The following is a 143,719-nucleotide window of genomic DNA, read 5'->3' on the forward strand; positions in this document are numbered from 1 at the left end:
TAGGGCTATTTAGCTTGGAAAAGATACAGCTGGGGGGGGATGTGATAGAGGTGTTTAAAATCATGAGAGGATTAGAATGGGTACATGAGAATCGATTACGTGTATTTACTCTTTCCGATAATAAAGGACTAGGGGGTACTCCATGAAGTTAGCAAGTAGCACATTTAAAACAAGAACATAAGAACATGCCATACTGGGTCAGACCAAGGGTCCATCAAGCCCAGCATCCTGTTTCCAACAGTGGCCAATCCAGGCCATAAGAACCTGGCAAGTACCCAAAAACTAAGTCTATTCCATGTTACTGTTGCTAGTAATAGCAGTGGCTATTTTCTAAGTCAACTTAATTAATAGCAGGTAATGGACTTCTCCTCCAAGAACTTATCCAATCTTATTTATTTATTTATTTTATTTATTTAACATCTTTTATATACCGTCCCTCAGAATCTATCGGAACGGTTTACAACAAATAATAATTAACATATCATATAAAATTAATTAACATACAGTATAAAACTTATGACTAAACTTTTTCAGCTAAAAATTACCCATTAAAAAGTTATAAAATATACGACACTCCAAATTCTTCTTCAGTGTGTAAAATATATCTAAAATCCTAATAGAATTTTAAAATAAAGTTTGATTCAGATTCAACCTCCTCCCCCTTTCTGCTTCCATACAACTAGTGTGCAACAGTAATTGACTTATTCTGTATACGCTTTTGTAAAAAAACAGGTTTTAAGTTCCTGTTTAAACTTTTTAAAATTTTGTTCTAGTCTTAGCGGAGCTGGGAGTGCGTTCCATATTCCTGGGCCAGCCAATGATAGGGCTCTTTCTCTGACCTGATTAAGATGTGCTGACTGAACTGTTGGTAGGGAAAGCAGACCCTTATTCGCTGAGCGCAGATTCCTTTGGGGGACATGTAGTTTAATGGCTGCATTCAGCCAATCTACCTGTTCTGCAAAAATTAGTTTATGCAGAATGCACATGGCCTTAAATTTAATGCGATACTCTATTGGCAGCCAGTGTAAACTAATCAGTGTAGGTGTAATGTGTTCGTTTTTTCGCACCCCCGTCAGGACTCTAGCCGTCGCATTCTGCAGTACCTGCAATGGTCGAATAGTGGATGCAGGCAGTCCCAACAAGAGGGAGTTACAATAGTCCAGGCTTCCAAAGATAAGGGTCTGTAACACTGTGCGAAAATCGTTTGTCTCCAGTAATGGCTTTAATCTTCTTAACATCAATAATTTTGCATAACCCTCTCTCACTTTTGCAAGGACATGTTTTTTAAACGAGAATTCTGGGTCAATTATAAATCCTAGATCCCTAACTGTCTCTGAAAATTGTAAGGTGATATTATCCTGAAGTTTTATCTGGCTTATGTTCCTGGGGGAGATCTTTCTCTCTAATATAATAATCCTTTTTTAAACACCGCTATACTAACTGCACTAACCACATCCTCTGGCAACAAATTCCAGAGTTTAATTGTGCGTTGAATGAAAAAGAACTTTCTCCGATTAGTTTTAAATGTGTCACATGCTAACTTCATGGACCCTAGTCTTTCTATTATCCGAAAGAGTAAATAACCGATTCACATCTACCCCTTCTAGACCTCTCATGATTTTAAACACCTCTATCATATCCCACCTCAGCCGTCTCATTCTCTTCTCAGAGAAAATTCTCTTTCACTCAACACTCACAAGTAAGATCTGGAATTTGTTGCCAGAGGATGTGGTAAGGGAAGTTAGTGTAGCTGGGTTTAAAAAAGGATTGGATATGTTCCTGGAAGAGAAGTCCATAAACTGCTATTAATCAAGCTGACTAAGGGAATAGACACTTCTATTACTGGAATTTGTAGCATGGCATCTACTTAATATTTGGGTACTTGCCAGGTTCTTGTAACCTGGACTGGCCACTGTTGGAAACAGGATGCTGGGCTTGATGGACCCTCGGTCTGACCCAGTAAGGCAACTTCTTATGTTCTTAAGAAGTCTGAAAGCTTGGTTCCCCTGTAGAGAGAAGTGTGGGCGCTTGACCTGTGTGCAGATGGCAGTCTGAGTGCTCCAGTCCCTTAGTCACTTTCTGTAATTTGGCATGAAAGCACACATTGCAAACATATTTATAAATGTCACAATGATAAATAGAACATGCTCCAGTGTATTTAAAAGCGAACCAGAAAACAGAATCCCACATTTACAAAACACTGTGGATGAAAGCCTACACTCACTTACCCAGAATCATTTTTAAAATTATTTAAGACCTTGCAAACATTGCATGATTTAAAAGCTGTCATTAGCAATTACAAATCCCGGCTGGCATTTCCACCACTTCTCCCATTTCAGTTTTGCTGGCGTTCCAATTGTTTGCTTGTGATCTGTTTTACCGTTATGTTTAGTCTAGACTCTGTTCAACTAATACATTCACAGGTGAAAGGTTGTACAGAAAGCTGCCGGCCTGAGTCATAAGGACAGAAGTGCCGTTCCGGGTCAGACCAAAGGTACATTGAGCCCAGCATCCCGTCTCCAACAGTGACCAATCTGGGTCTCTTGGAATGCCAGGGCAGATTCCAGTACGAAGTAACCCAAATCTGGCTACTGATTATTTATGGACCTGCCCTCCAGAACCCTTTTCTAAATTCAGCTATACAACTAGCCTGGACCACATACTCTGGCAACCAATTCCGCAGCTTAATTGTGTGTTGAGTGAAAACAAGACCATTTTCTTCACTTTCTTGCACCTCTGCTACCAGTTACATTCAAGGAGCGGGCGCTGGCCCTGGTAATATCTGATAGAGTGAATAACTATTCCTTATGTACTTCTGCCATGCCACATGTAAGAGCCTGCTCACTAAAATGCGGCACAACAGCACATCCGGGCACTTTTTTTTTACAACAAGAAAGTCTAATGGAGTTTACTAAAATGAGGCACCTGAATATTGCAGTTTTGTAAATCCAGTTGGAATGTCCTTGTTATTACCTTGTCCAGGGAAGTTGCGCATTCCTAGCCATGAAAATGCAGGATGGCAAAGCCCCATCTGTCTTAAAGGGGCCACTAACAGTACCATGCAAACAAATGACCCCCGTGAGAATCCGCCAGAGCCATTTTGGTGGATGAAGCCAGCAGGGACTGCTCCTGCCCTTTTGCACCCCATAGATAATGGAGAAAATAGGAGAGGGTCAGGGAGGGCAGGGGCTTGGGCTATGAGAGCAGACTGATGGAGGGTGGACTGTGAAAGAGGGACTGGTGAGTGAGTGAGGGGAAGACTTGGGGGATGTGAGAGAGGGGAACAACTGGGAGAAATGTGTGAGAGCGGAAACTGATTGGCTGGAAGGGTGGAGAGAGAGGGGATTGGTGGAATGTGGGGTATGTGGGCGGGAGAGACAGCGATAGAGGATCATCACCAGCGTGCGTGTGTGTGTGTGTGTGCAAGAGAGAGTGAGAGGACAGGTGGGATTAGGGTATATGTGTTTGCAAGAGACGCCTAGGAATGTGGGGGGAATGAGAAATATGGGGTGAGAATGAGGGGAGAGCAGGAGCACATTCAGCAGGAGAGAAATTCTCCTTTGGTTCTGGATTCTCTCCCCATCTCACGTCATAGATTTTGAAACCACTGTCCTTCTAATTTCTTCCTACGCATACTCCAATCATAGACTCACTCTCCTAAACTTAAGCACCACCATCACTTCTTTTTCCCTAATACTTCTCACTTCTATAGTGCTATTCAACACAGATCCTGCCGCCCTATCCCCAGTCTCCTTTCCCTCTTCCCTTGTACAATTTTCTTCCTCTCCCCATCACTGAGATTCCTTTTTCTGCTTCCAAATTTTCTGGGCACACCAGGCTCTGATACTGGGAATGATGTGTTAGTGAGAGAGAAGCTCCCTGCCTCTGGGGTGTGCAGACACTCTGCACCAGGCTCTGATACTGGGAATGATCTGTTAGTGAGAGAGAAGCTCCCTGCCTCTGGGATGTGCAGACACTCTGCACCAGGCTCTGATATTGGGAATGATGTGTTAGTGAGAGAGAAGCTCCCTGCCTCTGGGGTGTGCAGACACTCTGCACCAGGCTCTGATACTGGGAATGATCTGTTAGTGAGAGAGAAGCTCCCTGCCTCTGGGGTGTGCAGACACTCTGCACCAGGCTCTGATACTGGGAATGATGTGTTAGTGAGAGAGAAGCTCCCTGCCTCTGGGGTGTGCAGACACTCTGCACCAGGCTCTGATACTGGGAATGATGTGTTAGTGAGAGAGAAGCTCCCTGCCTCTGGGGTGTGCAGACACTCTGCACCGGGCTCTGATACTGGGAATGATGTGTTAGTGAGAGAGAAGCTCCCTGCCTCTGGGGTCTGCAGACACTCTGCACCAGGCTCTGATACTGGGAATGATGTGTTAGTAAGGGAGAAGCTCCCTGCCTCTGGGGTGTGCAGACACTCTGCACCAGGCTCTGATACTGGGAATGATGTGTTAGTGAGAGAGAAGCTCCCTGCCTCTGGGGTGTGCAGACACTCTGCACCAGGCTCTGATACTGGGAATGATGTGTTAGTAAGGGAGAAGCTCCCTGCCTCTGGGGTGTGCAGACACTCTGCACCAGGCTCTGATACTGGGAATGATGAGTTAGTGAGAGAGAAGCTCCCTGCCTCTGGGATGTGCAGACTCGCTGCACCAGGCTCTGATACTGGGAATGATGAGTTAGTGAGAGAGAAGCTCCCTGCCTCTAGGGTGAGCAGACACTCTGCACCAGGCTCTGATACTGGGAATGATGTGTTAGTGAGAGAGAAGCTCCCTGCCTCTGGGATGTGCAGACTCGCTGCACCAGGCTCTGATACTGGGAATGATGAGTTAGTGAGAGAGAAGCTCCCTGCCTCTGGGGTGTGCAGACACTCTGCACCAGGCTCTGATACTGGGAATGATGAGTTAGTGAGAGAGAAGCTCCCTGCCTCTGGGAAGTGCAGACTCGCTGCACCAGGCTCTGATACTGGGAATGATGAGTTAGTGAGAGAGAAGCTCCCTGCCTCTGGGTTGTGCAGACACTCTGCACCAGGCTCTGATACTGGGAATGATGAGTTAGTGAGAGAGAAGCTCCCTGCCTCTGGGGTGTGCAGACACTCTGCACCGGGCTCTGATACTGGGAATGATGTGTTAGTGAGAGAGAAGCTCTCTGCCTCTGGGGTGTGCAGACACTCTGCACCAGGCTCTGAAAATGGGAATGATGTGTTAGTGAGAGAGAAGCTCCCTGCCTCTGGGGTGTGCAGACACTCTGCACCAGGCTCTGATACTGGGAATGATGTGTTAGTGAGAGAGAAGCTCCCTGCCTCTGGGGTGTGCAGACACTCTGCACCGGGCTCTGATACTGGGAATGATGAGTTAGTGAGAGAGAAGCTCCCTGCCTCTGGGGTGTGCAGACACTCTGCACCAGGCTCTGATACTGGGAATGATGAGTTAGTGAGAGAGAAGCTCCCTGCCTCTGGGGTGTGCAGACACTCTGCACCGGGCTCTGATACTGGGAATGATGAGTTAGTGAGAGAGAAGCTCCCTGCCTCTGGGGTGTGCAGACACTCTGCACCGGGCTCTGATACTGGGAATGATGAGTTAGTGAGAGAGAAGCTCCCTGCCTCTGGGGTGTGCAGACACTCTGCACCGGGCTCTGATACTGGGAATGATGTGTTAGTGAGAGAGAAGCTCCCTGCCTCTGGGGTGTGCAGACACTCTGCACCGGGCTCTGATACTGGGAATGATGAGTTAGTGAGAGAGAAGCTCCCTGCCTCTGGGGTGTGCAGACACTCTGCACCAGGCTCTGATACTGGAAATGATGTGTTAGTGAGAGAGAGAAGCTCCCTGCCTCTGGGGTGTGCAGACACTCTGCACCGGGCTCTGATACTGGGAATGATGTGTCAGTGAGAGAGAAGCTCCCTGCCTCCGGGGTGAGCAGACACTCTGCACCAAGCTCTGATACTGGGAATGATGTGTTAGTGAGAGAGAAGCTCCCTGCCTCCGGGGTGAGCAGACACTCTGCACCAAGCTCTGATACTGGGAATGATGTGTTAGTGAGAGAGAAGCTCCCTGCCTCTGGGGTGTGCAGACACTCTGCACCAGGCTCTGATGCTGGGAATGATGTGTTAGTGAGAGAGAAGCTCCCTGCCTCCGGGGTGTGCAGACACTCTGCACCAGGCTCTGATGCTGGGAATGATGTGTTAGTGAGAGAGAAGCTCCCTGCCTCTGGGGTGTGCAGACACTCTGCACCAGGCTCTGATGCTGGGAATGATGTGTTAGTGAGAGAGAAGCTCCCTGCCTCCGGGGTGAGCAGACACTCTGCACCAGGCTCCGATACTGGGAATGATGTGTTAGTGAGAGAGAAGCTCCCTGCCTCTGGGGTGTGCAGACACTCTGCACCAGGCTCTGATACTGGGAATGATGAGTTAGTGAGAGAGAAGCTCCCTGCCTCCGGGGTGTGCAGACACTCTGCACCAGGCTCTGATACTGGGAATGATGTGTTAGTGAGAGAGAAGCTCCCTGCCTCCGGGGTGTGCAGACACTCTGCACCAGGCTCTGATACTGGGAATGATGTGTTAGTGAGAGAGAAGCTTCCTGCCTCTGGGGTGTGCAGACACTCTGCACCAGGCTCCGATACTGGGAATGATGTGTTAGTGAGAGAGAAGCTCCCTGCCTCTGGGGTGTGCAGACACTCTGCACCAGGCTCTGATACTGGGAATGATGTGTTAGTGAGAGAGAAGCTCCCTGCCTCTGGGGTGTGCAGACACTCTGCACCAGGCTCTGATACTGGGAATGATGTGTTAGTGAGAGAGAAGCTCCCTGCCTCTGGGGTGTGCAGACACTCTGCACCAGGCTCTGATACTGGGAATGATGTGTTAGTGAGAGAGAAGCTCCCTGCCTCTGGGGTGTGCAGACACTCTGCACCAGGCTCCGATACTGGGAATGATGTGTTAGTGAGAGAGAAGCTCCCTGCCTCTGGGGTGTGCAGACACTCTGCACCAGGCTCCGATACTGGGAATGATGTGTTAGTGAGAGAGAAGCTCCCTGCCTCTGGGGTGTGCAGACACTCTGCACCAGGCTCTGATACTGGGAATGATGTGTTAGTGAGAGAGAAGCTCCCTGCCTCTGGGTTGTGCAGACACGCTGCACCAGGCTCTGATACTGGGAATGATGTGTTAGTGAGAGAGAGAAGCTCCCTGCCTCTGGGGTGTGCAGACACGCTGCACCAGGCTCTGATACTGGGAATGATGTGTTAGTGAGAGAGAAGCTCCCTGCCTCTGGGGTGTGCAGACACTCTGCACCAGGCTCTGATACTGGGAATGATGTGTTAGTGAGAGAGAAGCTCCCTGCCTCTGGGGTGTGCAGACACTCTGCACCAGGCTCTGATACTGGGAATGATGTGTTAGTGAGAGAGAAGCTCCCTGCCTCTGGGGTGTGCAGACACTCTGCACCAGGCTCTGATACTGGGAATGATGTGTGAGAGAGAAGCTCCCTGCCTCTGGGGTGTGCAGACACTCTGCACCAGGCTCCGATACTGGGAATGATGTGTTAGTGAGAGAGAAGCTCCCTGCCTCTGGGGTGTGCAGACACTCTGCACCGGGCTCCGATACTGGGAATGATGTGTTAGTGAGAGAGAAGCTCCCTGCCTCTGGGGTGTGCAGACACTGCACCGGGCTCTGATACTGGGAATGATGTGTTAGTGAGAGAGAGAAGCTCCCTGCCTCTGGGGTGTGCAGATACTCTGCACCAGGCTCTGATACTGGGAATGATGTGTTAGTGAGAGAGAAGCTCCCTGCCTCTCGGTTGTGCAGACACTCTGCACCAGGCTCTGATACTGGGAATGATGTGTTAGTGAGAGAGAAGCTCCCTGCCTCTGGGGTGTGCAGACACGCTGCACCAGGCTCTGATACTGGGAATGATGTGTTAGTGAGAGAGAAGCTCCCTGCCTCTGGGGTGTGCAGACACTCTGCACCAGGCTCTGATACTGGGAATGATGTGTTAGTGAGAGAGAAGCTCCCTGCCTCTGGGGTGTGCAGACACTCTGCACCAGGCTCTGATACTGGGAATGATGTGTTAGTGAGAGAGAAGCTCCCTGCCTCTGGGGTGTGCAGACACTCTGCACCAGGCTCTGATACTGGGAATGATGTGTGAGAGAGAAGCTCCCTGCCTCTGGGGTGTGCAGACACTCTGCACCAGGCTCCGATACTGGGAATGATGTGTTAGTGAGAGAGAAGCTCCCTGCCTCTGGGGTGTGCAGACACTCTGCACCGGGCTCCGATACTGGGAATGATGTGTTAGTGAGAGAGAAGCTCCCTGCCTCTGGGGTGTGCAGACACTGCACCGGGCTCTGATACTGGGAATGATGTGTTAGTGAGAGAGAGAAGCTCCCTGCCTCTGGGTGTGCAGATACTCTGCACTAGGCTCTGATACTGGGAATGATGTGTTAGTGAGAGAGAAGCTCCCTGCCTCTGGGGTGAGCAGACACTCTGCACCAGGCTCCGATACTGGGAATGATGTGTTAGTGAGAGAGAAGCTCCCTGCCTCTGGGGTGTGCAGACAGTCTGCACCAGGCTCCGATACTGGGAATGATGTGTTAGTGAGAGAGAAGCTCCCTGCCTCCGGGGTGTGCAGACACTCTGCACCAGGCTCTGATACTGGGAATGATGTGTTAGTGAGAGAGAAGCTCCCTGCCTCCGGGGTGAGCAGACACTCTGCACCAGGCTCTGATACTGGGAATGATGTGTTAGTGAGAGAGAAGCTCCCTGCCTCCGGGGTGTGCAGACACTCTGCACCAGGCTCTGATACTGGGAATGATGTGTTAGTGAGAGAGAAGCTCCCTGCCTCCGGGGTGTGCAGACACTCTGCACCAGGCTCTGATACTGGGAATGATGTGTTAGTGAGAGAGAAGCTCCCTGCCTCCGGGGTGTGCAGACACTCTGCACCAGGCTCCGATACTGGGAATGATGTGTTAGTGAGAGAGAAGCTCCCTGCCTCCGGGGTGTGCAGACACTCTGCACCAGGCTCTGATACTGGGAATGATGTGTTAGTGAGAGAGAAGCTCCCTGCCTCCGGGGTGTGCAGACACTCTGCACCAGGCTCTGATACTGGGAATGATGTGTTAGTGAGAGAGAAGCTCCCTGCCTCCGGGGTGTGCAGACACTCTGCACCAGGCTCTGATACTGGGAATGATGTGTTAGTGAGAGAGAAGCTCCCTGCCTCCGGGGTGTGTAGATACATGGCACTGGATTTGGCTCTGATACTTGTAGAGAATTATTATAGATTTGGGGTGAAAAGTACTCAAGTCACTTAAAAAAAAAAGAACCCTTTTTTGTTTTTGGAATTTCTTTTCTGTAATATTGTCACATTTTCTTTTTTCCTTAGATGGAGTTGACCTTAAAGCAGGAGCTATTAATTGTATTCATTTGCACCTCTGTCAGTTGCCTTGGAGACGGCACGGCCTCTGGTCTGCATGCCTCATTGGGTAACCAGAAAGTTCATCTATTCCCTCACTGATCCTCCTTGGTGTGTTTTATCCTGCCGCACAGCCACCAGCTTCCTAGCTTCTGTGATTTGAAGTTTGCAGATATCAGAGATAATAAGTTGTCACTGGATGTGGTCTGTGAAAGCTGAGTTAGGAGGTAGTCTAATGAAACAATTTGATAACAGCTGAGACAGTGGGAGGTCGCTGAAAGAGCTCTGTGACAGCTGAGATACTAAGGAGTGCCCTGATAGAGCTGTGTGACAGCTGAGACAGTAAGGAGTGCCCTGATAGAGCTCCGTGACAGCTGAGATACTAAGGAGTGCCCTGATAGAGCTCTGTGACAGCTGAGACAGTAAGGAGTGCCCTGATAGAGCTCCGTGACAGCTGAGATACTAAGGAGTGCCCTGATAGAGCTCTGTGACAGCTGAGACAGTAAGGAGTGCCCTGATAGAGCTGTGTGACAGCTGAGATACTAAGGAGTGCCCTGATAGAGCTCTGTGACAGCTGAGACAGTAAGGAGTGCCCTGATAGAGCTCCGTGACAGCTGAGATACTAAGGAGTGCCCTGATAGAGCTCTGTGACAGCTGAGACAGTAAAGAGTGCCCTGATAGAGCTCTGTGACAGCTGAGACAGTAAGGAGTGCCCTGATAGAGCTCCGTGACAGCTGAGATACTAAGGAGTGCCCTGATAGAGCTCTGTGACAGCTGAGACAGTAAGGAGTGCCCTGATAGAGCTGTGTGACAGCTGAGATACTAAGGAGTGCCCTGATAGAGCTCTGTGACAGCTGAGACAGTAAGGAGTGCCCTGATAGAGCTCCGTGACAGCTGAGATACTAAGGAGTGCCCTGATAGAGCTCTGTGACAGCTGAGACAGTAAGGAGAGCCCTGATAGAGCTCCGTGACAGCTGAGACAGTAAGGAGTGCCCTGATAGAGCTCTGTGACAGCTGAGACAGTAAGGAGAGCCCTGGTAGAGTTCTGTGACAGCTGAGACAGTAAGGAGTGCCCTGATAGAGTTCTGTGACAGCTGAGACAGTAAGGAGTGCCCTGATAGAGCTCCGTGACAGCTGAGACACTAAGGAGTGCCCTGATAGAGTTCTGTGACAGCTGAGACAGTAAGGAGTGCCCTGATAGAGCTCTGTGACAGCTGAGACAGTAAGGAGAGCCCTGATAGAGCTCTGTGACAGCTGAGACACTAAGGAGTGCCCTGATAGAGTTCTGTGACAGCTGAGACAGTAAGGAGTGCCCTGATAGAGCTCTGTGACAGCTGAGACAGTAAGGAGTGCCCTGATAGAGTTCTGTGACAGCTGAGACAGTAAGGAGTGCCCTGATAGAGCTCCGTGACAGCTGAGATACTAAGGAGTGCCCTGATAGAGCTCCGTGACAGCTGAGACAGTAAGGAGAGCCCTGATAGAGCTCCGTGACAGCTGAGACAGTAAGGAGAGCCCTGATAGAGCTCCGTGACAGCTGAGACAGTAAGGAGTGCCCTGATAGAGCTCCGTGACAGCTGAGACAGTAAGGAGAGCCCTGGTAGAGCTCTGTGATAGCTGAGACAGTAAGGAGTGCCCTGATAGAGCTCTGTGATAGCTGAGACAGTAAGGAGTGCCCTGATAGAGCTCTGTGACAGCTGAGACAGTAAGGAGAGCCCTGATAGAGCTCTGTGATAGCTGAGACAGTAAGGAGTGCCCTGATAGAGCTCCGTGACAGCTGAGACAGTAAGGAGAGCCCTGATAGAGCTCCGTGACAGCTGAGACAGTAAGGAGTGCCCTGATAGAGCTCTGTGACAGCTGAGACAGTAAGGAGTGCCCTGATAGAGCTCTGTGACAGCTGAGACAGTAAGGAGAGCCCTGATAGAGCTCTGTGAGAGCTGAGACAGTAAGGAGTGCCCTGATAGAGCTCTGTGATAGCTGAGACAGTAAGGAGAGCCCTGATAGAGCTCTGTGACAGCTGAGACAGTAAGGAGAGCCCTGACAGAGCTCCGTGACAGCTGAGACAGTAAGGAGTGCCCTGATAGAGCTCCGTGACAGCTGAGACAGTAAGGAGAGCCCTGGTAGAGCTCTGTGATAGCTGAGACAGTAAGGAGTGCCCTGATAGAGCTCTGTGATAGCTGAGACAGTAAGGAGAGCCCTGATAGAGCTCTGTGACAGCTGAGACAGTAAGGAGAGCCCTGATAGAGCTCTGTGACAGCTGAGACAGTAAGGAGTGCCCTGATAGAGCTCTGTGATAGCTGAGACAGTAAGGAGAGCCCTGATAGAGCTCTGTGACAGCTGAGACAGTAAGGAGAGCCCTGGTAGAGCTCTGTGATAGCTGAGACAGTAAGGAGTGCCCTGATAGAGCTCTGTGACAGCTGAGACAGTAAGGAGGGCCCTGATAGAGCTCTGTGACAGCTGAGACACTAATAGAGCCCTGATAGAGCTCTGTGACAGCTGAGACAGTAATAGAGCCCTGATAGAGCTCTGTGACAGCTCAGACAGTAAGGAGAGCCCTGATAGAGCTCCGTGACAGCTGAGACAGTAATAGAGCCCTGATAGAGCTCTGTGACAGCTGAGACAGTAAGGAGTGCCCTGATAGAGCTCTGTGACAGCTGAGACAGTAAGGAGTGCCCTGATAGAGCTCTGTGACAGCTGAGACACTAATAGCTCTGTGACAGCTGAGACACTAGGGAGTGCCCTGAAAGAGCTCTGTGACAGCTGAGACAGTGAGTGCCCTGAAAGAGTTCTGTGACAGCTGAGACACTAAGGAGTGCCCTGATAGAGCTCCGTGACAGCTGAGACAGTAAGGAGAGCCCTGATAGAGCTCCGTGACAGCTGAGACAGTAAGGAGTGCCCTGATAGAGCTCCGTGACAGCTGAGACAGTAAGGAGAGCCCTGATAGAGCTCCGTGACAGCTGAGACAGTAATAGAGCCCTGATAGAGCTCCGTGACAGCTGAGACACTAAGGAGTACCCTGATAGAGCTCCGTGACAGCTGAGACAGTAAGGAGTGCCCTGATAGAGCTCTGTGACAGCTGGCACAGTAAGGAGAGCCCTGATAGAGCTCTGTGACAGCTGAGACAGTAAGGAGGGCCCTAATAGAGCTCTGTGACAGCTGAGACACTAATAGCTCTGTGACAGCTGAGACAGTAAGGAGTGCCCTGCAATAGCTCTGTGACAGCTGAGACACTAGGGAGTGCCCTGAAAGAGCTCTGTGACAGCTGAGACAGTAAGGAGAGCCCTGATAGAGCTCTGTTACAGCTGAGACAGTAAGGAGTGCCCTGATAGAGCTCCGTGACAGCTGAGACAGTAAGGATTACCCTGATAGAGCTCCGTGACAGCTGAGACAGTAAGGAGTGCCCTGATAGAGCTCCGTGACAGCTGAGACAGTAAGGAGTGCCCTGATAGAGCTCCGTGACAGCTGAGACAGTAAGGAGAGCCCTGATAGAGCTCCGTGACAGCTGAGACAGTAAGGAGTGCCCTGATAGAGCTCCGTGACAGCTGAGACAGTAAGGAGAGCCCTGATAGAGCTCCGTGACAGCTGAGACAGTAAGGAGAGCCCTGATAGAGCTCCGTGACAGCTGAGACAGTAAGGAGTGCCCTGATAGAGCTCCGTGACTGCTGAGACAGTAAGGAGAGCCGTGATAGAGCTCCGTGACAGCTGAGACAGGAAGGAGAGCCCTGATAGAGCTCTGTGACTGCTGAGACAGGAAGGAGAGCCCTGATAGAGCTCTGTGACAGCTGACACAGTAAGGAGAGCCCTGATAGAGCTCTGTGACAGCTGAGACAGTAAGGAGTGCCCTGATAGAGCTGTGTGACAGCTGAGACAGTAAGGAGAGCCCTGATAGAGCTCTGTGACAGCTGAGACAGGAAGGAGTGCCCTGATAGAGCTCTGTGACAGCTGACACAGTAAGGAGAGCCCTGATAGAGCTCTGTGACAGCTGACACAGTAAGGAGTGCCCTGATAGAGCTCCGTGACAGCTGAGACAGTAAGGAGTGCCCTGATAGAGCTGTGTGACAGCTGAGACAGTAAGGAGAGCCCTGATAGAGCTCTGTGACTGCTGAGACAGGAAGGAGTGCCCTGATAGAGCTCTGTGACAGCTGACACAGTAAGGAGAGCCCTGATAGAGCTCTGTGACAGCTGAGACAGTAAGGAGTGCCCTGATAGAGCTCCGTGACAGCTGAGACAGTAAGGAGTGCCCTGATAGAGCTCTGTGACAGCTGAGACAGTAAGGAGTGCCCTGATAGAGCTCTGTGAGAGCTGAGACAGTAAGGATAGCCCTGCTAGAGCTCTGTGACAGCTCAGACAGTAAGGAGTGCCCTGATAGAGCTCTGTGAGAGCTGAGACAGTAAGGAGAGCCCTGATAGAGCTCTGTGACAGCTGAGACAGTAAGGAGAGCCCTGATAGAGCTCTGTGACAGCTGAGACAGTAAGGAGTGCCCTGATAGAGCTCCGTGACAGCTGAGACAGTAAGGAGTGCCCTGATAGAGCTCTGTGACAGCTGAGACAGTAAGGAGTGCCCTGATAGAGCTCTGTGAGAGCTGAGACAGTAAGGATAGCCCTGCTAGAGCTCTGTGACAGCTCAGACAGTAAGGAGTGCCCTGATAGAGCTCTGTGACAGCTGAGACAGTAAGGAGTGCCCTGATAGAGTTCTGTGAGAGCTGAGACAGTAAGGAGAGCCCTGACAGAGCTCTGTGACAGCTGAGACAGTAAGGAGAGCCCTGACAGAGCTCTGTGACAGCTGAGACAGTAAGGAGTGCCCTGATAGAGCTGTGTGACAGCTGAGATACTAAGGAGTGCCCTGATAGAGCTCCGTGACAGCTGAGATACTAAGGAGTGCCCTGATAGAGCTCCGTGACAGCTGAGACAGTAAGGAGAGCCCTGATAGAGCTCCGTGACAGCTGAGACAGTAAGGAGTGCCCTGATAGAGCTCCGTGACAGCTGAGACAGTAAGGAGTGCCCTGATAGAGTTCTGTGACAGCTGAGACAGTAAGGAGTGCCCTGATAGAGCTCTGTGACAGCTGAGACAGTAAGGAGAGCCCTGATAGAGCTCTGTGACAGCTGAGACACTAAGGAGTGCCCTGATAGAGCTCTGTGACAGCTGAGACAGTAAGGAGAGCCCTGATAGAGCTCTGTGACAGCTGAGACAGTAAGGAGTGCCCTGATAGAGCTCTGTGACAGCTGAGACAGTAAGGAGAGCCCTGATAGAGCTCCGTGACAGCTGAGACAGTAAGGAGTGCCCTGATAGAGCTCTGTGACAGCTGAGACACTAAGGAGTGCCCTGATAGAGTTCTGTGACAGCTGAGACAGTAAGGAGAGCCCTGATAGAGCTCTGTGACAGCTGAGACAGTAAGGAGAGCCCTGAGAGAGCTCTGTGACTGCTGAGCTATTAAGGGATGTAGTGAGAGAGTTCTGGGACAGCTCAGGCACTCTGGGGTTTCCTGCAAGAGTCTGGTGACAGCTGAGCTGGTAAGGAGGGAAGTTGTTTCCAGAAATTGGAATCAATAAATTATGTTTCTGGTGGGCCGCTTACATCTGCATCGCTATTGTCAGCTGAGTGGCTCGAATTTAACAAGGGCATAGCCCTCTTTTGTGCAGCGTTCATTGTCGGGCATGCCGGCTCGCCCTGTGAAATCCGTCAAGGAAAAAGGAAAAGAAGCTCTGCCTTCTAATACGGAGCCCATCATGGCCGCTGCCGCCGCAGGCCCCGCCGAACAGCTTACCGCGCCGGCATTCGCCGAAATTAAGTCGGCAGTCATCGAGGCGTTGGGGCCCGAGCTAAAGTCCATTTCGACGGCAGTCGCAGAAATATCAGCAAATTTGAACAAGTTCGAGGGCCGACGCGCCGAGCTAGAAAACCGCCTGTCTGAGGCGCAAGATGGCCTCCAGACAGTGCAAAGTGACTTAGCTGCACTGCGGGCCGAGGTCGTAAAAATACGCAGCGAGAAATGAGGATGTGGAAAACCGCTCCAGAAGATCTAATTTGCGGTTCGTTGGGTTACCCCAGTCCCTCGATGATCGCGCCCTCCCGGCCCGAGACGAGGCTTGCTAAGGAACTTCCTCTCTCTCCTCAGCGCATGGCCACCCCCTGCGAGTTGAACGAGCACAGCGGCTGGGTGCCCCGAAACCACGGGTAAAGGTGGCAAAAATATTCAATTTTGCACACAAACAGGAAATTCTGACTGCCGTGCCGGGCCGGGCCGGGCACTGCACTACGGAAATCGTAGGGATGCTTATCTTTCAGGACTTCTCTGCTGCTGTGGCCGCTCAGAGGCGAGCCATGGCTCCTATTTGCTCCCAATTGCTAGCGCAGGGGGATCCGGGCCTCCCTGATATACCCGGCCCGTTTAGGGGTGGCGACTGAGGCCGGGGTAACCTGGTATACTTCACCCCAAGGAGGCCAGACCTGTCTTACAGGAGCCAGGAACTGCGGCGTCGGGATCTCTCTCTGCCTCACCTCGCAGATGAGTCACCGCAGCAGTGGTGAGGGTGGCCGAGCTCCCCTGGATCTGAAAGCTAATTTTTTTTTTTTTTTTTGGACCTGGTTCTGTGTTACCGCTCAGGTGGATTACAGGTTGTTTTTTTGGGCTTTGACTCTGTGTTTTACCGGACTGCGCCCTGCAATGTCACGTGAAAGTGATTTATTTGCTTCTTATGGCTCCAGTTTTGCTAGAGGGAGCCCAACTTAGCCGGGGGTTCCCCCTGTCTGGATTCTTCTTTCTTAAGCTGCATTCCGGAGTTTCCCCTGAGGAACGTTTTGGCATTTTTTTTTTTTACTTTCCTTTTTGTGGATGCAGTGAGAGGCCCTATCACAGACTGGCTATTAGCCGTTGCAGGGCTCCTTGGACAGTGATATCTTCTCTAGTTGTTACACCTTTGTCGTGCTATTTCTGTCCGTTTCTACATTGCGGGGACTATTTGCAAGCCTGTTTTTTTTGCTTACACTCTATTTTATTCGCTAGGTCTCCAGCTTGTACACTGTTCTTTCATCACGGTGTGGCCTTATGGTTTGCGTGCCAGCCAGGAAGATATGGGGGGCTTATAATTGTTTATATCCCTCATCGTGCATATCGTTCATGTGCTTCCAAGGAGCCATGGTCTGTTGTTCTCATTTCACGGCATTTGTTTGGCTTAATCGGACTACATTTCACCACCAGTTGTCGAATTTGTTGACAGACTTTCATACTTACTCTGTTGTTAAAGTTCGCTGAATGTTGATGCAGGTGGGGGTGGGATATGCCAGCGTGGCAGTGTTCTCCCGGTCAGGTCAGGTCGCGAGGCTATGGGGGGGGGGGGGGTGCTATTGGGATAGTTGGGGTTTTGGGGAAATAGGGTTCGGGTCCACTTGGTAACTTCTCATCAGGTCTGCTCCGTTATGCTGGACATATCACTCACTCCTTTATTGTTATGTGGGTGGAGGTCCCGGCTAGGAGGACCTCCACTGCAGGGAAATTTGCTTAATTCTTTCTTGGAAAGTCGGCAGTCATCGAAAATCTACACTTGTACTAGTGTACTTGTTACTAGTCTAGTTACTCGGAATGTCTGTGGGATAAATTCACCTATTAAAAGGTGCAAGATTCACTCCCTTCTTAAACGCAAGCGTGAGAATATCGCGTTCCTACAAGAAACTCATCTTACGGATGGTGAGCATGATAAATTAAGTAGACTTTGGGGTGGGGAGGTATATTGTGCCTCTGGATCCACTAAATCTGCAGGAGTAGTTATATGGATTAATAAGCTTGTCCCCCTCCGGGTTCACTCCACCATTAAAGATCCTTTGGGGCGCTACCTTATATTGGTAGCTGAGTTGTATCAGACGAAGGTGATTTTGTGTAATATATATGCGCCCAATAATTACAGCCCCAGCTTTTATCAAGAGGTCTATAAGTTACTTGTACCATATGAGGAGGACTGTTTACTGATAGGAGGGGATTTTAATACCATTCGTGATGGTCAACTGGACAGATCCCCTCTCTCGGGTGTCAAGGCGGGATTTGGTAAAGGTCCCTCTTTTTTAGAACAATCTCTCCACTTGGTGGATGTCTAGCGCATCCTGCATCCGGGTGAGAAGGACTTCACGCATATCTCTCATGCTCATGTCACTCTATCTCACATTGATTATTTTCTCATTAGTGCACACAGCCTGTCTCAGGTGGGGGCAGTGACCATTGGGGACATCATAATTTCCGATCATGCCCCGATATGTCTGGAGTTGCAGATTGGGAATCGTCCCTCAGCCACCTTTCGGTGGAGGTTTCCATTTTATCTTGCTAATGATGTCAAATTTCAGGAATACTTGCGAGCCCGCTGGTTGGATTATACCACTTTAAATGCCTAACATGGAAAACCCGCTATTGTTTTGGTATACAGCCAAGACAGTGATAAGGGGCGACATTATTTCCTATATGGCTCATCGGAAAAAAGCTATTGACCACAGAATTTTGACCTTAACAGCTAAATTGCACAGGGCCAAGGCCTTATTGAACCGTGAGAATTCTCATGGGGCTCGCATTCAGTATTCCTCGATTCAGGGGGAGCTTAATACTTTATTGCATGAGCGGGCTCGGAAGAGCTTTCTGTACTATCAGTATTTATTTATTTATTTTATTTAAAAACTTTTCTATACCGTCGCTAAGTTATGTACCATCGCAACGGTTTACAAATAGGCACAAATAATGTATATATAGGTGGGTATTGTACATTCTAACAAGTGCCAACTAAAAACGGTTACAATATCATTAATAAAGATACATTTTTTGGGTAGTGATGAATTAGTTCTGGGAAGGTTTATTGATGTACTTTATTTTGATCTATTTCTCTACTGTACTGTGTATTTATCATATTGAGGTGCCATTTATTCTGGCTGCGTTTTCTGTATTTTTTCGTTCTCTCTCTCCCTCTCTACCCCACTGTTTCTTTTGGAAAGGCTTGCTTAAAGAGCCATGTCTTTAAGGTTTTTTTTTATTATTACTATGCTTTACCAGCTTTACCCGCTTTATTACTATGCTTTACCAGCATAGTAATAAAGCGGGTAAAATGCTTGCTAATTTGGTTCGCACTGCTCGCGGGTCCAGATATATCCCAGCTTTACGCTCCCCAACGGGTCGGATTCTCACTGTCACAGATGATATTTTACACCGATTTTGAGATTTTTACAGGGACCTATATACCTCTGAGCACTGGGACCCTGAGGCATGCGCTCAATTTTGCGAGCAGTTGCGCCTTCCCCATCTGACCTTATTGAATCACCCGGTTTCGTTAACCGAGGTGCCATCAGTTATTCGGGATGCTAAAGCTTTTAAGGCTCCTGGGCCGGATGGTTATGGTGCAGAATTTTATAAGTGTATATTGGACCTAGTAGGACCCCCTTTGGTTCAGGTCATTGCTGCCCTAGCTACTAGTGGATCCTTCCCAGCCCATATTAACACGGCTAACATTACTCTTCTTCATAAGCCGGGGAAGGATCCATTAGCACCTGAATCCTACCAACCTATTTCTCTATTGAATTTTGATCAAAAGATATTGACTAAAGTTATGGCAGATCGCTTATCTGCTATACTTCCGTCTCTGGTGGATCCCGATCAGGTGGGCTTTATACGAAAGAGATATGCTCTAACTAATATACGTAAAGTCCTGGCAGCAATGACAATGTGTCAACAGATGGAGGCCCCCTTTTTCGCTGTTAGTTTTGACCCGAAAAGGCGTTTGACAGGGTGGAATGGGACTATCATTTTTGGGTCTTGGGATGGATGGGGTTTGAGGGGCTGTTTTTAAATGTGGTAAGCCTTCTTTACCAGGATCCGGAAGCTATAGTAGTGGCGAACAGCTCCTCCTCTGAGGTCTTTTCGATTACTAGGGGAACCCGGCAGGGCTGCCCTCTTTCTCCTCTTTTGTTTGTCCTTCAGCTTGAGCCATTGCTGTAGAAAATACAGTTGGCAAAAACAATTAAGGGACTGCGTCTCCAGTCGTCCACCTTTAAGTATGCCGCCTTCGCGGACGACATATTAGTATTTCTCACAGACCCCAGAAGTCTCTTCCTTCTCTTCTCCAGATTTTTTGGACCTATGGGAATTTTTCAGGTTTTCGGCAGCCTTGGCATTCCCTGACTCTTTGGTAACTGACTGGGGAGATGAGTTCCCCCCTGAAATGGGCGGGGGCCTCGTTTAATTATCTTGGAATTGTCATACCCCGGGAGCTTTCCCATTTATATAAACTTAATGTAACCCCCCTACTAAAGTATACTCAGGATAAATTGAGCACTTGGGTTCGTCTACCTTATCACTGGGGGGGGCAGAGTCCATCTTTTCAAAATGCCATTTTGCCCAAGTGGTTATACCTTTTTCAGAACCTACCCATGCACCTACGTATGGTGGAGCTAAGACAATTGGACAGGGCACAGCGTCGCTTTTATTGGAAGGGGGGGGAGTCTCGGGTACCGCTGGCGTGGATGCACGAGCGATGGGGGAGGGGGGGCTTAGGAGTCCCTGATTTAGCTCTTTATCATTTAGCTAGCAATCTTCGCCTGATGAGAGACTGATTGCTGGATACGTCCACTGTCATCAGTCTATCAGCAGATGTAGAAATAACCGCCTCCTTCTCCCTTAAATTTGTTCTACAGGCCCCGGCTGCAGCGTTCCCCACGTTTTTGGTGCAAAATGCACTCACCAGACCCATTCGGACCTCCTGGGTTCGACTCACGCGTTTGTTGCTGATCCCAAGCATCTGCGCCTATTTTTTGCCCGTCCAGGGAAACCCTGATTTTACCCCGGGCTCCCAAACTGTAGCACATCAGAGATGGCGTGCGAAGGGAATCCATCTGTTGGGTCATGTCCTGACTGCGGGAGGTACAATTGTGTCGTTTTCCGACCTTCGGGAGCGTTAGGCCATTCCTATTACAGAGGTATTTCCTTATTTGCAATTGCAGCATTGTGTGGGCTCTCTCCCCGCCTCTCGTTTCCATGCCCTGGATACTATTTTTTCATTTGAGAAGGAGCAGGTGCCTTCGCTGTCACAATATTATAAGCGCCTCAGACAGCTGACTGTGGTGGATCCTTGTTCTCTTCTGGTGCACAGATGGAATGGCGATGGGGTCTTTACGGTTAATGCGTATATAATTAAAGCGGGGTTCAAGCGGATTTCCCAAATCTTGGTGAGTTCGTACTTCAGAGAAATGCAATACAAATGTTTGCGCAGGAGTTACATTTCGGCGCGGGAGCCTTTCGCCTACGAATCTCTTTGTCCCCAGCCTGTGCGCGTTGTGGGAACGCACGGGGCACCTTGTCCCATGCTTTTTGGGAATGCCCCACTATTCATAATATGGGGGTTAAACAGGTTCGGTACCTGGAGGCCTTATCGGGGGTCTCTATTCCTGTGTCCCCCTCTTTGGTTGCATTTCTGCATTACGCATTCATGGTAGGGGAAGCCGCTTGCTAATTCGAAAGGTGGGGAAGAAAGTTGTTTTACTGCGCCGGCCGAGACTTATCTCCTCCTTCATGCTGGACCTGGCGCAATTGCTCCTGGATGCAGCAGCGATGAGACTTTCTGCGCGCCACAGAAAGCGCTTTCTCGATGCGTGGGACGTCTATTCACAATCTCTTCCACAGCGTGGCCGTAGTTCGGTTCTCAATGAGGAACTACATCTTGATTTTCCAGGACCGAGTTTTTTTATTTGTTTATTTCCCCTTTGTATTTTTTGGCCTGATGAATGTTTCTGTCTTCATATGTGGACCCCGGACTCTGCAAGGGTTTCTGGGGGAATGGGGGAGGGGGAGGGAAGGAGGTCTTGGGAAGATTATGGAATCTGTGTATTCTCTGTCACTTCCTATATCGGAGAGTGGCTCAGAATCACACCACTTTCCTTATGTTATATTTTATCAAAATAATAAAAACCGGTTTAAATTAAAAAACAAAAAAAATTGTGTACAGGTCCTTCAAAGCACTGGCAGCCATTCCAAAATTGCCTTCATAGCCGTTAAGAATGCAAAGGGCAGACGATCACAGGTGGGCAGCCTACCGGCGCTTTTCATCCAGGCCACCCACCTCCGGGCTCCTCTCTGGTATTATCAGCTCCCTGAGGTCCAAGGCCACCCCTGACCACATCATCATTTCTTTCCTGGGCCTGCCTGGTTTCTCCCTCCACTCGCTCCCCATCCAGTCTCCATCGCTCCCCAGGGCCGTGGCTGGAGCGGTGGCGAGGGTGAGCGACGGTGGCGAGGGTGAGCGACGGGGGCGAGGGTGAGCGACGGGGGCGAGGGTGAGCGACAGTGGCGAGGGTGAGCGACGGGGGCGAGGGGGAGCGACGGGGGCGAGGGTGAGCGACGGGGGCGAGGGTGAGCGATGGGGGCGAGGGTGAGCGACAGTGGCCATAGCGTCGCATTGCTCCCCGGCGGCTTGGTTGTGGAGGGCACAGGTGATGAACGAGGGGCTGTGAGGTGCCAGGAGGTGGAAGAGAGCCGTGGAGGAGAGGGAGCCATGAGCTGAGGGCACGTATCCTGCAGTCAGCGAGCTGCGGGGGGAGCAGGGAAATCGTAGCCTCACCCCCCCACTCACACCCTTACTACAGGTTCACCTCACCAAGGCTCGTCGTTTGTTTTTCCCCCTTCCGTTGCCTTTCCTTTTGGGCAAGACCCTGACACCCCTTGCTACCCTCCTCCCCTGGTCAGGCTCTAGCTGCCCTACTCCCTCCCCCCCCCGGCCACTCCTCTCTTCTCCCAAGGGCACTGCTCCCTCCTCTGTGTGGGCAGGAGGTTTTCACTGGCAAGGGGGGCCGAGTTAATGGGAGCTGCAATGAACTGATTTATATTTTGTTTATTCAGCCAAGGGGATCCCCTTTCTTCACACTGGACCCCCCCCCCCCCCCCCCCCATCCCCCTAGGAATAACATCTTGTCCCAATGTGGGTGTGGTCCCCTCCCCCGGCAGATGTCCACAAAGCCTGAAAAACCACTTTATTGTAGGAACTGGATCCTGGGCTTTGATCCGGCGCTGCCCTTCCCAAGCCATAACAGTAACACAGTAACTGCAACGAGCCGCTTCTCTGTACAAAATGTATTAGTACAATCTATTGTGGAAAAATCTGAATAAAATAAAATGCTATTTGTCAAAAAAATATATGAGATTTGTACAGTATTATGTGTTTGGGGCATGGATACAGCACTTAAAGCAGGGTACTGTAGAAGAAATTAGACGTAGGTACACCGAGTCCCTGCTCCAGGAGCTCACACGAAGAGGATACCCGAGGCAATGGGATATAGGAGGTTGCAGCTTACATGTGGAGGCAGGATTTGAACCCAGATCTCCTGCTTCCAAGCCTATTGCTCTAACAACCAGGTTATCCACTCTTCTCCCCTGTACGATTTCATTCACAAAAAAAAAAATCAAGGCAAATCACAAGCAGATTCACTTGAAAACTTGCCGAGGTCGATATTCAAAGGCTTGATCTGGGTAACTGTGCAAGTTATCCAGTCAAAAAGATAAAAACTAAAAACTTGCCCAGTTCCCCACAGAATTTTGTCTGGGTGGAGGGGTTCCAGGGACATGGTTACATTTTGGCTGGGTACATCTGATCCGAAAAAACCCCATCCTAAAGTTAGCCGAGTGGTTTTCCTGCTGAATATCAAGGTAAAGTTATCCGGCGTCACGACTGGCGGGTCCGTGTGGCATGGCCACGCACCGCTGCTCTCACCTGCCTCCCAGATGCCGGCCTGGCCCCTCCTCTTCTCACCGCAGCTGTCTGCTATGCTCCCCCTGCTCTCCTCAGCCCGAGACCTCACTCCTCTGCGCGACTGACGGCCATACTGGTGCAGACCGACATGACCTGTGGCAGGGTGCCGAGCTTTGCCTGCCTTCCGCAATGCCCGCTCACCAGCTCCTCCTAGGCGTGTGCATGGCAGATTCCCCCAGCTTTAAAGGGACAGTGGCAGGGATGGGCAGGCGGGCGCTCCTTGATGACATCACCCAGTCAGCCCTACAAGAGGCAGAGGCTGACCCCCTTCCAGTGCCTCAGCAACAGGTCATCTTGCTTCGAGAAGTGCTTTGCCTCCACTTTCCTGATTCTTGCTCCTGGTTTCTGTTCCTACTGTGTGCTCCTGGGTTCCTGCGTCTCATTCCTGTTCCTGATGGCAATCTGGTTCTTCTTCAGTTCTTGTCCTCATGGCCCATCTCCCCTTGTCTATCTTCAGTGTCTCCTGCTCCTGTGGTCCTCCATCTTCCTCTTTGTTCTCCATCCCCCCTGGACTGGATTTCTGGCTTGACCCTCGGACTGGACCTCAACCCCACTTGGATTACAACACCACCCTCCAAACTCTGCCTGCCTCCGACTACAGTCTGAACTTGGTCCGTGCCTGATCGCTGCCTGCCCCGACTTTGCTTCTTTCCCCATGCTGGCCTGCAACGTCTTCACATCAACGGATCATCATCTTCACAGAGGCCCACACCTAACACCAGCCGGCCCCGGCCCCGGCCCCAGCACCCAAGGGCTCAACCTAAGGGGAATGTTGGCTGGTAATGGTGAACTTCCAGTAGGGGCTCTGCTCCAGCCAGCTACGCCTGCCAACAGCGGGGACCTGTGATTTCTGAATGAGGATGTCTTTAAATTAAAAAAAAAAAAAGTGTTGGCCAGATCTGTGATGCCCTGGTTTCAATTTCTGCATCGGGTTTTCCGTTCTCCAGCTCGACTCGGGGCTGATGCTGCACGTGGGGGAGCCTTGGTCATCACTCGACAGTAGCACCCAGCGGCCAGACGTCCGGTCCACAATAGCCGGACTCCGGCCAGAGCCATCGGCACCATGGCTGGGGGACGTGGAGGGTTACAAAATAAGGGAAAGGACCCAGGTACTTTCAAATGAAGCTCATGGCACCTGGTTCCGACCGACCTGGAAACCCAATGGAGCAGAAATACAACTTTCAGGTCAAAAAATACAAAAATAATAATTAAAAAAATAGAGGTTTGCAGTTTAGTACCCAGAATGACTAGCAGCTTTTTGCATACGATCCTGTAAAAATTCATACTGATGCATAAAGAGCAGTAGGGCCATCAATCCACTTAATGGATGTCTTCCTGTCAAACAGACTTTTCCGGGCAAAGAGATTTTTCACAGCTGTTCCGATATCTGTTCTAATTTTTTTTTTTTAGAACAAAAACATTTCTGATGCCAGCTGTAAAATCACCATTTAAAATGGTTTTTACAGTCCATAGTTCTCTTGAAATCTGATGTGAGGCAAGACGACGAGTCCCTGACTGTTGTGTGGTCCCAGGTGATCTTCCGGACTCTTCCCTCCCATGGCGGCTTTCATAAGGCTGTCCTTGTTCTTTTGGTCATTCTTGGCTTGGTCACACGTGTGTGACAGATCTACTTTTGGTGGGCTGCTGGGACCCATTGAAAGCTGAGTGGTTTCCATTTCTAATACTGCCATTAGAAGGCTAAAAAAGAAAAAGGAGAGAAATCATGGAGGAGAACATCTGGCATGGTAAGATACATTCCCTGTGGTTCTATTTCCAGTAGAGCAATCAATGGAGCTATATTCATCTCAACACATAAAGAGCCCAATATTCAAAAGCTACTTAGCCGGATTAGTAGGACTTATCTGGCTATGTGATGGCGGCTGAGTATCCGGCTAGCAGATAGCTGGATAACTCAAGGGTAGGCACTGGGTGTAATGGTGTGGCATTACTTATCCCGTTAGCATAGCCGGATAAGACTTATCTGGCTATGTAGCAATTTGTACATGGATATTCAGTAGCATAGCTGTACTGCTGAATATCCCATGTAAATTAGCCGGATAAGTCTTATCCAGCCAACTTACATAGGCCTAGGTTCATCATTTTGCTATAATAATATTTTGGTGGCAGTCTAGGGTTTAGGGGCCAGTTTTACATGCACAGTCAAAGGTACAAACAGCACATCAGTGAAGATTTGAAGTGATTTGGAGTGAGGAAAGGTACACAGAGATGAGATTTGTAGAATGTACTCTCGCCCTAGCTTGATAGCGCCTAGGTAGAGAGTGCATCAAGCTAGGGCGAGAGTACACTGTACAAATCTCATCTTTGTGCACCTTTCCTCACTCCAAATCTTCACTGATGTGTACTGTGCTCTTCATTCCTCTGACTGTGCATGTAAAACTGGCCCCCAAACCCTAGACCGCCACCAAAACTTCACCTCGGGTTACTAGTTGACCCTCCTACAGTGGTATAAATAGATGACAAATATATGTGCCGTATCACACGCAATGTTAAACAACCCTTCTTTTCATAAACACCACCCATACTCTTCCCCTTTGACTACATTTTCAAAATTTGCAAGACAAATAATGCCATAACGCATTTTGATGAATGACCCTGCTAGACAGATTATTGTTAATATTGAGTCCAATGAGATTAAGTAGCAATTTTGTTGATAAATTGTTACCCTCCGCTGCTATTATGATCCCCACCACTCCCATTAGTTTGCTCCTCACCATCGCTACCAGACTTGCCAGCCACATCACAATCATCGCTCTCACTGCCAGCTCCCAACGGTTGTGGTTGGCCCTATCCTAACCAAGAAGGGCACCAGCATCTCCAGCATCATACTCACCAGTACCATCACCGGTGCCACCAGCATCATCATCATCATCACTACTATGGTCATCAAACTCACCACTGCCAAGGATGTCCCCATCACCACCACCAGTATCATCTCCAGCATCATACTCACCAGTACCATCACCGGTGCCACCAGCATCATCATCATCACTACTATGGTCATCAAACTCACCACTGCCAAGGATGTCCCCACCACCAGTATCATCTCCAGCACCATACTCACCAGTACCATCACCGGTGCCACCAGCATCATCATCATCACTACCATGGTCATCAAACTCACCACTGCCAAGGATGTCCCCACCACCACCACCACCACCAGTATCATCTCCAGCACCACACTCACCAGTACCATCACCGGTGCCACCAGCATCATCATCATCATCACTACTATGGTCATCAAACTCACCACTGCCAAGGATGTCCCCACCAGCATCATCTCCAGCACCATACTCACCAGTACCATCACCAGTGCCACCAGCATCATCATCATCATCACTTCTATGGTCAGCAAACTCACCACTGCCAAGGATGTCCCCACCACCACCAGTATCATCTCCAGAAACATCTTTGCCATGACCACCAAGCATTAGGTGAGTCTTCTACGCTGGGAATGTTCTCTCTACGTCACTGACTCCTGTCTGGCCAGAGGCGCGAGGCAGCACTTACCAAGCTGGCAGAGTACAGAGAGATGGAAGACCTTCTGTAGGTAAAGAAGGCAGAACTGAAGTCAGGTCCCGCGGGGGAGTCGGAAGCACCAATGGGACTCTTCTGAGGCTTCCCATTACTAGGGCTCTAAATGAAAAACAGAAGTAATAAATAAATGTAAATATGCAAATGATGGGGCAGTACTGGTCAGCTGGCTCTGACCTGCTGCTTCTTCCTTCCCCGCTCATTGTTAGATGTTATTATAACTGTTCAAAGTTTCAATTTGTTGGTCTTTGTGACCTGGTAGTTTCCTCCTGCTCTTCTAGGTCTCCAGCTGATTTGGGATCCTGGTGCCACGAGCCTTCACTTGCAAATACCCAGGGATTTTACTGCCCATTGGGTATCCCCTCCCAGCTTACATTGTAGTCTGGTCATTGTAGTGATGATCCTGGGCCGGGGGGCTCTGCCCAGAGCCTGCAATCATGGGTACTGAATCCAGCTACTAAATGCCACCTTACGCAATGACCACCACTTCCTCTCCTCCCCCGCCCCAGGAGGCTCTGAACGCGGCCTCTGCAGAATCCCCAGCTGCGGCCGACCTGAGGATCAAACCTTCCACTGAACCACTGGGCCAGCCCATTTGTAATGCTTTCTCTCTTACATGGGTATCTATTGCATTTACTTTATTTTTTCGGTTTTGTATGTCCATACTTGGCATTCCACCAATCTTGGTCTTCTCTCCATCGGGATGGGCAGCCTGGCATTCAGATGCCTTCGCTGGCCCTGAAGGAAGGCCGCCTCTGAGAGAAGGAGTTCCCTGGCGGAGATCAAGCTCGTCGCCCTGTGCCACAGCTCGGCTGTTTTAGTTTTTTTTATTTCAATAGTCTTCTTCTCATTATTTATTGAATGTGATTAAACTGCTTCCACTGAACACAACCAAGCGCCGACTGTGGAGCTGGATATGCAATGGTGCAATCGCACCTGAAGTTATCCGGCTATCTTATGTTTAAATCTATTACAAAATAACACAGCAAATGCCATGAGCAGATATTCACGTCCCAGCCCATGCGAAATAGAATATTTATTAATCACAAACTATCAGATTTCGCCCGAAGCCCTCCACCCCTCGACTCCCATCCCACCCAATAGCTTCAAAGTCCGGTTTTTCCTTATGGTGAGCGTAGCACGTGTCAATGTACCCAGCTGAATCTATCGTTCTAAAGATAGCTTCATCCTGCTAACCCTGCAGAAATAATCACGAGAGCAGTCCTGAGGTTAGCTGGCTATCCTAAAGACAGCTTTAGCTGGCTAACTTCAGGACTAGTCTTTGCCATGACCAGAGTTAGCCGGGCAAGTTCTTTGGCTACCTTCAAGTGTGGTTGCACCACTGCATAATCCCATCCACAGCCAGCCGGATGCGTATCTGGCTAACTTTGTCATCCAGCCAGTAACTGAATACGGACTCCCTTAACATTAAATGTACAATCCGCTTTTTATGTTTACCTTTTTTTTAACATTTGCATTTTCTTTTTTTTTAATTCTTGGCATTTAAAATAAAATTGTGTTGTTCCACCCCCCCCCCCTCCCCAATAGGCTGCTATCGGGGCTGCAGCGCTAAGAGCCAGCATGTGCACACATCTGGACTCTCCCCCAGTTTGTATCTCCCCTGTCTAGCTCAGCCATTGCAGTGATGGGGTCCTTGGCCAGGGGCCACAGAGGTCCATGTTTACCTACAGAACGGCCACTGGGGGCTGAGGGACGCCCTTCCCCCAGGGACTTCCAGCACTGACTTTGCACCAAACCCTAGCGCTTGCTGCTCCAAGGAGCAGAACATGGACTCTGCTGCTGCTGCTCCTATCATTTATTTATTTATTTATTTATTTAACTTTGTATACCGACTTTCAAGTTAATATCAAGGCGGTTAACAATATTAGAATTTGCAGTAGCAAAATTCACAAAAATCCATAACCCATAAAACACATATCTCACTAATGATTTACATAGTTAAATCAAATACAAAATAATGTCACATTAAATTTAAAAACATATAAAACAAAATGAAAATCTTAATAGCTAAAAAAAATTTTAAAAATAAAACCCTTCAAACTTCATCACCCTTCTTTACCCTGGCCTATACCTCCCTTATTCTATCATTTTTACACTCTTCGACTCCTCTAAACCCTTAGGGTTTTTTATATCTCCTTCTAATTACCCCTTAAGTAATGTGAAGAGGAAGAGAAGAATCAGTTGGCCTAATTAAAAGCCTGTTGAAAAAGCCAGGTCTTTATCTGTTTTTTAAAACTATTAATATTCTCCTCAAGACGAATTTCGACCGGAAGGAAGTTCCACATCCCAGGTCCAGCCAAGGACAATGCCCTTTCTCTCACAGAACCCAAATGGGCCAATTTGGGTGATGGAATTGGTAGTAAAGCTTGCCCAAGTGATCTTAAATTTCAAACTGGGACGTGAATACACAATGAAGCGTTAAGCCATTCAGTATTACTACCATATATGGTTTTGTGAATTAAGGTAAGACATTTATAATGAATGCGGGACTGGACTGGCAACCAATGTAACTTCATCAACACTGGAGAAACATGGTCATACCTATTTATATTGGACAGCAATCGCGCGGCCGCATTCTGCAACAATTGTAGGGGACGGATAGTTGATGAGGGAACCCCCAGCAGTAGCGCATTGCAGTATTCTAATTTTGGTAATATTAGGGCCTGCAAGACTATTCGAAAATCATTCAAATGCAACAGAGGCTTCAATTTTCTTAGCACTCTTAGTTTGTGGAAGCCATCTTTTATAATTGACTTTATTGAAGGTTTCATGGTTAGCTCAGAATCAAGAATGAAACCCAAGTCTCTTACTTCACGTACAATCTTATGAGATTGGGAGTGAGCTACAAAATCAGCCTCTATTTTCTCTGTAATCTTGTTGCTAATGAATAAGATTTCTGTTTTCGAGTCATTCAATGAAAGAGACATATGCATAAGGAGCTGTTTGATTGACTTGAAATACATGTCCCATAATTTCAGTGCAGCCGATAAAGAATCTGTAATAGGTAACAAGATCTGTATGTCATCTGGGTTTCTTTACCTACAGTTCAGTTTCATGGATTATTTTGTGGTTGATTTTTCATTTTCTTTATTCAAATGGCCTGGGGGGGAGAGAATTGGGACAGAGAGATTTCTGGCGCTTTTACTAACCCTCCTAGCTACTCTGGGGCCGAAATAATAAAATGTGCCCTAAACTTCACTGCACATTTTCTTTATTCACGTGCTGGGAAAAATATATATGTTAACGCCTGACACAGTAAGCCAATGCTATACAAATGCATCAGAGGTTAAAACATGCATGCCGGCACAAAAAGGTGCCCCCACGTCAGTAAAACACGCGTGCTCAGCCTTACTCCATTGCCCCAGTACGAGCAGCCTGCAGTAAAGGTGCTCTAGACACGTCAGGTGCACCCTTTCACCCTGTCCTCGTTCGCGCGCACCTTTGCTAAGTTCTTGGGTGTTTTGGTTTTTTTACGTCTTATGCTGGGCTCGGTTGGCCTTGTTGCTTGAGGTTTCGAGCTGTACTTGTAGTTATTCTAGCTCCATGACTGTAGGTATGGGGAAAGCACAGCTTTACTGCTTTACGGTAAAGTCTCCTGAGGCAGACCCTTGCCCCACCAGTGCTCGGCCTCTCCACCTTCATTCAGAAGCCCTGCTGCCATTAACTTTCTCACCCATCCTGGTCTGATGATTGGGTACCTGAACGCTCATTCAGCAAGGAACAAAAGTTGCCTTATTTTTAGATGATACAATTGACATAGAGGATATATTAAAATGCTGGCACTCAGGGGCAGGGTACAGGGGTGTGAGGATAAGAGGGGTGAAGGTGCTATTCTCACTTATAGCAGACTTACACTTCTGTGCGTGCCTGGTAGCTTTCAACATGATGCTGAAAGACTATTAGACCCAAATTGTAGACTTTATGCCTGGTTTACTGTCCTCCAGGCCTCGCCAACTCTTTTCCAGAAACTATTACCACTGTTCAGTGAGATTCTGATAACTTGGTAGTCAGTGACTTTAACATTCAGATGAGTTTATGATGGCCTTGTCTCTTTTGGTCATGTCCCAGTTAATTAGCCAACCAGCCAACGATGCCAGCCATATTCGTCTCAGACTCGCGTGACTGTGTTTAGGGGCTCGCAGCTGAGCAGACAGGGTGGATGGATCATTTCTTACTTTGTTTTACCTTAACCAAAATTGCCAACCGAGAAGGCCATTAACCTGTCCACCCCCTCTAAGCTGTTTGGAGGTTAGACAGAGTTGAATAAATGTAAGCATCACAGGATTCGAGTGCATCCATCTTTGATCATCCTGATGATTCCCTGGCATGGGCTATCAGGTACCTTAAAGAACTATCTCATCAGTGCTTTGGGACTGGAACATCGAAAAGAGCAGCCCGGCATATTGAGCTTAGGCCCAGAGAGCCGATGGTTAAAGTGCAATACAGAGCTGCCATGCCCTCCCATAAAGTAGCTTTTGATATGGCTATGAAATTGTACTTTATCATGCAATCTGCTTGTACAAGGTAATTAGTTAATTAGCCACAAGTATATTCATGATCCCTAAGACTGTAACCTATCCTACTGTCTCTAACACTCTAGCAGGAAAGGCATGAATTAAATAAATGATAATGAATATAAACACATGCAAAATTGTGCAGAGTAGTTAAATCACAAGCAGATTGTGATAAATTGCAGGAAGACCTTGTGAGACTGGAAAATTGGGCATCCAAATGGCAGATGAAATTTAATGTGGATAAGTGCAAGGTGATGCATATAGGGAAAAATAACCCATGCTATAATTACACGATGTTGGGTTCCATATTAGGTGCTACAACCCAAGAAAGAGATCTAGGTGTCATAGTGGATAACACATTGAAATCGTCGGTTCAGTGTGCTGCGGCAGTCAAAAAAGCAAACAGAATGTTGGGAATTATTAGAAAAGGAATGGTGAATAAAACGGAAAATGTCATAATGCCTCTGTATCGCTCCATGGTGAGACCGCACCTTGAATACTGTGTACAATTCTGGTCGCCGCATCTCAAAAAAGATATAATTGCAATGGAGAAGGTACAGAGAAGGGCTACCAAAATGATAAGGGGAATGGAACAACTCCCCTATGAGGAAAGACTAAAGAGGTTAGGACTTTTCAGCTTGGAGAAGAGACGACTGAGGGGGGATATGATAGAGGTGTTTAAAATCATGAGAGGTCTAGAACGGGTAGATGTGAATCGGTTATTTACTCTTTCGGATAGTAGAAGGACTAGGGGACACTCCATGAAGTTAGCATGGGGCACATTTAAAACTAATCGGAGAAAGTTCTTTTTTACTCAACGCACAATTAAACTCTGGAATTTGTTGCCAGAGAATGTGGTTAGTGCAGTTAGTGTAGCTGTGTTTAAAAAAGGATTGGATAAGTTCTTGGAGGAGAAGTCCATTACCTGCTATTAAGTTCACTTAGAGAATAGCCACTGCCATTAGCAATGGTTACATGGAATAGACTTAGTTTTTGGGTACTTGCCAGGTTCTTATGGCCTGGATTGGCCACTGTTGGAAACAGGATGCTGGGCTTGATGGACCCTTGGTCTGACCCAGAATGGCATTTTCTTATGTTCTTATGTTCTTAAATCAGCCGCCTGAATTTCTTTTAGCGCAGTAAGGAATTTAGTAGATAACCCTAAGGTTAGAGGATTGCGAGGCATTTACCGGTTTGTATTCCCGTTACATTTCTACTCTTCCGTCCTCTATGGCCTCCTCTCCTTTATCTGATATTTCTTCCCACGCTTTGGCCAGACTTTCAGAAGTCCGGGATTGATGAATGCAGCGGAAATCCAGCTCCTCTCCTCTCCTCTTCCCGTGGGCCCTGAGGCAGACCCTGCTTAGTGCTTTAACACATTTTATTAATTCCTCATTTGCTGCAAGCTCTATCCTGGATACACTTAAGAGCGCTACAGTTTGGTCAGCTTTAAAAAAAGCATACATCACCGTTAATGGATCCTTCCAGCTATCATCCAATATCCAATCTAGCTTCTCTTAGTGAGCTGTCTCGGCTGTGTGAGCTGCGAGGCAAACACAATACTCCGGACAGCTTTCAGCGCAGAGTCTGACATGGCCAGAGTTTTCCTGTCCCTGCAAGCCAGGGAAATTCGGTTATCGGTCCCTCTCTCCCTTCACATCTCCTCGGGGCAGGAAGGAGATGAGAAGGGAGGTTAGAAAGCCTTGGGACGGCTTCTTTCAGGGTTTTGTTTTTTTTTTTTGTTCTGGCGTGGTTTCAGTTCAGGAAATGAAAACCAAATAAAATGAAATTACTTGGCCTGCAGATCCCTATCAATGTTGTTGAATTTGGTGGAACAGAAACCCTTTTATACAGATAAATAAATAAAGTGAACTTAGCTGGGGGGGGGGGAGGGGGAATTAGAGGATGGGGGGGAGGCCGCAGGGCAGAACTCCTCTAGCTCAGGAGCCCCGAGGTAGAAGGCTCCTCAGGTTCCCCAGTCCTTAGCTCATATTTTTGTTTAAACTTAGAGCATCCTGGGTCAGAGGATGCTCACACATTTTTGGGGCTAGTATTAGTCAATGAGGTTTTGCCAGCATGACTCCAGGCCAGCGTTCCTAGCTGTGGTGGTCCCCCCTGGACCTGGAAGACCCGCGTCCAGGAGCCCACGCTCAGGACCACTCTGGCACCACACCGTAGACTAATACTAGCCCCAAACATCTGACCCAGAAGTTAAATTTCCAGAGTTAAAAGTGTATGAGTTACGCCTTCGGGTCATTAATGCACCTCCCTAGATTGGGGAGCAATAGCTAATGCCTTCATTAACATGGGATTTACATGGATGTGTGCACTAAAATCCTTATTAAATCAGGAGTAAAATCACGCACACAAAAATATGCATTTAAGCCTACGGCAGCTTATTGCATTGATCCCTCTGCAACTTCAGGCAGCGCTGGGACAACATAAGACAGCGAGGGCCGATGCAATATTTGTGCGCAGAAAACAGGCACCCGGTGCTGAGCGCCCGTTTTCCTAGCGCGCACCCAGCCACCTCTCCTGGGCGTGCGATGCAGAGGGAGGTCGCGAAAAAAAAAAAGGAGGCGCTAGGGAAAATGTTTGCGTCCCTAGCGCCTCCTCGGCATCAGGCTCACAGGAGAGGTGGCTGTCAAGCGGGTTGAGGACACTCAATCTATGCACGTCCGTTCTCCCCCACTGCCGGCATAGACTCGCACCAGGTGCGCGGCCTGGACCGTAGATCTTGTGTGCGTACATTAGGCGTCCAGAATTTTTTTTTTTTGTTTTTCAAAAACTTTTTTTTTTTTAAACTAAATCTGTTTTATTTGTCTCCTCCTACTTAGTATCGCTACGATACTATTAGGAGGAATCACAGAAAGCAGGATTTCTTTTCAATGCATCCCTGAGTGCGGCAGACCTTTATGCCAGCCCCGAGCTGGTGTAAAATTTGTTGCGTTGCAAGGGGCACATTGGCTGTTTGAGAAATTCTTTTTGCATCGCGTGGATCCCTCATCTACATGGAATTTACATGTGATGAGGGATAATTAGTTCCGTGATGATTTGGACCTGCGTTTTGGATGCGCTAATCCCTGTATTGCGTCAGGGATTATGGATGTGCTTCCAAAGTCGTATCCAATTGCATGTTAAGCTGTGCACTGGCCACTGTGGACGGTACTGCATCAGCCCCCTCGTGAGTATACAAAGCAGAATGCCCCATGTTTATCCCAGATCCATACAGCAGGTAAAGAGCGAGCCTTAAGCCGTTTAGCCATTAATCCTGTGTCTTTCCAAAGCAAGCCTTCTGGAGACACTCACCAGCTGAGACTGCGGGTGCCTTACAGCCTGAGGATTAGGCGGGACTTCCTTGCTTTTGCCTACAAAAAAAAAAAAAAAAATCAAAACAGTAAAGAAGGTTTTCTTCATTCATGCATGAGGGATAGTCCTGAAGCTCCATGCCATCAAGAGCAGACCGATCCAGTCCTGGTTTTACCCCGGGGCACCTGAGGCAACAGGAGAGAGAGCGCGACTCGCCCACAGGTCCAAGGTTAGAAGAGGTGAAGGAGGGAAGCGGGGAAACGGAGGCCGAACGTTCTCCAGCTCTGAAGGAAGCGCGAGGTGACAGGGCCAAACTCACCTTTCTGTTTCCGGACACAGCAGATGAGGAGGACCAGAAGCGCGATGAGTAGGAGAGCCCCGAAGACAGAACCAATCACAATCCCAGCAATGGCGCCAGCGCTGAGGCCCTGGGAAACTACCAGAGGGGGGGAAAAGAAAAGAGTTAAATATGACTGTGCTTGGACGTCTACAAATCCAGCAGATAGCCAAGGAATTACTTAGGTTTTGCTAACGCTTCTAGAAAGCCCCATTTGTGAGAGGGGCGGGGTTGGCAGCATTGTTAACCAATGTCCTCCGTTCATTTTTATTTATTTATTTATTTATTTATATTCCACTTTTCACAGCGCTTCAAAGTGCATTACATTCAGGTACTGTAGGCATTTCCCTGTCCCCGGAGGGCTTACAGTCTAATTTTGTACCTGAGGCAACGGAGGGTAAAGTGACTTGCCCAAGGTCACAAGGAGCAACACCGGGACTCGGACCCTGGTCCCCTGGTTCATAGCCACTGCTCTAACCACTAGGCTGCTCCTCCTTTTGTAAGCACCGCTGTTTATGAATGTTTCTTTTGTAAGCCTCCTTGACCCTAGGATAAGGTGGCTTATAAACTCTTAAAATGAATTAAATAGGCAGCACAGAGTCAGGGCTGGAGGTCTGAACCAGACAGTCGGCGATTTCTCTGCAAGCACTTGTGAAATCTCTGTTGCCATCCCCTACAAGTTGCCTGGGACTGGGGAGAAAGAGCAGGAGGAGAGGGGTTGGGATTAGGAAGCAGGGTAGCTCTTTTCTCCACGCTCCGACCCTGTTAGCTGTAGGACAGAGTGGGGAGGGAGGCGGCAGGAAGGACTTGGGTTGCAGAGTGGGTTTCCTCAACCAGTCAAGGCTGACCTGTGTAAAATGGAACCTAACATCGTGCAACTACAGCAAGGGTTATGTTTCCCTATATGCATCACCTTCACTTATCCACATTAAATTTCATCTGCCATTTGGACACCCAATCTTCCAGCTCACAAGACCCTCCTGAAATTTATCACAATCCACTTGTGATTTAAAAAATTGGAATAATTTTGTGTCATCCGCAAATTTGATAACCTCATCCGTCCTATTCCTTTCCAGATCATTTATAAATATATTGAAAAGCACCAGTCCAAGTACAGATCCCTGAGGCACTCCACTGTTTACCCTTTTCCACTGAGAAAATTGACCATTTAATCCTACTCTCTGTTTCCTGTCTTTTAGCCAGTTTGCAATCCATGAAAGGACATCGCCTCCTATCCCATGACTTTTTACTTTTCCTAGAAGCCTCTCATGAGGGACTTTGTCAAACGCCTTCTGAAAATCCAAATACACTGCATCTACCGGTTCACCTTTATCCACATGTTTATTAACTCCTTCAAAAAAATGTAGGAGATTTGTGAGGCAAGACTTGCCCTGGGTAAATCCATGCTGGCTGTGTCCCATTAAACCATGTCTGTCTATATGCTCTGAGATTTTGATCTTTAGAATAGTTTCCTTGATTTTTCCTGGCACTGAAGTCAGGCTCCCTGGTCTGTAGTTTTCCGGATCACCCCTGGAGCCCTTTTTAAAGATCGGCGTTACATTGCCAACCTCCAGTCTTAGGGTATAATGCATGATTTTAATGATGTATTACTAGTAATTTGTAACCTATCTGCAATTTCATTTTTTAATTCTTTCAGAACTCTGGGGTGTAAACCATGCAAGCGGTAGCTCAGACGAAGAAAGACCGAGGGGCTCACGAGACAGTGACTGTGCCCAGCAACTCCCCCACAAATGCTTAGAGCTGGGACCATAATGTCACCCACCATTTATGACCGATGTAATCCTGTTTGTTGATGGAGAAGCTGCGCGGTGCTACGACGTCCCTTGTGGTTCAAAGCACTACTGCAGTTCTGGCAACAGAGAAGGAAGATGGGGTACGACTCGGCACTGCGGCTTTCTCTTTCTCCTCCTGCCAGCTCCAATTGGTGACAGCAACAGCAGTTGAAAGGGGGAAATAATGACCTGGAGGGTGATGAGGGTGCCTGGCTGGGGAGGGGGACTGGCTGCAGCGTGGAGAAGGGAGAGAGTGGCTAGAGTAGGTGAGGAAGAGTTGGAGAGGGCCAGAGGAGTTACTGACCGAGGAATGTGAGACAGGGGCTGGAGAGAAGGGATCAGCGTAGAGGTGGAGGTGTGATAGAAGGCATGCAGGATTTAGGGGCAAGGGTTTTGAAAAGCTGGTTGCTAGGTTACCTGACCCCCAACTCTCCGATACCTCGCATATGCCAAAACAAGCCCCTGACCACAGAGGAGCTCTTAGTGAGCCAGACTGAATAATCCTGTGACAAAGAGACCTTCCCCTGCCAGCATCCACTCACCTGGGGCCACAGTCTGTGAGCTGGAGGGCGTCCCTTGCATGCTTCCCATCTGGGGCACAACCCTGAAGGTATAGGTCGCTGAGGGCTGGAGGCCAGACACTAGGTAGGAGCGGTCAGCACTGCTCAAGTTCTGCAGGAGCTGCCAGTCCCCCGCAGCCCGGCTCAGTGCTGGGCCCTGCATTTGGACTTGAAATCCAGTGATGACAGCACCCTGTGGCACAGTCCAGGAGACGATGGCTGACTTGGAATCTGCGTTACGGGTCACTCTGCAGCTGGAGATCGAGGGAGCTGGAAAATGAAGGTTTAGGAAGTAAACATTTGTGCACCAGCGTGTGAAGTGGAATTCTGCACTATCACAGTGTGGCTGGAGGAAGAATCTGATGCCATTACGTCCTGTGAGAAAAGCAAGTTTCCTTACCGTAAACGGTATTTTCCGTAGGTAGCAGGATGAATTAGCCCTGCTGTCTGGGATGTCCTCCGGGTGGCCAGGTGGCGGAGCTTCTCCAAGCACATAGAGTTTTGATGTTTGCGCCTGCGAGTGGTTTCCTGCACAGCTCCCAGCTCTCAGTCCATTTCAAAGCTTACCAAGAACCAGGGCGAGACTGTCCAGGGAGGCGGGCAGGTCAGTGTGGCTAATTCATCCTGCCATCTCCGGAAAATACTATTTATGGTAAGCAAACTGGCTTTTTTCATGTAGACAAGCAGAGATGAATTAGCCCTGCTGACTGGTAGTCCCCAGATGAAAGTGTTGAGTGCAGAGAAAAGTTCTTGGAGAGCAGGAGCGTCCTCCCGCAGAGAAGAGAAGGTGCGCTCATGGAGGAAATTAGAATATCCTGAATTTGCAGAGACAAGTTCAGGTGATTTAATACCGTCCTTTCAATCTCTACACTTGAGATGCAGAGAGGAGTGGACGGGGTGAAGAAGGGAGCCTCCTTCCTGCGAGAGCAAGTCTGCGCTGTGACAGAGAGGGATTTATTTATTTATTTATTTTTAATTTTTATATACCGAAGTTCTTGTGGGAATTACAAATCACTCCGGTTTACATAAAACGATGAACTGCCCAACAGCGGATGGGGGCTTTACATAGAACTGTAGAACATAAGGAACAATAAAACCGGATGTCAATTTAACATGGTAATAATAAATATAATATAATATGTATATACAATTTAACTATTTAACGTAGTAGAGATGACCTGTCAAATCTACCATATAGATACAATAAGAATAATATAGTGAACTTATGGATTCAAATTGATTGAGCAGTTGTGGAGTCCTGATAGTAGGAATTGGTGAGGTGTCGATAATTTAGGGATACCTAGTATTTAGGAGGTCCTCCTGTCTAAGTATCATTGAGAATCTGGGAAGGCTTGTTGGAAAAGCCAGGTCTTCAGTCTTTTTTTGAACTCTTGATGACTGGGTTCTAGTCTTAGATCTGGGGGGAGAGCGTTCCACTGGTGGGGTCCAGCTGAAGATAATGCTCGTTTGCTCAATGCTGATTTTACTTGTGGGACATGCAGTGTTCCTTTGTATGCGCTTCTAATTGGTCTAGAAGATGTATGCGGTTGAAGTTGGGTGCTTAGCATGATAGGAGCCAGATTGTATATTGCTTTGTGTACTATTGTGAGTATCTTATAGAGTATCCTATGTTTGATGGGAAGCCAATGTAAGTTACGAAGGATTGGGGTGATATGGTCTTTTTTGTTAGAACTTGTGAGGATTCTAGCAGCGGAATTCTGTACCATCTGTAATGGTTTGATGGTGTTGAAGGGTAGACCTAGCAGAAGGGAGTTGACCTAGCAGAAGGGGTAGACCTAGCAGAAGGGGTAGACCTAGCAGAAGGGAGTTGCAATAAAAATGGGATGGGCCAGTCGATGGAGAGACGGATCAGATAGGCGTACCACGGTTGTCTGTGCCACATCGGCGCTATGAGGATGAGATCGGCCATGTCTTCGATGCACTTTTGAATCGTCCAGGAAATGAGTGGTATGGGAGGGTAAGCTTAGAGGAGATCCTCCCCCATCCAAGAGATGAGGAAAGCGTCCTGAGCTAGGAGCTCAGTGTTGGGGTAAACCGAGCAGAAAGTCCTTACTTTTCGGTTGTGCTTGGTAGCAAAAAGATCGACGCGAGGAAGACCCCAAGTTTGAAAGAGTCTTTCTGCCATGTCCTGTCAAAGCTCCCATTCGTGGGGGTGGAAGATTCTGCTGAGCTTGACTGCTCTGGAGTTCTCTATCCCCAGTAGGTAAGTCGCCTGAAATGCGATGGAACGCCATTCCGCCCATTCCAAGATCTGCACCACTTCCTTGCATAATGTCCAGGAACTTTGTTTATGTAGAAAATTTTTTGTTTATGTAGAACATCGCTACTTGGTTGTCCATATGGATCATGACTGTTTTCCCCCGAAGGAACCTCTCGAATGTGCGCAGTGCATTGCAGATGGCCCGAAGTTCCAGTAGACCGATCTGCTGGGCCCTCTCCCAGTTGGACCAGAGTCCCTGAGTTTGAACCTGGGCTAGGTGGGCACTCCACCCTTTGTTCGATGCATCCGTGGTGAGAACCAGTTGGTGGGCCGGTGGACAGAGGGGTGCTCCCTTTGTGAGCACAGTTGGCTCTAGCCACCAGTGCAGGTCTTTTTTCATGCTCGGCATGAGGACAACCTGTCAGGATAAGGGAAGTCGGAGTTGAGTCCACTGCAATTTCAAGCCCCACTGCAGGCGGCACATGGGCAGATGGGTGCACAGCACCACATAGATGGATGCTGCCATGTGACCGCGAATGCAGAGGCGCTCTTGGTGTTCAGGAGCTGAGCCGCCAGGATTTGCAGGGTAAGGGCTCTGTCGTTCGAAAGAAATGCTCTGTCTAACTCCGTATTGATGTAGGCCCCAATGAATTGCAAGGCCCGAGGTGCGTGTAGATTGGATTTCTCGTAATTGGCGATCAGGCCCAGATTTTCCAGGAAGCTGATGATTGTTAGAAGGTGGCTGAGGATAGTGGGGGGATCCAGGACTACCAGCAGCCAGTCATCGAGGTAAGGAAACAGTTGGATTCCCTGTTTCCGCAGGTGGGCCACAGCTACCGCTGGACAGTTGATGAAGGCCCTCTGGGCTGATGAGAGGCCAAAGGGGAGCACCTTGTATTGAAAGTGGCGTCCACTGACCTGTAAGCATAGGTACTGCCTGGATGCATGGTGCATAGGATTATGGGAGTACGCATCCTTGAGGTAAAGTGAACACATCTAATCGTTGGGCCGTAGGAAGGGCAGGATGGATTTGAGGGAAGTCATCTTGAATTTCTCCCTGGCCAGGAACTTGCTGAAAGTCTGGAGATTGGGAATTGGACAAAGGTCCCCAGATTTCTTGGGGATGAGGAAGTACTGGGAGCAGAATCCTTGATGGTGCTGAGTGACAGGGACTCGGCGGATGGAACTTTGAAGAAGCAGCTTGGTGACCTCTTCCCTTAGGGAATGGCAGCTACGTGAGTCGACCTGCTTCATCTGCACCAGGTGGGGAAGGGACAGTGTGGACTTCAAATTGAGGCTGTAGTCTTCCCTGAGGAATTTTAGCACCCAGCAGTCAGAGGTGATCACTTCTCAAGAGAGAAGGAAATAGGAAAGTCTCCCTCCAACAGGTAGCGGTAGAGGCAGCCCGGCATTTTCTAAAAACCTTGAGGAGTTTTGGGTTGTTGCTGTTGGGGGGAGGGTGTGAATGTCATGGATTATGCTACCGAGAGCGGTTCTGCGGCCTGGTGGATAAGGCTGCGGGTGGAAGGATAGGTATGGTCTGTATGGGCGTCTCTGGAAGTAAGGCTTTCTGTAAGTTGGATAATACCTCTTGGTGGATGCAGCGGCCATGGGAGATGTTAGTGACATGACTGCAACATTCTGTTCTTTGAGCTGTGCCACCATCTTGCACAACTTGTCTCCAAATAGGTTGTCTGGCAGACATGGAAGGTCGGCCAACTTCTCGTGCACGTCTTCCCTGATTGCACTAGTGCGGAGCCATGCCTCGAAGCATGTGCGTTGGCGCGTGCTGTGTCGGGAGAGTGCGTCAGTGCGCCAGAGTCAGCTGACGCCTTTGGAGGCAATGGCGGCGCATCCCACGATGGTCCATGTGGGGACGCCTGGGTCGCCCAAAGGGCCCACAGAGGAGGCCGTTTTTGCTTCGAGGCCTGCCGGTCCCGACTAGGCCCGAGAGATGACTGCACCGATCCCATGATGCTGCCTCCTTGAGTTTTGCAATCCTGGCGGCCCACTGACGTTGGGCCCTGGGGGCATGCGGCCACAGTCCTGGGGGCATGCGGCCACAGTCCCTGCATGCAGCCTGATCATGGTTCGGACCAAGGCAGATGTATCACCTGAGGTGGCTGTCAGTCGCCGACATGATCTTGCCGCACCGGCAGAACTTAAAGCCAGGCGACCCCGGCATCTTCAAGTTTTTTCTTCTTTGGTATTTTTTTTTTTGGTTCGAGGAGGAGGAGCACTCCACATGCTACCTGCAGCGCGGAAGAAAAAGACCGAGGCAAGCTGGGAGCCGTGCAGGAAACCACACGCAGGCACACACATCAAACAGCCTCTATGTGCTTGGAGAAGCTCCGCCACCTGGCCACCCGGAGGACGTCCCAGACAGCAGGGCTAATTCATCCCTGCTTATCTATGTGAAAACAGCAACTTCCTTTTAATAACACTTGGGGCCTGATTCATCAAGGTCTTTTCCCTATAGGCACAGCATGGGTAAGAGGCCTTAGTGAATCACACGGTCAGCCATTTCAGAGCAGATTGCATTCAGATTCAGCAGCTATTTCTTTCTTCTCAGAAGGATTACAATCTAAGAGCCTGATTTATAAAGGTTTTCTCTCATTCTATGTCTATTAGTAAACAGGGACCTACGTTTGTACCTGAAGCAAGATGACGTGACTTGCCCAAGGTCACAAGAAGTGTTCACGGGATCTGAATGCTGACTTCCCTGGTTCGTAGTCTGCTGCTTTAACCAGTATACACTACTCCTCCATGCCATAGCATCCAGAATTATGTTAACATTTCCAATTACTGAATGAATTCCTAAATGTACAACCTTAATGTGTTAATCCACAGTATTGTCATACCACAGACTGGCATGCCCAATTACAGTCAGGGCACTGTGACACTCCAATCATTCCTATCCTTGGATAAAAATAATGCCACATGCTTACAGTTCACAAGAGAGTCTGTGCCATATACTCAGGGATGAGGAACAGTGGGGAATAAATCAGGTTCTGAGAGCACTCACCTACGACGGCGAGGGTCGTGTTCTGACCGCCCAGGGGATTATTGCACAGGAAGGTATAGCTTCCAAGGTCCTCTTCCAAAGTGAAGTTGGAGATGGTCAGTTGGGTGGAGTCATTACTGAGCTGGTATTTTCCTCCACTCACGAGCTGCTTAGAATCCTTCAACCACTGAGCGACTATGGGATTGTACTGGCCCTGGCCCACGATCTGCACAGTCATAGAGCCAGAGGCTTCCTGAAAGGCTCTTATGGAAGTACTCAAGTTAGAAGGAGCTTCTGCAAGACATAGGACACACAAATAATTGGATACAGCTCTTTAGGTCTAGGGCATAAAAGGGCTTCTAGTAACCCTGAGTCATGGCCCATGAATATATTTGTTGTAGAAACATCAGCTGGATGGAAGAAGCCAGAGGTTAGAAAAGCTCCCTGGCCTCTGAGGTATGCAGACACTTTCACTGGGCTCTGATAGTGGGAATGGTGTGAGTGAGAGAGAAGCTCCCTGCCTCTGGGGTGTGCAGACACTTTCACTGGGCTCTGATAGTGGGAATGGTGTGAGTGAGAGAGAAGCTCCCTGCCTCTGGGGTGTGCAGACACTCTGCACTAGGCTCTGATACTGGGAATGATGTGTTAGTGAGGGAGAAGCTCCCTGCCTCTGGGGTGTGCAGACACTCTGCACCAGGCTCTGATACTGGGAATGATGTGTGAGAGAGAAGCTCCCTGCCTCTGGGGTGTGCAGACACTCTGCACTAGGCTCTGATACTGGGAATGATGTGTTAGTGAGGGAGAAGCTCCCTGCCTCTGGGGTGTGCAGACACTCTGCACCAGGCTCTGATACTGGGAATGATGTGTTAGTGAGAGAGAAGCTCCCTGCCTCTGGGGTGTGCAGACACTCTGTACCAGGCTCTGATACTGGGAATGATGTGTGAGAGAGAAGCTCCCTGCCTCTGGGGTGTGCAGACACTCTGCACCAGGCTCTGATACTGGGAATGATGTGTTAGTGAGGGAGAAGCTCCCTGCCTCTGGGGTGTGCAGACACTCTGCACCAGGCTCTGATACTGGGAATGATGTGTTAGTGAGAGAGAAGCTCCCTGCCTCTGGGGTGTGCAGACACTCTGCACCAGGCTCTGATACTGGGAATGATGTGTTAGTGAGAGAGAAGCTCCCTGCCTCTGGGGTGTGCAGACACTCTGTACCAGGCTCTGATACTGGGAATGATGTGTTAGTGAGAGAGAAGCTCCCTGCCTCTGGGGTGTGCAGACACTCTGTACCAGGCTCTGATACTGGGAATGATGTGTTAGTGAGAGAGAGAAGCTCCCTGCCTCTGGGGTGTGCAGACACTCTGCACCAGGCTCTGATACTGGGAATGATGCGTTAGTGAGAGAGAAGCTCCCTGCCTCTGGGGTGTGCAGACACTCTGCACCAGGCTCTGATACTGGGAATGATGTGTTAGTGAGAGAGAAGCTCCCTGCCTCTGGGGTGTGCAGACACTCTGCACCAGGCTCTGATACTGGGAATGATGTGTTAGTGAGGGAGAAGCTCCCTGCCTCCGGGGTGTGCAGACACTCTGCACCGGGCTCTGATACTGGGAATGATGTGTTAGTGAGAGAGAAGCTCCCTGCCTCTGGGGTGTGCAGACACTCTGCACCAGGCTCTGATACTGGGAATGATGTGTTAGTGAGGGAGAAGCTCCCTGCCTCCGGGGTGTGCAGACACTCTGCACCGGGCTCTGATACTGGGAATGATGTGTTAGTGAGAGAGAAGCTCCCTGCCTCTGGGGTGTGCAGACACTCTGCACCGGGCTCTGATACTGGGAATGATCTGTTAGTGAGAGAGAAGCTCCCTGCCTCTGGGGTGTGCAGACACTCTGCACCAGGCTCTGATACTGGGAATGATGTGTTAGTGAGGGAGAAGCTCCCTGCCTCTGGGGTGTGCAGACACTCTGCACCAGGCTCTGATACTGGGAATGATGTGTTAGTGAGGGAGAAGCTCCCTGCCTCCGGGGTGTGCAGACACTCTGCACCGGGCTCTGATACTGGGAATGATGTGTTAGTGAGAGAGAAGCTCCCTGCCTCTGGGGTGTGCAGACACTCTGCACCAGGCTCTGATACTGGGAATGATGTGTTAGTGAGAGAGAAGTTCTCTGCCTCTGGAGCGTGCAGACACTCTGCGCCAGGCTCTGATACTGGGAGTGAGAGAGAAGCTCCCTGCCTCTGGGGTGTGCAGACACTCTGCACCAGGCTCTGATACTGGGAATGATGTGTTAGTGAGAGAGAAGCTCCCTGCCTCTGGGGTGTGCAGATACTCTGCACCAGGCTCTGATACTGGGAATGATGTGTTAGTGAGAGAGAAGCTCCCTGCCTCTGGGGTGAGCAGACACTCTGCACCAGGCTCTGATACTGGGAATGATGTGTTAGTGAGAGAGAAGCTCCCTGCCTCTGGGGTGTGCAGACACTCTGCACCAGGCTCTGATACTGGGAATGATGTGTTAGTGAGAGAGAAGCTCCCTGCCTCTGGGGTGTGCAGACACTCTGCACTAGGCTCTGATACTGGGAATGATGTGTTAGTGAGAGAGAAGCTCCCTGCCTCCGGGGTGTGCAGACACTCTGCACCAGGTTCTGATACTGGGAATGATGTGTTAGTGAGAGAGAAGCTCCCTGCCTCTGGGGTGTGCAGACACTCTGCACCAGGCTCTGATACTGGGAATGATGTGTTAGTGAGAGAGAAGCTCCCTGCCTCTGGGGTGTGCAGACACTCTGCACCAGGCTCCGATACTGGGAATGATGTGTGAGAGAGAAGCTCCCTGCCTCTGGGGTGTGCAGACACTCTGCACCAGGCTCTGATACTGGGAATGATGTGTGAGAGAGAAGCTCCCTGCCTATGGGATGTGCACTCTGCACCAGGCTCTGATACTGGGAATGATGTGTTAGTGAGAGAGAGAAGCTCCCTCCCTCTGGGGTGTGCAGACACTCTGCACCAGGCTCTGATACTGGGAATGATGTGTTAGTGAGAGAGAGAAGCTCCCTCCCTCTGGGGTGTGCAGACACTCTGCACCGGGCTCTGATACTGGGAATGATGTGTTAGTGAGAGAGAAGCTCCCTGCCTCTGGAGCGTGCAGACACTCTGCACCAGGCTCTGATACTGGGAATGATGTGTTAGTGAGAGAGAAGCTCCCTGCCTCTGGGGTGTGCAGACACTCTGCACCGGGCTCTGATACTGGGAATCTTGTTAGTGAGAGAGTAGCTCCCTGCCTCTGGGGTGTGCAGACACTCTGCACCGGGCTCTGATACTGGGAATGATGTGTTAGTGAGAGAGAAGCTCCCTGCCTCTGGGGTGTGCAGACACTCTGCACCAGGCTCTGATACTGGGAATGATGTGTTAGTGAGAGAGAAGCTCCCTGCCTCTGGGGTGTGCAGACACTCTGCACCGGGCTCTGATACTGGGAATCTTGTTAGTGAGAGAGTAGCTCCCTGCCTCTGGGGTGTGCAGACCCTCTGCACCAGGCTCTGATACTGGGAGTGAGAGAGAAGCTCCCTGCCTCTGGAGCGTGCAGACACTCTGCACCAGGCTCTGATACTGGGAATGATGTGTTAGTGAGAGAGAAGCTCCCTGCCTCTGGGGTGTGCAGACACTCTGCGCCAGGCTCTGATATTGGGAATTATGTGTGAGAGAGAGAAAAGCTCCCTGCCTCTGGGGTGTGCAGACACTCTGCACCAGGCTCTGATACCGGGAATGATGAGTTAGTGAGAGAGAAGCTCCCTGCCTCTAGGGTGAGCAGACACTCTGCACCGGGCTCTGATACTGGGAATGATGTGTTAGTGAGAGAGAAGCTCCCTGCCTCTGGGGTGTGCAGACACTCTGCACCAGGCTCTGATACTGGGAATGTTGTGTTAGTGAGAGAGAAGCTCCCTGCTTCCGGGGTGTGCAGACACTGTGCACCAGGCTCTGATACTGGGAATGATGTGTTAGTGAGAGAGAAGCTCCCTGCTTCCAGGGTGTGCAGACACTGTGCACCAGGCTCTGATACTGGGAATGATGTGTTAGTGAGAGAGAAGCTCCCTGCCTCTGGAGCGTGCAGACGCTCTGCACCAGGCTCTGATACTGGGAATGATGTGTTAGTGAGAGAGAAGCTCCCTGCTTCCGGGGTGTGCAGACACTGTGCACCAGGCTCTGATACTGGGAATGATGTGTTAGTGAGAGAGAAGCTCCCTGCCTCTGGGGTGTGCAGACACTCTGCACCAGGCTCTGATACTGGGAATGATGTGTTAGTGAGAGAGAAGCTCCCTGCCTCTGGGGTGTGCAGACACTCTGCACCAGGCTCTGATACTGGGAATGATGAGTTAGTGAGAGAGAAGCTCCCTGCCTCTGGGGTGTGCAGACACTCTGCACCAGGCTCTGATACTGGGAATGATGTGTTAGTGAGAGAGAAGCTCCCTGCCTCTGGGGTGTGCAGACACTCTGCACCAGGCTCTGATACTGGGAATGATGTGTTAGTGAGAGAGAAGCTCCCTGCCTCTGGGGTGTGCAGACACTCTGCACCAGGCTCTGATACTGGGAATGATGAGTTAGTGAGAGAGAAGCTCCCTGCTTCCGGGGTGTGCAGACACTGTGCACCAGGCTCTGATACTGGGAATGATGTGTTAGTGAGAGAGAAGCTCCCTGCCTCTGGGGTGTGCAGACTCGCTGCGCCAGGCTCTGATACTGGGAATGATGTGTTAGTGAGAGAGAAGCTCCCTGCCTCTGGGGTGTGCAGACACGCTGCACCGGGCTCTGATACTGGGAATGATGTGTTAGTGAGAGAGAGAAGCTCCCTGCCTCCTGGGTGTGCAGACACTCTGCACCAGTCTCTGATACTGGGAATGATGTGTTAGTGAGAGAGAAGCTCCCTGCCTCTGGGGTGTGCAGACACGCTGCACCGGGCTCTGATACTGGGAATGATGTGTTAGTGAGAGAGAAGCTCCCTGCCTCTGGGGTGTGCAGACACGCTGCACCGGGCTCTGATACTGGGAATGATGTGTTAGTGAGAGAGAAGCTCCCTGCCTCTGGGGTGTGCAGACACGCTGCACCGGGCTCTGATACTGGGAATGATGTGTTAGTGAGAGAGAAGCTCCCTGCCTCTGGGGTGTGCAGACACGCTGCACCGGGCTCTGATACTGGGAATGATGTGTTAGTGAGAGAGAGAAGCTCCCTGCCTCTGGGGTGTGCAGACACTCTGCACCAGGCTCTGATACTGGGAATGATGTGTTAGTGAGAGAGAAGCTCCCTGCCTCTGGGGTGTGCAGACACTCTGCACCGGGCTCTGATACTGGGAATGATGTGTGAGAGAGAAGCTCCCTGCCTCTGGGGTGTGCAGACACTCTGCACCAGGCTCTGATACTGGGAATGATGTGTGAGAGAGAAGCTCCCTGCCTCTGGGATGTGCACTCTGCACCAGGCTCTGATACTGGGAATGATGTGTTAGTGAGAGAGAAGCTCCCTGCCTCTGGGGTGTGCAGACACGCTGCACCGGGCTCTGATACTGGGAATGATGTGTTAGTGAGAGAGAGAAGCTCCCTCCCTCTGGGGTGTGCAGACACTCTGCACCGGGCTCTGATACTGGGAATGATGTGTTAGTGAGAGAGAAGCTCCCTGCCTCTGGAGCGTGCAGACACTCTGCACCAGGCTCTGATACTGGGAATGATGTGTTAGTGAGAGAGAAGCTCCCTGCCTCTGGGGTGTGCAGACACTCTGCACCGGGCTCTGATACTGGGAATCTTGTTAGTGAGAGAGAAGCTCCCTGCCTCTGGGGTGTGCAGACCCTCTGCACCAGGCTCTGATACTGGGAGTGAGAGAGAAGCTCCCTGCCTCTGGAGCGTGCAGACACTCTGCACCAGGCTCTGATACTGGGAATGATGTGTTAGTGAGAGAGAAGCTCCCTGCCTCTGGGGTGTGCAGACACTCTGCACCGGGCTCTGATACTGGGAATGATGTGTTAGTGAGAGAGAAGCTCCCTGCCTCTGGGGTGTGCAGACACTCTGCACCAAGCTCTGATACTGGGAATGATGTGTTAGTGAGAGAGAAGCTCCCTGCCTCTGGGGTGTGCAGACACTCTGCACCAGGCTCTGATACTGGGAATGATGTGTTAGTGAGAGAGAAGCTCCCTGCCTCTGGGGTGTGCAGACACGCTGCACCGGGCTCTGATACTGGGAATGATGTGTTAGTGAGAGAGAGAAGCTCCCTGCCTCTGGGGTGTGCAGACACGCTGCACCGGGCTCTGATACTGGGAATGATGTGTTAGTGAGAGAGAAGCTCCCTGCCTCTGGGGTGTGCAGACACGCTGCACCGGGCTCTGATACTGGGAATGATGTGTTAGTGAGAGGGAAGCTCCCTGCCTCGGAGGCGCTGATGCTAGCACTGGAAAGAAGGCATCAGGCAGTGTAAGAAGGAATGAAACATACACAGTACCGGGAATAATGCTGCAGTTTTGAGAAACAATGGCGTTACTCCCCACACAGGTAACCGTTTTTCCACTGAGACCTGCCAGAACAGTCACATTCTGCTCCAGGTAAGAGTCAGACTCGCCCCCCAGCAGCCCCACAAAATACAGCCTGACCGCCAGGGGTCCCCCAGGCCAGGCACAACGGAAGCGCAGTGCTGTGTTATCTCTGATGGCATCCAAAGAGCAGGCAAGGTCACCTAGGAGACAGAGGCAAACCGTTAGTAGCCCAAATGGAAAGGAAGCGAGAATGATGTGGGATGCTCCAGGTGTTTGCGTGGCAAGAACTCACCGTAGACGGTTAGCGTGATGGGATGGCTCAGCATCCTGTTAGTTCTGCTGTTGGATGCAACGCAGGAGTACTGTCCAGCCTGGCTGAGCTGTATGTTGGACTTGGTCAGGATGGGCCCTATGACGACAGGGCCACCGCTGTTCTCAACCCAGGAATAAGTTGCCAGAGGATTAGAGTCAGCAGAACAGGTGAGGTTGACGTTGCTATTCAAGTGTACATACTGCGTGGGGTTAGGGTCTCTGTCTGAGGTTATCATTACTATGGGAGAGTCTGGCCCATCTAAAAATGGAGAGAAAAAAAAAAAAAGACACCCACAAAAAAGGAGATTAATGTACTAAACCTTGGCAGAGCAAACCCGGAGCTTCTGGAAGACTCTTTAATCTGTTGTGCGGAAGGCTATCTAATCTCTCACAAAAAGCTGCTCTTCATGCTGGAGGAGAATGATGAACTCTTCGTAAAATGCATCCTTTCTTCCTGGATAATCTCATTTAGTCTATCAGGAGATGAAAACTTTATTTTCAAAACTCCTTGGGTCAGGTCAAGAGAGGAGGTGACAACTGTTCTGCACTTTGCATGACAAGAGGCTAGGCCAGATAGACAGGAAAGCCAAGAAGAGGAGAGGGAGAGTCAAAGATTAGAGTTTTACCCACAATAGACAGTGAGGTTCCTGCTCCCGGACCCAGTGCTCAACGGGTTGGTCATGGTGCACACGTAGGTCCCAGAATCAGTCCTGCGTGGGTTTTCTATCTGGACCTCACTGCCCGGCTGAGGCAGGCTCTGTCCATCTTTAGTCCAGGTTACGTTCCCTGTGCCGCTTGACACAGCACACGTCAGAACGACACGGGTGCTGTTACCTTCCACCACCACCTCCGGGGAAATCTCAACGTTTACAGACTCCACTTTATCTGAGGAAAAGAAGAAACACAAGAGCGGCATTAGTGAAACTGTAGACAGAAGGAGGTCAGGTCCACCCATTCTGCAAATATTACTCTAGTTCTGGTTATCATGCTTCCTCGTTCTTATTACTGCCCCCTGCACGGAGGAGATCTCCCAGCTGTCAGCCATGCAGGGTTGACCGCCTGCAGGAGGTCGCTCCTCATCCTTTCAGCCATTTTCCGGTGAGCTAGGCGATATGGCCACATCCTCCCCTACTTATAGCCAAGGAGGTTCAAAAGCCGCGTTGCTACTTCACGCTGGCCAAATCTTGCCATCTATTTCTGGAAATCTCAGCACAGTCTTAGCGCCATTCTGTGCAGAGTAGCTCTGCGATCTCCCCTTTTTTTTTTTTGTAATTAAAGTTTTTTTATTGAAAGTGTGCAATAAACATACACCAGTGGTATGAACGAATAAACCATGAACCATAAAGGCATGTTATCAACACAATAGATATCGTTCCATTTACATACCAATGTGCAACAACTCCCTTATCTGTAATATCCACTCCCTCCCACCCTACCGCATGCTTATGAGAATAAGGAATAAACCGTGTGTAAAGAAATCACAGGGGATGCTGTCTTTTGTGAAGAGAGTTATGAGATGAAAAGGCTCATAGTCCTTGTTGTGCTTGCCAATCCCTATACGGCTGCCACACCCTCCGTGCTGAGGCCACCTCACAGGCTCGGAAAGAACCTACGCTATCATGTAACAGACTAAGGGTCTGCAGCCGGCCATGAATTTTCTCAAAAGCAATAGGACCATGTAATTTCCACTCCAGGGCAATCTGGCATTTTGCAGCAGAAATAATATATGTAGCTAGTTTTCCCTGAAGTACTGTCAAATCAAACGGCAAATTCAATAACACCTGTTCAGGTGTGAGGACTATCTCTATCTCCAATACCACTCGAAGAAGTGAAGTCAAGTCAGCCCAAAACTGCGTTAAATAGGGGCAAGTCCACCACATATGGTAGAACGTGCCTTCTTCCCCACACCCTTTCCAGCACCGGTTATCATATGTGGAGTTAAACTTGTGTAATCTAGCAGGCGTATAATACCAGCGGAGTAATATCTTATATCTATTCTCCAGCAACTGTGAATAGGGTAGGCCTTTTTTTGTGCTTGCAAAGATCTGATCCCATGTCTCATCCGACAAGGATCGTGTCAAATCTCTCTCCCAGGCTTGCATATATGTGGGCTTAACTTTAGGGTCCTTATTGAGATAATTATATACCTGTGAAATAGCTTTCCTCAAGGTATCCGCTTGGTCACACCAAGACTCGAATTGTGTCTTACCAAGTGCCAAATCACCCCCCACTTTCTCCGCTTGAAAGAAGTGTCTAATTTGGAGGTATGAAAATACATCGCCCGGCGGTAAGCTATACCTCTCCTGTAAGGATGCGAAGGGGATAAGTCCCTCCAATCCCCATAATTGGCCAAAGCTTTTAATTCCTTTCTTATACCAACTGCCAAATGTGTTTGATACCTTGCCCACATGAAACTTAGAGTTCGTTTGAAAGCTTGAGCTATAATAGTACCGTCTATCTCCTGTCAACTAAATCCTCCACTTGTCCCAAATCATAACTGCATGTGTAGCCTGGCTCAAGGGGGGACGCATACTTTTAGGCTGCCACAGTAGGGAACTTTCAGCTCGATCCAGTATCGTCCGCTCGAGGATTGCCCGTCTGTAACGTGCTCGTAGCGCACAATTTGGGCGCGCAAGGCAGTTCGGCGATACAGTCTCCAGTTTCACGCGTCCGTATCGCTTCTGAAAACAGACGCATAACCCTTTCCGCACCCGGCATGTAAATGAACGAAAAAGCGGTATAATGAAGGAATTAGCTATTCCCCTGCGATACTGTAACGGGCGCTGATACTATCTCCTCAGTAACCCGCTGTTCTGCCGCGGCCTTAACCTGCTAGTTTACCGCCTCCCCCTAGTAGGAGTTAGTGTAGTGTAGTGTAGGGTAAAAACATTGCTTACCCGCCCTGGTCCCGTCCGGTCTCCTGCAGCCCCGTCCGGACCGGACGGGGCTGCAGGAGACCGGACGGGACCAGGGCAAAAAAAAACAAACGAAAAAGTAGCAAGGCTCGGGCCTGCTATGGTAAGTGTAAAAAGTGTAAAAAACAAAAAACCTGTGTGTTATATAAAAAAATAAAACAATTTTAAAAACCTGTCGGAGGGCCGTGGGTCCAGGCGGCCGGTGGGCGGCGGGCAGCCATCAGCGGCATCCGGTAGTCCCTTCTCCCTTCCAAAATCGCCAAAATCGCCAAATCACACGGGCGGGTCGGCAGCGGGGGGGGGGGCGGCAGCAGGATCCGGGAGCGGCGGGTAGGCAGCAGCGGGGTCCGGGGGGTCCGGGGCAGCGGCAGCGGGGGGGGGGGGGGGGGCGGCAGCGGGGGGGCGGCAGCAGGATCCGGGAGCGGCGGGGTCCGGGGGTGGCAGCGAGATCCGGGGAGCCAGCAGCGGCAGCATGTTCGATCGCGCAGGCAGGTAGGTGGCAAAGTAAAGATGGCCGCCTGCACGGGAAAATCGTGCAATTGGCCGCTGAAGACGTGACGTCACGACGTTTGGCGTCACGGGGTGTGACGTCACGTCTTCAGCGGCCAATTGCACGATTTTCCCGTGCAGGCGGCCATCTTTACTTTGCCACCTACCTGCCTGCGCGATCGAACATGCTGCCGCTGCTGGCTCCCCGGATCTCGCTGCCACCCCCGGACCCCGCCGCTCCCGGATCCTGCTGCCGCCCCCCCGCTGCCGCTGCCCCGGACCCCGCTGCTGCCTACCCGCCGCTCCCGGATCCTGCTGCCGCCCCCCCCCCCCCGCTGCCGACCCGCCCGTGCGATTTTGGCGATTTTGGAAGGGAGAAGGGACTACCGGATGCCGCTGATGGCTGCCCGCCGCCCACCGGCCGCCTGGACCCACGGCCCTCCGACAGGTATTTAAAATTGTTTTATTTTTTTATATAACACACAGGTTTTTTGTTTTTTACACTTTTTAAACTTTTTTACACTTCCTGGTGCCTGTCATTTCAAATGTCATTTGAAATGACAGGCACCAGCGCACCCAGGTTACTGTATAGGCGCTGTTACAACGCCTATACAGTAAAATGGGTTGCGCGGGCATAACCCTTCCCTAACGCTTCACAGCCGCGGCATGCATTTGCATGCGATTAGAGGAGAGTATCGGGGAGTTAGTGAAGAGAACTGTGCGTGCGGGGAGGAAGGGTGCGCCTGACACTACCTCACTGTTTTTACCGCGGCCTTACTGGATCGAGCCGTAAGTGGGGTCGCGCCCACCCGCTCTTGTGCAATGACCGCCCATTGTTTCTGTTCTTTTAGTCTGTGCCAGTCGAACAGAGCCCTTAATTGGGATGCTACCAGGTACCACCTCAAATTTGGGACTCCCAATCCCCCCCGCAGCCGGGGTCGGTACAAGACCGTTCGAACGACCCTCGGGGGGCGACGTTTCCATATATAGGAAAAGATACGCTTCTGCCAATTATTAACCATCGCATCAGGGATATGAATCGGGAGCGCCTGGAACAAATAGCCAAGCCGGGGAAGCACATTCATTTTTACCGACGCTATCCTCCCCGTCCAGGAAAGGTAGAGTTCAGACCATCGATCCAGATCATCAAAGATTTTACGGATTAGGGGCGGGTAGTTCAACTGATATAACTCCGCTGGATCTTTACTGATGTATACCCCCAAATATTTTATTTTAGAAGACGCCCATCGGAACTGAAACCGTTGTTTAAGATCCAAAAGCTCAGAAGTGGGCAGGGTGATATTAAGAATCTCGGACTTGTCTATGTTGAGCTTAAATCCGGAAACCGCACCAAACTTACTTAAGGCTTCTAAAGCTCCTTTTAACGATATGGCAGGCTTAGTCAGAGTAAACAAAATGTCGTCCGCAAACATGGACATTTTATAGGACTCGTCCCCTATCTCTACCCCATTGAGCCACGAGGTATTCCGTACTGTGGTAGCCAACGGTTCCAAAAACAAGGCGAACAATAAAGGTGACAGGGGACAGCCTTGTCTAGTTCCCCTCTGGATAGTAAAGGCTTCGGAATAGATTCCATTAACTTTTACCCGAGCCGAGGGGTTGGTGTACAGTAACTGTAACCATGTTAAAAACGTGTCCCCAAAATTCATGGCCCGCAAAGTCTGAAATAAAAACGGCCAGTGCACCATGTCGAAGGCCTTCTCTGCATAGACAGAGAGCAAGACCATCTGCACCCCCTCCCTTCTGGCCCACCAAATTAGATCTACAATTTTATGGATGTTGTCCGCTGCCATTCTGCCAGGTATAAACCCTGCTTGGTCCGTATGTACTAACTTCCCCATGACCCTATTTGCCATAATTTTAGCTAAAAGTTTAAGGTCAATGTTGAGAAGTGATATGGGCCGATCTCTACCCGGTTTCCCAAGGATGGTGATTCCGGCTTCATTAGATCCTGACCTCAAGGGAACCCCATCTCGCAGGGAGTTGAATAACTCCCCAAGCAATGGAGTTAAGGAGTCGGCAAAAGTTTTGTAAAAATAGGGCGTATAGCCATCGAGGCCAGGAGCCTTATTGGCCTTGAGATCCCTAATAGCCCACTGTATTTCCAAGGCGGTGATCTCTTGGTCTAATCTATGCCGTTCTTCTGATGTTAAAACAGGGAGGGTAACACTATTAAGATAGCCCTGAATCTGGTCTTCAGTAATATGAGTTTCAGCGGAATAGAGGGTATCATAGAATTCTTGGAATCTCTTGCGGATATCCGGGGGGGGATGTTAACAAATCACCCCCTTCAGCTCGAATTCCCAAAATCTGATTCTGTGTTTGCCTACGCTTTAAATATCGGGCCAAGAGTTTCCCGGACCTATTTCCCCAAGCATATCTTTCTAAATTCAACATTTTTAATTTGTCCGTCAGCTCTGCCGAGGCCAGCGTTTTCAATTCCACCCGAGCCTGCTGCAATGAAGCGTATATAGCCCCCGAAAGCGTAAGTTTATGTTCCCTGGCCAGGGCCTCAATCTTCTGGAGAAGCAACTGCTTGTGCGCTAATTTAGCACGTTTCATGTAGGCTCCCTGAGATATACATTTTCCTCTCAAGACTGCTTTAAGGCAGTCCCAGATCAGGGTGGGCGCCCTTTTATTATGAGTAACGTACTCTTGAATGCCATCAATTAGCTGTTGGCGAAATTTATCATCCCGCAATAAGGTGTCATTCATCTTCCAGGATTTAATGCCTGATGCAACATGGCTGCCCCGCAACTTTAAAGTTATGGAGGCATGATCAGACCACGTAATATTCTGTACATCTACATCCCCAATTCTGTCCACCAATAGTGAATCAATCAAAAAGAAGTCTATATGGGAGTATGATTGGTGGGAGGCAGAAAAAAATGTATATTCTCGTCCCATTGGATTCTGCTGTCTCCAGGGATCTACCAAGTGCCATGTAGCCATAAGAGATTTCAGACGCTTTCGATGAGGGCGGGAACCTTCTTGGGCCCCTTTGGAGGTGTCTAAAAGGGGATCCAGGGTCAAATTAAAATCGCCCACCACTATGAGTAGTCCCCTTCTTTGTCTAGTAACTCATCAAGCTGGGAATAAAAATCCCGCTGGTGATCGTTAGGCGCATATATATTCAATAAAGTATAAGTGGTCCCCTGATAGTCAAAACATACAAGCACATATCGCCCATGCTCATCACTAATATGTTTGCGTATAACATAGTCCTCCCCCCTACAGAAAAGAATACAGACTCCTGTATATTTCGCCTTCGGCCTGGCTGCTGAGAAAACCCTGTGGGGGAACTCTGGCCAGTGGAGTAAATGCTCGTACCGTTTGGTTAGGTGAGTCTCTTGGAGATATATTATCTTGGCTCCTAGGGATTTAATATCCTGCCGTAGGAGATGCCGTTTTCTTGGGGTGTGGAGTCCCTTAACATTAAGAGAGAAAATATGTACCGCCATCATGTAAAGGACGTACTAGCCACTGGTGTCACATGGGTAGCATGTATACAAAACCCTAAACCCATCTGGGCCCAGAATACCCTTCCACTCCCCCATTTCAAATATGTAAGCTCCCTAGTCCCTGTAACTAACCTGCATTTGCCATAAAGCACGGTTATCCTGACATTCCACAGTCTCCCCTGTCCCCCATCCCTCCCCCTCCCCCCTACCCCCCATTGAGATATGCGCCACAACCGCATGGCGCTTCTGCCTAAGCAGAGGAGACCAGTGAAGTCCCTGTAGCGGCCCTCCGCTACTCCAGTGCCATCCACCTTAATCGATTTGTGAACCGAACTTGCTATAACAAACATATGCTAAACAATTGAACCTTGTCCCCCGATGCAACGTGCATCTCTCAAGACCAGTCAACCAGAGCGTACGGCTCCAGCCACGTGCTGCTGCACCACCAAAACTCGCCGAAAAGTTAACTCATGCACAGATACTCAGCAAGTCTATCGGAGAGAACCACTTCAGGTGCCATCTCGCTTCTCCATCGCCTCCTTAATCTGTCCACTTGCGTTCCGGCGCAACTGGCGTCCTCCATGCTCCACCCGCTGCCATCTTCTGACCTCCGGCCTCGCACGTTGTGGCTGCGGCGCTGGGATGTTAACTGGAAAACCTGCAGTCGTCAAAATGGCCGCCGCTTCCGCAACACTGAGGGCCTTAGATGTGACGCCTTGGATGGTGACCGCTAGACCCCCCGGGAACAACCACCGGTATCGCAGTTTCTCCCTGCGTAGCACCGCTGTTACAGGTTGGTATTCTTGCTGTTTTTTCAATGTGATGGGGGATATATCGGCGTACACCGCGATTTAGTGCGACTCCCACTGCCAAGATTGCTGCCGGCGTGCCACAGCCAGGATCCGCTCCTTGATGGGGAATCTCAAAAAGCAGGCAATGATATCACGCGGCTGGTTATTGCCCCGGGGACCCAGTGTACGATGCGCCCTCTCAATCGCTATGTCCGGCTCTGATTCCAATGCGTCCCCTGACGTTTCAGGTGAGAGAAAGAATGTACACAGTGATCGAACCACCGCCGCACAGTCAGCATATTGCTCAGTCTCTGGGACACCCCGAAATCGCAGATTACATCTGCGACTTCTATTCTCGAGATCTTCCAATTTTGCGGTGACTTCTTCACATTTCTGGCTAAGAGAGGCCTCCGCTTCCTGCTGCGTATCCAGGCGCATGGCGTGGCCCTCCAAATGGATATCGCACTCATCAACCCGCCGGCCGATGTCCGCCATATCTTCCCGCAGTTCCGCCATTTTCGCCAACATCTCCCGTTTATTAGTTTTCATATCCTGACGGAGATCTTGGAACCAGCGGCGAAATTCATCTCGGGTAGGTATATTAGTGTCTCTCTGTCCCATCTCCGATTTGGAATTCACGCCTTCCTCCATCTCCTCGGCTGGCTCAGCCGGCGGCTCGCGGTCTTCGGTGGGCCCCTCTTCTTCTTTCCCCTTCGCGTAAGTAAACTGCCGCAAATCGGGGCCCTTGCGTTTGGATGCCATAACTATTAAGGTCTAGGGTATCGATATGATCTCCTAGATGCGGGGAAAGACAGATGGTGCTCGATTCTCTGCAATGATAGCGTTAGGCACTCCGGAGCAACTGGCTCAGGCCGCCATTCAGGTCCGTGACGTCACCCGTCTCCTGAGATCTCCCCTTTTTGGCCTCATCTCGGCCTTTACTGCTCCTGCTGCTGTATCTGCCCCCATTATGCCTGTCCCTCCACCAGCTCTGCTGGAAGGCTATTTCAGGCACCTCCTACCCTCTCAATAAAGAGGTATTTCCTCTGAGCCTCCCTCCCTCCAGCTTCAGATGACCCCTCCATGTCCTTGACTTTAGTTTTGCTTCTCTACTTAATTTTATTAGAGTTTTCTACAAGCACAACATCAAAACCACAACAGCACATAAACTGTAAGAGTAACTTATAAGAAGAGCGCAAATAAAAAGGAACAGAAGAACATGAGTAGATTGAAAAGCACAGGGCAGCGTGGGCTGAACATCGCATGCGGCTGGGAGGACTCCGCAGCACAAAAGCCGCAGAATTCCCCGCCCAGGCAGAATTTTTCCGGGCCTTGGCATTAGAGAAGGGTCAAGTGGCCATAGCACCTGGCCATGCCAGCAGGAGGAGGAGGAGGCAGCGGGAGAAAGGTTGGCCCACGAGGACAGGTGAGGAGGCGGCAGAGGTGACAAGATCAGTCACAGAACAGAGGCAAGACAGCTGCTACCAGAATGGAGAGAGGACTGACGAGCGAGTGAGACAGAGGTGACAAGATCAGTCACAGAACGGAGGCAAGACAGCTGCTACCAGAATGGAGAGAGGAGTGACGAGCGAGTGAGACAGGGAATGGGGAAGTGGAGGGAAAAGTTATGGGAAGAGCTGGGGGACAGAGAGTGGCAGAGAGGCTGGGGAAGGGGGGAGAGACTGGTAAGATATCGGGGAGAGGGAGCGAGAGGATGGTAAGGGAAGATTGGTGGGAGGGAGAGGGAGGATAAAGAAAGTGGAATGAGAGGGAGGTGGATGGCAAGAGGGGTTGGAAGAAGAGAAAAGCTGAGGGGTGGGACAAATGGGAGGGAGAGAAGAGAGGGGAGCTAGGCAGGGAGACAGGGCAATATAGAGGAAGAGAGATGGATGGAGGGAGGGGAAAGTAAGATAAGAGCCTGAAGGGGGAGAGAGGGAAGAAGGAGAGAGAAAGGTGACGGGGGTGAGAGGTGGGTGCAGGAGAGAAAGAGAGAGAGGGAATGAGAAAAGAGAGGTTGGGGACAAACTTGGGAAGCTGGAGAATGGTGGGGATTAACAAAAGAAGAATTTTGCACCTTTGAGTGCAGTTTAATTTAAATTCATTATTTCTCAAAGACCATGAGCAAATTGGGTTATTTTTGGCACAGAATCTGCCCTGGATTGATTCCATTTTCCCACAATCAGTTCAGCTTTCTGCTGGGGGCCGGACAAGGTACACCCCAGAATAATAATGGCGCTCAGAGATGCGCTGGCGGGGCCGCCTCAGGACCTGGTCAAGAGATCCCTGGAAACGGGAGGGGTCTCTTGTGACCGGAGGAGAGCGGTGGAGGTCCCGCTTCACAGGAGTGGGAGCAGAGAGGAGGCTGGAAACTACAGGCCGGTCTGCCTCACCTCGGTGGTGGGAAAAGTAATGGAGACTCTGCTGAGGGAAAGGACAGTGACCTATCTACAATCCCATGTGTTGCAGGATCTGAGGCAACACAGTTTAACCAGAGAAGGTTGCGACAAAGCAATGTTTGATTGTGTGTATAAGCCACTCTGTAATCATTAGGGATGTGAATCGTTTTTTGACGATTTAAAATATCGTCCGATATATTTTAAATCGTCAAAAATCGTTAGAGGCGATATATAATAGGAACTCCCCCGATTTATCGTCAAAAATCATAAATCGGGGGAAGGGGGAGGGCGGGAAAACCGGCACACTAAAACAACCCTAAAAACCCACCCCAACCCTTTAAAATAAATCCCCCACCCTCCCAAACCCCCTCCCCAAATGTCTTAAATTACCTGGGGTCCAGTGGGGGGGTCCCGCTGTGATGTTCCACTCTCGGGCCACGGGTGCGTTAATAGAAATGGCGCCGGCGCTACCTTTGCCCTGTCATATGACTGGCCGGCGCCATTTTGCAATACGGCAAATACGATTCGAGTGCAGGAGGTCGCTCCCGGACCCCCGCTGGACTTTTGGCAAGTCTTGTGGGGGTCAGGAGGCTCCCCCAAGCTGGCCAAAAGTCCCTGGGGGTCCAGCGGGGGTCCGGGAGCGATCTCCTGCGCTCCTGACGTCGGGGGACAGGAACCAAAATGGCGCCGGCGCTACCTTTGCCCTGTCATATGACAGGGCAAGAACGGTCGTGGAATTCACGAGGGTGAGGGACAAATGCAGAGCCTCCTTTGAGCCTAGGTTTACTTATTTATTTCCAAATGTGTTGACTGCCCCTCCTTAAATAAACTACAAGGCAGTTTACAATACAAACATAAATACAACCTGACAAACTTACTAATGCATATTCTAACGAGAAGAAATTAATCAGCCAGTAGCTGTTCTAAACAGCCACACTTTATGCATTTTTCCCAAAAGTTAGAAAGTCATCTGTGGACTTAATAGCAGGGATCAAAGAGTTGTTCCATTGCCTTGGGCCTGTGCAGAGGACTGCTCTCGTTTTTGTTTCAATTAGTATGAAAGTAGCAAGAGTGCAAGGGACATGATGACTGATACCAACCTATGGATGGAAATTAAGTTTAGGTGCATCATTTCTGCATGCAGATAACCTGCATGGAGTGGCATTTGCTGCCCTTAACAGAAGACACGAGGGTAATGTGCACGGAGCAGCAGATAATATGCTAAACAACTTGCTGGAAAGCCTGGCTGGATCACTACACTCACTGACTCCAGCCTGAGGGAGAGACAGGTCTCCTTTATCACCACACACACACGGACTGACTCCAGCCTCAGGGAAAGACAGGTCTCCTTTATCACCATACACACTCACCGACTCCAGCCTGAGGGAAAGGCAGGTCTCCTTTATCACCACACACACGGACTGACTCCAGCCTGAGGGAAAGACAGGTCTCCTTTATCACCATACACACTCACTGACTCCAGCCTGAGGGAAAGACAGGTCTCCTTTATCACCACACACACGGACTGACTCCAGCCTCAGGGAAAGACAGGTCTCCTTTATCACCATACACACTCACTGACTCCAGCCTGAGGGAAAGGCAGGTCTCTTTTATCACCACACACACGGACTGACTCCAGCCTGAGGGAAAGACAGGTCTCCTTTATCACCACACACACGGACTGACTCCAGCCTGAGGGAAAGGCAGGTCTCCTTTATCACCACACACACGGACTGACTCCAGCCTGAGGGAAAGACAGGTCTCCTTTATCACCACACACACACGGACTGACTCCAGCCTCAGGGAAAGACAGGTCTCCTTTATCACCATACACACTCACTGACTCCAGCCTGAGGGAAAGGCAGGTCTCTTTTATCACCACACACACGGACTGACTCCAGCCTGAGGGAAAGACAGGTCTCCTTTATCACCACACACACGGACTGACTCCAGCCTGAGGGAAAGACAGGTCTCCTTTATCACCACACACACGGACTGACTCCAGCCTGAGGGAAAGACAGGTCTCCTTTATCACCACACACACGGACTGACTCCAGCCTGAGAGAAAGGCAGGTCTCCTTTATCACCACACACACGGACTGACTCCAGCCTGAGGGAAAGACAGGTCTCCTTTATCACCACACACACTCACTGACTCCAGCCTTAGGGAAAGACAGGTCTCCTTTATCACCATATACATGGACTGACTCCAGCCTGAGGGAAAGGCAGGTCTCCTTTATCACTATACACACTGACTGACTCCAGCCTTAGGGAAAGACAGGTCTCCTTTATCACCATACACATGGACTGACTCCAGCCTGAGGGAAAGGCAGGTCTCCTTTATCACTACAGTCACTGACTCCAGCCTGAGGGAAAGACAGGTCTCCTTTATCACCATACACACGGACTGACTCCAGCCTGAGGAAAAAGACAGGTCTCCTTTATCACTATACACACGGACTGACTCCAGCCTTAGGAAAAGACAGGTCTCCTTTATCACTATACACACAGACTGACTCCAGCCTTAGGAAAAAGACAGGTCTCCTTTATCACTATATACACTGACTGACTCCAGCCTGAGGGAAAAGCAGGTCTACTTTATCACCATACACACGGACTGACTCCAGCCTGAGGAAAAAGACAGGTCTCCTTTATCACTATACACACGGACTGACTCCAGCCTGAGGAAAAGACAGGTCTCCTTTATCACCATACACACTCACTGACTCCAGCCTGAGGGAAAGACAGGCCTCCTTTATCACCACACACACTCACTGACTCCAGCCTGAGGAAAAGACAGGTCTCCTTTATCACCACACACACTCACTGACTCCAGCCTGAGGAAAAGACAGGTCTCCTTTATCACCACACACACTCACTGACTCCAGCCTGAGGAAAAGACAGGTCTCCTTTATCACCACACACACTCACTGACTCCAGCCTGAGGGAAAGACAGGCCTCCTTTATCACTATATACGCTGACCGACTCCAGCCTGAGGGAAAGGCAGGTCTCTTTCATTGCAAGTACCCTTGCAATATTAACTCACCATACACCTTGACTATAAAATCCCGTTGTGCACTGGCTTCTCCCATGGCGTCCACTTTCACGGTGTAGGAGGCAGAGTCTGAGATCATAGCATTGGAGATGTTGATGGAGCCATCTAGGGACATGCTGAGGCGGCCATTATACATACTGTCTATGTTGGTGGTGTTTCCCGACCTTATGACCATGGTCTTGGAATCCTTTAACCACACGATGGTTAGCATTGGCAGTGCTGATGCATTCGTCACCTTGATGTTTATCGTAATGAGGTCTCCTGTCAGAAAGTTCAGGGGCTGCTCCGAGGCAGTGATTGTAACTCCGTCTGCTCCGCATGCTCCTGGGAGAAACGTACATGAAACAGAGCGAGGAAGAGGGTGCGGGAGTAGGAAAAAGGGGGTGGAGGATGGCAGGTTGGAATGAAAGGAAAGAAGGATTTGGGTATAAGAGAAACAGAGAGACAGATGGTGAGAGAAAACAAACCAAAACTCTTTATTTATAGTAATGAAAGGAATCAATATTCTATTCTTTGCTCTTAGACTATAAATAAGTTAACACTGCTGGGATTAGAACCGAGACCTAGGGTGATAAAGTGATTTGCGCTGCACCACACACAGAGAGTCAGGGGCAGGGCATCGGCTGGGATTAGAACTCAGGGCTCTGGATCTCAGTGAGACTCTCACTATGGGGGGCTCCTCAGCAGAGCCGGCCTGCCAGACACACAGCATCGGCCTCACCTTCCTCCCGGCAGGGTGCAGGAATCCCGAGGCCTCTCCATCTGCCGGGGGATGTTGTACAGGGACTGCTGGGGGCCGCTGGCAGGACACTTTATGCTGATATGACGCTCTTTACAGCTGCTGGTAGTTTCAGGTTAAAGTTATTGGTCTGAAGCCAAAACTGAGGCCTGGATCCTTTCAGCAGAAATTGGATCAGATACCTTATCTTTTTATTTACTTTTCATGGCTCAGACAAATTTATTAGCAGCACGCAGCTTTGTGTTCCCTGAAGAAGAAGTTAATTGCTTGGAAACACTTGCAGTGTCAAGAAGTGACCCAGGGATTTTATAACCTGCATGTGGCAATGCAATAACCACTTTTACCAATTCGCCCAGCCCATGTGCAGCTTCTGAAGATCCCCCTAGCTCTTCAGCCTGAAGTTTCCCCATTGCCCCCCCCCCCCCGACCCAGGCATTTCTTCACGCTAAAGATATTTACCATGACATCACCAGGTACTGAGCAGAAGTGAAAGACGTCTCTTTAGCAGGTTTAAAAATAGCAACGGCTTTATGTAAAATGTTATCCCCGCCCTGGCACAACCCCTTTCTCACACCACAAAAGCTACTTCTGGACCCCAATTTGCATGTGCAAGTTGCCATTTTAACAGTGTGCTATTTTACGAATGCAACATTTGAAAATGCACCCCTTAGACTGTAAGCTTTTTGGGACAGGGCCTTATCTCCTTGAATACTTATCATCGTTGTACAGCACTGCATGCATCCAGTAGCACTATAAAAATAATATGTATCATTATTATTATCGTTATTAGCGAGCACTTTCTTAGAAATGCAGGACTGCTGTGTTACTACTGCTCGGTGCCTTCTTAATAGGCCTGTGTTTGAAGATCGAGCGAGGAGTCCGGGATTTACTTTCAGAGAGCTGTGGAGAAGGAGTGATTAAGTGCTGGGGTTTTCAGCGCCTGGCGGTCGTCGTTTGCACATCGGGCGCTGACAGCAGGCAGGAGTGCCCAGCGGCTCCTGTCCACATCCACGTGCCCGCAGTAGCCCATTACCTTTTGATTCATTTATAGCTCATGCGTCTACTTTCCTCGTGAATTACATCTCAACTCGGTGTCCAATACAGGGGGGAAGTGAGCTAACATCTCATCCATAGGGGCAGCGATGTCAGCAGGCACACAGGATGCCTCGCAATGATTCCCTTGTCCCCGTGAGCTTAGAATTGGAGTCCGAGCATAAAGAGGTTGGAAACAAAATGAGAGGGCTTGGAAAAAAAAAAAAAAAAAAGGTTCAAGGTTTTGGAAAACGAGCTTCAATGCTAAAAATGGTAAAACCGTGTGTCGGGGGCGGGGGGTGCATACAATTCTACGAGCTACGTCTTAATTAGGACAAGACCTGGAAAGTGACGGAAAAGAGAGCGATCTAGGCGTGAATACCCCAGAGCCGGTGAAAGGAGCGCTGGGCGCCCAGGCAGAGGCTCCGCCGGCAGGAAATGGGGGCCGGATTGCTGGTGCACAGGAGCTGCACTTCCTCCTCTGGGCACCGCCTGCACTTCTGGTGACTTTACCTTTGTAAGAAGGGGGGTACAGTGCCCGCAACACAAAGCTTGAGACACTCAAAATGCACTTCTGGAGGAAAGGGGGGGCTACGTTAAAACATTCAAACGGGCTCCAATAAAGTACAGGAAGGTGAGGTTTTCCATAGGAAAGGAGGTTCAGGTGAGGCCTGGGGGCTGGATTCGATTCCAGGGTCAGGTCTGCTGCTGAGCCAAAAAACATCTCCAACACAAATTTCAAGTTTTGTCTAAATAACCAAGAAGTAGAACATACCCTAAACCAGCGATTCTCAACCAGCGTGTCGCCAAGCACCGGCAGCTGGCGGGGCGAAGATGGGAGCGCTGGCTGCCACTGGAGACCAGGCTGGCGGGGGCCGGAGATTGAGCTGTTCAGCTGGGGACCGGTGTGTATATGAGAGGGGGCAGGTGCTTCAGTCTGTATGTAGGTGAAAGAGAGAGTACACGTGTGTGTGTGTGTGTGTGTGACTGAAAACCTGTGTATAAGTGAGAGAGTACACGTGTGTGTGTGTGACTGAAAGCCTGTGTAAGTGAGAGAGTACACGTGTGTGTGTGTGTGACTGAAAGCCTGTGTGTAAGTGAGAGAGTACGTGTGTGTGTGACTGAAAGCCTGTGTGTAAGTGAGAGAGTACACGTGTGTGTGTGTGTGTGTGTGTGACTGAAAGCCTGTGTGTAAGTGAGAGTACATGTGTGTGTGTGTGTGACTGAAAGCCTGTGTGTAAGTGAGAGAGTACACGTGTGTGTGTGTGTGACTGAAAGCCTGTGTGTAAGTGAGAGTACATGTGTGTGTGTGACTGAAAGCCTGTGTGTGAGAGAGTACGCACGTGTGTGTGTGACTGAAAGCCTGTGTGTAAGTGAGAGAGTACACGTGTGTGTGTGTGTGTGTTTGTGACTGAAAGCCTGTGTGTAAGTGAGAGAGTACACGTGTGTGTGTGTGACTGAAAGCCTGTGTGTAAGTGAGAGTACATGTGTGTGTGTGTGACTGAAAGCCTGTGTGTGAGAGAGTACGCACGTGTGTGTGTGACTGAAAGCCTGTGTGTAAGTGAGAGAGTACACGTGTGTGTGTGTGTGACGAAAGCCTGTGTGTAAGTGAGAGAGTGAGAACATGTGTGTGTGATTGTGAGCCCTTGGACCACGGAGCGGCTCAGGGAGGAGCCCCAAGATACACACCGTGGGAGGTGAGAGTATCCAAGCACAGGCTGGAGCTGAAACAAGGTTGGACTAGAAACAAAGCGTTGAACATTGCAGGCACTGGAACAAGGCAGGCTCAGACCTCCACCAGACCTGCACGCACAGGTGAGCCCCAGCAACGCAATGCTGGTCAAGAGTAACCCTCCAGCCACTCGGAAGACTTTCCGGACCCACTGCTTGGGAACAACAAGTGCGTGAGGCCAGATGCAGTCTGAGGGCAGGAACATGACGAGACATGGAACTGAGGAACTTGGAAGAATCAGACAAGGATTCAGGCACTAGTAGGGGGTGAGAAATGCACCGCAGCACACCCTACACAGCCGCCCATGGCTGGTCCCCGACCACGCTGAAGCGGAGCAGACTCCAGACAAGAAGATGAAGACTAGGAAGTGGAAACAGAAAGAAGATTCAGGAGAGGCCTGCACAGAGGCGCGCCCTACACAGCCACCCATGGCTGGTCCCCGACCACGCTGAAGCGGAGCAGACTCCAGACAAGAAGATGAAGACTAGGAAGTGGAAACAGTAAGAAGATTCAGGAGAGGCCTGCACGGAGGCGCGCCCTACACAGCCACCCATGGCTGGTCCCCGACCACGCTGAAGCGGAGCAGACTCCAGACAAGAAGATGAAGACTAGGAAGTGGAAACAGTAAGAAGATTCAGGAGAGGCCTGCACGGAGGCGCGCCCTACACAGCCACCCATGGCTGGTCGCGGACCACGCTGAAGCGGCGCAGGCTCTGGCAAGAGTCTAGGGCATGGACCGAAGCAGGAGCAAGGGACTCCGAAGACTGGGAACAGGATTCAAGACTCAGGATTCAGGAACAGACCTCGGTGTTAAAAGCAAGGGCCTTCCGGAGACTTGCGCTGCAAACATGAAGACAGGCCTTGTGCCACGAAGCCGCTACACAGCCCCCCATGGGCTGGTCACGGACCACGACGGTGGCACGCCAGGAAAGGTGGATGAGAAGGAGACCTGGAAGCAGGACAAAGAGTCAGAGACGGGAACATCAGGACCAGGACTGGAACAGCAGGAACATAGAACGCCGGAAACATGGAACATCAGGAACATGGAACAGGCGACGAAGGAGCTCTGACGAAGAACAGGAACATCCACGGAGACAAGGAACATCTAACAAAGAACACGAAACCATCTGGACAGGAGCAGACCACAGAAGACCTTGTCGGACAGAAGAAGCATGGACGACCATGACGATCCGATGTGAAAGCCCCGATGAAGTGGAAGAGAGCCCTTTTATAGGGCTGGACATGGCACAGGAAGATGACATCATTTGTTGGGGCTGCGGGGCTTTTCCCGCTGCTGGCCCTTTAAGTATCAAGAAGAGGCGCACGTATGCAGAGCCCAGGGAGTGATGAAGGAAGTCAGCATCGGCAGCTCCCCTGTCGCACAGGGAAGCAGGGTCAGTGGTGGCTTCCTGCCATGACAAGAGGCGGACGGCAGCGGCAAGCAGCATGGGGCGTCCAGGCCGCATGGGAGAGGCTGACAGCGGCAGCAGCACAGGCATCGGCAGGAGGTGAGAGAGCTGCTCGCGGGCCTATCCCGCGGCAGTGAGCACAACACAAAGATTAAATGGAGAATATTCCCTAAATTGTTATGAAGGCCGGAGCTATTTCTAGGGGATTTCAATCTGCCAGATGTTGATTGAAATATCTCAGTTGTAATGTCTTCCAGAAGGAGGGTGATCTATTCTGTCAACTGATAATAGAATCCACACAGGAGGAGAAATCCTAGTGCTTACCGTAAAATAAGAATATAAGCTCTGCCACATTGGGGCAGACTGAGGATCCACCAAACCCAGTATTCTGTTTCCAACAGTGGCCAATCCAGGTAACAAGATCCCAAACAGATCTCATGCTGTTAATTTGCAGGGATAAGTAGTGGCTTTCATCAAGTTTATCTGGTTAAAAATAGTTTATGGACTTCTCCAGGAACATGTCCAAACCTTTCTTAAACTCAGTGACACTAACTGCTTTTACCACATTCTCCAGCAATGAATTCCAGAGCTTAATTGTATATTGAATGAAAATGAAATTTTCTCTGATTTGTTTTAAATGTGCTATTTACTAACTTCCTAGCGTATCCCCTAGTCTTTATATTTTATTTTTTTTTAGTAGTAAGTAACTTTAACATTCTGTATGCTTTTTTGACTGCCGCACACTGAGAGCCAAGGATTTCAAAGTATTGTCCACAATACCAAGGTCCTTTTTCTGGGTGGTAACTCCTATTATGGAACCTAACATCGTGAAATTGCAGTGTGATTGCTCTTCAAAACGTGCATCACTTTAGGGATTGTAAAGCTAAATTAGTTGGGCAGATGGGCAGACTAGGTAGCCCATATGGTCTTTCTTCTGAGGTCCTGTTTCTATGGATAAAGCAGTGTTTTTATTTGTTAACCATTAATTCTGTTTAAAACAACTATATGAGAATATATGTACATTAGTTCTTTAAATGCCACGATCTTTTTAGACTATTAAAATCGGTCGGTTACATTATAGCATGCAATTTAGAAAGGTTTCCCTTTATAACAGACGCTTAATAATCCACTGTTCTATCCTACAGCACTGATACCATGCAAACTGCACTGATGATTTTTTTTCTACCCAACTCTTTCCTCCTGCTTCTTTGGACTTCCATTTCAATAAGAACCAGGACTGGGCTCTGACACTCTCACTTGCAACAACCCTGAGGCCAGGTGCCAGTGCTGCCCCTGGACCCTTGCAATCTCGGCCCCCTAAGTCTGACCACGGCAGGTCGCCATTGCATGACTCCGTTTCCTCAGGCGCTGCGAACGCTACCTCCGCAGCTTTCTCAGCCCCCGGCCGAGCTGTGGGACACACAAGTCCTGAGCCGGGAATCCAAGCCATATCCCCTCTGCATGTGTGGAGCACCACCATTGAGCTACACCAATCATGTTTAATGTGTTTGGGGAAAGTGGTTTGTTTAATTTTGCCTTCTAATAGCAAGTATGATCAGATTACTGCTCTTGCTATATCATTACATACCCATCTTAACTCATCATAATGACCACTTATGTAAATATAACCATTGAAATCATTGATATTCTAAGCAGAGGCAGGTCTCCTTCACTCAGCACACAAGATTGTAGTCCGAGTTTTCAGTGGCTGTGAGTTATCTGGAAGAAACCTAAGGAGGTAATTTTTAAAGGACTTGCATGTGTAAATCTAACATAACAATTTTCAAAAGCCCACTTACACACACAAAGTGCACTTCCACGTGTGAAACCCATTGTTAAGCGTACGCATGCTTTTCCCAGTCAGGCCCTAATATCTGTGTATGTGTAACCTATAGGACCACCATTACCAGGGGAAGAGGTAGATCGAAGCCATCGAAAGGAGAGGGGCTGTTAATGGGGGGACCTCAGTCTACCAGATGTAGATGGGAGAGCGGCAGGATCAGCTGGAAGTAAGGAGATCCTTACAAGAAGTTACTCTCCAGCAACTCCCCAGACCCGAGACAGTATCACAGAGGAGACAACCTGGGGGTCTGGTGGCCACTGAGCTGTGTGGTTTCACGTAAACAGTGAATCAGGACTATACTAGATTTCGGAAGAGTTGACTTTAAGAAAAGAAAGGAGCATGTTAAGGACTAGAGGGTCTAAGAGATTCATGGGAACTACAGAGAGCAATAAACAGCAGCATCCCCCCTTCCACACGTGGACTGGACCGGGGCACACCTGGGAGCTGCTGGGCTATCATGAGACCCATGGGGCCCTTCCGGCAGGGCAGTGGCGTAGCCAGAAATGAATTTTTTTTTTTTTGTGGGGGGGGGGGGGGGGGGGGGGGCCAAGGTTAACAATGGTCGGCAGTTGAGGGGTGGAGTCAATATGGCGCCCGAGTGAGAAGGTTGCTCCGCAGTATTTTTTCCTGAATACTAGATTTCCTCGTTAAAATACTTTCAAAATGCCACATACCAAATGGAAAGCCCGGTTACACGAGAGCCAGGCTGTTTCTGCAAGCCCGGAAGTGCGGCAAATTTCCATTCAAACCTTCTTTACATCCACGCCGAAGGAGCCGGGAGCGAGCAAACGCCTCCGTCATTGGCTAATGAAATCTCGCTTAGTCCCGGCGCGCCAAAGATGCAGCCCCGCCCCCAGCGGGAAAGAGAGATGCAAGCTACCATCGCGAGTCTGCTGGAGAACCCCGTGGAGCCGAGAGGCCAGAACGGAGGAGAACCGGGAGGAGTATCCCCCCGAGGAAAGCGAAACCTCTGCAGGATGGCAGATGGTTGTACCACAAATTGGATTCTACCTGCCACAAGTCTCGGAAGGAGTGCAACCTGCCCCTCAGACGCTGGAAATGAACCGGGACACTGGGGCTGAAGCCACGCGAGTGGGGGAGTCTCTTCAAGTTGTGTCTCCTTTCCTCGTAAAACCCGAAAAAATTACAATTGAATCGATATGGGAGGCTTTGGCAGCCATTGAAGGTGGGATCATTAAACTTTGTAAAACGTGCCTAGATTCCAACAAACGGAGTTTGGACAATGAAAAAAAGATTGAAGACCAGGGAAAGAAATTACATGATATGAATGAGAAAATTAAAGTAATGGAAAGTCATCGACAACAGATAATTCAACAAGAAGCTGTCCAGAATAAAAAGATTGAAAATATAGAGAACTCACTTTGCAGTTTAAATGTAAGAGTACTAAACTTTCCAATTATATCTCAATTGTCAGCATTGGATCTGTTCAAAAATTACTTAAAATGTTATATTAAAAATCCCTACGGCGGCGTTACCTTTAATAACAAAAGCGTATGACTTACCGCAGAAGAAAAAGGAAAGGGGATCGAGAGAATACAGATTTACAACAACAGCTGAATGTCACGGAATTACTGGAGTTGTCCCATGAAGACAAAGTAGATTCAAGAGGTGCTCTCTTTGTGACTTTTGCTTTTAGAAGTGAAAAGAATAACGTATTAAGATTGTTTTTCCGTAGTAGATTGGAGTTGTGCTTTGCTAACAAAGTATGGTTATTCCCAGATATAACACGGGTAACACAGGAAAGAAGAAAGAAATTTATAGAAATGAGAGCAGAAGCGTTGAAAAGTACAAAATTCACTCTTCGCTACCCCTGTAGATGGGTACTTAAATATGCAAATTTGACCTATGTATTTTTCGAACCGTCACAATTGCATTTTTTTTTTTTTTAGATACTCACCCCAATGTGACTTAATCAGCACAGATGGCATAAGTAGGCAACTCATTTGAGGGCATCCACATTCTTTTTTCCTGTATGTATAATTTTGAATCATCGCTCTTAGGATATTCCATCCACCCCCCCTTCTATTGCTTGTTATTGCAGGGTGGATTAAGAAATGATAATTACATGTATAATGTTTCTTTTGGAAAGATATTTCTATGGTATTCACCTAATTTTTCCAATCACAATGATTTGTTGTATAAAGTTTAAAAATGCAATAAAAAATAAAATTAAAAAACAAAACCCACCAATGGTAGGCAGTTGACGTACAAGCCTAGGTCCTACTATTTGTACTCTCATCAATAAATAATGCCTTAGAATGCATCTGACATGGGTTTCTAAGTACTTTCATCATGAGTGATGCTTTAAAATATTTTAATTCTATTATTTCGAGCACTTACCAGCATTAAAAATACCTTAATACTCATCATAAGAACTTAAGATTTGCAACAGGTGCAGAACAGAACTAGGACATGCAAAATGTTCCAATGCCAAACACTTTGTGAAGCAAGACAAATCCCTACAAAAAAAAGATACTAACTAGAACCTTCCATGCCATACCATAACAGCAGTAACTCTCAGGGCTCAAACAGCAGCAACCTTATCTACAAAAAGGCACCAAGCCCTAGAACACTAATACACTACATAATGGACAAACAGAACTGCTACAATTCCCTACATGCCAGCCAAAATACTGCATCTCTGACACACATGCACAACACAGAGACCCCCCTTACCCAATACAGAATAAGGGACTACAAATTAGAAACAAACATTAGTGACAAAACTGCAATGGAAAGCCTGAGAAACCAGCATCAGCCTCTGTGAACAGCAAAGTACAAATATTTAAGAAATGCACATTCCCAAAGATGGAATATTCCGATCGCTGAAAGGCAAAATTATTTTTTTTTACCTTTATGTCTGATCTTATTTTTTAATCGGTTGGTCCCAGTCTTTTTGTTCCCCTTGTTTGTCTTTTCCTAATTCCCTTTTCAGGATCTTTTATTCTTTCTGTTTCTTCTCTCTCCTCGTCTTCTTTCCTTCCTCCTTCATATACACACACAGATTCTCTCTCACATGCACTCTCTCAAACACATGCTTTCTCTCACACAGGCTCCCACTCTTGCATGCTCTCTCTCACATTCAGGCTCCCACTCTCATATGTTCTCTCTCACATGCAGGCTCTCATTCTCACATGCAGGCTCTCACTCCCAGGTTCCCACTCCCACACACACGCTCCCATTCTCCCTCACAAACACACACGCTCTCACTCTTACATTTTCTCTCACACAGGTTCACATTCCCACACAAACACACAGGCTCTCACATGCAGGCTCATATACACACACACACAGGCTCTCATGCTCACAAGTAGGCTGCCACTTCCACACACACACACACACAGGCTCCCACTCTCATACTCTCTCTTACACATAGTTCCAACTTTCATGCACATACGCTCCCTTACACACACACACACACACACACACACACACAGGGTGTCACTCCCACGTACACTCTCTCATACACACAGATTCTCCATTCCCACATGTTCTCTCACATACATACACTCCCTGGTAGGCTCTCATTCACACGCCCATCCCACGGCAGGCTCCCATTCACACAAACACACAACCAGGCAGGCTCTCATTCTCTCGTAAACACAAAACCCAAGCAGTCTCCCCATCAGGAGCAGAAGGAAAAGCCCATTCTGCATCTGCTGCTGCTCTTTGTGTGCCGGCCCCTGCGCTATTCAAAACTCTTGCGGCTAGCACTTCCTCTATCCTGACCGCGTGCATCGTGAGATCAGCATAGAGCAGTGATAGCCGCAAGCATTTTGAATTCAGTAGGGCCGGCCCACAAGGTCGGGTTTCTCTTCTTTGGCCGCTGGTGGGATAGGATCCACCGGTGGCCTCATTCTGTTTCCAGCCGCCAGTGGGATGGAAACCACCGGAGGCCTCCTGGGCCACCTTTCCTTTTTGGCTGCCTGTTCGTGGGGGCCCTGCAACAGGGCCTCTTTTCTCAGGCTGCTGGGCCAGGGCAACGCTAAGTGGGTGGGCCTGAGTTCAAAGTGGCATAGCCATGGCCTCCCCATGGCTATGCCACTCCGGCAGGGGTAGGGGGCCCTTTACACCAGATTGTGTTGTTCCAAAAACAGAAAAGAGTTTAGTCAGAAACGTATTAAGGAGCTGACAAAATACACATTTCCTCTTGGTTACGTCCCTAAAATAAATCCAAACTGTGACAAACAGTCCATAAACACGCAGGGCCGCCCCTGACTCCAAGAAGTTTCCCCAGACTTTTGAAATCCCCTTACTGGCACCTGATTAGTCCTTGTGGCTCTCCTCCTCTCCGGAAAACCTTTGCCTTGAGCAGGACAGAGCCCCCTGGACCGCGATGGCTTCATTCCCACTTCGGTAGGCTCTTTTTCCTTCTCTTCACTGGTAGTAAAAGCTCTGGAGAAGCCCCTGCTGCCCACTCTTCTTGGTAGCAGAATTTGCATTTTGCTTTATTCCTTTATGTCTCGTTCCTCGTCTTCAGAATAAACTGGTGAGGATAAATCCCAGTGGAGCGGGTTCCCCCCTCAGATTCCTACCCGAAGCTCCTCACGGCTGCTCCAGGTGCCCCCTCTCTTTCGAGACCCAGAGTCTCTCCTCGAGCCCAGACCCTCCTGCATTCTTGGTTTGGTTGCACCTCCAGACCCTCGGGCACCACTCACTGGGCTGTGTCTGCTTAGCACTGCGCTCCTCCTGTGACCCCATAGCTGGGCACTGCAGGACAGGAACCCGTGGTAATGAAAGGGCAAGACATCTTTGGCAGAAGAGGAGTCAGAACGCCGGCGATTGTTCAGCAAAGAATTAGGATACAAAGCAAGAGGAAAAAGAGAGACACAGGAGGCAGGGGGGAGGCCAAATTATCAGGAGAAGGCAAAGAGTGACCTGCCCAGTCAGTAAATGTCTCATTAGATATCTAAGTGAAAAGAGGAACAGTAAGAAGTAAAAGGACTTGGTGAAAAGGAGGAGCAGAAGAAAGCAGAGCTTTCACACAAATACTTTTGCACGGTGATGGACCAGAGGCAAGGAGATAAGGGACTCTGGATTGAATACATTGCCATTCATTGAGGCGGCAGTCAGTGATGGATTTAGGATTTTGCCATCCCCTAGACACTTACAGTGCCGTCCCCTCCCACTTGGGACAACAAGGAGCAGGTCTAAGGCCCAGCCCCAGAGTGTCCTGCTGTGAGAAGTCTGCAGTACATTGCAAACATTTCCATCTTGAAATTACATAGTAAAAGTTTGCTTCTTTCTCTACAATTTATTTTCCTTTTATTGGGTGAGGAAAAGGGATCTCACGTATCAGAACATGGGGGAGATCTCAGGGAGGGGAGAGGAGGGGAATAGAGGACCAGAGACGGGAAAAGATCAAGGGGGCAGGGGAGATCAGGAATCTGGGATTGAGGAAGGAGTAGGTGGGTTCCAGGACCTGGGGAGAAGGGAGAGATAGGGAATATCATAGGTTCCTGGATCTGGAGGATAGAATCCAACAGCAAAGGTGAGAGCATGTGAATTGTGGTGGTGGTAGTGGTGTAGGGTTGGATGGGATGAGTGAGCAGGGGAAGAGGAAGGGTTTAGGAGGAGGCAGGTGTTTCTACCATGCTCTGGTCCTACTCTCCCTTGCATCCCCCCTCTCTACCTTCTCACCCACTCTAGCACACACATACACACACACCCAGCACCAATCCCTTCTCCCACACACACAAAAATACTGCCTCCCTCCCCCAGTCCCCTCCCAGCTGATCCCCTCTCACGTTCCAGTGGTCCTCCATAGTCCCTCCTAATCTCTCCAACATGTTCCAGGCTCTTCCCCCTCCCGCTGGAGGGGAGGGCCTGTTCTCTGCTGAGTGAGATTTAACCGCCTTAGGCACAGGGCCTAGTGTGCCTATTGACAAATTCAGGCCTGAAACTGAAACAAAAAAAAACCACAAGACTACGGGACCTGATAAGGTATTTCCCAGAACACAGAAACTGCTAAAGTGAGAGGGAATGTACCACTCCCTGCTCTGGGCAGCTTGAAACAGGAGAGTTTCTAAGAGACTGAAGAAGAGCAAGCGTATTAATGCTCCATAAGGGTGGGAAACAGGAAGAACCAATAACCACGCAGGCCTGCTCGGGATGAACAAGGTAACGGGGGCACTAGTGAATGACAGAATAGTGCAATGCCTTGAATAAGTGACACGGTTTCACAAGGGGAAAATCTTGCCAAACCTGATTGATGTAGTAGTAGAAGGGTGGGGGGAAGAGTGCAGCAGGTGTGGTTCATCTGGATTTCAGTAAAGTCTGACACTGTTGCACATGTGAGAGTGGTGAACAAGCAAGCCAGTCGGGGAGCTGGCAGAAAACATGTGAACTGGATGAGAAGTTCTTCAAGCAACAGGACTCAAGAGAGTGGTTTGTCAACGTTCAACATCTACTGTACACACCACTTTTTTTGCTCCCAGCTGCGGATCTTAGGATTTGAACTTGCAACTTTCAAGCCACAAACCAGGGACTACCAACAGTGAGCTAAAGAAGCAGCTTGGACTCAGTGTGTGGTACTCAATGGAGTTCACTGTGGAGAAGAGAGAGCGACCAGTGGGGTGCCACAAGGATCAGTGCTGGCTCCAGTCCCCTTCCATGTCTTTAGAAGTGACATGGTGGAATGGTCGGATGGGAACGTGAGCCTATCTGCTGCTGATCTGTAAATCTGCAGCAAAGTCGGAATGCTGAAGATGAAAGATAAAAGATAACTTTACAAAATTGGAAGAATGGTGAATCCATAACAAATGCAAACTCGTGCATACGGGATGCAGTCATCCAAGGGCCAAATACTTCTTTGGATGTGAAGAAATAGCAGTCATCAAGCAAGAAAGAGAAGAGGTGAGCTTAAACCTGAAGATGAGATTGATGACTGCAGCACAGGACAGTGGACTATGGACAAGATGGTTCACAGCCAGCATGGAAAAATACGGTAAAGGAGGTAAAACAGAGCTGGAAACGGCATAATAAGGTGGCACAGCTCAGCCACTGGAAACCGTGTAAACATTACAACACTGGCATCACGACCCTAAGGGCCCTGTAAGAGAACCAGATATTGTGGTAAAGGAGAAAAAGCACAAGAACAGCATCACTGATAGAAAAGCCGGTACCAAGCCACTTCTCTGTGGATCGAATGGCGGGAGCGAAGGTCCTTAAATATCAAAGGATGCCAAGAAAACTCCCTGCATATGTTGGAAAGGTGGACCCTTAAGCCGAGACGAGGCTGACACTACCACCAGGAGTGGGCCCCTGTTGGTCCCCGTCGTCGGGAGGCGGTACGGGCGAAGAAGACCCAACTGGACCTTCACCTATACCAGCCCTCGTTCCCCGCAGGTTGAGTCCTTGGGTACCGGGGCCGGCAGGACTTAGGCGGGGGTCTCTCAAGGCATGGAACTGGAGGAAGAAGCTGAAGCGGCATCGGACGAGCAGGAGTCGAGGCAGGCGGCAGACAAGCGGAACCAGGAACAGGCAGCAAACAGGCAGAGTCGGTGAAACAGGCAGGAGGTCAGGGCAGGCGGAGATCAAGAGTCATGATACCAAGCAGGAGTCGGGCAGGCAGGGTCCGAGCCAGAAGATCAATCCAAAAGGAAGAGGAGCAAGGTGGGGACTGGAGACAAGGAGCAGGAACGCTGGAACCAGAAATCAGGAGCAGGAGGCAAGGCAGGAACACTGGGAACAAGGCAGGTATCAGGAACACAGACAACTCACACTCACGAAGGAGCAGGACCCGTTGCTGAGGCCCTGATTGAAGGCAGGGCCTGGCCTTAAATAGACCCTGGCTAATAAGGCCTCTGTATTACTCCATGGTGCAACCTCACCTTGATGTTGTGTGCAGTTCTGGTCACCACATCTCAAAAAAGATGTAGCAGAATTAGAAAAGGTAGAGAGAAAGGCCACCAAGATGATAAAGGGGATGGAACAATTCCCCTGTGAAGAAAGGCTAAACAGGTTAGGACTCTTCAGCTTGGAGATGAGAGGGCTGAGGGGAGATAGGATAGAGATCTATAAAATAATGAGTGGAATGGAACGAGGAAACAATCAGTTTTCAAAAAGTAGAAAGACCAGGGGACACATAAGGAAGTTACTGGGAAATACACAGGGGGACACATAAGGAAGTTACTATTAAGAGAAAATATTTTTTCACTCAACGCAGAGGACGTGGTGAAAGCTATCGAGTTCCTAGAGGAAAAGTCCATAAACCATTATTTATTTATTTAGCATTCGTTTATATACCGAGGTATAGCAGACATTGCCTTCACTCCGGTTTACATTATAACAAACCAGTTACATTTAAATCCATAACAGTATAACAGTAAAAAAATTGAATCAGAGCAATAACTTAGTAATAGTCAATAAATACATTACCGTATATATTAGAAATATGACTATAAAAATCTTGTAGGGGGGACGATTGCAGAAATCCACTTCTTACCCCTGGGATCAGCAGCTTGGAATCTTTCTACCCCTTGGGATCCTGCCAGGTTCTTATGGCCTGGATTGGCCACTGTTGGAAACAGGATGCTGGGCTTGATGGGCCCTTGGTCTGACCCAGTATGGCAAGTCTTATGCAGGACTGCTTCAGCAGGAGGAGCGGCAAAAACAGGCTCCTGCTTTCCTGCAATCCTCCCCCATGAGGCATGGGCAGCAGCAGAGGAGCAGGAGAGGCCCCGGAGAGTTCAGTTTTTGTCTGGATGGGCCGTTTGGTCTTCTTCTGCTGTCGTTTCTATGTTAGTGTCTTAGGGCCTGGTGTAATGTTTGTAGTATTGCCTTTTCATATTTAGGGTTGCATGCTGTTTTGGTATGGGATGTTTACTATATTGTAATTAAGCTATGTCTGTCCATATGAGGAGGAAGCAGAAGGGCAGATGCTGGGAACAGGGGGAGGAGGCGGCAGGAGGGAAGATGCTAGGGGCGGAAGTTGGATGTACCAAACGTATGTTGATGGTAAAGGTTAATAGTGGAAATGGAGGCATTATGTGGATGGTGTGCAGATGGAGGAATGGGGAAGGTTGAGGGACAAAAGGGAATGGAAGGCTAGGAGAGAGGAAAATGGAGGGGCAGGTGATTGTTAAAAGATGTGAGAAACGCTTGGGAGGAGTGAGAAGAGATGAATGGAGAGGATGAAAGAGTCAGAACTTGGGTCTTTGGTGCTGGGCTAGTGGCAGTGATACCAGTCGCACTATGGTAGAAACAGTCCTCTTGCCACCAGTTCCCCCGCTCCTGCTCCTTCACCCACCCCGCCAAACCTATGCGAAAGTTATGTGTTCAACAGCAGGGCACATCTGCACACACTGGAAAAACTCAGGGGAAACATTGATCAAGTTCAGACTCAACGTATCCTGGCTTACAAGTGAAGTCCATTCCTGTGAAGGTATGAGCAAATAGGGATGTGAATCGTGTCCTCGATCGTCTTAACGATCGATTTCGGCTGGGAGGGGGAGGGAATCGTATTGTTGCCGTTTGGGGGGGTAAAATATCGTGAAAAATCGTTAAAAAATCGAAAAATCGAAAAACCGGCACATTAAAACCCCCTAAAACCCACCCCCGACCCTTTAAATTAAATCCCCCACCCCCAAATAACTTAAATAACCTGCGGGTCCAGCGGCGGTCCGGAACGGCAGCGGTCCGGAACGGGCTCCTGCTCCTGCATCTTGTCGTCTTCGGCCGGCGCCATTTTCCAAAATGGCGCCGAAAAATGGCGGCGGCCATAGACGAAAAAGATTGGACGGCAGGAGGTCCTTCCGGACCCCCGCTGGACTTTTGGCAAGTCTCGTGGGGGTCAGGAGGCCCCCCACAAGCTGGCCAAAAGTTCCTGGAGGTCCAGCGGGGGTCAGGGAGCGATTTCCCGCCGCGAATCGTTTTCGTACGGAAAATGGCGCCGGCAGGAGATCGACTGCAGGAGGTCGTTCAGCGAGGCGCCGGAACCCTCGCTGAACGACCTCCTGCAGTCGATCTCCTGCCGGCGCCATTTTCCGTACGAAAACGATTTGCGGCGGGAAATCGCTCCCTGACCCCCGCTGGACCTCCAGGAACTTTTGGCCAGCTTGTGGGGGGCCTCCTGACCCCCACGAGACTTGCCAAAAGTCCAGCGGGGGTCCGGAAGGACCTCCTGCCGTCCAATCTTTTTCGTCTATGGCCGCCGCCATTTTTCGGCGCCATTTTGGAAAATGGCGCCGGCCGAAGACGACAAGATGCAGGAGCAGGAGCCCGTTCCGGACCGCTGCCGTTCCGGACCGCCGCTGGACCCGCAGGTTATTTAAGTTATTTGGGGGGGTTCGGGAGGGTGGGGGATTTAATTTAAAGGGTCGGGGGTGGGTTTTAGGGGGTTTTAGTGTGCCGGCTCACGATTCTAACGATTTATAACGATAAATCGTTAGAATCTGTATTGTATTGTGTTCCATAACGGTTTAAGACGATATTAAAATTATCGGACGATAATTTTAATCGTCCTAAAACGATTCACATCCCTATGAGCAAAATCAACTCTTTTTGGAGATATTACCCAAGAGAAAGAGACCTGCGGGTCATCATCTCTCATGGCTTCAAGATGACAGGTCAGTGTGACAAAGTACTTGGGTGAATAACGAGAAGTTCTCCTAACTAGAAAAAAGGGAAGTAACATCTCTCAACAGGCATCTCATGACCCTCCACTTAAGAACTTAGAGGTCCATATTCAAAACCTAGCCCACTAGGGAAGTCGGCCAGATAAACTTACCCAGCTAATTCAGCCAAGATAGTCAGTGCTGCGGCTGTGCCGCTGAACATACACAGATAAACTTATTTGGCTAACTCAAAAATTATCTGGCTAACTTTAGACTTACTCAACAGCAGGTCTAACTTTTTTACCTAACTTACAGGGTTATTTTCTAAAGGCTTATTGCACGTGGAAAGGCCCTTTTTTGTGTGCGATAGCATGCAAAGTTGGGGCGGGGGGAGGGAGGAGTCAGCGGTGTCTTAGCTGCTGGCGATAACGCTACCAACGTTATCGTCAGTGGTGGTGCTATTTGATGTGAAAGCCAGCAGCAACGACACTGCGGTAGTGCAAAGGCTGCGGGCTTTCGCAGCCCCCCCCCCCCTGTTTTCGCTGGATTCATCATTCTGCGATGAATGATGAATCCAGGCCTTAGGGAGATAAATCTAAATACCGTTACTTATCTGGCTAAGTCAGATAAGGAGATACCCCCAGTTATACCCATTCTGCTAACTGCTTAGATAGGCAGTTATCTGGCTGAGTGGCTCTGAATATCAGGCCCCCAGTAGATCGCTGGAGACCATATCTACAAAATGACATTAACAAGGCAGAGGCAGTTCAAAGGAATGCCACAAAAATGGTGTATGGCCCTGTCATAAATGAGAGACTGGCGGAATTAAAGATGAGGAGGCTGATATTTAAAAGCCATGTAGATGGATAACTGAAAAACTGTCCATGGCTGTCTATGTTCCAAGAAATTCTGTAATTTAGCCGCATAAGTCAGAGGGTGGGTGCTGAACCAGTCTGAGCAGAGTTAGTCGCATATGTTATGTGGCTAACTCTGGTTGTGCCGTAGGGCTGATCTAAAGTTGGCGGGTTATATTTATTTGGCTAACTTTAATATCCCTGTTAAGTTAGCCAGATAGCTATATCTGGCTGCCTTAACTAGCCGCTCCGCAGCTGAATATTGACCTCGTACTTTCTAGAAGAAAAGGGAAAATATGATATAAACATTCAAATATCTAGCAGGGTTCAATAAAACACCAGAAGGAAGCATTTTCCTTAGGATGAGAAGCTCAAGGATAAGTATGGACTCCAAAGGAAGACAAGAGCATTCTTATTCAGCTGGAGATTGGGGACCCTTGGAACAGACATCCAGCAGAGAGAACTTTTTCTTAAAATAGTGCTTGATAAGTATTTTATCTTTAATATGCTTGTATGTTTTATAAGAACATAAGAACATAAGAAATTGCCATGCTGAGACAGACCAAGGGTCCATCAAGCCCAGCATCCTGTTTCCAACAGAGGCCAAAAACCAGGCCACAAGAACCTGGCAATTGCCCAAACACTAAGAAGAACCCATGCTACTGATGCAATGTTTACAGTTCATGCTGCTATATTTCTGTATTGCCTGGAAGCCACTATGTGTAAAGGGTTTTTTTTGTAAAAGTAGAATATAAAAAAATCAAATACTAGGACCCCAAGCAGCAGCAGAAATCAAATATGCATGGAAGAGACACACAGGGACAGAGGAGGGAGGAGACCACAGATCCAGTAAAATCTGTGACAATGCAGCAGGAAGGTACACACTGGACAGATTTGATGGACCTAATGGTCGTTTTCTGCTGCTTCCATGTGTCTGAGACAGGTCTCCTTTCCTCAATTCACAGGAAAGCAGTTCTCCTATAGGGAAGGCAAGTCTCCTTTAATCAAGGTGAGCAGAATTGCAGCCTGAACAGCCTTTGGAATCCCTCAGAAAGCAGCCAGAAAATGTATCTTATTTGATTTGCAAATACAGGGGGGGCTGGGGAGTAATTTACATTCCCTGAAAAGCAGCAGAGAGACTCGATCCTTTTTCTCTCCCAGCTTCCTGAGCCGGGGTGCCTTTAAGGGCGCCGAGCGGAGAGAGAGCCGAGACATTTATCGCAGACTCACCTGCCAAAAGGAGACCCAGCAGGAGGAGAGGAAGACGCGGCCCTGGACGGCTGGACCTGCCCCAGCAGACCATGACGGCTCTTCATAAGCTTGGCATCCTGCAAGCGAGGGCAGCTATTCGGAGCCAGCCAGAGAAAGGTCAGATGGAGCCCACCTGCATACCTGCCACAGGTGTTGTCATGAGTCAGAGGGAGGCGTGCCCAGTGTCAAAGTGATGTCAGTGCCGGCCCGGGGAGGGGCATCTCACGCGCGCAGTCAGGTGGGAGGAGACGAGTGCGCCCTCTAATGTCAGACCAGGGGAAAGGTTGCCCGGAAGAGACCAGATGTTCTCCGTTTGCTACCAACACGAAGATTTGTGGCCCCCAGTTATTTTGATGTTTATATTTATTGGACATGTGATAACCTTGTACCCAAGGGTGGATTTTGACTGTGTGTGCCATCACCTTAGATTCATTATGGTACCTTGTAATGTTTGCTCGAATAGATAAAACGTTTTTGGGTTTTTTCTTAAATGAACGAAGTAAGAAGGAATTCATTTTTCTTGCCCTTACTGGGGAGCTTCCAAGTCGCCGAAACTGGTCATCTGGAAAATTTGGAACTCCGGACAGTTTTAAGTCAGAGATTAGAAATGAAAGCTCCTTGCACATCCCCAGGCTGGCTAATTAGAGCTAGACAGATGTTGAAAAGGATCTGGGGCTTTGAACCCTGGAGCCCCACCGTCACATTCCAAACGCCCTGCATGGCCTCGAGAAAGTCACTTCCTGGTGCCGGGCGCAAACCTCTGGTCCCAAGGGCTGCAGAGGCCCCCCCAAAAAATGCAAATCAGCCTGGAAGCACAAAGCATGTGAATGACAATAAATCTGATAATTGTCTATTTATGGACAGGACACGCTGCGTGAGCCGCACGCCTGCTCGCACCCCTCCCAGTGCTCATGCTGGCAGGGCTGGAGAAGTACAAACAGGAGACATTTTATTTTTGTTTTTCGTGACCCACAAGGCTAAAGTTTGCAGGTGCTTTCCGCCCACAGACTTCGGGCGATTTTTCAAAGCAGGATTTCTGCTGGTAAATCTGCTTTGCACCAGTGCCGACACAGGCGCCCAGACTTACCCCGGCGCTTATATTTACACCCCGTTCTTTGAGAGGTGGGCGTGTCAATCGCGTCCCCGCCCCCTGGAATGCCTCTTTGTAGTGCACGTAACAAGCCTCACCAAAGCACTTTGGCGCATACTTTTACGCACTCCCACCCCCAGGCAATTTTCAAAATGTCATTTACACACATAAAACCAGGGTTTATGCATGTAAATCCTTCTGAAAATAATCCCCTAAAACAACAGAAATTTTACTAGAGCAGTCATTAATGCAGCACTGGATATCTTACCATTAAAAATCAGATAAAATATTTAACTGTTATAATTGGCAGATTACATAAAGCATCTCCATACTGAAATGGCTGAACTGCAATCTTAGGCAACAGTATCAGATGCATTACCATTAGAGAAAATTGAATTACATCTCTTTTGTATGGCAGATTACAGAACATATTTACATAATATAGATTAACATGGTAACATAATAATGTCAGTAGTGCTGTATCTATCACCAACCTGCCAGTTGGTTTCAGGAGAGTTATAGCAGGCTGGCAGGGCTGTCGCAATGGGCGGCCACCTGGTGGGTCTGGCCAGGAGGGGGTGGATGCCACACCACTGGCATCATTATTGGCATATTCTCGCACAGCCTGCAGCCGCTCTCATCAGCAAACCTATGGGACCTGCACTATGGCATCCACATGGAAGGTTTCCTGGCATGGCATTGATAAATTAACATTGTTTCTTATCAAAGCCGAGCTCGATGCACACTAAATCTTGTTTATTGAAGCAGACATTTTGGAGATGAAGAGATATTTAATGCGGCCCATCCATCTTGCTGTTTCTGAAACATATTTCATTGGGAGAGGCCCAGTTGACTTGAAGCGCTGGTAGTCGTTGAGCTAAATCACCGCGATCTGTTGCATGCACCTCCCTCCATTCCTCATCTGCCAGTTGAACTCCCTCCCCGCAGGCTTTCACACATAAGTGCAGCTCTTTCTGGCCCTCCCGCATGAGAAGTTCCCTCGCATGGCGGTCGGGTGCGTGCACTTAGTAGCATGCCTACTGCACCTGTACTTTCTTTTGCAAATGAAGTGCATGTGCGGGGTTTCCCCAGCATGACCCTCTTTTCTAGGCGGCCAAAAGAACGCGCCGAGTTTCAAAATCCACTCACCCAGATACGACTGCCTGGTTTTTACTCTCCTGCCTCTTTTGAAATGTCCACCCTGCATGTGCATGTTATATATATGTATCTATACATCATTTGTAGTAACTGACAAGTGATACCGTTCTGCTCTTTTTAGTTCTCCTGCAATTATTAATTAGCACTAATAGGTACCAAATACTAATTGTAAACTGGATGTTTACAGATGGGGGTGGGGGTCCTCACTGTATTCTTTCTTCCTATTCTTGCCCTCCTCATTCCGCCCAGGTGTTACCAAGGGCAGTCTCGTCTCCCTCACCCCCTCCTCTGCACTCTTCAGATTGCTCTCCGGCTGCTTCCCTAAGGCGATCCCTTCCCTTCTCCACGCCTCCTGCTGCTCCCGCCCCCCCTGCTCGCCTCAGCCCGAGCCTTGTCAGTCAGGTCTGACTATAATAAGACAGGTGGCTGCTTCCTGCAGGAACAAGTTCTCGCGAGAGCAAGCACAGTTCTCGGGGTCGGGGTTAGCGGAAAGACGGGGTGAGCCCCAGCCCTTTGCATCTATGGACTTGTAGTTCCGCTGGCCCTAAAGCCACACTGGCTGTGAATGACAGGGAGCCAGTATCTGGTTACAGAAGGGACCCTTTGTTTTCAGCTTAAACTGAATTCCCTGTACGTACCAGGATCAGGTCAGACTGCTGGGTTATGCCTCCCGTCCAGCAGATGGAGTCAGAGAGAAACTGAAAAGGCACCACTGATATACCCTGGTGCGCCCCCTGCGATCCTTCAGTATATCTCTGACTCCAGCAGATGAGAGAGCATAACCTTGCGGTCCTGATCTCCTGTAAATTGAATTGTGAAGGGATTTCCCTATCAGGTTTGACTTAATATAGAGGAGAAATCCTGTGACTAGATCAATTAGTGATTTGTACCTAATTTGGTAATAATAAGTGGAGCCATAGCAGGCCAGGCAGGGCACTGCCCTACAGCCTTTTCCCGGGGTTTTTTTTTCAGTCTTACCCAGTGAGAGGAGGGGAGGATTAATCGGTGGGCCGGTCACTCTCCCTATCCGCCTCCTGAGAAGTTTCATTCCTCGGAGAAGAAAGTTTAGTCGGGTGCTCTACACCCCCTGCAGGCTCCACCACCCAATTGTCTGTGAGGTACTTTAGCTGCCGGTGGCAGCGCTATTAAAAAAAAAATAAAATAAAATAAATTTAAAAACGAGGTAATTGTGTCCACTGCCTGCGTTCCTCACTGTGGTCTCCGGAAGGGGTGGCTTGTCACCCAGCCCTTACTCGTGCCGTTTTTTGGTGTTAAAAAAAAACCAAAAAAAAAAACCCATGCCCCGAGGCACTGTTTGTACGGCATGTGGGGAGCCGGGCCGTCGGCTCTCCCGCGAGGGCCTTTGCTCCCGGTGCCTTCCCGGGGGTGAGGGTTCCTCGCGGGGGTCAGCCGCGGCCGGGAGCTCCCCTTCCCCGCGGCGTGGGGCACGGCCAGCATCGGCCAAATCTTGGCAGTCCGCGCTGCCGATACCGGGGGCAGCGGCCATTTTAGAAAATTTGGCGGCCATTTTAAATGACTCGGATCGCGATGCGGTTTCGTCGGAAGAAGGGGATGACTCCCCCCCCCCTGTCCCCACCGGATCTTAGCCCCCGCGGGTTACCAGGGCCTGTTAATTTGCCACCTGTGGGAGCAAAAGGAGGTTCTTTGAAGAGGCCTCATCCCTTTTCCTCACAATTTGTACTTTTGCTCCACAAGGCTTATATGGAGGCCGAAGCGGAATGGGAGCAGGGTACTCCTGCCCCAGATAAACGGGGGAGACTTTCTACTGGTCTCTTTGGCTTGGGGGATGCAGCCCCGGCTCCTCCTCAACCTCCGCAGCAGGCTGCTCCAGCTCCTTCGGCTCCCCCTCCAAAACCTCCTCAGCATGTAGCTCCGGCCCCCCTTTCACAGGATCCGTCCACGCCGGATCCTGATATGGATGTAGGGGGTACGGACCCGGTTGAGGGGGATGATCCTCAGATACTCCGCTTATTTCATAAGGAAGAACTGGATCCCTTGATTGCCCATGTTCTTCGGGAACTAAAGATTCCAGTACCCCAGGTTGACTCCAATTCCCAGCCAGGGGATTTTGAATTAGACGGGCTCCGCACGCCTGCGCATGCCTTTCCTTTTCATAATAAACTGTTTCAGCTTGTATCCCGGGAATGGGATATTCCGGAGGCAACTCTTAGGGTCAGCCGCGCTATGGATAAGCTTTACCCTCTCCCTGCGGATTCCTTGGAGCTCCTTAGGGTGCCAAGGGTGGATTCGGCGGTCACTGCCATGGCTAAACATACCACCATTCCCGTAACAGGGAGTACGGCCCTTAAGGATCTTCAGGATCGGAAGCTGGAGACGTTGCTTAAGCGCATCTTTGAGGTTTCGGCTTTGGGAGTACGGGCGGCCGTTTGCAGCTGCATGGTACAAAGGGCTACCCTTCGTTGGGTACAACAGATGTTGACATCTCAAGATCTGCCTCCGGATGAAGCAGAGCAAGCAAACCGTATAGAATCCGCGGTGGCTTACGCCGCGGATGCCTTTTATGACCTCCTCCGCACTTCGGCCCGGTCTATGTCTTCGGCTGTGTCGGCACGGAGGTTACTTTGGCTGCGTCATTGGGCGGCGGACTCTTCCTCCAAGGCCCAACTCGGTTCCTTTCCCTTTCGGGGCAAGTTGTTATTTGGCACCGAGTTAGAAGACCTTATCCGATCTTTGGGGGAGAATAAAGTGTTTAAGTTGCCAGAGGACAAGCCTAGATTTTTTCGCCCTTCGGGTACCTTCCGCAGACGGTTTCGCGGGCAACGCCGTTTTCGCTCGGGAAGGGGGTCCTCTTTTGCTACCCGACAGCCGTCTCCGCGTTCCCAGTCATGGACTCCTTCCTTTCGTGGTAGAAGGCCGGCACGCGCAGGGGCGTCTCATACCTTCGCCACCTCTAAGGCGGCTCAATGAAGGGACGCCGGTCCATTCCTCCGTCCCGGAGGTAGGAGGACGACTCTCTTACTTTCGGGAGGAATGGGCCACAATTACCTCAGACCAATGGGTCCTCGACATTATATCTCACGGCTACGCCCTAGATTTTGCAAGGCCCCTGCGCGATTTGTTCCTTATCTCTCCCAGCGGTTCTCAGGTAAAGCAGCAGCGAATTGCTCAGACCCTGAAGCGATTGCAGGCGCTGGGTGCAATAGTGCCTGTGCCGCCCGCCGAGCAACGCACGGGCCGTTATTCCATCTATTTCATCGTTCCCAAGAAGGAGGGCACATTTCGGCCGATTCTGGATCTCAAGCGAGTCAACAGGGCGTTGCGCATACCGCGGTTTCGGATGGAGACCCTGCGCTCGGTCATAGCGGCGGTACACAAAGGCGAGTATTGGCTTCCTTAGATCTCACGGAGGCTTACTTGCACATAGGGATATAAGAGTTCCATCAAAGATTTCTGCGCTTTATGGTTCTGGGATCTCACTTCCAGTTTTGTGCTCTTCCGTTCGGTCTGGCGACAGCTCCGAGGGTGTTCACCAAGGTAATGGTGGTGGTGGCGGCGAGTCTTCGGGGAGACGGAGTGTTGGTACACCCGTATTTGGACGATTGGCTCATCCGAGCAAAATCGCGACGTCTCTGCGAAGATGCGATTCAGGCAGTCCTTCACCGGCTCCACTCCTTGGGGTGGGTGGTCAATTACACCAAGAGCCATCTGATCCCCTCCCAGAATTTGGAATTTCTGGGCGCCTCGTTCGATACGAAAGTGGGAAAGGTTTCTCTCCCACAGGCAAGGATGGAGCGTCTGATGGCGCACGTTCGCCGTCTCCTCGCCCTTCCCCTGCCTGTGGTATGGGATTACTTACAGGTTCTTGGATATATGGCATCCACACTGGATTTGGTTCCGTGGTCATTTGCGCATATGCGGCCGCTACAGAGGGCGCTTCTGTCTCGTTGGGACCCCAAATTGGAAGAGTTTCAGATACCTTTGCCACTCTTACCCCCAGCGAGGACCAGTCTACAATGGTGGTTGGATCCGGTCCACTTGCTCCAAGGCACCGATTTGGATCCGCCTCAATGGATCATTGTCACGACCGATGCCAGTCTGACGGGCTGGGGAGCAGTCTGTCAGTCTCAGTCCGCTCAGGGACGTTGGACGCCTCCTCAGACCAAGTGGTCGATCAATCGTTTGGAAACAAGAGCGGTTCGCCTAGCATTACAGCACTTTCTGCCTTTGATTCGGGACAGAGCAGTTCGGGTTCTGTCCGACAACGCAACCACGGTAGCGTATATAAATCGGCAAGGCGGTACACGGAGTCTACCGGTAGCAACCGAAGCCAGCCAGTTGATGGTGTGGGCAGAGCAGCACCTGTCTCGGATTGCGGCGTCCCACATCGCAGGAGTCGACAACGTTCAAGCAGACTATCTCAGCCGGCAACGACTAGACCCGGGAGAGTGGGAACTATCTCCCGAGGCACTCAGACTCATCTGTCGCCGGTGGGGAACTCCCCGGTTGGACCTCATGGCAACTCGTTTGAATGCCAAGGCAGCTTGCTTCTTCAGTCGCAGAAGGGAACACGGGTCAGAGGGCGTAGACGCGCTAGCTCTTCCCTGGCCTGCGCACGTTCTTCTGTATGTGTTTCCACCGTGGCCGTTGGTGGGGAAAATATTGCGTCGCATAGAATCCCACACGGGACCCGTCATTCTCGTAGCTCCGGAGTGGCCGAGGAGGCCGTGGTTCGCCGACCTCATCAATCTAGCGGTGGACGGCCCCTTGCGGCTCGGTCATCTGCCTCGACTCCTTCGGCAGGGTCCAGTATTTTTCGACCAGGCCGATCGCTTTTGTCTAGCGGCTTGGCTTATGAGAGGCGGCAATTGAGAAGGAAAGGATATTCCGAGTCGGTCATTACTACTCTTCTGCAGGCTCGTAAGCCCTCTACCTCGGTTGCTTATGTCAGGGTATGGAAGGTTTTTGACTCCTGGTGTCAGGGTCTGGAAGTGCCGTCGCGGAAGGCTACGGTGTCTCATATTCTGACTTTTTTGCAAGAGGGTCTAAAGAAGGGTTTATCCTATAATTCTCTGCGTGTGCAGGTAGCGGCCTTAGGCTGTTACCGTGGTAAACTTGACGGAGTTTACATTGCCATGCATCCGGACGTTGCACGATTTTTAAAGGGAGTTAAACATTTGCGACCCCCGGTGCGACCTATCTGTCCTTCTTGGAGTTTAAATTTGGTTCTCCGGGGTCTTTGTACTTCTCCGTTTGAGCCTCTACGAAGGGCTACTCTCAAGGATCTCACTCTCAAAACTGTTTTTCTCGTCGCTATTTGTTCAGCTCGCCGAATCTCGGAACTTCAGGCGTTGTCTTGTAGGGAACCTTTTCTCCGTATTTCTAATTCGGGGGTTTCTCTACGTACCGTTCCTTCGTTTTTGCCTAAGGTAGTTTCCGCCTTTCACGTCAACCAGACGGTGGACCTACCGGCATTTGCGGTGGACGGGGCTGAGGCGTCGCGGCAACCGGAACTTCGCAAGTTGGATGTTCGAAGGACGCTCTTGCGGTACCTGGACGTTACCAACCCCTTTTGGTTGTCTGATCATCTGTTTGTCTTGTGGGGTGGTCCAAAGAAGGGAAATAAAGCTTCAAAAACTACGATCGCACGCTGGTTGAAAGAGGCGATTGTGTCTACTTACATTTCCCAAGGTCGCGCCGTTCCAGAGGGTCTTAAGGCTCATTCTCTGCGCTCCCAGGCGGCGGCGTGGGCAGAGAGTGGGTTTATTTCCTCGCAGGAAATTTGCCGAGCGGCTACTTGGAAGACATTGCACACCTTTGCGAGACATTACCGTTTGGACGTGCACGCTCCGACGGTGGACTCATTCGGCAGTGGTGTGCTTCGTGCGGGACTGTCAGGGTCCCACCCCGTTTAGGGCAGCTTGGGTACTTCCCAGCAGTCTGGACTGATCCTGGTACGTACAGGGAAAGGAAAATTAGGACTTACCTGATAATTTTCATTCCTGTAGTACCAAGGATCAGTCCAGACGCCCGCCCATTTCAGTGAAGAGTGTAGAGTCCCGCAACTGTTGTTTTTTTCGTGTTTTTCGGGTTCCGTTTTTTACGGGCACTTGCTTGTTTTCATGGTTTCCTCGTTTTTTCCACATGTTCATATACGTTTCATCTTTATATTGAGCTAGTCACAGAATTTGCCATTGTTTTCTAATTTCATACTGCTTTGTTATGGATTATACTGGAGGATCGCAGGGGGCGCACCAGGGTATATCAGTGGTGCCTTTTCAGTTTCTCTCTGACTCCATCTGCTGGACGGGAGGCATAACCCAGCAGTCTGGACTGATCCTTGGTACTACAGGAATGAAAATTATCAGGTAAGTCCTAATTTTCCTTTTTACCCCCCAAAATACACAAAAAAAAAAAACTATGGTTGTTTTTATGGATTTCCACCCTCGTTTTGTAACACTCCACACTGCAGAATTTTGTTTTGGTTCTGGCGGAAATTGTGGTTGGGCCTAAGCTCCCTGCTGCCTCCGCGGTACCAAGTCAAGTCACCCACCAGCATATCCCAGTGAAATCCTCGGTTTCCCACCCATGCAGTAAAGAGGAGAGACTGAATGGAACCTCAGAAGAAATCCTGAGATTTACACTGAATTTATGCACCGATATTCTCCCCTTTTTGTGGTTGTTGGAACAACCACTGATAAATTCCTGGGGCAAAATAAAAACCGAAAGGAGGAGGCTTGCTTATGACCAAGCCTCCAGGGATAAATCAAAGGGCGAACATTTAAAGCCTGCACTTGGACTTAACTGAGCCACATGGCAGAGAATCTAATTCCTCGTGGATACCTTCTGTTTTCTTTTTGAAAAATTCTGTAAAGGAATCAGCTGTAGGATTATCCAGCATTCCTCCTCCTTTATAGTCACAAGTAGCATTAATTATATCAAATACAGCTTATCATTAGCCTCAGCTGGCATTTTCTTCTAAAAGAAGTTCTGTTTACATTCACACATTATTTTATAATACTCTCGAAGATGTAATCTGTATATGGCCTTATCTTTATCACAGAGTAACAGACGCCAGATACTTGCCAGATCCCTCCCCTTTCTCATTAGTACTCAAAGTTTCTCTGTAAACCAAAATGCAGATTTATTTAGCACTAAGCATCTCTTTTTTTTCAGACCCCCTACTGTCAATGGCCCATGAAATAGAAAGATTCCAGTTCTCCACTAGCTGATGAATATGATTCATAGAGGAGAAAGGCCAAAATCCCCTAGAGTTTCCATAAATGAACTGGCTGTCATCTATTTTTTAGTTCTATATTTACAAAAAATGCTAATTCTATTTGCAATCTTGGGTAAGACCATTCGAAGTAAAAGATATTATTGCATGGTCAGACCAAGCAACTGGAGATATATCTTCATTTCTTCTATGACTAAATCAAGTTGTACTGAGTCAAGGGGGAAAAAAAAACCTAAATCTAGGACATGCCCTTTATCTTGTGTTACAGAATTTGTAAGTTGCAATTTCTTTTTATCTGGTAGTTGTAGTAAAATTCTCTAGGTGTTTTTAATGCCTTCCTCTGGATCCCTCACCTCACCCAAAGCAATATGTGCCCTGGTCCGATGCCATCTAGCAATGGAACTAGAGAGTCTCTGCAAGCTGTGATACTTTTCATGGGACCACTGTGAGAAGAATCCAGAGATGTGGTACCGTACATGAGGTTTTCAGATCACAAAGATCCCGTCTTCAGATGTAACCAGAAATTCTTCTAAAGGACTCATGAGGTCTCGATAGCTTATATACAATATGATATAGGAATAAATCTTATGTTGTCTTTAGAAAAGAATTACATCAAAGAATTCTGCTTTCTCCAGGCCTCACACATAACAAGAATTTGTAGCGTTGAATGGAACTGGATAACGTCTGAGCTATTACTTCCTAGATCACAAGGCTCCCGTTCTTCCCTAAGTGTAAGGGAAGCACCTCATGGCCTGTACCCCTGACACACCCATCTGTCTCCACTCAGAACCGGGTGACATCCCCACCATTACATCCTGACACACCTTTCACAAGACCGCAGGGCTGTCCCTAAGCAAAGAAACAAGAGAATACGGAGAGAAAGTTAGACATTTCAAACAGCCCTCAATAAGGAAAGTGTACGACTTCTTTACTGAACGTAGACCACTCAAGTTTCAGGGTGAGCACATGAAAAGAGTGACCTTTTTCTGCCCATGGTCCACCTCCCACCCTCTTCTAGGAGCCTGTGACTATGGAAATACAGTAACAGTCGGGGTAAGTCATTCTGAAGGTTGAAATTATGAGGGAAACTGTAAAAGCTGCAACTCGCAGAAAAACTAGACGGGGAAAAAAAATCACAGCAGTGGGGTCGCCAGAAGGCAGAATCCAAAAGACTGCAGTTCCCAAGAAGGTATTCCATACAGTGAAAACTAAAGTCAAGTAAATAGATTTATTAAAATAATTTATTACAAAAGTTACCCGCTCCCCCATAAAAAAAACCAAAACATGCATCAAAACCATTATTAAAAAGCCCATCATGGCCATGTTCCAACATATTACCTGCATCAGGGGCTATACCCAGAACATAACATAAACCACAGATTCCCTAAATGATTACTATCCCAAGTCTATATAAAAAATTGATAGCAATTTCACTTCAGTACACTGTACATACGATTATAAACTTTCAGGCCCATGCAATATCGTGCACTCAGGCCAGCACACAGGTTAACCTGCGGTTGGACGCACGTTTTGGATGCGCCTCCATAACCCCTGATGAAACAAGGGGCTCAGCGTATCCAAAATGCACGTTGCTAATAGTGCTCATCACATGTAAATGCCGTGTTGATGAGGCTGTTAGCTAGTGCACCCCACCCCCGACGTAAAATAGATTCGTGTGCCAGATGCGCACATTTTAACCCTCAAAACTTAACGCCAGCCCCGAAGCTGACACTGTCTGGAGGCGCCCCCAAAACCTGAACAGAAACGCAGAAAGTACTGCTTTTCTGGGGTTCTTCCAACTTAATATCATTGCGATATTAAGTCGGAGCTACGCAGCAACACGAAAAATGCATTTTAAAAAAACAGCCTTGACTGCGGTCAGGTTAGGAAACTGGACACTCGTAAAACTGAGCTTCTGTGTTCCCACCCCAGGCACAGCCACTTCTTCTGGGCACCCGCTGCCGAGGAGGTGCTAGGGATGTACAATTTCTCCTACTGCCTATAGCTCTCTGCTTCAACGGCAGGGGAGAAGAAAAACAACCAATAAGGGCTGTATAACATAGTCTGGGTTAAAACAAATAAGCATGGGTGTAGCTTGCTTATTGCGGCGGTTACTACCCCTACTACCCCCTAACTAATCAAGCTAGATATTTCACTTGGATGCAGCTCCATCACTGCTCTCTACATTAATGGTGGGGGTGGAAGGGAATTAGAACCAAGAGCTAAGAGAAACAGATAAGTATGAGAGAAAAAATGTGTGAAGCTTGCTGGGCAGACTGGATGGGCCGTTTGGTCTTCTTCTGCCGTCATTTCTATGTTTCTATATTAGCCTGCTGCATCGTGAGCCCGGGAGAAGTAGATGGGCCTGTGTCAGGAAAGCGGGTGCTCCATTATGAGCGCCCGTTTTTCGCGCGCCAATATTGCATCAGCCTGAACCTGCAATGTGTCCAGTCGAGCTAGGGAAAATCGTCTTCATCCTATATGGCAAGGTAGACACAAACATAGACAGGGAAAATTGAAGCAGGGCATGTGACTGCAACATCCGAACACTTATTTTGGCTGTTCTAAAAAAAAAAAAACCACCGACTGTAGGAAACAAAATGCTACTGGCTCCTTGTTCAGCTGAAGTTCGTCAGCATATCCTGCCTGCAAACCATACTGGAGTCCCAGGGGGCTCACAGAAACGCATAAAAACAACCCCAGTATCAAATCCTGCACACACAGGCTCTGCGGCAAGGAGGGGACAGTGCAGCAAGCCAGCCTTGGTTTAGAAATTGTGCTGCACAACAACAGCGAGAGCATTCAGTACAGAACAAGAACGTGTAAGACGGCAGTGTCAAAACACCCAACAGTGTCTATTTGTAAGGTGCGAGCACGCCAGACTCCCTGCAGAGGTCGATCTGCTCAGAACAGTACAGAGATTACAGCAGCAATTGCTATGTGGTGGGACTCGATTTTCCTTATTTTTTTTTTAGTCTAGTTGTTGGCTTCAGTTCAATCGAAAGTGGCCTGTATGAGCTTTTGTTCACAGCTATCTGGGATTTTCTCCAATTTTACATCCACTACACCTAGCCCAGGCCAAGGGTGACAAAGCATAGAACATAAGAACCTAAAACTTGCCATACTCAGACCAAAGGTCCATCAAGTCCAGTATCCTGTTTCCAACAGTGGCCAAGCCAGGTCACAAGCACCTGGCAGGAACCCAAGGGGTAGAGAGATTCCAAGCTACTTATCCCATGAATAAGCAGTAGATTTGATGCCTAGATCCTTTTCCTGAGTAATGGCTCCTAATCTGGAACCTTGCATTGTGTAGCCATAATTTGGGTTACTCTTCCCTAAGTGCATCACTTTGCACTTGTCCACATTAAATTTCATTTGCATGCCCAGTCTCCCAGTTTTGCAAGGTCCTCTTGCAATTTCTCACAATCCTTTTGTGATTTAACAGCTTTGAATAATTTTGTGTCATCGGCAAATCTGATCACCTCGTTTGTTGTTCCCATTTCCAGGTCATTTATAAATATATTAAAAAGCATCGGTCCCAGAACAGATCCCTGGGACACTGCACTATTCACCTTTCTCCATTGGGAACATTTACCATTTAACCCTACTCTGCTTTCTATCTTTTAACCAGTTGGCATTCCACAGTAAGACACTGACATTTTAATTTCCTAAAAAGTCTCTCATGAGGAACTTTGTCAAATGCTTTCTGGAAATCAAGTGGCTCGCCTTTATGCGCAGATCCTCTATAACCTAGCGCACTTACACCCGGGTCCAGCCAGTCAGTGACACCGTAGAGCATTGGCTGAGATTCCCCTGCCCCTGTCCCCTCCCACAAACACAGCAGGAGGTGTGAAGATTGCCTTCGCAGACCCCCACAGCTAACCTATGGGCCGATACAGTACAGTGCGCTCCAGCGGAGTGCACTGTTACCCCTCGATTGGATGCGCGTTTTGGACGCACTATTACCCCTTACTGAATAAGGGGTAAAGCTAGCGCCCAACCCCCCCCCCCCCCCCCCCCCCCCCCAACCTAATAGCGCCCGCAACATGCAAATGCATGTTGCGGGCGCTATTAGGTATTCCCACGCGATACAGAAAGTAAAATGTGCAGCCAAGCCGCACATTTTACTTTCAGAAATTAGCGCCTACGCAAAGGTAGGCGCTAATTTCTCCGGGCACCGGGAAAGTGCACAGAAAAGCAGTAAAAACTGATTTTCTGTGCACCCTCCGACTTAATATCATGGCGATATTAAGTCGGAGGTCTCAAAGGGTAAAAAAATAGAAAAAAAAATTGAAATAAGCCCGCGGCTCGAAAACCGGACGCTCAGTTTTGCTGGTGTCCGGTTTCTGAACCTGGGGCTGTCAGCGGGCTCGAGAACCGATGCCGGCAAAATTGAGCGTTGGCTGTCAAACTCGCTGACAGCCACCGCTCCTGTCCAAAAAGAGGCGCTAGGGACGCGCTAGTGTCCCTAGCGCCTCTTTTTACCACCGGGCCTAATTTAAATAAATTTATTTACTGAATCGCGCGCACAGGAGAGTGGCCTGTGCGCATGCCTGGAGAGCGGGCGCTCACCCGCTCTCCCACGTTTTTACTGTATCGGCCTGCTAGGGAGAAGCCAAGCCTGAGAAGTGCAGTGCTCTGGCACTGAGCCAACAGGCTAGCCATGACTAGATTTTCTTGTAGGCTTTTTCTGTTTATTATTTTTTTTAGCTTTAACTCATGCCTTTCCATTGGTAGTTTAAGGTGAGTTACATTCAGGTATGGAAGCTATCTCCTTGGTCCTTTCCTAAGCCAGGGTATTTTCCCCAGAGGGGGAAACTATCTTGGGGCTTACTAAGCTCAGTACCACAGCTTAGTAAACCTTGCATTATTTTCCCCGGCAGTAAAACAGAGCCGGGCAAAGTACTGCAGCTTAGCTGCCCCTGCAAATTCAGTGCAACAGCAGCCCTACAGCCCAGGGCTGCCGACCGCCCCCTGAGGCAGCCCCAATATCCTTGAAAGTAAAAAAAAACAACAATCAGCTCATGGGGCAGGAACCCTCCAGCCCATGCCCCTCTCCCAGAACCGCCTCGTCACATTCCATGCAAACTCTGGTGGCTCAGAGCAGCCCTAGGCTCCGGGCCTTATGCACTGTCGCATTCGGTCTGGCTCCGACGGGGGCATTCGTGTTCAGCTACAACTTAGGTGAAAATAACAAGGCCAGGGATTTCTCAGGCAAGCTGTGTTATCTTAACATGACACTGCCTGGTGATGTATTTGCAAAGCATTTGCATGCTAAGTACCTCATTACCATACCTGCAATAGTGGGTGAAATAGCACATATTTAAAGCCCCATGTGTTATCGCTGCATTGAGGTGTTTACCACACGGTAAACATCTAACGCAGTTTTAGTAAATGAGCTCCTAAATTTGCCCCGGAGGCAATGGAGAGGGACGTGACTTGCCCGAGGTCACAAGGAGTAGCCGTGGGATTTCAATCCTGGCCTCCTTCGGGGGGGCTCGGCCCACTTCGCTGACCCCAAGGCCACTCCTGCACGTCACTCCCATTAGTGTGGCTAGGAAACGCCTCCTCCCTCCGCAAGCCTCATGTCAAAGATTTGGGGCAAAAACCTTGCCCCAGAAGATGTTGAGGTGCCAGACAAACAAAATGATGGTGGTGCTGGCAGGGTCAGCCTGAGCAGCCCGAGCAGTGTGGGGTAACAGTGGGAAGTGTCCGAGAGGCAGGCAGCGAGCTTGGGAGAGGGAGGGGAGAGGGCTGGAAGTCTTACTAAGCAGGGAAAGAAAGGGGGGTCTTGCTGAAGTGAAGGGAGGCAGCTCCCCTCGCCCCAGCAGGACCCCTGACTTTCTCTCTGTCTGCCCATCCCCCAGGAGTCAAGCCTGGAAAGGGCAGACAGACAGAAAGCTGGGGGGTCTTAGTAAAGGGAGGGGGGGAGAGCCAGACAGCGAGAAAGCTAGGGGAGTTCTGCAGGAGGGAAGCAGAGAGAGAGGGAGAGCTGGGGAGGGGTTCAAGACTTGAGACAAAGCTGGGGATCTCGCTGGAGGATGGGGGGACAGAGAACTGGGAGCAGTGGGGCTTTGTGGGACTAGCGACTGACAGGGCAGGGTGGGAGGGATCGGGATGAGAAAAGGGGGGAGGAAGGCAACAAGCAAACTGAGGGACAGACCCCAGGGGGGAGGTGAGATCAAGCATGGGGAAAGGGTCACGTCCCTCTCCATTGCCTCAGGTATAAACCTAGGAGCTGGAAGTGGGGCTGGATGCTGAGGCTGGGGGAATGCAAGCAGCCCAGGATTCCCCAATGGGCAGCCTGGGGGAGGGGGGGGGGGTTAGCAGATTTACTGTCCCCCTGGCTGTGCTGAATCTCACTCATCAGAGAAAAGCCTTCTGCTTCCTGCTGCAGCAATAGAATAGAGAATAGAGAATAGAATAGGAATAGAGCAGCAAAGCAAACTGCTCTATTCCCGATTCCATCCCATCCTCTGGGTCTCTACAGGGAACAGGAAGGGAGCAAAGAAAAGCCACTCTGCTCCCAAATCCCGCTCCCCACCCCCACTCCCACCCTCTGGAGGGGAGGGCGTCAGATAAAGCAGAGCAAAAAAACCTGTGCTTTATACCTTCTGCTCTAGCGTGTCTTGGTGGAGGGCAAAGGGCATCAGCACCAACAGTGCCTAGGGGCGAGAAAATCCTAAATCCATCACCGAGGGAGGGTAAGAGCAATCTGGAGGGCCCAGGCTTATAATGGAGAATGCTGCACAAAAAAAAAATAAAAAATCTGCATCTTTCAGCTCTCACTTTTTTCTGTATTGCATTATAAATTCTACAGATATTTTACTTTTTTCCCCACAGAATTCCCCCAGCCGTATTCTGCTGCTCATGCCCTTGGGCCGATTTAAGAGGTATGAGGGAAATGGCTGGCTGAAAGGGCCAGGAAGGAAGTGAGGTTGCTGGAGGGGTTGAGTGCAGATCCGTGGCCACTTCTAGGACACGCGTGCTCAGGTTGCTGGATAGAGTCCTGTTTTAGTGCACTGACCAGTTACTGCTGTGCGGAAAGGGATAGCTTGGAGCTTGCTCTCCTTAGCAAAGAGAGCAAGTTTGCTTACCCGTAAACAGGGTTCTCCGTCGATGATGTCAACCGATGATGCCAGCACCGACCCAGCTCTCAGTAAAGACTTTACCGAGCCTGTTTAGGAGTTGTCATGCGTGTTCACTGGCTTGCGAGCAACTCAGTCTCTTCTCGAACTTACACTTTAGTGAGGAAGTTTATTTTTCAGAGAGGAAGGAGGGCATGTATTGAGTATGGCTAATACATCCTGCTATTTGCGAGAACCTTGCTTACAGATAAGCAGACTTTCTCTGTTGACAAGCAGGCATGAAATAGCCATTACAATGAGGGTTGCAGCATGGCACAACTCCTGAAATGCACAGCCCAGATCCTACCAGTGGAGGCTGGACCCCCGGGTAAACAGGCTGCGCAAAGCTGCTTGTCCAAAGTTACTGGGTTTTGTTTTTTTTTAAATTTATATTTTTATTGGTATCAAGCACAACAACATAATCTATACAACCAGTCTAACATAAGACAATACCAACGGGTACAATTATCGTTCCAAAAAGTAACCCACCCCCTCCCCAGAGCCAACCAGAAATATTTATGCAAGGAAAGAATATTGAATGATACATATCTCTCCTCTGGGTTTCCACTGAGTGCATATCTCTCCTAAGGTTCCTTTCCCTGTATCAGAATGTCCCATCGTGCGACTCTCGCCAACGTGGAAAAGCATCCCATGTGTTATGGAAAGCCTGCAGGTTTTGCCTTTTGGCCGCTGTAATCTTATACATGGTACATACAGCGTCCAACCTGCGCACCACATCCGTGATTTGCAGACTCTTAGTCGACTTCCATGCGTGAGCAATCTCCATTCTAGTAGCAATACAAGCTTGAAGACCAAAGTTACTGTTCCTTTGAGACATGTTGTCGAGACAATAGTAGGATGTGATGATGTGAAATGATAATAACCAAGAAGCAGCTTTGAAAATAATTGCAATGGAAGGCACTGGATGAGCTTTCATAGGGTCTGTAATCTGCATGCTTGCCAGCAGAAAGTGCACTATATATAGTCTGCTAGCCAATTAGACAGAATTCTTTTGGCAAATACCATTCTCAATCTATTAGGATCAAAGGATACAAACAGCAGCAAAGCTTATTATGAGGTTGTGTACTTCTCCACTAATTGCCTAGGGCTCTCTTGCAGCCCAAGGAATGAAGGCCATTCTTGGAGGGGCTCAGGTACACACAGAGGTAATTTTCTGACTTAATTCAAGTTCTCTTACCTTATTTTTAAAAGAGAGTTTTTTTTCTCTTATAGGTTTTGTTTTTGAAAAAGGGATATTGTTTACATTGCATTTCTGTTGGCTGAGTATTATTACTGCTTAGGTTGCTAGAGTGGAGTTTTAGAAGGGAAAGTGCTATTTTATTAGGATTTTTTTTTCCTTCTGTCTTTTGTTCCCTCCACTCTTACCTTCCATTCTAAGCATATAGACTAGCTCACTAATTAGGGGATTAGACTACACAGAATAACTTGACATTTGCTGGCAAAGAAACATAAGGAAGTAATTTTGATAGTTTAGTCATTTGTGAAAACAAGAACACTTAAGTAAAGTTCAGGGGGAGCTGAAATAGTAATACCATTGTAAATCCTTCAGATAATTACTTTACTTGGTCTGATCCTTAATAGCCAAGGCTACAGAATTCTGTTTAGATTCAAAAACACATTTTCTAAACTAAAAGGAGGGTTTAGGATAATTGTATCTATTAGTGACCTCAAACAAATAAGTACAAAATTACCCCTGACCAAAATGTATTTATGTATTTCTATTTATAGGCAGCTCAATAACCCAAACTCTGAGTGGCTCACAGGAAAAACATACATAATAAAATACATTTCAATATACATTAAAATAGGAGCGACACAGTTTAACTAATAACACAGGCAATCATTATCATATAAGGCAGCACTACTTTAGGTAATATTCAAGAATACCAGATGGAACAAATACGTCTTCAAAGCTTTTCTACATGCTTTAGGACAAATTGTCAAGCATAGCTCTGGCGCAGCCACTCACGGGGGTTTCAGAGTCTTGCGTGGCACCCGGACAGGATGTCCAGTAGTCCTCGTTGTGAAGATCTGAGGGCCCTTGATGGATTATGTATATGCAGCATTGCATTCATCCTTGGGAGGCCCTCAGAACTTGTCATTTTATGGACAACAGATGACCTTATCCTTAACTCTAAACAACACTGGAAGCCAGTGCAGGTTTTTTTTTAAGAATCACGGAAATATGGGCTCTTTTGCTCAGACCAGCTATAAGCTGAGCGGCCACATTTTGCAGCAATTGAAGTGTACTTAATGCATAAGGCAGTAGACCAGTACAGATAATGTTACAGTTGTCTAGGCCTGGCTGTATCATTGCCTGAACTACTGAATGGAAATTAGCAGCATTTAGGAGGTGTTTCACAGGTCTTACTAACCACAGCTTATCGTAACCTGCCTGAATCACAGATACAATTTGAGGAGCCATAGAGTTCAGATTCCAAAATGACACCCAGGCTCTTGGCTTTCGTGACAAGCGGAATCTTATGGCTCTCAAACACGAAGTAAGACGGGGGCTTTCGAGGCCAATGCACTCATTCTAATCGGATTCTGCAGCAAAATCACTTCGGGTTTTTTCAACATTTAAACATAATCCACTGTTTGAATGCTGAAAGGTAGATGGCGACAATCCCAAATGTAGAGGAAAACTGGATAAAAAAAACCTGTTTGGCGTCTGCCTACACACGGTAATCTCCGCAAAGTCCAGCCAATAGCTTACAAACGGGGGCTATATAAATGTTGAAAAGTGGCCGATAAGGCTGAGCCTTGAGGAACTTCTGATGCCCCTGTGCACCAGTTACAGTTAAAAGAAAAAGATCCAATAGAAATCGTAGCGACATGGGTTAAGGTCATAGATTACAATAAATCACGAGTCATCAGTTGGAGAAAATACTGTTTTGTACCAGGAAGGGGAGGGACAGCAAGTGATGTAAGTCAACATTTTGTTGTCTGTAAATAGAACAAATGAAATACATTTTAGGGGGAGCTTGATTGGTAGCATCATATTAGATTGCTGTATTTATTTCTAGTTCCTCTGGTTTACTTAAACAACAAGAGTCTACAAAGGAAGCTACGCTGTGTATGGCCTTGAACTAAGTCGCTTTATCTCCCTGTTTCAATTCTAATCGCAGCTCTACGATGGCGACTTCTAGGTCACATGTGCTCAGGGGGCTAGTTATAATCATGTTTCAATGCACTGACCAGTTACTGTTGAGTGAAAATGGATTGCCAAACTTGGATTTTCCTCTCCTTAACAGAGAGGGCAAGTTTGCTTACCTGTGAACAGGATTATTTGTAGACAGCAGGATAAAGTAGCTATTATGCATGGGTGATGTCGTTTGATAAATGCTGATGCACCTCATTGTATTTATAAATACATATTGTAGTCTGAAAGTATAAAAAAAGACACTTCATACTTCCAAACAAGTAAGCCAGCAAGCAGGACCACAGACAGGATTCAGAGTGTGGAAAACTAGAGGCCGCAGGTTAGCTAATTTTATTTGCAGGACAGTAGAGGAAAAAATAAGGATAGGTCACTGCCACTCTCTTTCAACAGGTACAAGAAGCTCCTAAAAACTGAAGGATGGCTAGGAAATATCATATTGCAAAAGCTATTACCGCTATTACTACTTCTACTGTTCTCCAGATAGATGTCCTGATCCATGAGAGGAAATGGTTCAGGGTGAATGATGTCTCCTAATCAACTTGCTTAGGAAACAGTTGGCAGAACTCAGAGAGGCGATGACAAGATGGAGAAGTGTGTGGGAGAATGACATTGATGAAATATTTATGAATTTGTCAAAGATGGAAAACTCAGGCAGAGGGAAAGGTGAAACTGGAGCACGAAATGACAGCTAGACCCATAAGAACATAAGACGTGCCATGCTGGACCAGACCAAAGGAAAGAGGCAATGGATCATCTATTTATATTGGTGTAATATAAAGCTCTCCATCACAGACAGACGACATAAATAGAAATTTAGTGGAGAATATTCACTAAATTGCTATGAAAGGGGATTTCAATCTGATGGAATTTAATTGGGACATCCTGGAGGTGGTATCTTCTAGAAGCAGGGAGAAAATCCTGGATTCTCTACAGAGCTGTTCTGTTAACTGATAATGGAATCCACACAGAAGGGGGCGATACTGGACCTGGTGCTTACCTATGGGGCAATGTTTCTTCTGTTGTAGACGATCATCTGGGATCCAGTGATCACCAGATGGTGGGGTTTAGTAGTAGAGTGCAGTAGATGAAGGTTCATTCAAAGGCAAGGATCTTAGACATCAAGGAGCCGATGCAATAAAATTTGCGGAAAGCAGGCGCTGACTATTCAGCGCCCGCTTTCTCAGTGCATGCATGGCGCCCGCAAGGGGGGCACCATGCAATAAACAAATTAGGGGGCCTCGCTAGCAAGGAGGCGCTAGGGTCGCTAGTGCAACCTTAGCACTTCCTTGCTAACGCGACCCCACGGTTACTGGCGGTCTGCTGGTTACGAACACGATGCCGATAAACTCGGCGGTGGTTTTCTAAACCGCAGTCAGCTCATTATGAAAAGCGATGCCGAGCATATCGGCGTCAGTCTTCAAAGCGGCAGAGGGTTTTTTTTCAGTGCGCTCAGCTATTAACGCCTGCTCCCCAAGAAAGCTAACTTTGTTAAAATGTGGGTGTATCTCAAGGTGTCGTTAGCTGGATGGGAAAATCTAGGGTAAGCAGAAGAGCAATGGGCACAACTACAAAGCTATTATAAGGGTAACTAACCTTTTTGTTAGGAAAGTAAATAATGGAAAGAGAAAAGGAAACAGATACGGCTTTCTAAAGAAGTAGCTGAAAAGGTAAGGATAAAGAGGTTAGCGTTCATAAACTACAAAAGATCATACCAAGAGGAAGACGGGAGGCAATATCTGGAAAAGTTAAAAGGTGGGACAATAGTAAGGAATGCAAAGATTGAAAGGGAATAAAAAATAGCAAATATAGTAAAATGGTGGGGCCATGACCTTTTTTTTGGATATGTTATTGATAGGAAGAAGTGCAAAAGTGGCATCGTGATGCTCAGAGTTGAAGGGAAGGACTACATAACAAAACCTTATTGGAAGTCCAATCAAGCTGGCTAGACTGGACATAACCCGAAACAGAGCAACATCAGCTGCAGGCCCGTGCCTATGGAACTCGATACCAGAGCAGTTATGGTTGGCGCCCATGCTAAACACTTAAGAAAGACTTGAAGACCTTGTGTATTATGTCTTATTCATTGTAATTAAAGTATATTATACTGCATTTATTGTAACTATGTACATTCTTTATTATGGATTTACAATGATATAATCCGCCATGAACTAAGTAATGTGCAGTGTCATTGTCTTGCCTGCTATGCAGCCTCCCCGTCCCATGGTTCCATCTGCTATGCAGCCTTCCCACCAGCAGAGGGCTTCAGCGAGCCCTGCACATTACCTTCTCATTGCTCACCTGATGCCTCAGGCCCAGGTCTACTTAACCTAGCCTGTCTAGTTCCTCGGTTCCTCTTCATTGAGGCACCTCGGCTCCTTTACCTGGCCACCTCCTTCTCGCTATCCTACCTTGCCTTGTGGCCTATCCAGGCCTTCTATCTTACCTTGCCTTGTGGCCTCTCGCCTTGCTCTGGGCCCTTCCAGGTTTTTGGGCCTTATTCTGTGCCCTCCTGGGCTTTTCTGGCTTATAGCGTGACCTTCGGGCCTTCTAGGTTCACCTAGCCAGCCTTGCACCCTGTTTGGACTTTCGTGTTTCCTGTTACCTGTCTAGTCCTGTCTTTATTCAGTTCTTCCTCAATCCTGTTGCCTATCTAATCCTGCCCTTGTTTAGTTTTTCCCCTGTCCAGTTTAGTCTCTTGTATGCTTTCCCAGGCCTTGCCCTCAACTTCAGCCGTGTCTCCAGCCCAGTCTATACTTAGTCCTGGCCCCAGTCTGCACTTAGCCCCAGCTCCAAGTTTGTACCTTGTTCTAGCCCCAGCTAATACCTGCATCCTGCTCTTAGACTGTGCCTGACTCCAGCTCCCAGCCTGTACTCAGCTCCCAGTCCGTGCCATGTTGTTCTGCAGAAACCAAGGCCTACCGGCCCAGCTGAACCCATGGGCTCAACCTGTGGGGAAGAGGTGGGTGAGGCAGACCAGCTCCAGTCCGGCCCTGCAGTTCTCTACTGCTTCTGCAGGGGTGGGCCCTGACTCCAGCCTGCTGTTCCCTGACATGTGGGATCTAACATTTTAATAAATGAAAATGAAATATAAAGAGGCTGACAAGGAAAAAGCAAAATTGCTTAACAAATATTTCTGTTCAGGGTTCAGTATGGAAGTTCAGGAGCAGGATCGCAGAAAACAAACCCAAATAGGACTGGAAGTGAAGTAAACCTCAAGTGATTTACAGAAAAGCATGCTTGTGAGGAGCAAAGTAAGCTTCAAGTAGATAAAAGCACTGGGGCCAGATGGGATACACCAGAAGTTCAGGCAGCTCTGCTGGCTGACCAGGCAGATGTGGCTCCTGTTCACAAAAGTGCATATAAGGAGCAGGCTGAATAGTGGGGATGGATGGGCAGGCTAGATCGATCAGAATGGTCCTTTTCTTCCATCACAGAAACTTAGGAACATAGAAATGATGGCAGAAAAGAACCAAAATGGTCCATCCAGTCTGCCCAGCAAGCCTCCCACAGAGGTATCCACCACACTGTGCAGGTTACTCCCATGTCTCTCTTAAGGGTTAGGATAACCCATAAAAATGCACAGCTAGCAACATTTTTACTGGGTGACGAGCCTGCCTGAAAATTCAGACAGTGCTGCTTGACGTGCGTTGCTCGCAAAGGTTGGAGCCCTGGTTGGTTGCTGTCTGAATCCAATTCCCCTTTCGCTCTGCCATAGAAGCAGAGATCAATGATGGAGTTGCATCAACAGAATCAAGGCTTATTGGTCAAGGGTAGTACCTGCCACACCAGCAAGTTACCTCCATGCACTTTTACTTCATTTCCATCCTCTAGCCTGTAGGGATCCACAGTGTTTATCCTATGCCCCTTTGACTTCTTTCACTGTTTTGGTCTTCACCTTCTCCTCCGGAAGGGCCTTCCAGGCATCCACCACTCGCTGTGAAGAAATATTTCCTGACATTAGTTCTGAGTCATCCTCCCTGGAGTTTCATTTCGTGACCCCTAGTTCTACTGATTTCGTTCCAACAGAATAGGTTTGACGTTTGTACATCACATGTCTCTGTTTTCTTTTCTCCTCTGTAAGAATGCAGAAGAGAAAGTAGGAAGCATAATTGTTTATTTAATGTGGAATGCAGATAACACTTTTGGAAGGAACCAAGTAAATGCACAGAACCAACCGGTTGTGTAAGAACTACAGCTCCAGTGAATAGGAAAGCAAAGACTGTAATTAATTCACTTACTGCTCATGCTGAACAATGAGGAAAAGTGCTTTCCAAGTGAGAAATTTCATGTCCAAAGAGGTTTTATAAGTTGAGCAAGGTCCACATTGAGGTCCCAAGACACCAGAGGTTTACTAATCAGGCCTGTAATGTCCCCACCATCTCATTAACTTCGATGCTAACGGCTGGAAAGAGATCAGATATCAGGGTTAATGCAGTTTGAACCCATGGCCCTGCAAGTTGCAGGCTGGGAATCTGCCGTTGAGGTACAGAGGCTGCTGGTTCTTCAGGGATTCGTATAATTTTTACCCTCTATACTAGGGAAAGCTAGCCATGCCTCTGCAGCCATCAGATTGGACCAGTGCCCCAAACTGAGAAGGCACACAGCTGCTGGGCTTCTGCCCTGCGGAAGCTCTGGTTGTTTGGCCTCTGATCCTGAGCTTGTTCCAGTATTCCTGCCTTGGAATCCACTTCCTGTTCTCCTATGCCATGCTTCCCCTAGCTCCTGTCCAGCCCCGATCTCCACTATCACACCTCGGGCCTAGCCCCTCCATCTAGGGCAGCTCCTGAAAGTCCTGAGATCTGGACCAACCCAAGCCTGAGGATAGATCAAAGGGAAGCCCCCATGGCTGGGGTTTCCAACAATATGAAAGTCTTCATGCGTCCAATCAGTTTTACAGACTGCGCTCTCGCTCCACCACAGCAAGCTCCTCTGGTCAGGCTGCTCAAGCAAAACCAAAGACTCCAGCCCAGGCTGCCCTTGCAGAATCAGCTATGTTCCAGTTATTCCAGCCGTCCCAGCAGCTCCAGCCCATGCACCGGTGATTCCAGCTGTCCCAGCAGCTCCAGCCCATGCCCCGGTGATTCCAGCTGTTCCAGCAGCCTCAGTCACTGCACAAGGCAAACCGGTTCTAACCCTTCCTTTCATGACTCCAGTTTTCCCAAGACTCTTGCACAAGACCCACGGGACACTTGCAGGTGGTTTCCAAGGAAAGTTTCTAACGTCAAGGAACAATGCCTGCATTATAGGTGGCATGGAAAATTATTTCAAATCAATCTGCCTGCCTCTGGCTTCTTCTTCTCCCTAGCTCCATCACCCTTATTTTATTGTAAAGTTTTGCCTTTGATATGATCTGTATCATGAATGTCGGTATAAAAAAGCACTAAATAAATAAATAAATAAATCTGGTCTCTTGTTCCAAAAATGTCTTCATGATTATCCCAGTGATGAGGCTAAACTGGCCCTGCTGATTCTCCTCTTATTATTAGGGAAGGCGATAAGCTGGGCTTGCTGCCTGTGGGGCCTGATCTAGGGAAGGTTTTGCCCTTGCAACCCAGCTTTTGACTTTGTCACACCTTGGGCACACATTTGTGCCCAAGGGGGGGTGCTGGTGTGTCTGTCTCTCCATTTCTAGAACCAAGCTCTGTCGTTCCCTCATATGAACTTGCACCTAGGGGCACTCACAGGTACCTGGCACCAGATTAAGTGCCATTTCCTGCCCTTGCACTCTGCCGCTGCAGTGCCTGCTCTTACACAACGCCAGCTCTCTCTGCTGCTCCAGTTCCAGTCCTTGCACAGCTCCAGCACCTACCTCTGCACTGCTGAAGTCAGCACTTACTGTCGTACAGCTTCAGCTCCAGTTCTTGCATCTATGAATCCAGCTCCGGCTGTCTTTATAGCTCCAGTGCCTGCTTCTGCACCGGGTGACTCCAGTGGCAATTGTCAGCACAGCTCTAGTGCCTGCTTCTGCACCAGTGAATTCAGCGTCAGCTCTCTATATAGTTCCAATTCCTGCTCCAATTGCCTCTGAGACTGCAATTGTTTCTTACCGTGCTCCAGATGCACCAAAGACTACTCCAACCATATCCCAAAGCAGGCAGCACACAGCTTGAGCATTCCAGTCCACTTCCACCAAGTAGTCCTGGAGCAGGCATTAAACCAAGAACCTAAGCAGTTACCCGAGCTTGGCAGTCACTGAGCAGGCTCGTGCATGGGACCTGTTTCCTGCTTTCAAGCAACAACACTGTCAATGAAGGAGCGACGATCCTGCACCATCATCCCCCAGGAATCTGCAGGCAGAAGCAAAGGCACTTAAATACAGGATTCCTGATATAGAAAGGAAAGCCAAAATACATTTACAGCATAGCCGCCCTTGGCCACAGATTGCTGAATGACGATTCTATTTTATGGATTAACACCGTCTTGTGGTTCTATAAACCTCCACATTCTCTTTCTTCAGCAAATAAACATCTATCACGCCGATACAGTAAAGTTCCCAGGGGAGCACCTGCTCTCCCGGGGCGCGATTCAGTAAACCAAAATATTTAAATGAGGGCCCGCGGTAAAAAGAGACGCTAGGGACATTAGCGCGTCCCTAGCGCCTCTTTTTGGACAGGAGCGGCAGCTGTCAGCGGGTTTGACAGCCGACGCTCAATTTTGCCGGCGTCTGTTCTCGAGCCCGCTGACAGCCACGGGTTCGGAAACCGGACGCCAGCAAAATTGAGCGTCCGGTTTTCAACTCGTGAGCCGCGGGCTGATTTAAAATTTTTTTTTTTAATTTTTAACTTTTGGGACCTCCGACTTAATATCGCCATGATATTAAGTCGGAGGGTGCACAGAAAAGCAGTTTTTACTGCTTTTCTGTGCACTTCCCCGGCGCCGGCAGAAATTAACGCCCACCTTTGGGTAGGCGCTAATTTCTGAAAGTAAAAGATGCGGCTTGGCTGCACATTTTACTTACTGAATCGCGCGGGAATACCTAATAGCACCCGCAACATGCATTTGCATGTTGCGGGCGCTATTAGTTTCGGGGGGGTTGGATGCGTTTTCGACACGCTATTACCCCTTACTGAATAAGGGCTAAAGCTAGCGCGTCCAAAACGCGCGTCCACTTGCGGGGTAACAGTGCGCTCCGCCGGAGCACACTGTACTGTATCGGCCTGTATGTGAGGTTCCATCCCCGAAAGCGGCCAATTTAGTGCTGGACCTGCTTGAAATCGAGAAGGCCAAGTACTTTGTAGTCTAAATAGCAGCGCCTGCCTTGTTTGGTTCCTGCTGTTTTTGATTTCTGCTTTTATTAATTTCTGGCCTGTATCACTGTGTTTTTCTATCATCCAGAGTCTCTTGCCTGTCTCTTTAAAATTTAATAGAGTTAATTAAATTAAATTAAATTAAATTAAATTAAAAAAAGGGGGCACCTAAGGCTTATTTATCCAGGCCTTTGATCTCGCCTCACCAAATCCAAACATGGCTGCGGAAATGTGACGCCCGTGTAGGACACTTCCAGCCTGTTCTGGGGGTTGTATTGTTTTGTTTTTATGATGTATGCAAACCATTGCAGTCCATCTCGAACCCAAGGTGTATCAGTGCCAAATAGAAATATTTTCACCTACATTCATTTCGATGTCCTGTGAGGATAGGGAACAGGACCCAGCACCCACAGACTTTTGCAAACACTGGTACCACGCAACACAATTTTGCAGGGAAAAAGGGTTCTTATTAAATTACCAGGCCGGCCCTCGCTCACGGCAGGCTGTTGGTTCAGAGGTGCCTGTGGTTGCCTCGTCTTCGTCTTCTCGTTTCTCTTTTGCTACAGCCATACCAAGTGCTGGGCATATACACATATGTGATCCTTCTTTACAGAGCTTGTAAGCCAGACAAATAATTGTGAAAATGGTTAAAAATCAACAAAGGATTCAACAGGGGCCCTGGGGAATATGTAGGAGGGCTCAGCTAACAAGGCTAGAGTCCTTCCTCAGGTAATTAATAAAGCTCAGCCTACTGCCACTCGATTAAGCTGCGTTATGTCTTTAAACATGGAAAATATTCAGAAACGTGGCGAGCAGAGCAGTTATCTGGCGGAAATTAGCCAGGTAACCTGTCACGGATATTTAGCTAGAGTCTCCCACTGACTATACTCGGTAAGTTTACCAGGATAACTTTAGACTGAACCGGCAATATGCTGAATACCAATAAAGCAGGTTAAGTTAAATAAAAGTACTCACAAGGCAGACAGGACTGATCCCCCGCCCATCCTAAACCCCATACGTTAAAAAAAACAAAACAAAACAAAACCAAAAAAGCAGCCCCATTCCATGGAGCAGCAATCCCAGCGCTCCATAATCTTTTTTTTTTTTTTTTTTTTTTTTTTTTTTAAAAGGCCCACAGGGTCATGACCCCACCTTGCTGCACTCCCCTGTGACTCCCACATCCCTGCATTTCTCCAACGACATCAAGCACAGCACCAGGTTTCTAAAGTTGTTTTACTTTCCCGACTACATTTAGGACTCACCGCGTATCAGCATGAGCCTGTTTTATCGGGCTGACAACTTAGCCAATAACTTGGGAGGCACTGCCCGCAGCAAGATTTCCGATTCCCGTGGCTTTGGCCAGCTAAGTGCCGAAAGTAGCCGACCAAAACTTTGGCACAAGATACCACGAGCCCTATGCTCAGCTACACTTTCAGCAAAAAAAAAAAAAGCTACGGTCTGACTTTTCTCCCAGGTCTTCCTCCCCTAACTACCTAACTTTGAATAGTCTGGTTTTTTTACCTTTTTATTTTAAACAAATAAGAGATAGTTATGTTGTTAAAGAACTCATTATTTCCACACCACTTCTCCGTCAAATCCGCACAGTCCAAGGCGTTACCCGATTAGCCAATGCAAGCCCCCCCAAAACAACCGTAACCTCATCAATACAAATATATACCACTTCCCCTCAAGTGAGTCGCTGCAAACCTCTTACCCCACAGCACTTGCCCTTAAGTAAGGCCAATATGGTGCCCATACGTTATCATACAGAAGCAACTTCTTCTGAAGTGCAAACGTCCTTTTCTCTATAACCACTGTATCATGCATCTGGTTGTACCTACGAGCAACTTGCGGCTGTGATTTCCAGGACGTGGAGATTGCGAACTACGCTGCATTTATGAAATGATCGCACAACTTACGCAGCGACCCGATTAACGACACACTAACCCACATCCCAAGCAAGCATCGGTGTGAGATAAACAGGGCCACCCAAAATGTCCCCAATTTGACCCTCCACCCTCCTCCAGAACCATCGCACAGCTCCAAACATTTATTTATTGGTTTTTGTAAACCGGTGTTCGATCTAGAATATCTCATCGGCTTACATTTCAATGAAAGTACAATCCATCTGCCCCACATTCCCTCCAACACAGTGATGACGAAAGTGGAGAGAAACTCAGAAAATATTGAGAACATCGATAAGTTCTCCTCATGAGTTTATACATGACCTCTACCGGTCGCTTACAGACAGAAACTGTGTATACTCTCTTCCAGATTCCTTTCCAGTCCCTTTCACCCAAATCCAATCCCATTGTCTTCTCGTTATCAAAATACCTCTGGTCGCTAATTGCAATAAACTAGCTAGAAGTTTGCCTGCTTTGTTGCCGTGCTCATAAAACTTTTGACGCATGAAATGCATGGCTCTTTCTATTATGTCCACCTGCAATAACTCAAGCTCCTGCCTTTTCATCACTGCTTCCAATTTTTAGACCCGGCTCTTTTATGGAACGTCTCCAACTGCGCGATCTCTCTTTCCAACAATTTTCCCTTCGCAATCTGAATCCGCTTACGATAGCTAGTATAACTCATTATCCTGCCCCGCTTTTAGTGTCTCCCATAGTACCATAGGGTTATATTTCTTTAAAGGATTTAACTTCTTCCCAATCATGTCCATAAAGTCCGACTTCCCCAGTACTGAGCCTCCAGGAGCATTCATTGGCAAAGCCTGCGAAACATTCATTGCAAGTTCAATGGGACTCTGGTCGACCCTCAGGGCCCTGCCCAGCAAGCACCCAGTACAGAGAAAAAGGTCTAAGTCTGTGACCATACGTCCCATGCACTGCTGAGCAATGAGTGAAATCCCTCCCACTAGGGTCTCTCTCTCTCCATATATCAACCAAGTCCAACCCCTGCCCCATTAGCTTCAGCCCTTTATTGTGCTCTCCTACCCCTTGCCGGGAGTTATGTACAGCGGGGCCCATGTATTCATGTCAGACCCCCCTCCCACTAGAATGGGGCATGAAGAAAATCCTGCCCCCTTAGTCCATGGCCCTGCCACCTGTTGTTCATAAAGAGCGCCTTCTATAAAACGTAACCTGCCCCCTGGATCTTTCAGTACCAAAGGCAGTGCATTATACATGAGTATGCACACTCCCTACTCCTGGAAGTGTAAGAGGCCTCGTGGACTCTCGTTTAGGCTTTCCATGCTCCTTAGCTGGTAAATGGGTCTCCTGCACTAAAGCAAGCCGGGTCGAGCACCTCTTCCAAAACTGTTTCCTCTCAACAGGTGAGCTCATGCCAGATGGACCTTAGGAGTAGCCGTTAACAATAGGCAGGAAATGCCACCGCAAGCCCAGGCATCCCAACGAGGCGCACATTAACTCCACCCTTAAGCAAAACTTCTGTACAGGTTAGAAGAGACTTGACCACGTCCTCCTTTACTCTATTTTGGTTGTCTAGGCCTCCCCCTTTTCCCCACTCCCTTGGGGCCAGATCTCTGCTGCTCTAAACCAACGTTGCCCCTCCTCTCCATGCCCTCTCCCAATCCTTGCCCCCTACCCTCCCCCCCCCCCCCCAACATACCTTTCCCTCCTCATCCACTCACCCAGCCCATCTTATTTGCCCTCTTACCCTTCCCTTCTCCCCCAAACCCCCTCTCTGCCCCCCCATCACAATTCCTCATCTCAAACAAACAGCAAGCAGATGAAGCGAGAGAGGCAGAAGCAAAACACGCATAAACGTTCTCGCCTCGCCTCGCCACACCACGGCAAACCACCGCAGCTGCAAGAAAGAGAAAATTAGGAGTAGCCTAGTGGTTAGAGCAGTGGCTATGAACCAGGGGACCAGGGTTCGAGTCCCACTGTCACTCCTTGTGACCTTGGGCAAGTCACTTTACCCTCCATTGCCTCAATTGCAAACAGATTATAAGCCCTCTGGGGATAGAGAAATCTATCTGCTTTGAAGTGCCTGAAAAAGTGTGAAATTAAATATCAATAAATAAAAATGACGTAAGAGAAACTGATGCTGCTGTGCCACGCCTGTTACTGCAGATGCGTGCGTGGCAGCCTTGTCTCAGCGCTGCTCTTCTGCCATCAGGACAGGCCCCCAGCCGCTGAAGAGTTAACAGAGATCTCCTGTACTGCCTCTAGTGCAAGTTTATCGAAATTTATTCAGTGACACACACAAGTCTGTTCATAATATTCCCACTCCCCCCCCACTCGAATAGACCTCTACAAAATGTCCCAACCACTACAGACAAAACCCCCAAAATAAAGGTATAGAAAGAGAGCAGCTTATTGATAACCCCCACTCCTGTTTCCTGGCTGTCATTTCTGTGATCCTGGCCCCGATCAATCCACACTCATTCCTCAGCGATTTCAGACTCAGGCCTCAGAAGAATCAGCTTCTCTCTGCTTCTTCCCCAGCCTTGTTCCACCTCCTCTGGTGTCTCAAAGGCTTTAGTTTATTATTAAGGAAAATGTGTAATCGTGTGGGGTACATCAAAGCAAACGGCACACCTCGTTGTCGTAGGGTTTTTTTTTTTTAACCACATCATAGCCCATTCTCTTCTTCTGTGTGGCCATAGGAAAGTCTTGGAAGATTAGCTTTCTGCTTTTGTGAAGGATTTCTCCCATCGCTCTCGTGTGCCTCGTCTGAGTATGCGCGGGCCTGCATAATCACCACGCACGGCTCCCTCCCGGAGCTGGAGCCGGCACACGTGCACGATGCCTCCTCTCCGGTTTTATGCGCCCACCGCCAGAGGACCTCCGGGATCCACCACTCCAAACGCCAGCGCGTCAGTTCCCTCCTCACCTTCTGAAAGCCCAACCAAGTGAATGTTGCGACGCCTTCTCCTACTTTTCCAAATCATCAGTTTTCGTCCATGGCCCCGGTAAGGAGCCGCTTTGAGCGATCCACCCTTTTGTCGAGCCTCTGTGAGAGACAGCTCCACGTTCTCCGCCTCAATCCATGCCGAGTTGTCTTGCACTCGGAGGCTACGAGCTCTGCCACCTTCTCAGCCACCTCACGGTTGATCGTAGCTGTAAGTTTTGAAGAGAAGGACTCGGACACGGCCCGCAGCTGTTTGGAGGTGTCTGCCAACATGGCAAGAGCAGGCCAGTCTTCACCGGCTCCCTGCTCCCTGCTGTGTGCAAACAACTTTGAACCGATCTGAGCCCGAAAGGCAGGCAGAGGTTTTGAATGCACTTCTCTGGACCTCTTTTGGGTTCCATTCTGTGAAGAAGTGCCAGAAACAACAGCAGATTTAGTGCCACAGGAGCATCAGCCACACGTGGTTTCCCTTTACCTTGTTTTATTATTATTTATGTATGTATTCTGTCCACCGCTTTGAGCTTTTTGCATAAGCGATTAAGTAAATCCTTAATAAAGATAAAGGGGACTGTTCGTTATGCATCTTTGGATTCTTACTGCTATGCCAAGTGTAAATTTGTTTGATTCAAATGGTATTGTCTTTTTAATGGCCTCGAGGCCATTCTTGGCTAACGGCAGGATATCACATGGCTATAAATAAATAAGCCGTCTCTGGACCTCTGTGTGTCATCTCATATTTGGAAACAAGCATGGACAAACCCAGCATGGTCATAATTGCTTATGTTAAAGGGCTGCTCCATGTGCATGGATGCTGCCAGCAAGATGACATCTGTACATAGGGCAGCCCAGGATACACCAGCGGGTTTGCACAAAGGAGGGAGCCACATCACTGGGCGACGTGGCTGGCTGGGCACAAGCAGTCGTGCACTGCGCCACGCACCCTGACTTCAGGCTTCCCGATATGCACTGAGGTTCTCAGATGCCCCCAGAGCGCATGGGCCAGGATAGGTGAGAGGATAAGAGGACTGGGCAGTGCCACTACTACCTCGATTCGACCACCCACCTTCTCTTGACGCGAGAATGCTGCTGTAGCTGACCACGAAGTGCAGCAAGGGCATAGTGTCAGGAGATAAGGAGCATTTGTTATGTTTGTTCACCTAGATTTGCTATGCTACAGGCCGATACAGTAAAAGTCGCGGGAGAGCTCCTGTGCGCGCGATTCAGTTAAAAAAAATATTCAAATTAGGGCCTGCGGTAAAAAGAGGCGCTAGGGACACTAGCGCGTCCCTAGCGCCTCTTTTTTGACAGGAGCGGTGGCTGTCAGCGGGTTTGACAGTCGACGCTCAATTTTGCCGGCGTCGGTTCTCAAATCCGCTGACAGCCATGGGTTCGGAAACCGGACGCCGGCAAAATTGAGCTTCTGGCTTTCAACCCGCAAGCCAATTTAAAAATTTTTTAAAAATTTTTTAAATTATTTTTAACTTCTGGGACCTCCGACTTAATATCGCCATGATATTAAGTCGGAGGGTGCACAGAAAAGCAGTTTTTACTGCTTTTCTGTGCACTTCCCCGGCGCCGGCAGGAATTAACGCCCACCTTTGGGTAGGCGCTAATTTCTGAAAGTAAAATGTGCGGCTTGGCTGCACATATTACTTTCTGGATCGCGCAGGACTAACTAATAGGCTCATCAACATGCATTTGCATGTTGATGAGCCTATTAGTTTCGGGGGGGGGGGGGGGGGGGGGGGTTGGACGCACGTTTTCGACCCCTTACTGAATAAGGGGTAAAGCTAGTGCGTTGAAAACGTGCGTCCAAACACAGGTTAACAGTGAGCTCCGCACTGTACTGTATCGGCCCGCTAGTGATTACTTGGCGTATACCTTCTTTGCACGCACTGTACTGTATCGGCCCGCTAGTGATTACTTGGCGTATACCTTCTTTGCACGCACTGTACTGTATCGGCCCGCTAGTGATTACTTGGCGTATACCTTCTTTGCACGCACTGTACTGTATCGGCCCGCTAGTGATTACTTGGCGTATACCTTCTTTGCACGCACTGTACTGTATCGGCCCGCTAGTGATTACTTGGCGTATACCTTCTTTGCATGCACTGTACTGTATCGGCCCGCTAGTGATTACTTGGCGTATACCTTCTTTGCACGCACTGTACTGTATCGGCCCGCTAGTGATTACTTGGCGTATACCTTCTTTGCACGCACTGTACTGTATCGGCCCGCTAGTGATTACTTGGCGTATACCTTCTTTGCACGCACTGTACTGTATCGGCCCGCTAGTGATTACTTGGCGTATATCTTCTTTGCACGCACTGTACTGTATCGGCCCGCTAGTGATTACTTGGCGTATACCTTCTTTGCACGCACTGTACTGTATCGGCCCGCTAGTGATTACTTGGCGTATACCTTCTTTGCTGTCCTTATTTGATTGTGCTGCATTCAATGTGATTTGGATGGGTATTAAGGGAATTGTATTTGTATCCAGTTTAATATTTATACTGATTGTTGCTGTTAGGCAAGACAGGAGTGGAACATCATCCTAAGAGAGCAGGGATAGATGGGAGAGGGTCTGTGCAAGCCCTAGGAGGGGGATTTCTTAACTGTTGCAGTATCAGTTGAAGGCGTCTCTGGTATGAGCAGCATGAAGCTGACACCAAGACCAGCTTTACCCCAGTGAGGCAACAGCCTGCTGATCCTCGGTGCGGTTGCTCAAAGTCTGTGGGGAGGGGGAAACAGTGTGCACATGGTTTGCGTTTAGGGGCTCAGTGGTGCTGAAAGGGCTAGGGAGGCGGTACGTGTGCAGGGTGGGTGGTGGCAGAGTTATGTGTAACGCGTTGTGCGCGACCTTAGGGGGTGAGTGATGGTGGCATGTGGAGTGTGTGTAGCACACGAGGGGGTGTGAGAAGTGGAGAAGAGATGTCAGTGCTGGCAGTGGGTGATTGAGGTAGGGAGTGGCCTGCCGGAGGTGCGTGTGTGCAGGGTGGGTGGTGGCAGTGTTATGTGTAACGCGTTGTGCGCGACCTTAGGGGGTGAGTGATGGTGGCTTGTGCAGTGTGTGTAGCACACGAGGGGGTGTGAGAGGTGGAGAAGAGATGTCAGTGCTGGCAGTGGGTGATTGAGGTAGGGAGGTCATGTGGGTGGGGAGTGGCTTGCCGGAGGTGCGTGTGTGCAGGTGTTCGGGGTGCGCACCGTGTGAGCGTTTCTCTCGTTTCACCCTTGGTCAATGCCAGCAACCATCGTACTCTGCCTTCAATGAACTCTAAAACCCCCCTCCCCTCAAAATATGAAAATAAAATTAGACGGCACCCCCCAGTTCTCCACAACATGAGAGAAGCGGTTCATTTATTTAAACAGACTGTCATTTACAAAGAAAGGCAAAAAAGGTTTTTACAAATCAGCAAGGTGCAGGAGTCAGCGCCATTCCCAGGCAGATTTCAGGAAGCCAGAGACGGCAGCCATCACAACTGGATGCTAACACAGGATCCCTCCCCTGACCTTCGCCACCCTCCAAAGGTCAAACAGCAGCAGCCGAAGGGGTATCTGGAACGGGAGACCACAAAGCAAATCACTCCTGAGCTGCCTGCCAGGAACCGGCTCAATATGGATCTCATCAAGACCCGAGACCCAAGTTCTTGGATTATGCAGAGCCTGCTTTAAACACTCATCTTCTGCATATAAATGGTTTGCATTATATTTCAGTTATGCTAGACCTCCTTACCTCCTTGTAATCCAATACTATATAATCGCAATGTTTATTGCAAATATCTCACATGCTATATCTGTTTATGCGTTACCTTATATTCACAATGTTCCTTGTAACTCTATATGTTATAATCTCAATGTTCCCTGTAAACCAATACGATGTGTAAACGGTTATCGGTATATAAAACCCACTAAATAAATAAATATTCTGTACGAGAGAGAGTGGCTGTGTCTCCTGCTAACAAGCAGCCCACGAGTAACAGAGGGAAGAGACAGGCACTGGGAGTTATCTTTCATTCTGCAGGGACAGAAGCAGAGATACCATGGAAATAACTCCGCACACCGTGCGATAGTGTCAAGGGAGATGTGTGTCCCTGATAATCCCCCGGGCCGGTATTTCACTGAGCTGTTATACGTCAGACCCGAGACAATGGCTCTCAGTGCTCATAACAACATTCTCAGCATTCTGCAGTGTAACACTAATTATGGTCAGCTAGATTTGTGCATTGCCTTTGATCCAACTACAAGTTTAATTACATCTACAGAAAGAGAGCAGGAATTCAGGAGAGGCTGGAAGGGCGGTGGGGGGCCTAGCAATGTGAGAATTCAAGACAACCCAGAAAAGGCACAGAACATCAGGAGGGTAGAGCTGAAGATCCAGCAGGGTCTGCAGTGTTACAGCACTGTGAGACGCCCCATCTGCCTCTCATATAGGAAAATTGGTTCTTACCTGCTAATTTACGTTCCTGAAGTACCACAGATCAGTCCAAACAAGTGGGTTTATTTGAGGCCCTGCTTCATAACCGACAGTGCCACCTGTAGTCCCTCATTCTTGACTTGTACCCAAGCCAGGACGTCCATCTTAACAAACCCCAATAAACCTTGGGCGACTGGAGATCTAAAGTTGGGGCCCCCTGTAAACTAGGCCCCCTTCACTTAACAAGACCATATACCAACTATGTCTAGATTTCATCACTCTGATCAAATCACATGCCAGCTCGATCAGCTTAGCCATCTCCAGAAGCGAGGAAGTCTTTCGTCAGAAGGGGACGGGTCACTGGACTGATCCATGGTACTTCAGAAATGAAAATTAGCAGGTAAGCACTAATTTTCCTTTCCTGTTCATACCCCGGATCAGTCCAGACGAGTGGGATGTACCCAAGCCCCTCTATTTTCGGTGGGAACCCAAAAGACCCACGTGCAAAACACTCTGCCCAAACATCCCCTCCTCTATGTGGTAATGTCTGGTGAAAGTGTGACGGGAAGACCACGTTGCTGCACGACAGATCTCCTGTGAAGAAATCAGTTCACTCCGCCCACGAGGTCGCCTGCGCCCTAGCGGAATGCGCTCGCAACTCCTCTGGCACCAGTCGGCCCTTGCAGATGTAAGCCAAAGCTATCGTCTCTTTTAACCAGCGAGCAATCGTGCCTTTGGAAGCCTTATTTCTCTTCTTCCCTCCACTGAATAGGACAAACAGATGATCCGATCTCTGAAAGGGATTTGACACTTTGAGATATCGCAAAAGAATACGACGCACATCCAATAAGTGAGGTTCTCTAGCCATCGAAGAATCGGGTGCCAAGTTTGAAAAGGTAGGAAGTTCGACCACCTGATTAAGGTGAAAAGAGGAGACTAAAAGGAAGGCAAAGAGACTCCATCATCCGAAAAACAGAGGAAAGGGTCCCTACATGACAACGCTTGCAGCTCAGAAATTTGCTTAGCTGAACAGATGGCCACAAGGACAACAGCCTTCAGGGTTAAATCCCTCAAAATAGGGCCAATACAGCACCCGAAGAACCAAATTCAAATTCCACGCCGGACAAATCTTCCACACTGGAGGACGCAGACGCTTTGCCCCTCTCAGGAAATGAGCCACATCCAGATGAGAACCCAGTGGTCTTCCCTGAATCCTACCATGCAGGGAACCCAAAGCTGCTACCTAGATCCAAAGGGAATTATACACTAACCCCTTAGATAACCTGCACTGCAGAAATTCCAAGATCTGCGGGACACCCGCTTCTAAGGACTGTACTTTATTCAGCAGACACCAGGATTCGAATACTCTCCACACCCAGACATAAGCCATTAAAGTGGAAGGCCTCCTTGCCTGAAGCAAAGTTGCAATCACTGGCTCCGAATATCCCTTCAAACGGAGCCGCTGCCTCTCAAAAGCCAGGCCGTTAGACAGAAGTGAGCCTCCCGATCTTAAAATACGGGACCTTGGTGAAGAGAGATGAGCCAAATGAATGGGTCCGTCTACCGCCAACGCAGCCACTCGGGTGCCACCAGATTCAGCCTGCCTGGATGAACCTCAATGCGCCGCGGCACCCATCCTACGAGCGGCCACCGAGGAAACACGTACAGCAAGAAGTGTGTCGGACATGGCTGAATGAGAGCGTTAATGCCCTCCAAACCGACCTCTCGTCTGCGATTGAAAAAGTGATCCATTTTCACATTTGTCGGAGTTGCCATGGGGTCTATCACTGGTTTGTCCCACCTCGCTTGCAGCAAGGCGAAGGCTTCTGCCGTCAACTCCCATTCCCCCAGATCCAGACGCTGTCTGCTCAGGAAGTCTACTTGAACGTTGTCCACTCTGGCCACATAAGAAGTATCTAGTCTCTCCAGATGATTCTCCACCTACCAAACAGCTCCTGCGCGTCCAACACCACCAGATGACTCTTCATACCACCCTTATCATTGATGTACGCTACGGACATCGCATTATCCGAGAACACTCACATTGATTTGCCCTGAACGAACGGGAAGGAATGCCAACAAGGCCTTGCGCACTGCCCTGGTTTCCAGTCGATTGATCGGCCAAGCCGCCTCCTCTAGCAACCACTGAACCTGGGCTGATTTCTCCCGACAAATTTCCCCCCATCCAGAGAGGCTGGCATCCATGGTTACCAGTACCCAGCCGAATATTCCCAAATCCATTCCCTTCTTGAGACTGTGCCATGACAGCCACCATAAGAGACTGGACCTGGCCTCCTCTGGCAATGGTAAAGGAAGCTGAAATTCCTCAGACAGCGGATCCCACCAGGATAACAGAGCTTCCTGTAGAGGACACATGGCACTAAATCCAGCGTAGAAGCCATGGACCTCAGGACCTGCAGGTAGTCCCAGACCTTGGGCACCACTATGCTGCACAACCAAAGAACCTGACTCTGAAGCTTGAGGACTATCTCCGAAGTCAGGAACACCTTCTCCAGTCGGGTATCGAAGCAAGCACCCAGTATTGAATTGGCTTCAGATGACTTTGGGCTGGGTGACAATCTCGCAATGTCCCCAGAAGCTGGAGAACCTGCTGGTCTGAATGACCACACTCTCTCTCTGTCTTTGCTCAAATCAGTCAATCATCCAAGTACGGGTGTACCAGTATGCCCTCCTTCGTGAGAGCCGCTGCCACTACTACCATCACCTTTGTGAATGTGTGTGGCGCCATCACCAACCCAAAGGGAAGAGCTCGAAACTGGAAATGCTCTCCCATAACCATGAATCTCAGAAACCACTGATGTTCAGGTCGAATAGGGATATGAAGGTAGGCCTCTGACAGATCCAGTAATGCTAGAAACTCCTCTTGCGCACCTCCGCTATCACTCTGTGCAGCATCTCCATCCAAAACCGTGGCACCCAGAGGGCAGCATTCACCTTCTGCAGATCGAGAATGGGCCGAAAGGTCCCTTCCTTTTTTGGCACCATGAAATATACTGAATACCTTCCCTGTCCCCTCTCCTGAGGTGTAAGCGCTGGAGTGTATACTGCACCGCCTCCCGCTTCCTCCAGGAGACGCAGTGGGAAACTACAAAGGTGTTCCTGAGCGGCTGAGAAAATTCTAAGGCGTAACCATCTCTTACCACCTCCAGGATTCACCAGTCCGATGTTATTCTGGTCCACTCCTTGTAAAAAGAGCCTCCCTCTGACAGCCTCCTGAGAGGAGTGGACCTTCACTCCCTTCATTGTCCAACCGTACCTCCTTGGGACCCACTGTCCCTTGAGGACCTGCGCCGATTCCAAAAGGGCTGCTGTCTGCCTGAATTCTGTTTCTGCGAAGCTTGAGCAGGGGCTCTGCCCTCTCGAAACCTCCTAGCCTCTTGAAAATGGGCACGTGGCGGAAAGGACTTCCTAGAATCCTGCTTGTCTTCAGGCAACTTCTTGCCTTTCGGTTCTCCCAGCTGCTTCACGAGATTTTCCAAAATCTTCCCGAAGAGGAGCTTCCCTGTGAAAGGGAGGTCTGACAGCTGGGCCTTAGACCACACATCAGCCGACCAATTTCGCAGCCACAAGAGCCTTTGCGCCGCCACTGCCGAGCCCATACTCCTGGCAGAGGTCTGGACCACGTCATACAGAGCCTCGGCCACGTAGGCCACTCCCGCTTCTAAACGGGCTGCCTGCGCCGCCTCAGATGCCGTTCCTGAATGCTTGTTATGCACCTTCTGCATCCAGGACAAACAGGCTCTCTGACTCGGACTTCCGCACACCACCGCTCGAAGGGCCAGAGCTGAGACTTCAAAAGGCCGCTTGAGCAGAGTCTCCAGCTTCCTATCCTGGAGATCCTCGAGAGCCGCTGCTCCCTTCGCCGGGGTGGTAGTCTTCTTAGTAACCGCTGAAACGGCTGCATTCACCTTGGGAATTTTCCTTAACTCCAAGGTCTGCTCCGGCAAGGGATATAACTTCCCCCTAGCTCTCACGACCTTCAGGCCCCCATTGGGAGATTCCCACTCGCGATCCACGGAAAAGTGGTAGGGGGGCCCTGCAATGCCTCCAGGAGCAGATTCACTCCTTCCTTGTCCAAGTCTTCCTGGACGTCTTTAGTGCCGAGCTCCTCCAGCACCTGGGAATCAATGGACCCAATTCCTCTCTCCAGGACAGCTCGACCACAAGCAGGTCATCTCCTTCCGTTACCGGAATCCCTTCCAGATCCTGCTTGGGATCCCCCGTCTAATGAATCTTGGTCCAGGTGCTGTCTCAGATCTCCCAGGGCACTAACAGGATACTTGTCTGGTGCCACCGGGTCCCCTTGAAGCTGCTCAGGATCATCCAGGATATCAGACGAATCGCCCTCCTCTGGGGCTCGCCCGAGACCCAGAATCTGCAGGATCCCTCCTCACTCCACAGGCTCTCTAGCTCTCTTGGCCGTCTGGGACTTCCTAGGCAAAGGCCTCTTTGCCCCTAACTCCTTCCTAGCTAAATAGGCCTTATGAAGGAGAAGCACAAAACCCATGGAAAAGGCCTCCGGGACCGAGGAGGAAGAGTCCTGATAGACACCTCCCGAGCCCAATCCCATCCTCTGCCATCAGCAGGGTCCTTTTCCCACAGGAAAAAGCATGGGAGGGGAATCCCGGGGCTCAGAAATGGCAGCCTGTATTTCTGCATGTGCTGCCAAAATGGCCGCCGGCTCCTACCCCCCCCCCCCCAGAGCCTCAGGAGCCAACCCAGCCACCTGCACTTTTTCACCGGTCCTGCCAAGGTCCCGGCCCCCCCGAAGCGCAATCACGGCAAAACGAGGCCACATGGAGGCAAGAGTGCCTCAGCCCGCAGCAAAGTCTGCCATGCTGCGCGAGAGCCGGATGTCGGGGCAGTCGGGCCTGCACACGAGATCAGGCCTAAAAATAAACGAAGCAGCAGTGATCACACCGATCCGCTGTCCGGGTGCTGAAATACAGCACTACCTAACCCTGATAAAGGCCCGCGCTCTCCTGTCTGCCTCCCAGCAGAGAAAAAAAATCTCACCTGCTCCTCAGGCCTGCACACTGCTGTAAGCCTCCCGGTCTCTGGGTTTTTTGTTTTTTTTAAAGAAACAGGGCTTAAATGAAAAACAGGAGGGAAAGATTACTCCCCTCCTTCTGGAGGCTGAGGAACCAGGCACACAGAGAGCGAAGGGCTTAGAGGGGGGAGAGGGAACCAGGGCTCCTGGCTATCTACACCCCCTGGCAAAAAAAGGGCCGAGTCGTGACAGGGATTGCCAACCCCCTGCTCTACCCGAGGGATGGCCCACGAAGGAACCTAACTCCTCAGGGAGCTGAATCCTCTTTTTTTTTTTTTTTTTAAACACCTCCAGACTGCAGGTTTGCACCTCTCCAATCTGCTGGAGACAGAGAAATACTGAGGGGCTGCAGGTGGCACTCTCGGTTATGTGGCAGTGCCTCAAAGTTTTGTTCTCTGCCTCCATCTGCTGGTAGGGATGCAAAAACCCACTCGTCTGGACTGATCTGAGGCTCCAACAGGAAACTATAATTCTTTAAATTGCTACACAAGTCAGTCAGGAGTCTTAAGAGGTTCCTCTCTTGGTTTAACCCTCTGTCTCCTCACAGCCTTTCCTTTCTGGAAACCCCTGCAAGTTCTATACTATTGCACTATACAACTGAAGGAGTGCGGTCTAGTTCTATACTATTGCACTATACAACTGAAGGAGTGCGGTCTAGTTCTATACTATTGCACTATACAACTGAAGGAGTGCGGTCTAGTTCTATACTATTGCACTATACAACTGAAGGAGTGCGGTCTAGTTCTATACTATTGCACTATACAACTGAAGGAGTGCGGTCTAGTTCTATACTATTGCACTATACAACTGAAGGAGTGCGGTCTAGTTCTATACTATTGCACTATACAACTGAAGGAGTGCGGTCTAGTTCTATACTATTGCACTATACAACTGAAGGAGTGCGGTCTAGTTCTATACTATTGCACTATACAACTGAAGGAGTGCGGTCTAGTTCTATACTATTGCACTATACAACTGAAGGAGTGCGGTCTAGTTCTATACTATTGCACTATACAACTGAAGGAGTGCAGTCTAGCTCGGTCTAAACATCATTTTGCTGTTTTAAAAGCAGCAATCGCCCTGATTTTCTAACTTGCAGCTTACTGTGCTCCAAAGGTCCGAGGAAGCCCTCACCTTTGCAACGGAAAATCCGGAGCGAGCAGGGCCTGAACGCAGCAGGCCGAGGGCAGACCTGACCTCCCAAGGAGCGGAGCTAGAGTGCCAGCGTACAGCACTGACAAGTGGCTTTTTGCAGCTGTTTATCATTTAATTAGCCAATCCGTTAATTAGACAGAGTAACTGTCAGCATTAAATTCACTGAATCTTGCAAGTGTTAGAGATAATTAATGTTGTGTCAGTATTACTGTTTGTAGCTGCGAAAGTGAAGTAGTGAAGAATCAGGCTCGCCCTATGGGTTAAACCCCGTGGAGGGAGGGGAGAAGAGGGTACCCGACACAGGCCTCTCTGCTCAGGGACAGCAACGCATGCATGCATACATGCCCCATAGGACACTGCGTCACACAGGTCAGAAAAGAAGCCGCCTTGGGTAGGTGCATGGTAACGAAGGAGCTATTAGGGGGTGATGCTCAAAGCTGTTTCTGCGGATAAAACCTGGTTTTATGCACCTCGACGGCTGTTCTAAAACTGGCTCGCGTTCAGCAATCCAATTTCATGCATGGACGGGGGGGAGTTGAGATGTGCATGCATGCTTACAGATCGTAAAAGGGGCGGGCGGAAGATGCCCTGTGCAAGTTCTGCCCTGGTTGGAGCGGGCCAATTACGCGAGGGTTTGCAAAGTGAAATCTCTCACCAGCGAGAAGGTCAGACCCTGCCAATCTCCTTCAGCTTGGCCACCAAGTCCCCGCTGGTCTCCACCTTCACACCAGCCTGGCGCTGAGGGGGCTCTTCCACACTCAGGATCTGCACCCGTGAGGTCAGGGTCACGCCAAGGTCGGAGGGCTTCACCAATTCAATCTTCTTTTTTTTTGCTTTCTTAGGGGCAACAAAGTACAGAAGTGAATACACAAGTCAGCAACAGCGGAAGTAATAAGGAGAGAGGCACAGGGTCACAGAGTCTATCACCGCTGGGACTAGATGGATCAGAGACCGGGCACAGAGATACAGGGCCCGTCATCTCTAGGACTGGAGAACTCAGGGGACAGGCACAGGGATACAGAGCCCATTTCCTCAAGGGCTCAGGGGACAGGTACAGGGATACAGAGCCATCGCCTCTAGGGCTGGTCAGCTCAGGGGACGGGCACAGGGATACAGAGCCATCGCCTCTAGGGCTGGTCAGCTCAGGGGACAGGCACAGGGATACAGAGCCATCGCCTCTAGGGCTGGTCAGCTCAGGGGACAGGCACAGGGATACAGAGCCATCGCCTCTAGGGCTGGTCAGCTCAGGGGACAGGCACAGGGATACAGAGCCATCACCTCTAGGGCTGGTCAGCTCAGTGGACGGGCACAGGGATACAGAGCCATCGCCTCTAGGACTGGTCAGCTCAGGGGACGGGCACAGGGATACAGAGCCATCGCCTCTAGGGCTGGTCAGCTCAGGGGACGGGCACAGGGATACAGAGCCATCGCCTCTAGGACTGGTCAGCTCAGGGGACGGGCACAGGGATACAGAGCCATCACCTCTAGGGCTGGTCAGCTCAGGGGACGGGCACAGGGATACAGAGCCATCGCCTCTAGGACTGGTCAGCTCAGGGGACGGGCACAGGGATACAGAGCCATCGCCTCTAGGGCTGGTCAGCTCAGGGGACGGGCACAGGGATACAGAGCCATCGCCTCTAGGGCTGGTCAGCTCAGGGGACGGGCACAGGGATACAGAGTCCATCGCCTCTAGGACTGGTCAGCTCATGGGACTGGCACAGGGATACAGAGCCATCGCCTCTAGGACTGGTCAGCTCAGGGGACGGGCACAGGGATACAGAGCCATCACCTCTAGGGCTGGTCAGCTCAGGGGACTGGCACAGGGATACAGAGCCATCGCCTCTAGGACTGGTCAGCTCAGGGGACAGGCACAGGGATACAGAGCCCATCGCCTCTAGGACTGGTCAGCTCAGGGGACAGGCACAGGGATACAGAGCCATCACCTCTAGGACTGGTCAGCTCAGGGGACAGGCACAGGGATACAGAGCCATCACCTCTAGGACTGGTCAGCTCAGGGGACTGGCACAGGGATACAGAGCCATCACCTCTAGGGCTGGTCAGCTCAGGGGACAGGCACAGGGATACAGAGCCATCACCTCTAGGGCTGGACAGCTCAGGGGACAGGCACAGGGATACAGAGTCCATCGCCTCTAGGACTGGTCAGCTCAGGGGACAGGCACAGGGATACAGAGCCCATTTCCTTAAGGGCTCAGGGGACAGGCACAGGGATACAGAGCCATCGCCTCTAGGACTGGTCAGCTCAGGGGACAGGCACAGGGATACAGAGCCATCACCTCTAGGGCTGGTCAGCTCAGGGGACTGGCACAGGGATACAGAGCCATCGCCTCTAGGACTGGTCAGCTCAGGGGACAGGCACAGGGATACAGAGCCCATCGCCTCTAGGACTGGTCAGCTCAGGGGACAGGCACAGGGATACAGAGCCATCACCTCTAGGACTGGTCAGCTCAGGGGACAGGCACAGGGATACAGAGCCATCACCTCTAGGACTGGTCAGCTCAGGGGACTGGCACAGGGATACAGAGCCATCACCTCTAGGGCTGGTCAGCTCAGGGGACAGGCACAGGGATACAGAGCCATCACCTCTAGGACTGGTCAGCTCAGGGGACTGGCACAGGGATACAGAGCCATCACCTCTAGGGCTGGACAGCTCAGGGGACAGGCACAGGGATACAGAGTCCATCGCCTCTAGGACTGGTCAGCTCAGGGGACAGGCACAGGGATACAGAGTCCATCGCCTCTAGGACTGGTCAGCTCAGGGGACAGGCACAGGGATACAGAGCCCATTTCCTTAAGGGCTCAGGGGACAGGCACAGGGATACAGAGCCATCACCTCTAGGGCTGGACAGCTCAGGGGACAGGCACAGGGATACAGAGTCCATCGCCTCTAGGACTGGTCAGCTCAGGGGACGGGCACAGGGATACAGAGCCATCGCCTCTAGGACTGGTCAGCTCAGGGGACAGGCACAGGGATACAGAGCCATCGCCTCTAGGACTGGTCAGCTCAGGGGACAGGCACAGGGATACAGAGCCATCGCCTCTAGGACTGGTCAGCTCAGGGGACAGGCACAGGGATACAGAGCCATCGCCTCTAGGACTGGTCAGCTCAGGGGACGGGCACAGGGATACAGAGCCATCGCCTCTAGGACTGGTCAGCTCAGGGGACAGGCACAGGGATACAGAGCCATCGCCTCTAGGGCTGGACAGCTCAGGGGACTGGCACAGGGATACAGAGCCATCACCTCTAGGACTGGTCAGCTCAGGGGACTGGCACAGGGATACAGAGCCATCGCCTCTAGGGCTGGACAGCTCAGGGGACTGGCACAGGGATACAGAGCCATCACCTCTAGGACTGGTCAGCTCAGGGGACAGGCACAGGGATACAGAGCCATCGCCTCTAGGACTGGTCAGCTCAGGGGACTGGCACAGGGATACAGAGCCATCGCCTCTAGGGCTGGTCAGCTCAGGGGACTGGCACAGGGATACAGAGCCATCGCCTCTAGGGCTGGACAGCTCAGGGGACTGGCACAGGGATACAGAGCCATCGCCTCTAGGACTGGTCAGCTCAGGGGACAGGCACAGGGATACAGAGCCCATCGCCTCTAGGACTGGTCAGCTCAGGGGACAGGCACAGGGATACAGAGCCATCACCTCTAGGGCTGGTCAGCTCAGGGGACGGGCACAGGGATACAGAGCCATCGCCTCTAGGACTGGTCAGCTCAGGGGACAGGCACAGGGATACAGAGCCATCACCTCTAGGGCTGGTCAGCTCAGGGGACTGGCACAGGGATACAGAGCCATCGCCTCTAGGGCTGGTCAGCTCAGGGGACAGGCACAGGGATACAGAGCCATCACCTCTAGGACTGGTCAGCTCAGGGGACGGGCACAGGGATACAGAGCCATCGCCTCTAGGGCTGGTCAGCTCAGGGGACAGGCACAGGGATACAGAGCCATCGCCTCTAGGGCTGGACAGCTCAGGGGACAGGCACAGGGATACAGAGCCATCACCTCTAGGGCTGGTCAGCTCAGGGGACAGGCACAGGGATACAGAGCCATCGCCTCTAGGGCTGGTCAGCTCAGTGGACGGGCACAGGGATACAGAGCCATCGCCTCTAGGGCTGGACAGCTCAGGGGACAGGCACAGGGATACAGAGCCATCGCCTCTAGGGCTGGAGAGCTCAGGGGACAGGCACAGGGATACAGAGCCATCACCTCTAGGGCTGGACAGCTCAGGGGACTGGCACAGGGATACAGAGCCATCGCCTCTAGGGCTGGTCAGCTCAGGGGACAGGCACAGGGATACAGAGCCATCACCTCTAGGGCTGGTCAGCTCAGGGGACAGGCACAGGGATACAGAGCCATCGCCTCTAGGACTGGTCAGCTCAGGGGACAGGCACAGGGATACAGAGCCCATCGCCTCTAGGGCTGGTCAGCTCAGGGGACGGGCACAGGGATACAGAGCCATCGCCTCTAGGACTGGTCAGCTCAGGGGACAGGCACAGGGATACAGAGCCCATCGCCTCTAGGACTGGTCAGCTCAGGGGACAGGCACAGGGATACAGAGCCATCACCTCTAGGGCTGGTCAGCTCAGGGGACAGGCACAGGGATACAGAGCCATCACCTCTAGGACTGGTCAGCTCAGGGGACAGGCACAGGGATACAGAGCCATCACCTCTAGGGCTGGTCAGCTCAGGGGACTGGCACAGGGATACAGAGCCATCGCCTCTAGGGCTGGTCAGCTCAGGGGACAGGCACAGGGATACAGAGCCATCACCTCTAGGGCTGGACAGCTCAGGGGACAGGCACAGGGATACAGAGCCCATCACCTCTAGGCTGGTCAGCTCAGGGGACAGGCACAGGGATACAGAGCCATCACCTCTAGGGCTGGACAGCTCAGGGGACAGGCACAGGGATACAGAGCCATCACCTCTAGGGCTGGACAGCTCAGGGGACAGGCACAGGGATTCAGAGTCCATCGCCTCTAGGGCTGGTCAGCTCAGGGGACAGGCACAGGGATTCAGAGTCCATCACCTCTAGGGCTGGACAGCTCAGGGGACTGGCACAGGGATACAGAGCCATCGCCTCTAGGGCTGGTCAGCTCAGGGGACAGGCACAGGGATTCAGAGTCCATCGCCTCTAGGACTGGTCAGCTCAGGGGACAGGCACAGGGATACAGAGCCATCACCTCTAGGGCTGGTCAGCTCAGGGGACGGGCACAGGGATACAGAGCCATCACCTCTAGGGCTGGTCAGCTCAGGGGACGGGCACAGGGATACAGAGCCATCGCCTCTAGGGCTGGTCAGCTCAGTGGACGGGCACAGGGATACAGAGCCATCGCCTCTAGGGCTGGTCAGCTCAGGGGACGGGCACAGGGATACAGAGCCATCGCCTCTAGGGCTGGAGAGCTCAGGGGACGGGCACAGGGATACAGAGCCATCGCCTCTAGGGCTGGTCAGCTCAGGGGACGGGCACAGGGATACAGAGCCATCGCCTCTAGGGCTGGTCAGCTCAGGGGACAGGCACGGGGATACAGAGCCATCACCTCTAGGGCTGGTCAGCTCAGTGGACGGGCACAGGGATACAGAGCCATCACCTCTAGGGCTGGAGAGCTCAGGGGACGGGCACAGGGATACAGAGCCATCGCCTCTAGGACTGGTCAGCTCAGGGGACGGGCACAGGGATACAGAGCCATCGCCTCTAGGGCTGGAGAGCTCAGGGGACGGGCACAGGGATACAGAGCCATCGCCTCTAGGGCTGGTCAGCTCAGGGGACAGGCACAGGGATACAGAGCCATCGCCTCTAGGGCTGGTCAGCTCAGGGGACGGGCACAGGGATACAGAGCCATCACCTCTAGGGCTGGTCAGCTCAGGGGACGGGCACAGGGATACAGAGCCATCGCCTCTAGGGCTGGAGAGCTCAGGGGACGGGCACAGGGATACAGAGCCCATTGCCTCGAGGGCTTAGGGGACAGGCACAGGGATACAGAGCCCATTGCCTCGAGGGCTCAGGGGACAGGCACAGGGATACAGAGCTATCACCTCTAGGGCTGGTCAGCTCAGGGTACGGGCACAGGGATACAGAGCCATCGCCTCTAGGGCTGGACAGCTCAGGGGACAGGCACAGGGATACAGAGCCTGTCACCTCTAGGGCTGGAGGGCTCAGTCGATAGCACTAGTCTTATGCAGTAACCCAACCCGTCCTCCCTCACACTCCAGACTGACCATGATGTTGGGTAATGTGGCATAGCGTGGCTCATTCAGACGCAGGTCGGCCGTCACCACTGCTGGCAGCTTTATTCTGATTGTCTCCAGCCCACCATCGATCTCCCGCAGAATCTTCAGCTTCTCCCCTTCCACCGTCAGTTCTGAGGCAAACGTCCCCTGTGGGCAGAGCGCACCGAAAGGAAAGAATCAGAGCCAGGCAGGGCTGCACCGAAAGGGCCTCTCCGAGGACAGCAAAGCAGGATCAAGGGAGAAGAGCAAAAAGCCAAGAGGAACAGTGGGTCACAGGAAGAGGAATAAAGAGAGGAGGAGAGGGAAACAGAAGAGAAGAGTGAAACCTGGTAAGAATGGACAGGGGGGAGGGAGGGACCTCTGCAGGCCATCAGCAGAGTGGTTCTCTCTCACAGCATAAGAAAGGGAACGTCTGCTCATTATCCGCCTTCCCCCCTCCACAATTCAAACGGCAGGCCCGGATGGCGACAACTGCTCTTGCAGCCGTTCTTCAGGTGGCGCTGCCCAGGATCAAGCCGTTGCCTCCATGGCAGACCCGATCCCAGCCACACCCAACTGCTGCCTCTCTTAATAAACGGGAAACATGCAGGCGCTCTGCCTTTTGCAACCGTAAGCTACCTAAAATGCATCAACGTGCTGAAGGCAGGACATTAAAGCTGCCTTGCTACGCCCAGATTCACCCCCATCGCAGGCCGATGTCAGCTATAAACCAAGCGGGTGCCATCATCAGCGCCACGACATTACATTAAATACCCCGAGTCGGGAGGGAGGAAGAGAGAAATAGGAACGACAGTGCTACTCTGCGATACGGGGACAGGGGAGAGACTCACCTGAGGCCAGTCCAGCAGGGCTGCGGTCATCTGTCCAGTCTGGTTACAGTCATCATCGATAGCCTGCAACAGGGGGAGCAGAAGGCAAGCGTCACGCAAGCTGCGACACAGGGAAGATGCATGCAGGCCGTGTCTACGGCATGGACATCCATTACAGAAAGCGACCTCAGGACTCTCTACGGCTTCCCTCTTACAACGGTCAGAGGCGTCATGCGGTTTCCGGTTTGCCTTTTCTGGGCTTCCATAACATTTAGCACAGAGAAAGATCTCTGGGGCCCGTCTGGTCTCTCCCTATTCTCCCTTCCTACTTGAGCTCTTTACTCTCACTGTCCCATCACTGGGGACCCCCTCTGCTTGGTCCTGGTATTTTTGCCTCTATCACCTCCATGTGTCCGGCACCTCACATACGATGACCCTCCCTGTTCTAGAATAATTGTATTCACTTCCATCTCTCAAGCACTGCAAGCAGCTCAGGGTTTCCTGATAACCCTTACGGATATCACTGAAATAGATCTGTATACAAAATTGTGGCGGGTGCATGCAGATCCAAATATTGTGACCCGTTTGTGGCAATCAAGGGCCGACTGTCCTATAACTTCCTTTACACCAAGAAATGCTTCTCTCTCGTACATTAGTTTAAATGTCCCCATCATATCCTCACCTTACTATGGAGGCTCCCAAATCTGGCCACAGGTCTTCCACGATGAATATGCTGGTCTCACGTACGCAGCTGTATCTCATGCCCATTCATTGTGGATGTCCTGGCTGGCTGCGGGGTTCTGAGCACAGGTTTGGGAACTGCTACCTTATTTATAAACTGGATAAAAAAATTCTCTCTCTCTCCATGCTCTCAGCTTTCATCCCAGCGTTCTGGGCTCTCTTGCATCTTTCCTATACTCTCTTGATGCAGCCAGTGCCCGAGGGTGCTTTTCACAGGAAAAAATATGAATTCATAACGTGGCTACTAAATTTAACTGATCTTAAAAACATAAAAATGTCAGAACAAAAGGACTTTTTGGACCACGCAGCCTTTGATAGACTAATCTGTGCTTCTTTGTCCCTCCCACCCTACCGCTCACCTACCCTCCCCATTTCCTGCTTCTTGTACATAGATTGTTTTAGGGGCAGGGCTTCAACTTTTCACATATTTACTCCGTTAGAGTGGTCCCTATCAATTATACTGGAGAAATTACTTACCTGATAATTTCGTTTTCCTTAGTGTAGGCAGATGGACTCAGGACCAGTGGGTATTGTGCTCTTCTGCTAGCAGATGGGAGACAGAGTCAGATTTCAAAGCTGACGTCACGCTAGATATACCCCTGCAGTAACCTCAGCTCTTCAGTATTCTCTTCGAAAAGCCATTGTGGATATATCTTTGCTTAAATAACTTGATGAAACTTGATTAAAAACTTGAACTGGTTCAACTAATTTTGAAATTGGAGACTGCCAGTTTACTCAACCAATTAACGCAGACACCGGACAAACTGTGGGTGTCTTGAACTAGGGGTAGGCCGTGGCTTACCTGTATTTGCTTAATCTCGAGGTTTGCTATCCGAGGTTCTCCTTTTCTGGGGCAGCCATGGGCGGGATGCCAAGTCCTTCTGTCTACACTAAGGAAAACAAAATCATCAGGTAAGTAATTTCTCCATTTCCTAGCGTGTAGCCAGATGGACTCAGGACCAGTGGGATCTACAAAAGCTACTCCTGGACAGGGGTGGAGGCTGCCCGTGGCCCACTTAGTACTGCCTTTGCGAAGGCTGCGTCTTCTTGGGCTTGAACATCCAGGTGGTAGAACCTGGAGAAGGTGTGTATGGAGGAGCACGCTGCCGCCTGACAGATCTCGGCGGGCGACAGTAGCTTGGTTTCTGCCCAAGAAACCTGACTGTGCCCTCGTAGAATGAGCCTTAACCTGCAGTGGTAAGGGCTTTCCTGTCTCTATGTAGGCTGCCTTGATTACTTCCTTGATCCAGCGGGCTATGGTTGCCCACGAGGCCGCTTCTCCTTGTTTCTTCCCGCTGTGAAGAACAAGCAATCCGTTTTGCGCACCGGTTCCGATCTTTCCAGGTACCGCACTAGGAGTCTGCCGACATTTAAATGGCGAAGGCGGCATGAGTCCTTATGTTCATCCGGAGGTGGTTTGGTTCAAATGAAACTCGGAAACCACTTTCAGTAGGAAGGAGGGGACAGTGCGCAGCTATATGGGTCCAGGCGTGAACCTAAGGAACGTTTCCCAACCAGAGATGCGACGAGCTAAACATATTGCTACCAGGAATACTGTCTTCAATGTTAAGAGGCATAGTGATAGACCGCGTGTTGGTCTGAAGGAAGCCCCAGCTAGGAAGTCTAATACTAGATTGAGATTCCATAGAGGCACTGGCCACTTTAGGGGTGGTCGGAATTGTTTAACACCTTTCAGGAAGCGGGTCAAATCCGGATACCGTCCACTTCGTCTCTGAAGTAGGACAGTGCGGCTTTTTGGACCTTGAGGGAGTTGAGTGACAACCCCTTCTTCATACCATCCTGTAGGAAACTCCAGAATCATGGGAATCTTGGCTGTCTGTGGGAGTATCCCGCGGTCCTCGCACCAGGTTTCAAATAGTCTCCAGATCCGTATGTAAGACAAGGATGTGGAGAACTTGCGTGCTCTGAGCAGGGTGTCAATCACGGCCTTTGAGTAACCGTGCTTCTTCAGGTGAGTCCTCTCAAGGGCCAGACTGTAAGAGAATCGAGCCCTGTCGGAAAAGGTCCCTATGTGGAGGTAGGCACAGAGGGTTCCCCGCAAGGAGTCTTTGCATGTCTGCGTACCATGGTTGTCTTGGCCAATCCGGGGCCACTAGTAGAACTAATCCCCTGTGATGTTCTATCTTGCGGATGACCTTGCCCAGTAGTGGCCATGGGGGGGGAAGGCGTACAGTAAGTCCTCCTCTGGCCAAGTCTGGACGAGAGCATCGATCCCTTGGGAGTGTGGCTCTCGTCTGCGGCTGAAGAACCTGGGAACTTGGGCACGGAGACGGGTGGCTAGTAGATCCATGGCTGGGAGACCCCAGCGATTTACTATCAGTTGGAAGACTGTGGTCGACAGCGTCCATTCTCCTGGGTCCAGGCTCTCTCTGCTGAGGAAGTCTGCTGAGACGTTTTCTTTTCCTGCGATGTGGGAGGCAGAGATCCCTTGTAGGTTTATCTCTGCCCATGCCTTGAGAGAATCTCTCTCTAGAGACACCTGCTGGCTCCTAGTTCCTCCCTGGTGGTTGATGTAAGCAACCATTGTCGCATTGTCCGACATTACTCACATCACTTTGCCTCGGAGTCTGTGGCTGAATCGCAGGCACGCTAGTCTGACTGCTCGAGCTTCCAGGCGGTTTATGTTCCATTCCGCCTCTTCCTTGTTCCATTGTCCCTAGGCCGTCAGTTCCTGACAGTGGGCTTCCCCACCCTCGCAGGCTCGCATCCGTGGTGAGCAAGGTCCAGTTCGGTGGGGATAGGCTTACTCCTCTGCTTAGGTGATCTTCCTGTAACCACCACTGGAGCTGAGAACGTACCTCTGCTGGTAGTTGGATGCAAATTGAGTAGTCCTGGGACAGTGGGTTCCACTGTGACAGTAAGGACGACCTCCAGGGTTGATGCCATGAGGCAGAGGACTTGAAGATAGTCCCATACCTTGGGGCATGCATTGGTCATCAATCGACATAATTGTTCCATCAGTTTCCTTCTCCTCAGAGGAGGGAGGAAGACTTTGTTCTGTTTGGTGTTGAAACGGGCCCTCAGGTACTCTAGAGATTGAGATAGCTGTAGACTGCTCTTGCTCGTGTTCACGACCCAACAGAGTTCCTGCAGTAGGCTCATGACTCTGCTGGTCACCTGCCAGCTCTCTTCCGAAGACTTTGCCCTGATCAGCCAGTCGTCCAGGTAAGGGTGTACCAAGATCCCTTCCTTCCTCAGTGTTGCCACCACGACAACCATGATTTTGGTGAAAGCTCTGGGGGCGGTTGCTAGGCCGAAGGGTAGCGCTCGGAACTGGTAATGGTGACTCAGTATCGCAAAGCGCAGGAAGCGCTGGTGATCCTGATGAACTGGGATGTGAAGGTAGGCTTCGGAGAGGTCCAGGGAGGTTAAACATTCTCCCGGTTGTACTGCCATTATTACGGAGCGAAGAGTTTCCTTGCAGAAGTGTAGTACCCACAGATGACGGTTGATGTTCTTGGAGATCCAAGATGGGCCTGAAAGATCCTTCCTTCTTGGGAACGATAAAATAGATGGAATAGCGCCCTGTATTTTGTTGGGGCATGGGAACCGGAACTATTGCCTTCAGACTGAGTAGCCTCGTTAGAGTGGTTTCTATTGCCAGCCTCTTGGTGTGGGAGTGGCAAGGAGACTTCATAAATTTGTCTCGAGGGATGCTGTGGAGCTCCAGAGAGTAACCTTCTCGAATGATGTTTAGTACCCATTTGTTCAATGTTATCTCGACCCATCTTTGGTAGAAGAGGGCAAGTTGACCCCTTATCTCCTCTTCCTGTGGATGGGGTCGGCCCATTCTCATTGTGGAGCACGGTTGGGGCTTGCCCCCCTCTTGGTCTGTCTGTTCCAAAAGGGCTGGGACCTTCCAGAGGGACAAGGTGCCTGAAACTGAGTTCCTGTAGGGTCTAAAGCGCTGCAAACCTCTGCCCTTGGTTCTTCTGGGGGAGGGACGCTGAGATCTTTTATTCCTATCTTCCGTTAGCTGAGGCACAGGGGATTCGCCCCATTTGCTGGCTAATTTCTCCAATTCGCTTCCGAACAAGAGAGATCCTTTAAAGGGCATTTTTGTGAGATTCGCTTTAGATGTCGTGTCTGCAGACCAATTCCGTAGCCATAGTTGTCTTCTGGCTGCCACTACCGAGGCTATGCCCCTGGCTGAGGTGCACCAGGTCTGAGCTTGCGTCCGTCAGGAAGGCTGCTGCAGGTTCCATCGTCTCACCGGTATACGTTCCGGAGTTATTTGCCTCTCTCAAGAGGAGCAAGCAGGAACGTGCCACCAGTGCGTAGCAGGAAGCAATCTGCAGTGTCATCGCTGTTGCGTCAAAGGCCTGTTTAAGGATGTATCCTTCAATGCAGCCCTATCCTCAATGGGAAGTGTTGTTCGCTTTGAGACGGCACAGACCATAGCATCCAATTTCGGGAAACGCAGGCACTGCTTGGTCGCTGGCTCTAGAGGGTATAGAGCTTCCAAGGCCCAACCCCCTTTGAAGCTGGCCTCCAGGGCATCCCACTCCAGGTCAATCAGTTCCTGGATGGCTTCCATCATTGGAAAGTAGCATAAGGCTTTACGAAGGGATACCAAGAAGGGGTTCTACTTGGTTCCACCATAGATTCCATGCCTGGAATACCCAGCGTCTTAAGAATCTGGGAAACAAGAGCTGGTAATTCGTCCTTGTGGAAGAAGCGAAGCATGGTTTGGTATGGTTCCATTCCTGGAGGGATTTCTCCTTCAAGGAGTCACCCTCATCATTTGAGGTGTTTGGGTCCCTGTCAGGGAAGTTCTTGGTTAGGCGAGGCATCCGAGCAGGGCCAGGAGGATCTTGTGCTTCTGGCAGGGGTTGAGCCCGGGGCGCAGCCGGGGCTGATTGCGCCTGAATGAAGGCTTGCAGGCCCTGGAAAAATTCCAACTAGGAGAAGGTCCCTGGGTCCATGTTAATCCCAGGGGGAGTCGGAGTAGAGGCCCCAGAGGTGCCCTCCTGTGGGGAAGCCATCTCAGAGATGCATAGATCCGGGGAGCTATTGTCAGTAGTTCCGGAACCATCTCCTGACAGAAAGGGACCAGGCTTTGGTTCCCCCTGGGCTCCTTCGCAATGTTGACACAAGCAGGACTCCAGTTCAGGCTGCGCAGCTCTTATATGGCAGCTGTGCAAAGAGAGTGCCTTCTGGCCTTCTTGGGTGCCAGTGCCATTGCTTCCAGCTTCAATGCGCACGTGTAGCTGTAAACATGGCTATGCGTGTAGTTGTGCGTGCGGTTATGCGCGTGGCCCAGTTGTGCGCACGCTTATGTGCACCACTGTGTGTGCGTCTGTATTGGATGTGCGCAAGTTAGCCGCATCGGCTGACCAGCTTGCTTCACGCTTACTGCCGGTCGAGAAGGGAAGATGGCGCCGACGACCCCTGTGCGTAAGATGGCGCTCCCCAAGGGTCTCCATGAGTGTGGACCCTTGCACCGGATCGAGGCCTAGCCCAACCAAGGCTGCTCAACCCGATCGGTGCTCCGTTTTAACCTCGCCGGAAGAAGAATTCAGTACGGCAATCCGAGCTCTGGAGACCGGAGACCTGAATTTAAAGATTTTTTTTTTCTTACCGATCGTGTGCTGGACGGTCTCCAGCTGCGGGGGGAGACCGCCGCACTCGGTTCTGCACCCGCTGCCTTTCAGTCACCCTGGGGGCTAAGTCCATGCCAGGAACCAGCTACCGGACCAAGGCACACCTCTTGAGGGATATCGGAGATCATCTCAGGAATTCTCGACTGGGGGAGGGACCCTTAGGTATCACCGCAGGAGAGCGGGGCTCGATCTTCTTTAAGGTAAATTTTGTTTCTTCTTTGCTGTAATTCTTAACACTGTTCTAGTGTGTGGGATGGTGTCCGCATCTGCTAGGAGATGGAGAGATACTGAAGAGCTGAGATCACTGCAGGGATATATCTAGGGTGACAGCTTTGAAATCTGACTCAGTCTCCCATCTGCTAGCAGAAGAGCACAATACCCACTGGTCCCGAGTCCATCTGGCTACACTCTAGGAAATCCACCGATTCACCTGCCTCTCAGACTTTAATTTTATCCCTGCCTCTCCCCATACACTTTCTTGTTTGGTCTGCATGTAAGCTCCTTGGAGCAGGGACTGTCTTATGTGAACGACAGCAGTGTACCTGTCACAGGTCTCCCTTGCTTTGTCCTCTCACTCCCTCTGCCATGAAGGTCCTTGTGTGTTTATCCTAGGCAGGCCTGAATTCTGTCACCGTTCCAGGTGTTCACTACCTAGAGATGCAACTTTTCTGAACATTTTTACGTGATGGGGGGGGGGGGGAAATGTATTTTCTAGTTTTTATTTCCCCCCCAAAAATAAAAAATTTTGAGAAAAACTGAAAAAAATTGCTGATTTTTGTATTCTATTTAAAGCTACAGTCCTGTTTTCAAGAAAGGAAATAAATCAGTACAATGAACTACAGTGTGTACAGCTGAATTAGCATGTGAGGTTTTTCTATTTTTCATATAATTTACACTTTTTACAAATATGTTTAATGCTAGAAATCGGCCTGCAGGTTCGTCATGGATGTATTTAGTCCGGTGAAAAGGTTATCAGCCTTCTCTCTAAATAATCGAGTGGATTAATACGGCAGCCACACTCCGCTTTGCTCAGGACTGGAAGTGCAATATTTTTCACCGTCTTACATTTTCATAGTACAGAGCTATTAGCAAGCACTTGGCGAGAGTAATGAGCCTGCCTTGAAAAGGACTTCATTCAGCATTCTAGCAGATTGGTTTTCAATTTTTTTTCAAAATGTGTTTCCCTACTTCTGGCCTCATGAAAAAAAAAAAAAAGCAGTTTATTTTTCCACTCCCATTCCTGTTGTGTCCCCCTCCCATGATCCCGATACATCCCCAGCTCTCTCGGTGGATGGCTTTCAAGTGCCTCCTTTTTAGAGATGCGGTCTCCAACCACCTCTCGAGACCTTTAGAGAGCACATACTGCTACTCTCTCTGGCACTGCGACTTTGCAGATGATTCAAAAACCTGCAACAAACAGGCCCGGCTCCCCATCTGACCCTTCCACAGTGCCACACAGGGACTGGACCTCACACTGACCCTTGTGGCACCCCGCTGGTAACCCTCCCCTGACCCTTCCACAGTGTCACACAGGGACTGGACCTCACACTGACCCTTGTGGCACCCCGCTGGTAACCCTCCCCTGACCCTTCCACAGTGCCACACAGGGACTGGACCTCACACTGACCCTTGTGGCACCCCGCTGGTAACCCTCCCCTGACCCTTCCACAGTGTCACACAGGGACTGGACCTCACACTGACCCTTGTGGCACCCCGCTGGTAACCCTCCCCTGACCCTTCCACAGTGTCACACAGGGACTGGACCTCACACTGACCCTTGTGGCACCCCGCTGGTAACCCTCTCCTGACCCTTCCACAGTGCCACACAGGGACTGGACCTCACACTGACCCTTGTGGCACCCCGCTGGTAACCCTCTCCTGACCCTTCCACAGTGCCACACAGGGACTGGACCTCACACTGACCCTTGTGGCACCCCGCTGGTAACCCTCCCCTGACCCTTCCACAGTGTCACACAGGGACTGGACCTCACACTGACCCTTGTGGCACCCCGCTGGTAACCCTCTCCTGACCCTTCCACAGTGCCACACAGGGACTGGACCTCACACTGACCCTTGTGGCACCCCGCTGGTAACCCTCTCCTGACCCTTCCACAGTGCCACACAGGGACTGGACCTCACACTGACCCTTGTGGCACCCCGCTGGTAACCCTCTCCTGACCCTTCCACAGTGCCACACAGGGACTGGACCTCACACTGACCCTTGTGGCACCCCGCTGGTAACCCTCTCCTGACCCTTCCACAGTGCCACACAGGGACTGGACCTCACACTGACCCTTGTGGCACCCCGCTGGTAACCCTCCCCTGACCCTTCCACAGTGCCACACAGGGACTGGACCTCACACTGACCCTTGTGGCACCCCGCTGGTAACCCTCCCCTGACCCTTCCACAGTGTCACACAGGGACTGGACCTCACACTGACCCTTGTGGCACCCCGCTGGTAACCCTCCCCTGACCCTTCCACAGTGTCACACAGGGACTGGACCTCACACTGACCCTTGTGGCACCCCGCTGGTAACCCTCCCCTGACCCTTCCACAGTGTCACACAGGGACTGGACCTCACACTGACCCTTGTGGCACCCCGCTGGTAACCCTCCCCTGACCCTTCCACAGTGTCACACAGGGACTGGACCTCACACTGACCCTTGTGGCACCCCGCTGGTAACCCTCCCCTGACCCTTCCACAGTGTCACACAGGGACTGGACCTCACACTGACCCTTGTGGCACCCCGCTGGTAACCCTCCCCTTCTTCAGGGTAGACCCCACTGACCACCGCGCCCTTAAGTCTTGTTGCTCAGCCAACTTCTCACACTCGGGCCGATACAGTAAACGGCGCGCGCGATTCAGGAAAATTAGGGCCCGCGGTAAAAGGAGCGCTAGGGACACTAGCGCGTCCCTAGCGCCTCCTTTTTGACAGAAGCGGCGGCTGTCAGCGGGTTTGGCCGCGCGTTTTCTCATCCCCAGGGCTGAAACTAAATGACTCAGAGGTCAAATGCAATGGGCTGGGTAGATTTGGTGGAACATTTTACCTGGGCATTCAACAGAACATACCTGGGCAAAATTACTCAGGTAACTTTCACACTTTTACTCAGTATGGACCTCTAAGTGATCACCAGTTAGAAACAGAAATATTCAAACGAAAACTGAACTGGAAACCGCGAGAAGGCAGATTCTGTATGCAGCACAACACCAGAGAAACAGAAACAGAAAGGCGTTTCCTCCTGTGCTGGGCAAAACCCTAAAATATCAAAAGCTGCACATTTTCCATAACTGAAGAGAAATTGCAGTTCCCAGAAAAGGATGAACAGGAAAAGCTCTGTTTAGTTCTAGGGGAAAGTGGAGAAACAGCAGCTCCACGTAACCTGCCACCGGGCTAGAAACGTAATTGGACTACAGATAATACAGAGCAGCGCCAAAACCCAAGAATCGTCCGTTTCTCTTCTATACTTTGTACCTCGTTTCTGTTCCCACCTTCATGTCTCACTCCAGCAGCACAAGTGCAGACCGGCAGGCCGCAAATGTCTGCACTGAAAACCGATTTGAAAGAGAGGAAGGAAGAACACGAGAGCGCAGAGAGAGAGAGGGAGAGAAAGATTAGCAGTGAGAGGAAGTGAGAGCAGCACAGAGGAGGCAGCAGCTGCCGCCGTATTTAGACGCCTACCTGCTGGAAGCGACTGTTAATGGGTCATGGTACCAGTCCACTGCAGGGATTTCTGGGAGATTTGGGAGCTAAAACAGCCAAGTTGCACTGTAGGTATTAGTGGACAGATCCTCCGGATCCACCTGTACATAGTCCCCAGCAACCAGGCGCTTGTCAATATATAAAATTCACCTGTGGATTCAGCTTCTGCAGCACGGAAGCACCAAACCAAGCTTGCCCATAATGCAGGGTGCACAAACCGGTCCCACGCCCCCTCCCCGGCCCGTCGGGGTTTCAGGATCTCTCTAATGAATATGCAGGAGCATGTCGGCATACACAGGAGGTAGTACATGCAAATAAATCATATGCATATTCATTCGGGAGATCCTGAAAACCCGGCTGGCTGGTCTGAGCACCCCTGCTGTAACGGGTGCCCCTAAAGACAGAGGCTATTGCTCCCCCATGACGGCAGCTAATGCCAAAATACATTCTGTTTCCATCATGCAAAACGTTTACGTCCACAACCTTTCCTGTGGAAGAGTTTCCCTTCCAGCAGTTGCAGGAGATTAAGTCTCTGGGATACGAGACGCACACGAGCTGCCGCCTGGCGGGCTTTCTAACCTTTTCACCCAGTCCTTAAATCTGGCCCCTCCTGGGAGTGCAGATGGGACACTCGGAGCTGACCTGTTTCCCCAGCAGCACCAGGTTGGCGCTCTCTTTCTTGGCGAGGGCTGCAAGGATCTTGGAGACTTGGAAGGGGCCGAGGCTTTCGTAGTCCTTGCCGGAGATGTCCACGTGGATCCCTCGATCGGCTCCCATGGCCAGGGCTGTGCGGATGGTCTCCTGAGACAAGAAAGAGGAGAGCGTGCACGTTACTGCGTGGTCAGCGGAGAGCGTGCACGTTACTGCGCGGTCAACGGAGAGCGTGCACATTACTGAGTGGTCAGCGGAGAGTGGAGAGCGTGCACGTTACTGCGCAGTCAGCGGAGAGCGTGCACATTACTGCGTGGTCAGCGGAGTGGAGAGCGTGCACGTTACTGCGCAGTCAGCGGAGAGCGTGCACATTACTGCCCGGTCAGCGGAGAGCGTGCACATTACTGAGCGGTCAGCGGAGAGCGTGCACATTACGGCGCGGTCAGTGAAGAACGGAGAGCGTGCACATTACTGAGCGGTCAACGGAGAGCGTGCACATTACTGCGGGGTCAGCGGAGAGCGTGCACATTACTGCACGGTCAGCAGAGAGCGGAGAGCGTGCACATTACTGCGGGGTCAGCAGAGAGCGGAGAGTATGCACATTACTGCGGGGTCAGCGGAGAGCGTGCACATTACTGAGCGGTCAGCGGAGAGCGTGCACATTACTGCGCGGTCAGCGGAGAGCGGAGAGCGTGCACATTACTGAGCGGTCAGCGGAGAGCGTGCACATTACGGCGTGGTCAGCGGAGAACGGAGAGCGTGCACATTACTGCACGGTGAGCAGTGAGCGTGCACATTACTGAGCGGTCAGCGGAGAGCGTGCACATTACTGTGGGGTCAGCGGAGAGCGGAGAGCGTGCACATTACTGCACGGTCAGCGGAGAGCGGAGAGCGTGCACATTACTGTGGGGTCAGCGGAGAGCGTGCACATTACTGCGCGGTCAGCAGAGAGCGGAGAGCATGCACATTACTGCGGGGTCAGCGGAGAGCGGAGAGTGTGCACATTACTGAGCGGTCAGCGGAGAGCGTGCACATTACTGCGGGGTCAGCAGAGAGCGGAGAGTGTGCACATTACTGCGGGGTCAGCGGTCAGCGGAGAGCGTGCACATTACTGCGCAGTCAGCAGAGAGCAGAGAGCGTGCACATTACTGCGGGGTCAGCGGTCAGCGGAGAGCGTGCACATTACTGCGCGGTCAGCGGAGAGGCAGAAGCACAGGACGTGCTCTCATCAGACAATGGCTGGCAACACTCAGTTCAGTGTACAAAAAAAAGTCTTATTTTTAACTAGACAGCAGCTAAAGCTCACCACGTGGCTCCCCACCCAGCTTCATCCAGAGGGAGACAATGAGACCCCTCCACATTCCCCTACAGCAATGAGCTGGGTACGGAGGGTCTGCATAGCTTTCCCAGCTGCCTTGGTGGTGAACTTTGGAAGTTGCCTCGGGCCTGGGCTGCTACCTTCCTGCGCTCTTGGGCAGCTGGCCAGGTACTGGGGAGCTTGCAGCACATTTGCTTGCTTCTCCCAGCTGCCTCAGTCCCCAACCTTTTGGACGTCCACCTACTGGCCAGGGAGGGAGCAGGGGCCGCATTACCTCAGCTCTCTTTTCCCA

General features: G+C 49.9%; 2 protein-coding genes across 4 annotated transcripts in view; both read right to left on the bottom strand.

Annotated features, from left to right (window-relative positions):
- Positions 1–22,467: 22,467 nt before the first annotated feature.
- Positions 22,468–98,484, bottom strand: LOC115075911 (V-set and immunoglobulin domain-containing protein 10-like). 3 transcript variants are annotated; one of them, XM_029576857.1, is made up of 11 exons: positions 98,399–98,484; positions 62,392–62,724; positions 49,902–50,156; positions 49,252–49,530; positions 48,929–49,159; positions 42,491–42,763; positions 37,227–37,514; positions 34,874–34,990; positions 34,555–34,613; positions 26,687–26,812; positions 22,468–24,856 (listed from the first exon to the last, which is right to left on the bottom strand). In XM_029576857.1, exons 2-11 carry the CDS (start codon positions 62,609–62,611, stop codon positions 24,767–24,769), a joined length of 1,938 nt encoding a protein of 645 aa, XP_029432717.1. In that variant the 5' UTR covers positions 62,612–62,724; positions 98,399–98,484; the 3' UTR covers positions 22,468–24,766. The 3 variants fall into 3 exon arrangements, with proteins under 3 accessions (XP_029432717.1, XP_029432716.1, XP_029432719.1); XM_029576856.1 differs by lacking the exon at positions 98,399–98,484 and adding an exon at positions 81,817–82,005; XM_029576859.1 differs by lacking the exons at positions 48,929–49,159; positions 98,399–98,484 and adding an exon at positions 81,817–82,005.
- Positions 98,485–117,013: 18,529 nt separating this feature from the next.
- Positions 117,014–143,719, bottom strand: part of ETFB (electron transfer flavoprotein subunit beta) — a 52,842-nt gene continuing 26,136 nt past the window's right edge. The window contains exons 3-7 of the mRNA XM_029577039.1: positions 142,101–142,259; positions 131,412–131,474; positions 130,570–130,728; positions 124,985–125,166; positions 117,014–117,244 (exon numbers count right to left, since the gene is read on the bottom strand). Of these exons, the coding sequence (XP_029432899.1) occupies positions 124,996–125,166; positions 130,570–130,728; positions 131,412–131,474; positions 142,101–142,259 (552 nt within the window). The 3' untranslated portion in view covers positions 117,014–117,244; positions 124,985–124,995. The remainder of the gene's footprint in view (positions 117,245–124,984; positions 125,167–130,569; positions 130,729–131,411; positions 131,475–142,100; positions 142,260–143,719) is intronic.

Source organism: Rhinatrema bivittatum, chromosome 14 (genome assembly GCF_901001135.1).
Source record: "Rhinatrema bivittatum chromosome 14, aRhiBiv1.1, whole genome shotgun sequence".
Lineage (NCBI taxonomy): Eukaryota > Metazoa > Chordata > Amphibia > Gymnophiona > Rhinatrematidae > Rhinatrema > Rhinatrema bivittatum.

Coding starts and splice junctions, on each gene's coding strand:
- LOC115075911 (XM_029576856.1), bottom strand. CDS start 81,889: ATGGTCTGCTGGGGCAGGTCCAGCCGTCCAGGGCCGCGTCTTCCTCTC. Junction 49,531..49,901: donor CAGGAACCTCACTGTCTATT/GTGGGTAAAACT, acceptor CTCCATTTTTAG/ATGGGCCAGACTCTCCCATA. Junction 26,813..34,554: donor GGCACCCGCAGTCTCAGCTG/GTGAGTGTCTCC, acceptor TTTTTCATTTAG/AGCCCTAGTAATGGGAAGCC.